Source organism: Bombus bifarius, unplaced genomic scaffold, assembly GCF_011952205.1.
Source record: "Bombus bifarius isolate JDL3187 unplaced genomic scaffold, Bbif_JDL3187 scf7180000009201, whole genome shotgun sequence".
Taxonomy (NCBI): Eukaryota; Metazoa; Arthropoda; class Insecta; order Hymenoptera; family Apidae; genus Bombus; species Bombus bifarius.
The window spans coordinates 11-144,189 of NW_022884966.1; the positions used below are offsets into that span (position 1 = coordinate 11).

The following is a 144,179-nucleotide window of genomic DNA, read 5'->3' on the forward strand; positions in this document are numbered from 1 at the left end:
AAATTAGCGAGATGTGGTTGAGGTTCCTATCTTAGTTCGTCTCGGTGGCTAGTTGTTCGGGTTTCTCGAGATCGGGTTGAATTGGCAGTGGGACAAGCCTTTTGACGGCCCGATCCAAAACGCTCTTTGCCGTCTGAACTGTAGCTGTCCGGATGACACCATCGGCGCCTGGATGAACCTTGATAACTCGGCCCAGAGGCCAATGCATGGAGGGAACGTTGTCCTCTCTGAGGATGACGATTGTGCCTTTTTGGATGCCGTGTCCACCCTTGCTCCACTTATTGCGTTTGGTTAACTCGTTCAAATACTTCTTATGCCAGCGGTTCCAAAAATGCTGTTTAAGCTGTTGGATATGCTGCCATCTGGAGAGTCGGTTCGATGGAATGTCTCTGAAATCTCGATCACGTAAGCACATTAGTGAATCGCCAATGAGAAAATGTCCGGGAGTGAGGACTAGGAGATCATTTGGATCGGTGGAGATAGGAGTTAGCGGGCGGGAATTGAGGACTGCTTCTATTTCTATGATAAGAGTATTCAATTGTTCAGAGGTGAGTAACTCGGTGCCGGCTACACGCCTGAGGTGGCGTTTGAATGACTTCACCGCTGCTTCCCATAGCCCACCGAAATGCGGTGAATGAGGGGGAATGAAGCGCCATTCGATTTGTTTGTCGGCTAAAAATGCGGTTACTTTTTCCTTGTGATCGTCCGATTGTAATAAGTCGTGAAGCTCTCGTAATTCGTTGCTTGCTCCTCTGAAGTTGGTGCCGTTATCAGAATGGATGGTGGAGCAATACCCTCGTCGAGCGATAAATCTGCGAAGAGCGGCGATGAAGGCTTCGCTAGTGAGATCGTCAACGAGCTCGATGTGTACCGCTTTAATGGCTAGGCATACGAAAATGGCTACGTATACCTTTATCTGACGACGGTTACGATCTCGTTTTTCCTTGATGTGGAACGGCCCGCAGTAATCGACGCCGACGTTTGTGAATGGGCGAGATTCCGTTACTCGCGCCTCCGGCAGATTACCCATCACGTATTCTACCGGCGGTGGTTGAGCGCGGCAGCAGCGGACGCAGCCTTTGATCGCCCGCCATACTTGACTTCGACCGTCGACGGGCCAGTATCTTTGTCTTACTGCGTATAACGTAGCCTGCGTTCCGGAATGCATGTGGAGCTTGTGCTCGTGTTCTATGATGCGTGCTGTAACGGATGACTTGGGTAATACTATGGGATGTTTCTGGGCGAAGGTCATCGACGAATGACTGAGTCGACCCCCGACTCGCAATATTCCTTCCTTGTCTATGAACGGATTGAGTCGCGTGAGCTTACCCTTTATCGCCGCGTTCCGATCTTTTTGGAGTGTACGAATTTCCTCGGAGAAATGGATGTTTTGCAACAATTTTATCAGTTTATTGTGCGTTATGCGTAACTCGGTAACGGTTAGGGGTGCCGCTCGGTTCCTTTCCTGTCTCCAACGGAGGCAACGAGCTATGATTCGTATCAACTTGGGCCAGGATGAATACCTTTCCAACAAACTGTAATCGGCGGGGTTTGCGGACAGACAAATCGCCCCTTTCTGCTCCGGTACTTCAATTTGCGGTGTTAGAGCCCATGTCGGCCAATAGCCTTCCGACTGGTAGAGCCATGCAGGACCGTGCTGCCAGATGGTTGGGCGCAGGAACTCTTCGGGTGTTTGGCCGCGTGATATTAAGTCCGCGGGATTGTCGTCGGTAGGAACGTGGCGCCAATCGCGGATGCTGGTTTTTGTTTGAATTTCGGAGACTCTGTTAGCGACGAATGTTTTAAGGATGTGAGGTGATGTATTGAGCCAATGGAGGACGATAGTGGAATCGGTCCAATAGATAGTTCGAGTAATTTTTTGTGATAGGGCTTGTTGTACTGTTGACATCAGGGACGTAAGAAGGAGTGCTCCGCTCAGCTCGAGCCGAGGAATGGTCTGGCACTTGAGTGGGGCGACTTTCGATTTTGCGGTTAAAAGTTGGGTTCAAGCACGGCCGTTGATGGTAAGGGTTCGGAGATAAACACAGGCTCCGTAAGCCTTTTCGCTGGCATCGCAGAAACCATGCAGTTCAATTTCCATAGCGGACTCGATTATTGCTTTGCGTGGGAACCTGACGTTGTTTAATAAGGGTAATTGGGCATAGTACCTTTCCCACTCTGTATGTAACTCGATCGGAAGTGATTCATCCCAATCGATTTTCGACGACCATATTCGTTGAAGTAGCATCTTGGCCCGAACAATCACCGGTGCGAGCAGACCGAGCGGATCGTAAATTTTTGCAATCTCCGAGCTGATGATTCGTTTCGTGACTCGCGAGGGCGTGGGTTTGACTTCGACCGAGTAAAGAATAGAATCGTCGAATGAATTCCAAAACACCCCCAGCGTCTTCAAGGTTTGCGAGTCGCCCAAAAAATGTTGATGATTTGTTTCTTCTAAGGAAAGTCCGTGTAACAAGTCATTATCGTTTGACGCCCATTTTCGTATGTTTAAGCCGGCCAGCTGAAGTAACTTGGTGAGTTCTGTTCTGAGCGTGAGGGCTTCGTCCTTCGTTTCAGCTCCGGTGAGAGCGTCGTCGACGTAGAAATCCCGCTGCAGTACCTGTGCTGCACGTGGAAATCGATGTCCTTCGTCCTCTGCCAGTTGCTTGAGGCACCGAATAGCTAGATACGGGGCTGCGGATAAACCGAACGTTACAGTGTTAAGCTCATATGTTTCTGTTTCTCCACTCGCGCTGCGCCATAATATCCTTTGATATTTCCGATCCTCTGGTCGTACGAGGAATTGCCGATACATCTTCTCGATGTCCCCAGTGAGTACGTATTGATGAGCGCGGAATCTAATTAATATACAAAATAGATCTTCCTGTAACTTGGGTCCTGTGTGAAGTGTATCGTTTAAGGAGGTTCCGGTAGTGCTTGGTGCCGATCCGTCGAAAACTACACGGAGTTTGGTGGTTTGACTCGATGCTTTGGTCACGCCATGATGGGGTAAATAGTATCCGTTATCGTCGGAGTGGTTGTCATTGACCTTCGTCATGTGTCCCAATGCCAGGTATTCCTGTATTACCGTTCGATATTCTGATTCGAAGCGTTTGTCGTGCTGGAATCGGCGATTGAGTGAGGCGAGTCGTTTACTCGCCAGCATTTTAGAGGATCCGAGTGACTGAAGCTGATCGTTGAAAGGTAGAGCGACGATGTATCGTCCTTCGCTGGTGCGTCGGGTGTGGATTTGGAAGTGTTCTTCGCATCGTCGATCTGCCTCTGAGATATGTTTAATTGAGGGTCCTTCATCGATTTCCCAAAACCGCGCGAGATCTGCTTGTAAAGTCGTCGTGGATGTGTGAAATATGTTTGTCGCGGTTTGGGAAGTTGGACTCCCCCCGATTACCCATCCGAATCGCGTCTTTTGCAGACGCAGTCCAGGCTCGTCTGGCTGCGTGAGGTGGACTTGTCCCACACACATCGACGCGAGTGTTGAACCTGAGCTTAGTAGTACATCTATCGGAGCTGGTAAATGAAATCGTGGATCGGCCAATTTGAGATTTTTTGGTATCTCAAGTGTCGAACGATCGATGGGTTCGCTGGGAATTGAGGTTGATATGGTTGGAATGATAAGGAACGTTAATGTCCGCGTGTATGTACCGTCAGTGGAAGTGATCGTGGCCGTGATGTGTCGCTTAGAAGTCGTTGTCAAGGTATCTAGAGCTCCGATCGGGACCGAACATTTGTTTTGCCTTATCTTTAGCGATTTTGCTAATTCCTCGGTAATGAAATTCATACTGGATCCGGTGTCGAGCAACGCTCGACAACGGATTGGTTGATGTTTATCATTCAAAATGTTAATCTGCGCTGTGAGGACTAGATCATTGAACCGTAATTCGGATGCTATTGGTCTGATATGTTCGGTCATCAACGGAGTCGTCGATCGTCGGCGTCATTGGTTGTGTGTTCGTTTGTCAATGGGCGGTGGACTTGGAGACGCGGCTGTTCGTGGTGTTTCCGATCTGTGGTCTGTTGTGTGCCTTTTGCAACGAATGGGTGATACGTAGGGTGGCAAAGAAGGTGTTGTGGATCGGCTATTTGATGGGGAAGATTTCGGGCTGGACGTGCTGGAACGAGACCCTGAATGGCGTTTTGTCCTGTGCAGCATTGTATGATGTCGTTCTCCGCATACGCGACATGATCCTGCGAAACAATGCCGCGTTGTGTGCCCTTTCCCGAGGCAGTTGACGCATAGTGATGCTCTTTTGACCTCCCGAATACGTTCGCGAAGGGATTTGGTTTTGAAGGTGTCACATTTCCAAATGGGGTGTGGTCCTTGACAGGTGGGGCATGTTGGATTAACCTGTGTCGCCGTAAGTGCATGCCCTCGTGATGCGCGTTGACGGACCGGAGTAGTTTGTTCCGGTGATTCTCTTGTTTGTCTGACCGTGGTGATCGGTCTGGAGCTTCGTGCTAATCTCTCTAGGAAGTTTAGTAAGTGAATGTACGGAGGCACCTCGTTATTGGGCAGCGTCATTTCCCATTGCTTTTGGATACTCAGTGGTATTTTAGAGAGGATGAGGCTGGTGAGCACAGCACTGGTATCGGGGTAGGAGTCTCCTAATTTGTTCAATGCATATATGTGTTGTTTGAATGTGTGGACTAAGCGCCTTAATTCCGTTGGAGATTCCTTGGTTATCTTTGGATAATCAATTATTGCCATGCAGTGACTGAAAGCTGTGTATCGTGGACATTCGAAACTCTCCTTGAGAACGGCTATAGCCTGACTGTAATTTACATTGCTAAGGGGTAACGCGTTTAAACAATCGGCTGCTTCTCCTTGCAGGGCGGACTGCAGGTAATGGAATTTCTGTATGTCAGTGAGACTAGGATTTTTATCGATTGTGGAGGAAAAGGTGTCATAAAAAGTGTTCCATTTTTCTAAGCTTCCGTCAAAAGTAGGGAGCCGAAGATCTGGTAATTTAATGGATATCGGATTTAAACTTGCGGATGATGCACAGGTTGGAGGGTTTATGGATGTCGACGGCGAAGCTGTTTGCGCGTTCCTCAGAAGATTTTGTAGCCTTGTATCTACCGCGACGTACTGATCCCTTATTTCGAAGCCGCGCACTTGTTCCTCCTCGTCCAATACTTCTAATTCGAGTTGGATCGCTTCGAATTGACTCGCAACTTCGGTCAGTTGTTTCTCGTAATTCGTTAATAAGGAGTTTTGCTGACTCCCGGATTGCTCGTACTCATCCAGTCGGGTCGATAAGTATGTGAATCGGCCGCCACAATAGCCTCGTCTCCGACGCAGGGAGATGAGTTGGTCTTCGCTCGTCATCGTTGCCGAGGATAGGAGATGGTCGAAATAAGGAACGAGCTTACCTTACTGTCGTGCGGCGTGAGGTCGCGTGTATGTTTGGTGAGGAACGCCTTGTTCCTTCCCGACGGCCACTCGTTCGGTTGTATTGTTAAGTTGTGAAATTCGTTGCGTTGATGACTGTCCAGCTGCGGCGGAAGGCTGCGTGGTTGCGTTCCCTTGCCAATGGGATGTGCTTCTTCGAAGGTGACGCGCCTGACGTCACTGGTTTCGCTGTAGTGGTTGCTCCCGCTCCCGCTGCTGGTTTTGATAAAGTCACGTGGCACTGTGTGGTCACTGGTAAGTGCACTCTTCACTGGCACGTGATCCGGCTCGAAGGACCAAAATGTTACGACCGTTCGCGGAAAGACGTGATCGCGAGATAGCACGTCAACGAGAGTTGTAAATTCTCGCTACGATTATGTTAATCGACGCCGCGAAATAGTCGTTCCCCTGTTTCGTTTAGGACAACAGAGGTGGTTTAATGAATATAGCACTGTGTTAACACTAATAAATTAACGTTTATTTCAACAACTTATTAATTAGAAGGATATAAATGGAACAACAAAAGAAATGTAACTACGTAATGCGCGATATAAGATATGTATTGACAGTTTGGCTTCTCGAAACGTTCTGCCCGCCTTTCGATTTTTTCCGTTTTTTCTGGAAGGCGACCCCCACTACGTTCGGATCACGCCACATTCTTTTACGCCGGATAAAATAACGGCCACGAATCGAAGTTTCTGGAGGTCGCCCTGCTTAATAAACTATGCGCTTGCCACTACAATGTTTGTTTGTCGGGCAGCCGCGACGATCCGCCCGCGACATTGTAGTGCCGCGACCGACGGTTAAGAATATGATCTATGGCAAGCCGCATGGCGTAACAATTACGCTAGAATATTTTTCATTATCGCAATATATTAATTACTTATATCAAAGGAATTGTAGATTATAGTATTATATATTATTATATGATAGTATTATTATTATATGTATATTATTACTATATAATATTATATAGTATCATAAGCTAATAGTGTTATATATTAAAATGTCCTCATTTTTGTGAGCACTTTTTACGTTCTAACAGGAAAAAAACGTTCAGTCACGTGCGACTGCTATGCACGTGAGCATAGCACACCTGTACATATTTTCCACAACTCTCGCACGCAGCTGATCTAGTCGCAACAGCGCGAATGGAAATTGTGCCATATTCGACAATGGATGTACATTCATATATTTTATTATAAAAATATACACGTTACTATAGAATTTCTATGTATTATATTTCAGTTCATTTAAATTATACAAAAATATCATTACCTCAGTACTTCATATGAAACCGTTAATTACGTAAGTTATGATTTTCAGACCTTTTATTAACTGAACATATAAATAATACGATATTACATCATTAAATGAAACTAGTACCTAGCCCTTTGCGGACGAGTGTCGGCAAATAGCCGCGCGAATCTGTTCACAGTTGCGGACGCTTATTATGAAATGGCTGGCGTACATCTATTTTTCTCAGCGATAATCTTATGCGTATTTACGCATGGGTATAGTAAACTAAACAGTACTATGTTTTTGATGAAAAAAAATTAGAGATCTGTAGAACCTTTACCTATCATATCTTCTGTTTAACGTAAACTTGCGATGATGATCGAGTTAGAACGAATTTCAGTCTTTCAATGGTATTCTCAGACGAATTAGCAAGCTTTTTACATATTTTATATATTTTTTATAATACCTTATATACGATGTCTAAAAAGTCCGGAAAGGACATGTTCGATAGTGATAGTAGTAGTGACGAATATTATTTTGAACCTGACAAGATAGAAGACGATAACAGTGCTTCAAACAGTGGAAGCGAACTCCGTTCAACAAGGAATCGGCTCAGACCTTTGAATATTTCCAGCGATAGTGATAGTGATTATGAACTAAATATCGATGAAAATAATACAACCCTCGACAATAAATAACGCAAACGTTCAACGTGTATATTTTCTCAACTATGCGAGCTAGTACGTTTCGTCCGCAGCGATGCTGCAGTCACGTAAAAAAAAATTGTTTTTTATTTATTAAAATTTACAATCTTCAGTAATTTTTTCTGGCGTGGCGCAATGACATGGCTAATTATTTATAATAAGTTAATACTTATTATAGATAAGTATAATTTATAAGTAAGTATTATAAATAAATAAATATTACTTAATTTAGATAACTAATTGAATCCAGCGTTTAGGTATAGTGGGTAGTGTCTCTTCAGCCTGCGGATCTGGTCCGACGTATCAAATAGTCCAGTAATTAGGGGGTTTCGATGTTTGTTGATTCTTTTGCTATATCTGTCGCTATATTTTGCTATTTCCTCTTTGACTGTTGGTATCTTGAGGTCGCGATGTATTAGTTCGTTGGTGACATACCAGGGTGCATTCATAATGGATCTTAGCGTTTTCGATTGGAAGCGTTGAAGTATTTCAATGTTGGAATTACTTGCTGTTCCCCATAGTTGGATTCCATAGGTCCAGACAGGTTTTATTACGGTCTTATAGAGGGTAATTTTATTCTGTGTGTTTAGTTTGGAGCGTCGGCCCGTGAGCCAATAGAATTTTTTTAGTTTGTCCTTTAATTGCTTCGTTTTGTCTGTGATGTGGTTTTTCCAGGTTAGTCTCCTGTCCAGGGTCATGCCCAGGTATCTGACTGTGTCCTCGCTAGGAATTGTTGTATTGTTGATGGTGACCTGGGGGCAGGTTTGTTTTCGGAGCATGAATGTTACATGTGAACGTAAAAATGACAGGAAAATAATAATAAAAAAATGTGGGGTTCTTGAACCAGAGTTCGAGGTACCTTTATTCTATAATAAGATTACAAGTGTGCGATTAGACCGTTACCGAAAGACTGAAGCCTCGATCAGGAACCAGCCCTTCTAGATGTTCGTTTATCTTATGCCTACGTGCCGAATTTATATTCCTTTGTTTTGGGAGTCGGTGTCGTGTGCAAGGCGGTTCAGGTTTCCTGAGTCGGTTGGAGAGATTTGTTGACTTTACACTGCATTTGGCTCTTTTATTTATCTTATGAAATCCTTTTTACACGTTCTAAAGTACCTTATTTTTTTCATGCAACTTTTATTATACAGATTCTAAAAATGCCATTCCATGAGAACACTTTTTAAAGAAATCCCTAGAGATAAACGATATTTTTTTAATCGAAACATATAAATTCGAACAGAACTCTTTTAAAACCCAGAGAGAATTCCTTTTCTCAATCCCTCTTTCAGTTATATAAATGTTTACAATAGGATAAACTCAGGAGAGACACCACTGGCGTAAAGGCGCCTCACTCGTAATATCTTTTGATCGGAGAAAGAGAACTGTACATATTACGTTTTGTCATAACCTTATTTCTGTGCTTGAGAAAAATACTGCCTTATATACACAGGGTGAAATAAAGAAAGGTTGACTTCAGGTTACATAGTACTTGCTAAATGATGAAAAAATGTCTTAATAAACATGGGTCGAGAAATTAATAGTTCCAAAGTTATGAACAATATTTTGTTTTGACTTTAGCGGGTAAATTTCTCGCCTCGGAAGCTATCGCATCATATGGAAACGATGGATTTTCTGTCTTAATATAAAATGCTAGTGAAATAGTACACGTCTAGGAAGTTTTGGAAGAGTATACAATTCTCTGATATGAGGGCGCCAAGCGTGTGTGGAAATGGAAGGAGGACGTGTAGAAAACCTTCTGCAACCAGGAAAAAAGAAATGACAATAGAAGGTAGTCCATTGTTTCCATATTCCATTTCTGATAATTTCCAAAGCGAGAAATTCACTCGCTTCAACTGAAACGAAAAACTATTTATAATTTTGGAGTTAATATTTTTTTGACTTATGTTAGTAAGGACATATTTTCATCACTTGGCAAGTACTATCTAACCTAAAAGTTATAAACCCTTCTTCCGTATCACTCCGTGCTTTTCCGTAGTGCTTTTTCGTTAGTGTATTAAATTTTTAAAGTTTGCAACTTTTTAGAAATTTGTAAATATATGAATATAGTTAAAGCAATATATTTGGTTGGATGATTACAGTTTCATAGTTGTATAGATAAAGAGTAAATAAATTTTGTCTGTAATATCTTCAATAGTTGGGGAGATTGCAGTTTTTGAAAAAATTATAAATACATAAACATGGGAATGTATTTGATCGGACGATTAAAGGGTCTATACAGGGTATTTAGCTACGGATTTTCCACAATTTAAAAAGTGATTCTTGACACCGAAATAAGACGGAAATGAAGAATAAAATTGCATTTTCGGCTTCGTTTTTTAGTTATTGACAATTAAAAGTCGGCCAAAGTATCCCGCCACGCGAGCAAACCTCCTTACGAACATAAGGAGGACAGCTAAAACAGCGGGGCGCACAGCGATCCTCAATTCGAACGACACATGGGTGACAGCTTACCTCGTACAAGTCGTAGAGAAAAAAACCATGGTATTCAGAGACGTAAAGTACCCCGAGCGATGTTTTGCAGAACAAATGGTAGATTGAAGATTAAATCTGCTTATTCGTGGAAATCCATAATAGCATATGGAAAACCGCCCTATGAAATTTCCGAGTAGAGAGGATTAATGTTTCCTCTAATCCTTTATCTCTGCGAGTGTCCACAGCAAAATCACACAGGTACCGCAATTGTCCCGACCGCGAGTGTCCACCTGTTTCCAAAACAGTCAAATTGGTTAAGTGCTTTTGCACCGCGTTGATAGAATGCGGTGGTGCACATTTTCTTCAATACGATGCAGTATTCTATCTCCCAGATCCGGATCGTCGTGCTGAACTCGTCTGCCAAATTTCGCAGGTTTTAACGCACCGGTATCCCGTAATCGTTGGTCTATTTTGCAAAATATCTTTGCGCTGGGTATAGTCCTATTGGGATATTTTTTGACGTATAAACTTTGCTCTTTTGTGCTATTGCCATCCGCCGCATCGTAGTAAAGGCGCTTGTCCGAAAGTTCTCCAAATGTATTGTGGCGGCACTCGATAGTAAACTTTCCAACAGTTTCTGCCCCGTGGCACACGATACAAAGACCCTATTCCTGCTGACAAGATGATTGCCAGATGTCGATACATTCGTACCGAATATTTCCAGCTAGCCTAAGGACCCGCTATAAATCTTAGGATTTATTTTAGCTAAGGTACTCCAAAGAGACAAACAGTCTTTGTTTATCAGTCTCTAAGTCTACCTACTACGGGGTTAGGTTGAAAGAAATCTGCTTTCTCTCAAGGGCAGCTAGCATCCTTTCCAACGACCAACACGAATTAGCCAATAAACATTGACGTACATTTCCCTCACTTTTCGAACCAAAGCTTTTCTCAACGAATCCGATGATCTCGCATCCTTAGACACACCCCATCACAGTTTTCCCTTGCAGCACCATCGTGACGGAAAGTCAGTCTATTACACGGAGTCGACACACAACGGTCATTGCAATTGCACGGTCCGAGTCAATTATCAATCTAGGGTTTCGACATCTCGCGCAATCATCGTTCGCACTCGTAGTGCATATCGAATCATAGCTATCCGAGCTCGAACTTGTAACCGCACACCGCGAACCGAATTTAATAACCGTGAATCTTGCGCCAAGTGTACTCATTGAACGTTACGGTTAATAAATATTTATTGTTGAATACATCTGAGTATTCTTTCTGCACCTATCACGACATCCCACCTCAAATTGGTGACCCCGACGTGATTTTCAGTGAAAGAGGTGACCTGATAGTGCTTGTGAGACGTTAAACACCGTGAATTTAAGACAGCTCGAAATGACTAATACCGCCAATTCCAAACGTACGACAATCGGCGGGGACAACGTAGATTCAATAAATGCACTTCTGCGCGTGCCACCGTTCTGGCCTGACGATGTTGACTTGTGGTTCACGATGCTGGAAATGCAGTTCGAAGCTACCCGGATCAGGGGCGATCAGGAAAAATACCAGGCCGTTATCGCGCATCTCGACAAGTCGTACGCGAGATTAATCCGAGACGTATTCGACGCCTCACCGTCGATCGGGCGTTACGAGTACGTCAAAAAGGAGCTCATCAAGAGATTGGGAGAGTTGGACGCCAAGAGACTCCGACAGGTAATCAAAAAGGAACAAATAGAGGACAGGAAGCCCTCTCAGTTTTACCGGGACCTAAGAAGCCTAGCCACCAACTCGTTAGCAGACGATGTCATCCTCACCGTCTGGGAAGGTCGACTTCCGTCGCGCGTACAGAGCATCCTAGCCTCTGTACAGAGCAAAGACCCGGAAACCCGCATCCAAATCGCCGATAGCATCTACGAAGCAACCCCGGAACCAGGACAGATCGTCGCGGCCAGCGCAGTCCGACTACCTACGATAACCCATCCACCTGGTCAGAACAGCGGAATAGGCGACGCTGTGGCAGCCGCCCTCAACACGATCAACGAGCGGTTAGCGCGAATGGATGCCCAAATAAGCGAGGTTCGAGCGCAAGTAACCGAGCTAAGAATCAATGAACACCGTCGGGCACGATCACAATCACGCTCGCGTACACAATTCCGCCGCCGTTCGTGCCCTCGCGATCCGCCGCGGCAAGACGGACTGTGTTACTACCACGCACAGTACCGAGAACGCGCGAGAAAGTGTACATTCCCTTGCTCTTGGAATTCGGGAAACGGGATCAGCCGTCCGTAAAAGCGGCAAACGACGACGGTTTGGCATCTCGCCGCATATTCGTAACGGACAAGAACTCGCGAATCTCCTATCTTATCGACACCGGCGCCGATATTTGCGTATACCCGCGCAACAAGTTATACGGACCCGTGAACAGAAGCGAGTACGAGCTGTTCGCGGCCAGAAAACGCGCAAGAAAACGACAACGAACTAAGCGACATCGTCAACTCCAACACAACCGCGTTGCAGTTAAAGAAAATACGCTTTCCTGATCACGACGCAGAAATATATTGCGACGTATCAGACGACATTATAAGACCGTACGTACCGAAATCCTTGCTACGCGATGTATTTAATTCGCTCCACGGACTTTCCCATCCAGGGATACGTGCCACGCAAAAGCTGGTGACGTCGCGTTTCATTTGGCCGTCCATAAATAAAGATTGCTGGAATTGGGCACGACAATGTATCCCGTGTCAACGATGCAAGGTCACCAGGCACGTATCCTCACCCGTCGGAACGTTCGAAACTTTAGCAGGTCGGTTCGAGCACATTCACATAGACATTATCGTGATGCAATATTCACAAAGCTACCGATATTGTCTAACGTGCATCGACTGTTTTTCGAGTTGACCTGAAGCCATTCCCATCATCGATATGGAAGCGACAACCGTTGCCTCGGCAACTTATTGTAATAAATATATAGTAATATAAAGTATACTTATTGTAATAAATATAGCTAGAATATAAATACTGCTGCGCTGCATACAATACTCGCTACGCACACTGCACACACAATACACCCAAGTAATACTCTAACTTAATATTTTAGTTCTTTGAAGATTTCCTCGTCGACCATCGGAATTATTCTGTTCTTCCAAAACTATTCTAGCCTCTTGCTTCAAAATGTCTAAAACATGGCAATGTAGGGTTGGAGAGTTTGTTCCGAAAGAAAATTTATGTTACAAGGGTATGGTATTGAAGAAACAAGCAGGCTGTGCACCAGATATGTTTAAAAAGAAAGCCCAAAACTATTTTGCACAAACTTCGAACTTTGTATAGCTGGATATTTATTAGAGATGGTTATTAAAAAATGGACTTTTTGGTTACCAGATGGATTTCGGAAATATCTCAATTCTTCAAACCTTATTGTCTTCACTTTTTGTGACCGAAGCATGCTTTAAGCGTGGAAAGAAAAAGATTAGAAGAATGCTTTAAGAAAACTCTAACATGGAAAAAAGAAGCACAATTATCGCATTTATCATTTATTTTGAAGCGAACGCTTTGACTATAGTCGTAGAATAATATAAAATATTGATTTGACATTTTGTAGGAATCGTTGAAAGACAGGCTATAACTTTTTCGGTAAATATTCACTTTTCATCACAAAATGTATATAGAGGCAATGAAACTGTATGGAAATACCACTGTGTGGTTTCATCACTGTCTATTTCTTACACCACTATATTTAGAGGCAAATAATATTTAATTTCAAAGGGTTGCCTAATTAACTTTGATCGCTGTGTGTTATATGAGCGACTCTGTCAAATAATATTATTTATATCTTGAACTGCATTTTTACATTCGCATTTTGAGTCGTTGACAAAATTTATAAGAAAACGTGATATGCTTAGGTTATTAATTTTTAGTAATAAACATACGAGAAAGTCTTTTACGTATACGCCACCACGTTTACGTGATCACACGCCATTGATTTATCACTACGACACTTGCGAAACTAATATTGGACTTTATTAAGTCTCTGTTGATAGAAGTAAATCCTTTCCTTAATCGTAGTGCTGCAGTGTTTCGTCTTAGAAATATAACGGAACTTCCAATATACACAGATTTACTATCGGAATATTCCATTATACAAACGTTCTATCAAGCAAAGGAAATATACTTTCCTTCTGTGTTTTGCTATTGTTCCGTCTGAAGGAACAAAAAACACGAAGAATTTCGTAGGCAATTTTACGACACACGCTTTCGAAGACACGAGGTAATTTTTGAGTCAAGACGTTAGCACTTAAAGCACTTTGTAACAATGCTTGTAATTTTCCATCGCCACAGTGTTCCCAACAACCGAACGTGTCATAAATGCGGTTATTTCCGAAAGGTCGTTAGCGAATTGTAATGGCCCGATCCGTAGAGGGCCTTTCGCAGGAATTTCCGCGACACTTACCTAATTGTTTCAAATTGAAGCCTCACGTTCGTCCAGGTATCGATTATCCGCTTCCCGCCGTGAGCTTCCCGCCGTGAGCTTCCCGCCAAGAGCTGTCCACGCTTCGGACGCATAGACATCGGCTGTATGTATGGCATTTAACGAGTATGCCGATTGGACCTTTCTCGTGTTAGGTAATCAATCGATCAACATACATGTTTTTTGAACTTCACTCGGACCTTGTCGAACTATCGGTCGAATCGAGCAACACAAGATCGCTCGGGTTTCTGAGCCGTCCGCATTTCTCATTTTTTGAAGAAAATTTAGAATCGCTTCGATAATCAACTTATTAACATCGTTTTATCATTCGGAGAAGATCAAATACATTATTCAGCAACGCTTATATTATATTTGAGTATCATCAACAAAAGCAATTGATTCGTACTTCTGTTTCTTTGTTACGATGCTCGAGTCAAGAGTTTTTCCAGAGCGATATCGTCTTCAATCGGACACATCGCACGATCTTCGTAGATAATCCATCGCTTCGGGGCTAATCCACTTCTTTCAATCTGTTGGCAAATATTAATTTGGCAGATAACAGGTGTAATGTATCGAGCAAACGACATAAACACGCACACATACTATAATTATCAAGATAAATACAAATGTATCTATGTAGTATATAGTAAGTACATAGATTATAGTACACCCTTCGGTGAAACTGTAAAAAAGGCACGACCTCGTTAATTTGGATATCGACGATCGTTGGATATAATGTAGAAATTAACATTTTGAACAACTTCTTCCTGGATATGGAACTGTCTGACGACCATAGTTTTCCAAATATTTGCAACGAACTAACTACGTAACTACGATATGCGTTAGTTTGGTTACCGGCAACTTTGCAGTTGTCTTATCTTTTGTCTGTGGTACATATAAACGAAACTCGGGCGAAATTGGGTAAAGCTCCGCACATAACTGCATACACAAGATTATATTTAGGAAATATCTGTTATAATCCAATTAAAAATGAATATCATCAATGCATTGGGTTTCACAATTATTCTTTTCGTAAAATAATACCAATTATTCATCCGCCTATTATTTTCGTAATTAACCTCATAGGCACGATGCGCCACTGTAGTGGCTTTTGCGGATATCATCTTATACTACGACGCGCCACTATAATGGCTCACTCTACTGACTCATTCGCTCACCGTTTGAATTAAATGATCTCTTTCATTTGCCTTGGTTCAGACTCTTTTTGCCCTCACAACATATTATAACAGTGTTAACAATATACAGTGTTAACAATAGTGCTTTAAAATATGTCATACTCAATTGCATTATTAATTATTAAAGTTAATTATTGAAGTTAAAAAGTATATGCATCATATCTTTAAGAAAAATTATAATTTAATTATCAAAAACTTCATTCCAATGTGTTTGCGTAGAGAACAGGAATGCAGTGCTATATCGTTTACGCGCAATTCGCGTCAAACTCTGCCATACAGAGAAACAGCCCCGTGCAAAATTCAGCCGTTTCTAAGAGATTAATTTATTAGAAAACAAGGGTAGTAGCATAGTTTTTGCTTCTATATTAGGTTAAGTAAAAAGTTCTGAGCGTTTTTCGCTAGATGTCTTTAGTGAGCCATATCTCACGATGTGCACATCGCATCGAGTCATAGTATACACCGATTTCAAGGTGATATTACGCATCAAAAAGGTTCTTTGTCAGTTTTGTGTTCGGTGAAGCCAGTTGTGTGTTACAGCGTTCGAAAATGGAGATAAAAAAAGAGAAAATTCGATACATTCTTCAGTACCACTACGACCAAGGTGAAAAGGCGGAGCAGGCGGCCAAAAAAATTTGTGCTGTTTATGGACCCAGTACAGTATCGAATGCAACAGCAAAGCGGTGGTTCCAACGATTCCGTTCTGGTAATATGGACGTCGAAGATGAGGCACGCTCTGGTAGGCCAATCGTCGAAAATGTGGATAAAATCATGGAAATCGTCGAGTCGGACCGGCATGTGAGCACTTATTCCATTGCCCAGGAACTGAAGATTAGCCAGAAAACCGTTTGGAACCATTTGCATAAGGCTGGTCTCAAGAAGAAGCTCGACGTATGGGTGCCACATGAATTGACGCAAAAGAACCTTTTGGACCGAATTGATGCCTGCGATTCTTTGTTGAGACGTAACGAAATCGACCCATTTTTGAAGCGGATGGTGACTGGCGATGAAAAATGGGTCACATACGAGAACAACAGCCGAAAAAGATCGTGGTCCAATCGCGGTGGGCCGGCCCAAACGATCGCCAAGCGTGGATTAACGGCCAAGAAGGTTTTATTGTGTGTTTGGTGGGATTGGAAGGGAATCATCCATTATGAGCTGCTCCCATCGGGGCAAACACTTAATTCGGACCTCTATTGTCAACAACTGACCAGACTGAAGCAGGCGATCGACCAGAAGCGGCCAGAATTGGCCAATAGGAAAGGTGTTGTGTTCCATCAAGACAACGCCAGGCCGCACACATCTTTAACGACGCGTCAGAAGCTCCGAGAGCTTGGCTGGGAGGTTCTATCGCATCCGCCGTACAGTCCAGACCTGGCACCAAGCGATTATCACCTTTTTAAGTTTTTGCAAAATTTTCTTGATGGTACAAAACTGGCCTCAAGAGAGGCTTGTGAAAATGAGCTGGTCAAGTTTTTTACCAATAGGGACGAGGACTTCTTCAACCGCGGAATTATGAAATTGCCTTCAAAATGGACAAAAGTAATCGAACAAAACGGCGCATATTTAATCTAAATCGAATAATCTTGACTATGTTAATTTCATCGTCGAAATAAAGCGAAAAAGCGCTCAGAACTTTTTACTTCACCTAATATTTCTTCCTACAATCTGATTCCTAAGTTAAATCGCTCCAAATTCTTTCGTAACATATTCGTAAACTAATAATGGTATCTGTGATGAAAGCCGGAAGCAAAAGAAAAACAATTGAGTTTCACATATTTTATGAAAATAAGTCATTTTTGGAACTTGTACAAAAATAAGGGTAATATGGTCGGCTGACGAAAATCATAAAAAATCCTTTTTTGGTAACATTTTGAGGTCGAAAGTAAACAAATAAAGCAAATTCTTTTGTTTATACACAAAAATGACACACATTCTTTTTTTTCGCATGTTGTGCACTCACTATGAGCTCGCTGTAAGGCAAACTGACGTCGCCTTACGACCTTCTTTCCATTTCCTTCTCTCAGGTTGTAAAACCATAATTTTCTTTGATCTCGGATAAATATTTCTCCGAGGCATGTCTATACGATTATAACATAAAAACTGAAGTAACGTTGATATAACGACAATATGGCTTCCGATAGCCATATTGTCCTCTGTTATGGCTAGAGGCAATATATCAACATGCGTAGTCTCAAACACTTTAACTGTATTTTTGAAAATATGAAAAATTAGGTGATCGCACTTGTGCATATCGATTCTACATACCTTTTATCAAATATATTCCACGCACAGCACTAAGACGCGCTTAATTTGTAGGAAATATTTTACTAAATGTACAGATCCAACTCAACCTCTCTGATTCTTGTGATTTTTTAATATCTGCTCAAGGGCATTATTTCAAATAAATTTTTTTCAGACATACGACCGGTCTCGCGTAGTTTCTGACATATTTACAAAAAGCTACAATGTATTTTTGCCTATAGTTGCGCATCTGTGAAAACGCATGTATCAGTATTGTTTGCCAATCGCTGGCTGCTCATCTTTTGTTTATAAACAAGGGTCAGACAAGCAAGGCTTAAAGGCGCCGTACACAACGTGCGAGACTGTAAGAAATGTGTGTTATAATTCAATTAAAAGTGGATATCGTCGATATATTGGCCTTGGGTTTGGGCGAGACCCTTCAGACCCGATCGTCGTGATGCGGCCGGTCATAAAGGCAATAAACAACAACACAGTTTGTTATCACTTTACGAATACATTGTCGGCCGAATTTAAGGAAGCTAACTCAAGTCTAAACACAATACATTGATGATATTCGCTCTCAGTTGAATTATAATTTGTAACAGACGTTTCTTGCAGCCTCGCATTGTGTACGGGGCCTTTAAGTTCGCCCGATTCTCGTTTGTAAACAGAAAATAAGCAGCCGGCAGCCTGATGCACACTCTGGCACAGTTGCACAACTATAGGCAGAATTCATTTTAGTGGTATCGACAGTTTTATCTATATGTTGGGTTAAGATTGGAATTTTGGGCGCGTAATAACTCTTCACGTGGATTAGCCATCGTTTCACAAAGCCGAGATTATATTTACACGTATATACAAGACTATCACAAAGCTTAACAAATAATAAGTCTAATGAATAATGAGTTTGATGAACAATGAAGTTAGTGAATAATAAATTGTACGAATAATTAAGTTTAACAGATAATAAGTCTAATGAATAATAAGTTTAACGAATAGCAAGTTTAATGAATAATATGATTTACGAATAATAAGTTTAATGAACACTATTAACAATGTTTTTGGGTTCAAACGAATCCACAGTCAACAGGATAACTCTTTACTAAGCGTAAACTAATCTTAGGCGCGAAATACGATTGTTGAAAATGCTCGATGTGTTACTTTCCAAGGCAATCGCACGAATACCAGCCTCGTGGAGATTTTTCTCGCTGTACGATTGCATTTTATTTTCTATATTCGTTTGGAAGCATCGAGAAGGTTCCAAACGCCGTTGCTAGGCAGTTTCTGCCTGGAGTTTGATTATTAATACAATGTATGTCCCATTGTATCGGTACCTCCGAGGCAACCTCACACGTGGCTAGGCCCGCTCCTGAGGCCGCATGCCGCCACAACCACATTTCTCGGAAAACCCATACAACCACTCCAGACCTCCGTTAGGCAAAACGCCCATCCCGTGACCATGGCTACGTTCGGCGACCAATTGTCACCTCGAACCCAATCTCGCTATCACAAATCTTGAACAAATTCGAAGATGGTATCCCACTGGGGGTAGCCATCCACATTACTATATCACTAAGCTATAATATTTTACCAAATGTCCTACTGGACAAATTGTAAAATGTAAATAAATAAATTAAAAAAAAAAAAAATCTTGAACAATTACAGCTATGATAAAATCTAAGCAGAGTACTAGAGGATGTTCCCAAAATTTCCAAGGAAAGGCTTCGGCTTTCCTTTCATCTCCGACATATATTTATCGATAGTTTGTTGAATGTACAGGAAAAAGATATTCCAGAATGTTGATCTTTACGACATATTTAAAAATCATCAAGATCGAAAAAGACATATGTTTTCTATAGTTTCGCTCACCCTTCTTTTGTTTTTTCATCCAGATACAATTGCGTACATTTGGATACGCGCATACAGATATTGTTCATCTTTGCATGAATTCGTGTTTTTTAAGTATTTGTCCGTAATATCAGCAATATGAAATAATAAAATTACTTAGATACTTAGATGACTGACCGCTTGGCTTCTCTTTTATTTTTTTCATTTCTTTTATCTTTCTTAATAATCTATGGTCATATACATCGAATCAGAAATATATCTTTAGTACTACATGATAATTATCATTAATTATATCATTTTCTCATACATCACGCTTCTTGATATACAGAAACCTTATGATAATACACTTAATGAAATTTTGTTTAAATTTAGTGAAATTTGATATTGTTTAAATCTTCATTAAACAGTCAGATATAAACATTGTAGAAAGTTATCTTTACTATTTTTTCCGCAATTACGAACAATTTCAATTTTCTCAAAATTTCTTTCACGTCATCCAATAAACTAATCTTCCTATCTTCTAAAAAAAAAAAAAAAAAAAAAGAAAACTGAAGCCATTTGGTTCAATTTTAAAAAAGTTGTTCTCAAAGGGTGTTTGAATACTTTCGTGAGCTACTATATCTCTTTCTACTATCACTAGTATGTCGGAGATGAAAGAACACCGGAGCCTTTGGAATTTTGGATAATCCCGTAACATTGTAATCTAGAGTCTACTATAGCTGTAATTAAACAATTGTAGTTATTCAATCCGATTGTAATTGTTCGCGAGTTGTGATAATGAGCTTGGGCTCGAGGCGACAGCCAGTCGCCGAACGTAGCCGCGGTCACGGGATGAACGCTTTGTCTAACAAAGGTATGGAGTAATTCTATAGCTCTCCTTAAAACAAATATTCGTGGCGACACGCGACAGTAAACATTCCAACGGTTTCTGTCCCGTGGCTCGCCACACGCAGACCCTATTCTTCGAGCAAGATGATTGCCAGATGTCGATGCGTCTCCGGAGTACATGTTCAGCTAGCCTGAGGCCCGTCATAAATCTTAAAATTTAGTTGACTAAAGTCCTTCAAACAAACAGTCTTTGTCCCAGCTACGGGAAGATAGGAGAGACCTATTTTTCAACGAACGGCGTCTCCCACTAGCAACCTTCCCTCGAGGGCGGCTAGCATCTTTTTCTAACCACCAATTAGCAGCGACGCCAAATTCCCTCACCTTCTGAACGAAGGGTATCCTCGACGAATCCGATGATCTCGTGTCCTCAGACACACCCCATCATAGTTTTCCTCTGCAGCATCATCGCGACGGAGAGTCATTCTCTCGTGAGGTCGTACTAGCGAGTTACTTAGAGTCTGTACGCTCGGTGGATATTCCACGTTTTCGCAGAGTCCGACTTAGATTTTTGTGAGCACGTACATCTATCATCCCGTTGACCGCGGATTCGTTATTGAACCTAAGACCAACATCACTAGTATCGCGAGTGTCTAACCGCCGCGGTTGATTGTCGAGTCCGTAGCATCCATACTCGTATCAACCGACCGTACCTTCGTTATAACACGACGATGGCCGATTCCAATGAAGATTCATCAAACGCCCACAACCTTATTCCTGACCCTTCTCCGACAAGTATATCTAATTTTGGAAGATTTTCCCTTCTATTTGTCATGCATGAGTTTTAGAAATAAGTTTGCAAGTGAGATTCGACATTTTCAAGACTTTACCGAGTTTTCTGACTCATTAATAATTTTCTTAATAATGTTTAGAGAAGTTTTCAAGTTTATGAAGAAAAGTTTTGGAATGGTGGATGATCTTGTGTATACATTCTATTCGAATATGCTTGGAAAATTTTTACGTAACTATGATCACAAAAATATTCAGACACTTGTAGAAACTTTTTATGCACAGGATATAAAGAGGATCGTAACGCGATTCTACACCTTTGAAAGTTATTCCACTCCTCTTAACCCATAGGATATCTTTGTCGTAAATGTAGTAGGTGTGTTCGTGCGTGCGTGCGTGCCTGATGAATTGCGAGTGAAATGATCGCGAAACGTGCGTCTGGAACGAGTAATAAAGAGTGTAACTGGAAATATCAAATACTACGTTTATTACTGCAATCCATCTACAAAGCGCAAGCGAATATGGAGCGGTCGGTAAAAGGTAGAAATTAACGTATTTCAGAAAAATAATTACAACATAATAAATGTATGGAAAAATACGTGCATAAACGTGTGCTAATAAGAAAACAAATAGTAGTAATAGTAGTAATATAGAAGAAGAGAGAAATAATAAGAAGAAAAAAGTAAATAAAAAGGGTAGAAAAGGAAGAGAAAATAAATAAATAAATACTGCTGCCGGAAAAGGCAAAGGAAAGCTGAAATAAGGCACACCTAGTCCGAAAATAGAAAACATAGAAAGCATAGTGACCATTAAGGAATAAGAGGGTGTAGTCGTCACAGAAGTAGCCGTGGATGTTATAAATAAACCTGAAACACTCCTCTAAGGAGGAAATATAGCAGAAAGCTGAGGAAAATTTGAAATAGATTTTGACTTATTCAGGATAGTGAGAGAGAGGCGAACAAAAGCCATAACGACACAGGCAGCAACATTGCTCTACCTAATAGAGCGTGAGCAAATGGAAGTATTTGAAATCTTTAACCTAGAAGGGGGCGACAAAGAAGAACCTGAGAAAATAAAAGCTTTCTAGGACTACGTTGAGTTCCAAAGGAACCAGGCGTATGAGAGATTTCTCTTTAATAGCGAAGAAAGAGAAAAAGGGCAGTCACTGCAACATTATGTGACTCAACCAAAGAAAATAGAGATAACTATAATTATGGCATGCTAATAAACTCGATGATAAGAGACAATATAATTTATCACGCGGCAGACAGTATTAAAATGTCAGGGTCTAAAACTGGGAACCTTAATTAAGTACACTGAAATGTAAAAAAAAGGAGGTAACTCGCAGAAGATATACGCAACACAAAAAAATCACTACACAAAAGAGAGATGTAATAAAAGAAGAAAAGAGGAAGAAATCAGTTACGGAGGAGGAAGCTTTAGGGAGCAACGAATAAGCAGCAGGTTAGAGACACGAGTTCGTGACAGAACAGGTGCAATGGGATACATGGCTGCGGCAGTGTCCAGTATACGGGGAAAAAGTGAAAAATGTGGAAAATACAATCATCCGGCGCAGGCATGCAGAACAAGCGTGACAACAGTAAAGATAAACAATAGAATATAAACAATATGATAAACGATAGAAGTCAGGCGGGCAGTGACAGCGGAAGTAACTTTACCATAAGCAGTTTAAACATAAATAATGTAAAATAGAAGACTGATTAGAAGAAATACAAACAAAAGACAGGCAGATTACATTAGATAGATACCAAAGAAATAAGTACACATTAGAATTTACAGTAACAAAAGAGAAAGTAGAACACTTGTTAGGATTAGAAACATACAAACAGCTAGATATACTAAATGCAGTGCATAACATAAAGAAAAGAAACAGTGATATAGAGCCATTTATTTAAAAAAACACGTTTTCGTAGACATAGGAGCATTTCCACGGACTTATGACATAGTTTTAACGCAAGGGAGGGTGCGTATCTCAAAACTACAAACAAAGGTATCAAAAGTTACAACAGATAAACTTCAACAGCATTTAGAACAGCTAGAAAATGAGAAAGTACTACGCGCATACGACAATGGAAGTAGCAAGGTAAACAATTTAATTATTAGGGAAAAATCAGATGGAAGTCTGAAAATTTGACAAGAGATTTTAAGAATCTAAATGAAGAAATACATCGTCCATATTATGATATAACCACAACAGAAGCAGTAGATGAAAAGTTAACTAGGAAAAGCTATTGTGCTATACCTGGTATCAAAAATGGGTTTTGACAAATTAAGTTATCAGAAAAGAGCCAAAAAGTCAAATGTGTGCTTTTTCAACGCCAATGGGTTGCTACAGATTCAATAGACTTCTATTTTACTTTCTATTTCAAGAAAAAAATGAAGAAACACATTTGGTCCCATACTTGGTATCGTAATATATTTTGATGATGTACTGATGGTAGACACAGCTGTAGAAGACCATGACAAAAGTTTGCAACAGGCAATTGAAACAGCGCAAAGGAGTAATATAAAATTCGATAAAACAAAAGTCCAATATAGAAAAGATGTAGTAGCTTATGTAGGTTATATATCTTCAAAGAAGAGTATAACCATCGCTAAGGATAAAATACAGGCGACAAAAGCGCCTAAGATCGCAGATAATAAAAAAGAATTGCAAAGTATATTAGTCGCAGTTAATTATCTAAGACAGTGCATCAGACAGAGTTTAATATTATAAAAGAGGAAATAAGTAAATGTCCCCTATTGCAAACATCTAATGACGAGAAACAAATTACAATACTGAGAGATGCATCATTCGCAGGATTAGAGTGTTGCTTGTTACAGAAAAATAAATAGCATTCGCATCTAAAAGGCTGACAGAGATAGAGAAAAACTAAGCACAGGTAGAGAAGAAGCTACTTTACATACTCTTTGCAACTAGAAAATTCCATTATGATGTCTACGCCCGGAAAGTAAGAATTCACACAGATCCTAATATACATAAACCGTTAGTTACAGTGTTTAAGAAATGGATTGCAAAAATATATTCGACTAGGTCACAACGACTTAGACTTAAACTTACAAACTACAACTTATATGTTAATAGCTGATACATTGTCAAGAGGCGATTCACCTCACGAGAAACAAGATGAGATAGACTTGACTCATAGTGTACGTAGCATTTACAAACACATGGCGGGAACTGGAAAACAAATAGAATAAAACAAAGCATTAATAATGACAAAATGATTTAATATTGAATGGAGCCAAAATAGTCATATCAGGTAATTTAAGAGAAGAGGTGTTAAACAGATTACATGGAGATCATTTAGGAATAAGCGAAATGAAAATAAGAACCAATAATGGTTCTTATTTAAAATAAACTGGCCGGGTATAAATAAAGATATTGAAAATACTGGGGCGAAATGTGACGCATGCAGAAATATGCAAATGAGAAAACCAAGAAACATTAATTCTTCACTCTCTTCCTCAGCTATCGTGTAAGAAGATAGTCATAGATATTTTACGCTGGAGAGGGAAAAATTACCTAGCTGTAGCAGATACTTCGCTAAGTGAATTGACATTGAGCGATTAAAGTCTAAAACTATGAATAGTGTAATGAATATATTAAAACCTATATTTGCGATACATAGAATACCAGAAGATTTAATTGCGGACGACATGCCATTCTCGTCATGTGAAATGCAGAATTTTGTGCAAGAATAGAATTAGAATTGTCAGCATGTAGAAACACGCCAATCAAAGAATTAGCCTATAATCTAGCGCAAATGTTAATGAGTCGATGTTAATGATACGAAACATCTGACACCAGGAATGCTTGTTGATATTGATAAAAGACTACAAGAGCGAAGCAAAATTGTAAAACAATATTATAATAAGAGCGCAAACAAGTGTCATTTTTAAGTTTTACCTTTATACGAGAGGAAAATTTGGGAAAAATTGTAAAAATGTGGCAGACTCCAACGTCTTACATGATGGAAGACAAGATAAATAGTCAAGTAAGACAACACACAAAGACTGCTTTACAATCGATGAGTAAAAGGACTAGTGTTTAGAGATAGTATAAGGCGTGTGTGCGTGTGCGTGATAAGCATCTTCTAGTTGCGAGTGATAGTGGAATGTGATTGCGAATATCGAAATATATATTTATCTATCCATTTCATTTAAAGGAAGAACGATCAAAAGAATGTAATAAAACAATAATTACGTTCGGAAAAAGTTTCGCGGGAATACAGTTTTCAGCGTTTAAGTTTTTTTGGTAATCAAGAATTAATAATGTAACATTTAAATCCATGTTGAAGATGAAATCGATCCCGTGTTCCTAGGGAAAGACAGCCCTTAATTATTGCCCTTGTCATGTATATTTACTAACGAGCTTACATAGAACGTAACTTTGGGGAGAAACTTGACTGAAGAGAGAAATGCGAGTTCGGGATTGTTTAAATAGCGAAAAAAAAGAAAGAAAATGTCAAAGAGAAAACAAAGAAGAAAAGAGGATATCCGACTATTAACCTGCATCGATAGATGCTACTTTTCTTGCATCTGACTACAGAATGTAAACACATTGTGAATAAAGCGAAGAAATCTAGTTTAAGAATTATTAAAACTAACATTTTTTCCAGGAATTTGACCTTGAATTTCCATGTCAAGTTGTTTTTACATAGACTTTCTAAATAAATCTCCACCGGATTAAATGTTTAGAATCACACTACTTTCTTTACACCCTCTACATATTACACAAAATGTTTTATTAGCATTACGTATATTGAGATATGATTATCGTGATTACATTAGTAAAATTCGAAATGAACCTAAAAATGGATAACGTACAAAATATTTATTCGAAGCATATGTTTCGCAAAGATTAACAATGTATTTGAACAGTCAGTTGTATTAGTTATACTAGTAAACCACAATATGTTGCGAAGTCGAAGTATACTCATTCTCCACTAATCATAAATTCGCTAATCGTGTGTTTGCAATAAACGTTGTCTTGTAGTTTCTGTATACATCTTCAGATTGGTTTGAAATTTTACTATTATAGTGACGATGGCAGTGTCTCGTCAGAATGCTAACGAAATTTTAAAAAGTTTCATAATATATTCATGCAAATTTTCTGTGATAAATGTTCGAATACTTTCGTAACGCGTTATATAATACATTTATAACTTGAATACATTCTGTATATATATTCAATATATAAAAACAATGATAAACTTAAAAGTAATACTATATAATGTTGCAACAGGCATTCCGGAACCAAACGCTATTATAGTCAGAGCTGAAGAGGTTTTGATTGTTGTTTTGGTCCTCCTCCTTTGGGCCGCGGCGATTGCGTTATTTTTCAATCGATGGGGCAAGATTAGAATGTTGGAGCCGTATCAACCGAAATTTCAACAACACAGACAAAGTTGTACTACGATTGAACAAAATCAACTCCAGGTAATCCACATATTTTACTTGTAGACTATAAGGGAAGAGTATTATAAGTTACAGCTTTTTGTTTTTTATATGACAGCAACATCAAAATTCATTATCTTATTAACCAATTACATATTACCAACATGTAGTTTTATTCAAATTTTGTTGCAACGTACTTGCGACTCTTGGAAATTATCTACGTGAAAAGTATTTTATTTGAAATAAAATAAAAAGCAGTAATTATTATGAACGGTTTCAACCAATTTATTATTTCTATCTTAAAAATGTCATAGAAGAAGCAATTTTGTTTTGTGTAAAATTCCAATAAAACACCTTTAAATAATTCCTTATTTGAGATAATTAAATCATTTAAATAAAGTAATAAATAACTTGACATAAGAGATTGTCGTGGCGTTTCCTCGTATTTTATTTGAACGAATTAACTTCTACTTGATCACAATAAATCCTTATACGTAGAATCTCCTTACACGAGTCGCACATAGTAGCATAATGTTACATTTCACGAAAATGTCCTTTATATTTCGATAGTTTTGCAGCATTTCTATTTTCCCACTTTCTATTTGTACTTCTTCAAATTGTTTAAATATTAAATAACTTGTGTGAGTCGTTGTAATGAAATCTATATTTGCAACGCTGTCCGAAATATGCATATATAAAAGGATCAGAAAATATTTAGAAAAGTATTTAATTAAAAATTGATTCAAGTACATAATTAAAAATAGATAATTATTTCATTTGATAGCCAAGTGATGAAATAATCTAGGGAAAATTACTTCATTTCAAATAAACTAACGCACAATCATTTGAAAATAAGATAATATATCTATTATTCAAATAATCATTGTTCAGATATATTATTTGAATAATACCCAAATTTTATTTTAACTCTCTGGAAAAATACTGATTTCATCCGGGTTTGAGTACTTTTTATTTGAAAAAATGTAACAAATAAAAGGATCAAATTTGTTTGTCAAATATTTCATTTTTTCAAATAGTAGAAGAAGATGAAGGATAACAAATGTTTCTCCTGTTTAATAAATATATTAATGTAAACTTTGGTCAGTAGAATCATTAAGATCGCGTCAGAAATGACTAGGATCAGTAAGAGTCGTATAAACACTCATTGCACTGCATAAATCGTTTTAAAAAGCGCCAAATATCGTAAAGCTGTTACAAACCATTTACGAGTCATGGAAACAATCATAATAGCTTTAACATAAAATTAAAATTACTTAAAAAATTATCAGTCAATCTATTGCATCCATCTTCTCTATTCGAAAATCGCAGAAGCGAATACGATTGGTTAAATCCTTTGACCGAACTCTTACGCATGACTTTACAGTTCCCCTTAAAAGGAATATTACAGTTACCCATTGTAACAGCATCAACAAAAAATAAATTAATTGTAGAAATATAGAATATAGGTACTATGTCATATCTAATCTAAGTCCTCAATATACTATATATATGTAGTTTATTCTCATTGGAAGTAATTAATCAAGCATAAAGAATGGCATAAGATAAAAATGTTGCACGTATTGCGTGTAGAAGTTGCCGTACATGTTTCAGAAATTAAAGAACATCAATTTATTTAATTATACACAATGAGACTTTATTCCGAAGATACTGCTCGGATAACTTAGCATAGTGATATAATTGCTTCAAAATTGATTCAAAAACATTACAAGATCTTTTTTTCTATCCGTTTATTATTCCAATGACGACTCTTTTATCGTTGATATTGTCTTATGTACACTTGCATTCACAAGTGTTATGGCACTTATAGAAAACAAGGTACACTCAAAAAATCATTAGAAATTCATTAGAGCCTCTGTAATTATTATCTTATTTAAAACATTATAATATAAAAAATATATAGCATATTTTGTATTACAATAAAAATCGCATTTCATCAATTATAAATAATACAATTAAATTTTTTTCGTATCTGTCCTCTGTCTTCTTCTTTTCCTCTGTCTATCGCTGATATTGTTGGATCTCTCACTGTACTTGTCCGTCTAACTCATCTAAAACTTCCTCAGTGATATGTAAATCAAAGGACTGTAAAAATCTTAGGCTTTCATGGCTCGGATTGTCACATCTAACACTAACATGCATCAATACGACCTACGGCCTTCGATAGACATAACTGCAATTTCAGCGAAACGTCGAGAATTTTTTCCTCTTGAACACGGCTCATTTCCGGATGTCTAAATGTTCAACGCGTCAATGTTAACCACATTTTCTCAATAACAACACTAATTCCTAATAACAACACTACGCTTCATGGCGTTAAGTGCAAACGATTGTAAACATTAATACACGTGCAATTGTTAATCCATTAGTTTCCTATAACAGTACTCTGAACCGTTATTTTGTATGATTATATAATTTTGACCTATTCATCGGTTCCTTGAGAATCTGGGTCATTTATCATGTTTATTATAGAGTCAGAATTGTCCAATAAACGTCAATAGAATAAGAATTTGAATAAGCGTAAGAAAGCAACCGCTTCCCGTGGCAAAGTGATTTTTGAAGAAACAAAATGTTTTGCTGAAGGAGTATGTCAAAGTTCAGAGTGCTCTGCTTTTAAAGTGCGTTTGGAGCACTTTAGACTTTAGACCAAGCAAGCAAATGCTTCTCCCTATTTCAGTAAAATTTAGCAAAATGAAGGTATGAACAAGCATTCTTTCGCCATTTGACGATTGCTTGTCGAATCTAAAATCGAATGTTCGAATGCTTTAAGAACGCTTAAAGTATACTCTAAAAAGCTTCTAACATTGGAAGGAGTAAGCGAATGATTGCAAACTTTGGTTGCCATGCAAATTTTATTTTCTCTAAAGAAGAAAGAGAAAGAATATCATTTAATGCTTGAAGAAGATATTACATTGTATTTGCTCACTTTTTTTTTTGTCTACGTTATCTAAATCATTCACATTCTTAACAATTTTTTAGTCCATAAAATTTCTTATTTTAATAATTCTACAAAATTTAGCATAGATCGCCATGGATCGCCGATGATCACGGTGGCAGTCAACGTGTAACATAAAGAAAAGATTAACTTTCTGCGTAAATATAATTTAATTCGCTTTATTCTTACTATATCACTAGACTAGGGGCTTTTATGCATTTTTATATTTTTACGAATATAGCTAACGAAATGGAATCTGAATAAAAATTGGTTTCATCTACTAAATATCGCAATAAATACTTTTCTTGAAATATTTTATGTATTTTCGCAGACTGTGTACATTGCGTTGATCTTTACGTCTTCGAATTTCTCATAAATGCGTAAAAATCCACTTATCATTAGCCTCTTTGATTGGTCGCTACAAAATGAAACATTCGATGTCCATAATAACAATGTACCAGCTATGTCGGATTAGGATTAAACGATGAATCCTTTATGAAGCCCTTGTGTGCGTGTTACCATATTGACATTTATGATTAATCAATTAACTTGATACAGTTAATACAGTTTGAATTATATCCGAGATTACGATCTCTTATTCGCTATAGGCAGAAGTAAAGCCAAATCAATCAGTTATATTAAATTATGCAAGCGATTTGGTAATTAGTTGTGCCTAATTGGTGAGATATTTATATTTGTTATATATTTATTAAATATTTATATTATTTCAATATTTATTAAATATCAATTTAAAGCTTGAATGATTGGTGTTTTGTAAATGGGCAAGTAACTAGTAGAAATCATAGCCAGCTACGTATCCAGATTCATATTTATTCAAGCAAAAGATCAGAAATCACATCGAAACACAGGTCAAGTCACAACGTCATTACTTAAACCTCTTTAAATACAACAGGACTTTTTATTACGCAGGAGATACGCTTCGCGTTATATGAATTCCGTGTCATCGAGACTGACGATGAAGAAATTAAAACAAATTCTTTTTCGAAGAAATACAATTAATTCTGTGTATCATACATAATTTAATGCATAACTATGATTTCCGGATTACTTGAGGAACTCGTACATTTACATGTTACGAATGAGGCAAGCTTGCAACATAGCATCGGACGTGAGAATTTGTGGAATTGGTAATTCTTGGGAAAAGGGACGACCTCGTCGGTTTCAATGGCCTTGGATTATGTTATCAAAGTGAACAATTTTTGTGTACACATATGTAAACTTTCTAAGAGTTCAAATGCGGATAAACAAGGGGACTTTCTCTGTTTTACGGACAGCACGACCTCTTTTGTTTCACGGACAGAGCGGCTTTCTTTGTTTTACGGAGAGCCATTTTGAGAGACACGCATTTCCCAAACGGACGGATAGAGATCAACATCAGAGATAGACAAGATCACAGAAGAAAGAGTAATTATTTAAAACATTGAAGATTGACGGGGAAAGATCGGTAGCTCAGGACGTTGAAAATCGATTCTCGATTTTCAGCTAGACATTGCACAGAACTTGCTATTTATTGTTTACTGTTATTAATTGGTTGTTGTTTATTTAATTATTACTGTTATTAATTGTTGTTTACTCCTGTATTTCATTTAAGTATTTTCACAATAAACTCGATTTTCAGAATCGATCCCTGAATTATCCTAGAATTGCACCGTTATACATATATACGTATAACCGCCGCTCGCTCTTACATATTTCTTTTCCAAATTACTTGAAATATGCGTATAAATATATATATGTATATATGAATTTAGGGGTCGGCTACAAACAAGAACAGAACTATCACCTAATACAGTGATTCTAATGAGAAATTTTTAGTAGAAATGAAAAAGCATATATGGTATGCATACAAAATTAACTCGTTTAATTTTGGATATTATCTATACTTTATACTCGTATCTCATTAATTAATTAGCTTCCTCGCTATATTTTCCATAAAATGTAATATAAAATATATGCCGATAAAAAAAGTAAGTCAAAATCTTCGCTCAAATTCAACGAAAATAGGAATTGATATGTTCTCGGTCTTTGGATCTGGCAATGGTATATTTTATCGTATAGATTGTCCTTTAGATTTGTCGTCTTTTTTTTTACGTGTTTCATTTTCAATAGATGCATGCTTCCAGAATATTTTTGTTGCTACTATCGTCGATACAACTACCAAAAGGTGCAAGCGAGAAGTATTACGCAGTAACATAGGGGTGGTGGAAATCACCTCATTCCATTTTATGCTAGAAAAGGCAGGATCATTTTAGACAATCTCGAAAGAATTGAGACATCATATAGCTACATTGAGGTATCATAGGCTACAATGATATAACTGGCCAAAGAGCGATTCCTCGTGAAAAATAAATCGGGAATATTGCAGAGTAAAATTTTTGCACATGTTGCTCTGTTTTCTAAAGAAATCATTTTGCCCTGTACGCGTACAGCGGCTCGCGAAAGTATAGGAACACTTGGCACAAAATTTTTCATGAATATATGATGTGCAATGTACGGAACTTTTTAAAATTTCCTTAGTACTATAATGAAATACGGCTATCCTGACTATAATATTATTTGACTATAATAAAATTTGAGGCCATTCAGTAAATGTATGTGGAAGTGACAAGACGTTTATTGCGAATATACACTCAGTGAAAAATTAATATACAGCATGAATAATAGTCTTAAACATAGAATTAGTGCTAACGACCGTCTCACTACAAATTGTGGCTTATTAATACAGTAAATAATCGGTTATTCGTATAATATTCAATAAATAATATTTTGTAACTTCTATTATATTTTTATGTCTATTTCAAATTTTACTAATCGCAATTATAGTTGTGTTTCGCTGCAGTGTTAATGAGATTCCAAAATGTTTTGCAATATATACAGGGTGGTTGATAACTGGTGGTACAAGCGGAAAGGGGGTGATTCTACGCGAAAAAAGAAGTGGAAAATATAGAATAAAAATTTTTCGTTTGAGGCTTTGTTTTCGAGAAAATCGACTTTGAATTTTCGCTCGGTACGTTATAACGGATCTCACTGTAGATCGTTGTCTCGATGGAACAATTAAAAAAAAAATTTTTTTTAATTTTTTATTCTATATTTTCGACTTCTTTTTTCGCGTAGAATCACCTCCTTTCCGCTTGTACCACCAGTTACCTACCATCCTATATATATATAAATAAAATAATAATGTATATTGTTAATTAATATAATACATCTATTTAACTATAAAAGTTACAAAATATTTAGTAGAAGTATATATTTTAGAAAGAGAATAAAAATACTTAAACAGAAAGTTCAGTAGGTCCATCTTCAACACTTGTATGCTTAAAGTGACTATTCATACTATATTTTAATTTTTTACTTTTTATATATATATCTTCAGATTTTTGTTAATATAGTTATTGCAATTACATTCGTTATGGTGCTAGTGAGGTTTCAAAATGTTCTATGTAACACGTACAATACATGCACATAAATGTTTCCTACGAAATATATGCGAATACTTTTGCAAGTTCCTGTATATCATTTGCAAGTTTCAATTACACGACCCTTGTTTCTGATTGTGCCTGTACTCAGAAACATAGCCAATTATTACTTCTTGCCATTATTACTATCATACGTCCTGTTGATCTATACCATTAGGCTCTTTTCATAAATAAAAGCATAAGATTATTACGTTTTAATATTAATTTTAATAATATAAGAAATATGGATCATGATGCATGCACAGTTGCGTTGTTCCAACTAAATTGTTAAATTGTACTAAGTCGTCGCAGCTTATTATTTGCATTTTCTAATTTTTCCAAAAGGGAAACGATATTCCTCGATATTCCTGTCAACTCTAAAATACGCCCTTGATTTATTATAATCCTGTAAACAGAAGTCCTTCAAGTTGAAACTTAAAGTCAACACACGTATATCGTGTTAGGTTTTCAAAGACATTTTTCTCAAAAGCTTTACTCAACTTCTTCGACTTATTTTTTCCTGAAAAATCACTTCTTCCCGGTAGTATCACGATTGCGGAGACACCTTATATAAGAAGGTCAGTTCCTCGCAGCCTCTGCAATCTCCAATCAGGTGTACGTGGCAGTGGTAGCTTTATCCAATATAACCTCAGATAGAAAAGACTAGTGGGCTATTCCTGAAATTGGCGGCTCCAAGAAACTGGATTCTACAGATTTCGTCAATGACACACGTCGAAGTAACGGAAACCTACGATCGCACCATCGCATTTTCTTTCTTCAGTCTACGCTTTGTTTTTGGTATGTGTTTTCAATCATATGATCGATAACCGCTCTCGAGCATTCGAAAGCTTCAATTAAACAAAGTAAATAATATGTGAATATTACCAATGTGTATAAATTAATGGCGAATTAAATATTAAAAAACAGCAGTTGTACCTCTCTGTTGGAGATCTCTATTTTACGTATATGGGAATTGTAAATACGATTGTGCATAATGTTATTAAATTATGTTGTATTATATTATATTATATTATATTATATTATATTATATAGAATATATACAATGATTAATATATCCGTGTTCTTAATACACAGCTACACGTGTATTAACATATTCGTATTTCATTTCGAGTGATTATTAACGTATGACAAAATTCCCTAATATTTGAGAAAGTATAATAATTTGCAAAACACAACGGTTCACCATAATATTCGAACACTTACTATAGAATTCCTTTATCAATACATTATGTGCATTATACGAAACTTTCTGATATTTCATTAACACTGTAACGATACACGATGATCGTTATTATAATAATAAAATTTGAAACCAATCAGAAAATGTATATTGGAGTTACAAGACTGACATTTGTAAACAGTCACTCACAATAAAATGTTAATACACGGCATGAATATTAGTTTTAAATATTCAATTGATACCAAAGGTCCTCTCACTACTACACATTGTGGCTTATTAATGTAGTGAATAATTGAATAAATATTTGCAGTTTTGCAAATAACTTTGCAATAAATATGTCGGAGATGAAAGGAAAGCCGAAGTCCTTCCTTGGAAATTTTGGGAACATCCTCTAGTACCTTAGCCTAGATTTTATTATAGTTGTAATTGTTTAAGATTTGTAATAAGCGAGATTGGGTTCGAGGTGACAATCGGTCGCTGAACGTAGCCACGGTCACGGGATGGATGTTTTATCTAACGGAGGTCTGGAGTGGTTGTATGTGTTTTCCGAGAAGTGTGGTTGTGGCGGCATGCGGCCTCGAGAGCGGGCCGAGCCACGTGTGATGTTGCCTCGGAGGTGCCGATGCAATGGGACATACATTGTATTTAGTAACCAAAACTCCAGGCAGAAACTGCCTAGCAACGGCGTTTGGAACTCTCTCGATGCTTCCAACGAGTGTGCCTAGCAACGGCGTTTGGAACCTTCTCGATGCTTCCAAACGGGGATAGAAAACAAAATGCAATCGTACAGGGAGAAAAATCTCCACGAGGCTGGCATTCTTGCGATTGCCTTGGAGAGTGATACATCGAGCGTTTTCGAGGATCGCATTTGCGTCTAAGTTAGTTTCGCTTAGTAAGGAGTTATCCCGGTGACCGTGGATTCGTTTGAACTCAAACATTGCTAATAGTATTATTTAATTTAATTATTCGTAGATCGTATTATTTATTAGGCTTAGTGTTTGTTAGACTTATTATTAGTGGTACTTATTATTTGTTAAGCTTAGTGATAGACCTGTATATACGTGTAAATAAAATCTCGGCTTTGTGAAACGATGGCTAGTCCACATGAAGAGTCGTCGCGCGCCCACAATTCGAATCCTGATCCGACAAATATTTTGCAAATTCTATATTTATTTTCAGATTCGTTTCAAATTTTACCGATATAGTGACGATAGTCGTGTACTGTTACAGTGCTAATGAAATTTCAAAATGTTTTGTATAGTATATATTGTTTTGGTAAGCCACTGTATGATGCAAATGTTGAATTTGAAACACAAATGGTTAAACCAGAATTACGCTTTGATTTCGATCTGTATAAGTGGCGAAAGGCAAAATAGATATCCAGCAATTTCAGAACTTGCTAAAAAGTATCTAACTATACTAGCAACCTAAGTTATGATAAAAACGAATCATTTACGCCTGCTAGAAGGTGTAAATACACTAGTCTTCTTCGTAGCAAAACAGATTACTTGATTAGTCTTTTTTTAACCGAAATGATATATTTTTTACTATTATCTACAACCTTATATACATCATATAAATATTCGTTTCTTATACATTGCTACTTGCGTAAATGTATTTAAATATACGGGTATTTCGTTGTGCAGTAATAATCACACGAAATACATAAAATATAAATATGTTAGGAATTACTCGGATTAAAACATGGATTTATTGATTATGGGTGTATTCTTAATACACGATCAAAACCATAGCTTCAATTTTCTATGTTTCCTATAGAGCTACTAATTTATACATCTAAAGTAGTGTCTATTGATAATGTCACGGTGGCCGTGGGAATGCAGCGAAAGGATAATTATATCTCGCATACCTTAGCCATCAAAACAGTAACTAAGCAGTAACGGAATTCCTATGTGACCGGCATCCAGCGATAACCCCTCCACAGGAACCAAACCCTTGATATAAAAATACCTCCCAAGTCAGTACTCGACATTCTATTCTGTTCTGTTATAACATTCTGTATCGTTACTCTGTCAGTTTCTAATAAATTTTGTAATAACGATCATAATGGAAATACGAATTTCTCACCTTATGTGCGGAACGTGAAATTACTCCGAATCGACGTGACAATAACATAGTAATAATATATTTTTCTCCTTTGTACGTATATTCCTACGTACATTTAAACTATTATAATCTACTATTTTTAAATATGACTTATGACTTGTAAATACTATACTAAAAATCAAATATCAAATAATAAATATCGTGCTAACATTAATATCCAAAGTCTGCTATAGTTGTGTAACCAGTTAACACAAATATTCTATTTTTTTGTCAGTCGGCTTTTCCTGACGGTGGGCTTGCGTCAAAGCCGGCTTGCAGTAATCGCGTCAACGTTATCGTGCGTAATAGTCCTTTTAAAACTAGCATGCTTCATGATTTCTACACGTTCATATTTTCAGAAGCATAACTAGACCAAACAAATGTTAAATACAGATCATTTTAACCTCTAAACATTGTAACATATCGTCAAAAACTGAGTTTAAAGTTTATGAAGTTTGCGTAGTTACAACTTAAAAGATTTGAATATTTGTCGCTTTGCGAGTGATTTTCATCATTATCATGAATTTCTCTTCTTTATACGGATGACATATATGATTATTTAATTATATCCTTGTTTTAAATAGAGTTAGAACAGTCAAGAATATATATATATTTTACTTCCAATATTTTGCATATATATATTAGGTACACTTTGTATTCTTTATACATTTAGAATTTGTAGAAACATATCTATAATAGAGTGTATATACCGTGTATAATCGCTGGAATAGTAGTACTTAGCAAAGAAATGTTTAAGACGTAAAGATTTCTTGCACCATCCACATTTAATTGTAGCTTCACCACCGCACATATTATATCTTGGTTCTGTTTTGACAGGATAATAATAGCGGTATAAATAATATAACAATAATATAAAATGACATGGTACAAGAAGGAAATCCTACAGGATTTTCAATGCACCTGATCTTTTGTTTACGTATCCACTTTCATATCACGAGTACTCGATGGAATCTTGGAACCTAGTATGAAAACTGTTTATGAACAAGGGATTGTAATTCTCCTAGCGCACGATGAACCAGACCGGAAAATTATGGGACATTTTCGTATAACTTTCAAACCATGCAAGATATTGAAATAAAATTTCATTTAAAAAGTGTTGAAAAATAATCCGCATTAAATTGAATACGATGTAAATAGTATATTTTATGTTTGACAATCCTTTTTTTAATTTATTGGATTGAACAGCTTTAAATAAATTTGAAAACCTCCTTATTTCACATAGTATCTATTCTTTTTAGTCAATTTAAACGCGTTAAAACAAATAAAAAATATTGGATAATACTACAAATTGTGGCAGTTTTCAATCGAAATGTATTGCCTAATTGAAGAATAAGACTAAAATTGTAAATAAAATATATATCATAATATATTAATTTATTCTATGTATATTATGCATATACATAATAGAATAATAATAATATATAATAGTAATACATGATAATATAATGTTGTAGTATCGTGGACGAGGGGCCTGGGGTGTCGTGCGAATTATAAACAAGCGGTTACTGAGCATATGCATGATGGGGCTTAAACAAAGGATATGAGGCTAAGACAAAAGACAAAGGGTTGCTAAGAGACATAAATGAATTAACGGCAGTATGAGTTGAGAAGCTAGAGAGTGCGGATTGCGTTGTCGAAATAGTGTTGTTAGCGTTGTTGAGAGAGAGTTGAATCTGTGTTGACAAGGGTTGTTAATTAATTATAATACGTTGTTACGATTAGTTCATGCTAAATAACCATTGTTTTCTGTTTAATCCATTTATTATTAATAAACTAATTTTTATATTTACGATACTACAATATATAATCATCTGAAGAAATATACATAGTATATGGGGCTGATGAATCGTGAAATTCCATTTTATTCATGTATGAGTTCTATAGCTTCAGCATCTAGTATTTTATGATTCTTTGTTGGAATACAACAATATTAATCGCATATAGATGAGGTGATTGATCGAACGGATTCTTTCCTTCGTTGCTCAGCGATATCCCCACTAGCGTGCGTTCGTTAGATGTACCGCGGCGGCTGGCGCGTGCATGCTCTTCCGAGAATTCGGCGGAAGAAGCGTAAGAATATGGATGGAACATCGGGCACGTCGGTGTCACGCTTTGACGGCGTAGCGCTTTGTATCGCGAAGCTACTGGAATGTTCCGTGGCACGTGCCGCCACACAGATATCTACACAGGTCACACTCATTACTGCATAGAGAGTGGGGTTCAAAACCTTTTTAAGGGCCATGGGTCACTAAGTTAGTCAGTCTGAGAATAACTAGCCAACTGTCAACATTCCACAACGCTCACTCATATTTCCTGTAATTTTTGTTTAATAAATATCACATAATATTGTTTCAACACAAACATTGTGTCTTCCACAGATTATTAATCTTAATTTCGAGATTAAATTCTAACATTCTTGTTATATGATTTTATTCTTAATGCTGACATATATGGATCAGAAGCTAAAAATGGTGTATAAAATGTATCTTTATTAGCAGCGATCCTTGAAACTTTTTTGCGGTTCTTATTCCTACAGTTCTTGAAATCTTTATGTCTCGCTGCTTGCGCCTCTTCTGAAAATTAGCCGATAGAAAGTAAAGCATGTTGTATTATATCTGTCCCATGTATAAGAATGAGGATAACTGAATTAGGATCACTGAAATCTAATTCCAACCATTTCTCAGTACGCTTAAAGAGCAACGACTCTGTATACTGAGATTGAACCCACCACTGCTTCAACTTGCAAGCAAATTTTTCCAAACTTGTTCTTAACAATTCAAAACTTTCAGATAAAATATCCATCTTTCTTTTTTTCACGTATTTTGTTCCACTTTTCGCAATATCGAAGAATCTTACATTTTTACTGTCAAGTATAGTTTACTTTACCGTATTCTTGCAATGACCACTTCAAAAATCGAGAAGCAAAACGGTTCCATTGCGAACCCAGTATTGGAGAAATAAATTTCTCACAGCCACGTTTTCAGTCTTTTTAGTACAATTTTTTAAGGTAATTGGTAATTTTATACAGAATTTTATACAGAAGTTTATACAAAATTTTATACAGAACTGTACTACACGCACTGGAAAAACTACGAATAATAACTCGGATAGTAAAATGTAGGGTAGTTCTTGAGTTTAAATAAGCATTTTCTTTTTGTTGAATACCATTTTTTTTAGAAAACTCACTCAAAGTTAGAAAATATCATAATAAATAACTAAATAAATTTTAATACCGCACAAGTTTATAAGCATTACGAACCTTCTTACAAAAAAATGTTGACAAAAAAAAATTTTTTTTATGTTAGAAATGTGAACGTAATGAAGATTTGTATATAGACAATTCTCACGAGAAATGTCAACAAGATTAATAATGAATTAAAGAAAATGTACAAATAAGCTGAGTTTATCGATGTATTGATTGATGGATTTGTGCCGTCTTAGAATTTCATCATTTCCCACAATTTAAAGACACTTTAATCTTTAAACAAAACAGCTTGAAGATACAATAGAGCTTGCCATATCCGAATCTTCATTCTCCGTTATCTAAACGAATGGTAAAAAATGTTTTCTTCTGTTACAAGTACTCCTGTTTAGACGATATATTACTGATAATGTAAATAGTTTTGTCTATAGAAATTAGAGAGAAATAATATTTTAAGAGCCGTTTCAATAAAGCGGCGAGTGAAAGGCGAATCAGACGAATGCATTGATAAAATTTCAAGTTGGCTGTAAGGTGACGGATACCAACTGTAACCCTGAGGGTATCAGGGTATTATTATATATTATAATATAATATTATTATATATATAGGAAATAAGAATTAGTGTACCAGTAGGTTTGGTAACGGTAGGTTTATTTCAATATCGTTCACGCCAACACAAAATCAAGCACGATGCTCCGTCAGTCTATATACACGCAGTCATCATTCGTCACTAACTCCTCTCATCACAACGACTCTCTTTCACGCCGACCACACTCTTTGATAACGCTGACAACACTCCGATCACGCTGGAAACACTAAAGCCCGACAACGCCGGCAACACCAAAGCTCCTCAACTCACTAACGGCTAGCTTTTATACCCTGGCTCCGGCATACCATGATCAAATAGGCCATAAATTACTAATTAGTCAGGGTTTTCTCCCGATACTACATATATTATTAGTAGACTGTAGATTTTTATGCATTTATGAAAAATGTCTGCACCTAGTATGCGAGAATATATAAAATATTCAATGTGTAATACTCCTTACAATATTTGATAAGTGAGACAAATGTCTTTTAATTATATTAATAAAAACATGAATTTGTATAAATATTCACAATCTAATTATTATTTAGCGAAAACAGAAAATCAGAATGACGATGTACCTGTTCACGATGAAAATTTATATAGTTTACTAGCCAAAAAATATGAATTCCTCAGATATTAAAACAAGCTGACAATTTTCTTGATCTGAAAGTACCAGGAAAGCGATTGTTCTATTATCCGAAAGTCTCATTATTCAAAAATTGTTTTCTTTCTACTGATTCGGATGTGGGAGGTTTTACTCTATTTTATATAAATAATTCACAGTGAACACAATTCACAACTAAAAATACAGTTTCTTTTCTCAAAGCAATATTATTTTAAATACTGAACAAGGTTTTTTACGGGCTATCTTTAACTTGGACTTGATGTATCCGAGTTGCGATAGAGCAAGAACATCCGTCTTTTTTTTCAATCGATATGGTGGAATGTAAATTATTGATATCTAGTTTCAACGGAAGGTTCGTTCGACACGTCCGAAGAAATTTCCATATTATACGCCCTATTCGTGCTCCGTGAAGCTTGTATGGTATATTACTCCTATGGGCAAGTAGCATCAACTGAGTTACGTAGCATACATCCTCTTCTCAGTTGAATAGTACGTTCAAATGATATCGTAGCGTAGATGATGCTTCAGATTTGTCAGCGCTGGTTTTTCACTTTTTGCAGCAGGAATATCTTATGAGATGCCCCAGATACTATCAATTCGTATGAAAGCATATTATGCTTTCTTATGATACTCTATGTTATACTTGTGTAATAAGGTACGCTATAATTTTGGTTACAGTAGAATCTCCAGTATCCGATTTAATAGGGAAACATGATCGTTGAGGGAATTTCTGGACAGTAGGATTTCTCGTATAATTAATATTCTATGTATCATATAAGGACAATTACAAAGAATACTGTAATATAATACAAACGTACTTTTTGTTTTAATTATTTAGGGATTTTATATCTTTTTTATTGCTAAATTAAGTACATCTGCAGCTGGGGTATAGTGTTCGGATTGCAAAATGTTCGGCTGGAATGACTCTTTGTAGGGGTTTTGAGGTGGCTGAAGCCGAAAACGAAGGTCGTTTTTCACGAAAATAAGACATACAAAATTTCGATCAACCTGTTGACGTGTGACCTCCTCGTGGGTTCTTACGTTATCTTTTTTAAAATTTCGTTCTCCTAACTTACGGTATGGCTCACTTTGAATGCATTTGAATCGTGAGTATTGGATTAGTTTTGGGGTATTTTTTATCTTCCGTGACCGCACAGAAAGTAGAAAACGGTAAGCGAAAAAATTGGCATTTGGCGCATTGATATTGTCTGTGCCACTACGTGCTTTAACCGCATACCGCTTACCTCTCTGTACGATCACGTTCCTACGCAGATTTCTACAATTAAGATCTTTGTCGAGCAAATGTTCATACAGCTGAATTTTCAAAAGCGTTTATTTCCGCGAAAAAAATAACTCTTATTTTTAATCTAAGATACACCCGGAATACTATACTTTATCCAAATTTGTTGACACATTGAGCTGCGTTGAACTGTATTCTGTTTGACATCAAACCGCCTAAGTCATCTTTCTAATGTCATAAACGCTTCATATATAAGATACATAAATAAGAAGACATCGTTACTTTCACTCTAATCTTTCTTTCAGCATGAGAACTTAAAATATCGATAACGATATTCATTAAAGTTTCAAAACTTTATGTCACGTAATATGAATATAATATCACACGTAGATAATATTATCCCTTTATTGCTGATTTATGGAAATCACTACTATACATCAGAACCTGGATATTTATCTTACAATTTCATTAAAGTTTTTCTACTTCTCGAAACACCTGAATAATTTTCAATTAAATGTTTCTGTGTTTTAATGTTATTAATCGTACATCTTCAAACGTTGCAAGTTTTTCCATTTTTGCAAACACTTTCACACTTCTTTCTTAGCTTTTCAAGTGTCTTTTATTTTTTTCGATATTTACAAGGTCATTCAAAGTAAACTAGAATGGAAAATAAATTGATTTTAGATGCTAAAATAAGCTGACCTGTGCAATTATAAGGTTCTTATAGGGATGGAATACTCTCTCAACACCGATTTATTTATAATGAAATGAAAATCAATTAAAATTAAGAACAATTCTTTCAAGGAGGACCGAACATCTCATCCTGTACAGTCCACATACGTACAACGTATCTACACTATAGATAGGCGATATTTATTTCTTGGCGGTCCGCTAGATTTCTAGACTGTCCATTAACTTCAAAGTTACATTATGAAAAAGGTAAAAATTGAATTGAACTCAAACTAAAATTTGATAGTGAACAACTGCAGTAAAAAAATGAGTTACTTTTGAGTTCGTTTAATCAAAACTCGAATAAACACTTGGAAAGCTGCAATTTTATTTACACAAAACATGAAAAATATTCAGAGATAAAAAGGTATGCAAAAATAAAAAATCCATAAAACGCACAATCATTAAACGTTAATGTCATTGGTTAATAGAACGAGAAACATGAACCGTGAAACGGTATTCTTGAAGACAGTAACGATTACATATTATTGTGCAAGAATAATGTCTGTAGACAATATACGACTTTTCAGTAAAGTTGTACATGACCTACGATCGACTACTTTTGCTTGATTATGCTCATAGAATATACCGACAAAATCTTGCTACAAAATCTTGGTACACGCTCTATACATATTGGTAGTTGGTAATTATTTTCACCAGCACGCACCACACCAAGTTTGATGATCTTGAAATATGTTATCAAGGTCGTCATTCTGAACAACTTATCCCTATACTTATAATCTAACCTAAACTTGATTCATTGATGAGAGAGATAACCATTTTTAATATTGCATAAATAAAAACAGAAAAGTAATGGGTTATGCGTAGCGTGAAATAATTTTCGATGAATTTATTGATATATAGAATAGGACACTTTATTTTCATCATCAAAGTAATGCGTACGAAGCATATACACGATCCACCATACGCAACCTAGTGATTACCACACACGGTCTCGGTTTTTGAATTATATACAGAAATATGTTTGTTGGTATATATAAGCAATAATAAATTGTAATAATCGAATTTATGATAAAATCGAGTGAAATAAAAATGAAATGACGCTAGCTAGATATTAAACTAACCCAACCTATAACCCTATAACCCAAATATAAATCTATATTTTTTTATTTATATTAGAGATGATTAGCATCAATGAGTTAAGTTTAGGTTGTTCTATATAAAAATGGGACCATAGCGTAGTGGAGAGTAAATTTAATCGAAGCTTTCTGTGAATATCTCGGAAATTGAAGTTGAACGGTGTTAACATGTACAAGGAAATGTTTTCCAGAATGATGACCTTGACAACATATTTCAAGGTTTCCCAAAATCTCAGCAAACGCAAAATACACAAATACGTTCGATCGAGCAAAATTTCTCTGGTCCGATCGTTAATTAAAGCGATTCGTAAATCATTGGTTCGTTTGTTCACAGAATCGGCGCACGTTCTCGAAATGTAACATACCCTGCGGGGATTATCCGGCGGGACACGAATTAAATTACGCTTCGGGTCAAGTACGACCGAGACAAAACAGTGTGTTCATTGGATCTAATACGTCGTTGCTGCCTGGCGCTCAAGGTATGCCACGTCGCACGAAAAGCGCGCTCGATCTTCAATTCTTGATGTTTTCGGAGAACAACTCGTGCAGTGAACAGGATACGTTAAAAAACTTGAAGTCAGCCAACGAGTCCACGAAATTGTTGCAACGCGAACGAAAGACCAGTATATGTCAGTTAGACAGAATCGAAACGTCCAAGCCTGTCTTTCGAGACAGAGGAATGAGTGTCTGTCAATTCGATGCTTCCTCGAAATTGTGGCAACGAGATCGTGGAATGAGTGTCTGCCACTTCGACAGGATGGAGGTACTTGCCAGACCGTTGCAAAGAGACCGTGGCGGAAGAATCTGGCAGTTCGACAGAATGGACGTGTTGGCCAACCCGCTGCAGAGAGATCGCACAGGCAGCGCCTACCATTTTGACAGAATGGACGTTTTGGCTAGGCCAAATTGTTCTTTTGGCAAATCCTTGTCGAGGGAGAGGCGCGTCAGCATGTGTAACTTTCTGGAGAAAGACGAAGAAGCAGCGAAAGGTAGTCAAATGGTACGGCGTTTAAGTAGCAACAACATTGAGAAAATCGTGAAGGAGGAGGCGTCCGTCGAAGAAGCGGAGTGTGAAACGGCGATGCAGCACATATTTCCTAAATGCACACCCAAAGGAAATAAAAATGCTTCCTATCAATTGGACCAACCGTCTTGCAGCAAAACTCCTGACGTTGTGTTCGGATACAAGGCTACTTGCGTGTAGTGTGAGAAGGTTAAACGTATGACTTATCAAGGGAGAATATGTATGCTATACTTGAAATTTATGGAGTTAGTCATCGTTTCAATTTCAAGGTATCGAAGGGTACTTGAATGCATATGACATATATTCAATCACAATATGGTAATAAATAGAAATTCTTATATAAAATCGTATCTAAGTGTGACACTTATACCGACTGTATAATGTTCCAGAAATGAGATTAAAAAGTACTCCTTCCTTTTAAACGTACGACTCATAAAGTTCCGAAAGAACCAAACTCCGTGTACATAATGATTGAAAGGCGTCTGATTCCGAGAATAATTCTACGACAAAAAATATATTTTGTTAATGTTATACTTGGCTCTTTCGGTCATGTTATTCTGTGTGAAGGAATCGTCTGAATAAATTTACACCGTGTAACAAACTAATCACAACAAAATTTGAAAGTGTACACGTTGTCAGCGCCACGAGAATTTTAGAAATGAATAATTTCACATACTTTTCGAGCTGAAAACAACGATTTTCGACATTCAAACACCGAAAGAGTTGAAGCAAACAGTTGTAATAATCTAAGAAAGTAGTAAAAGAAATTTATAAAGGAAGATGCGAACTATTTTTTCAGGAATTGTAATTTTTTAGACGACTGTTGAAAAGATATAAATTTATTAACACGTATTACAATTTTGGTCTTATTATGATATTAGAATTTACCAAGCATTCTGGCAAAAACGGCGTTGAAGAGAACACGAAACAGGGACAATTATCTCTGTTACAAGGTTTGTGCCACCTTGTGATGGGATATAATGTTCGATATATACTTCGAATCCCAAGTTAAATCCACTACCCAACGTCCACTTCATAGGTTTTCAATACTACAATACATATTTAATCATTCATTCATTCTACTTGCCAAATATGTATTCACCAAGGTCTTCGCAAACTGATTTCGAATCTCAGAAAAAACACTTGCAATCAATAGAATTATGAGAGTCAAGAAAGCAGTTCCACTTTACTGAATTTCTATAATAATGCGAGGAAGATTTTACAGAATTGTAGACGATAAACAGGATTCCTATAAGTTTTATTTTAATGTTTTACCGTGTGAATATTTCATTGTGCTTTCATTTCTAAGGTTTTCTAATGTTTGAAGAAGTTTTCCAACATAAAATTAAAACAGAAAATTGTGTATACTAACAAAAATCTTGTTATATTTTCTTCAGACTTGGCACATTTTCTAACATTAGAAAATTATAATTTGATCGAAAATGAACGAAAGGATGTACCAAGGTTAAGGATGATATCCAAACAAACTGTTTTAGTTAATGGAGAATTGTTAGTAAGTTTTAAACTTTCTGTTATTTCTGTTATGAGTATAAAAGCTTACAGTCAATTCCATTTACATTAGCTAGGTATATAAATGAAATCTTTTCTTTTAATGACTACATTACATTTACAACTGGCTCTGTTGAGCCAACCAGCGGATTTGGTAGTGTGGATATTATGTGCGTGTAGATGATGTTCAATAGTGTTTCCACTCCATTTCCTTATTATTCATTCCAGTAACTCATATGGTTTCGTTCTCTTCTGGCTCTTGAAGTTTGTGTCAGGTTTTCAGCTAGTTCGTTAAAACGTATATAGTTTATTATTGTGTGCTGTTGCAAATAAATGAAATCTTAAAAGGAAAATATATTCCAGTTTAACTCCACGTGCCAAGAGAACAGATGTATTTCAGTTTTGCAGACTACGCGCGCCTGTGCAGTATTCGCGGACAATATAAACTGGTTGGCGTAAATACTTGTGAAAATTCATTGCCAATTTAATTGCTATGTATCCATTATCACGATCGCGGATTACGAGAACGCATTAAATGTTCAGAGAAGTCAATGCAATTTTCATGTCAACTGTGTTTTGTGTCCCATAAGAACAGATATTTACATCCTCTATCGTTCCAAAATGCTTTCATAAACGACATTCTGTGTAATTACGATTCGTATCGTCAATATACCCGATCGCAATTTATTCGGTTATCTGTTTTTGTTAAAACGATTATTACTTATTCGCTTAAAATTTACAATTATCGTCGAGATAAATTATTATTCGTTTTAAGTTAACGTCAATTTAAATTAAACGTATAACTCTTCCTAAGTGAGTTGCGAAAATTATGCATATATAAATCAAATGTACTATGAATTTCTATCGGACAATATACAAATTGAAACCTCCGTTATCGAATAACAATGTCAGAAAACACTTCCATGGAAATGCTATCATTTGTCCACGAAGTACTGTATTATTATGAAAATCATAGTACTCGGGAGAAAAGTTAAGCTGTAAAAGGAAGGTTTCCGCCTGCACGTATTGTTAGCTACTCTTTTTTAGATTATATTTTCAAATTTTTTTCAATAAGTATTCTATTAATCCTTTAAGCCTTCGTAACATTCAACGTGTAACCTAATTTCTATTAGGTTGTCCGAGAAGTTTCTTTCGTTTTATAAGGAAATAATAGACGCACAATGTTTTTTATACATAAAAACAGAAATAAAACAGAAATTGCTGATCATCTATTATTATCTTACGAAACGAAGGAAACTTTTCGGACAACCTAATATTTTTGTACTATAATCAGACGTTTGATACACTATAGCATTTCTTGCAATTTTCACTTTTTTATTTGAAACCGTAACCATAGACAACACAGTACAGAAAAAATAATGAGACAAATAATTCAGCCAAATGATGACATCTATCACCCTTTATCAGTATTCTATAAATAGCGTTAGCGTCTGAATCATTCTGTCACTCAATGACTCACTGCGCCAAGTCAACTATATTTCGATTTGAAAATTTCGTTTTACGTAAACTTTACAAATTTGTCGTTCTTTTTAAATTGAAAAACAATAGTTTTTCAACAAATGATAATTATAAAAAAAACTTACATGTACATTGTCGGTCTTAAGTAACATATGAAGAATTTGATCGATTTGTATTAACGATACAAGAATATTATTATTTGTAATACTATCTTTTCGTGGAATCAAGAGATATATATTATATAAAATTTTAATTGTTTATTTAAAACCTTATCAGTAGCATGTTAAAATTAAATGTACGATTCGTTGAAATGTCGATCAGTTTTGAATAGTATTGCTCGAATTAATCAGAATAATCTTTCTGTCAACTTGGAAAAATCTTCTTTACCTTATTTATAACTCAAACAACCTGAGAATAATAAATTGCTAAATAAATAACAAAACTATTGTATGCATAACACTTGACACTTACACATGTCAATATTCTTCTTATGTATTTACCTCTTAAACATAAATTTTATCGTATCATAATATTCCACTATCTTCTGATATACAGGAAATTCATTCTTGAGTTTTCTATTTGTAGTTTCGTAACTAAATTACGTTTCGTCAAGAATATGCAAGCATTCACCTACTTTTGAGTAATGACATACCTAAAATCCATTGTACGTTGAAGATAATATCATTTTCCATCCGTATAAAAGACTGTAACTGATTGTTTTCTCTTATGAACACAGGAAAATTTTATATAGATTGAACAATATATATTGGTAGACATTTCATATTGAAAAAATGAAAATAAAATTGTTTAGTCATTTATTACTTTTGTGTTTCAAATTTTAAGCGAATAAAGCAAAACATCTGTAAAGAAAATTAAATAGGTGCATTAAATACGTTTTCCGTGATTATTGTTATGGGAATTTGTGACGAAAGAAACTCAAGAACTTATCATTCTAACAAGCTCTCCTTGTAAGATTCCTTGTAATTATTTGAAGTTTATTCATTATATGTATAGTTCTGCGACACTTATAAAATTATTTTATTAATTTGAATACATTTGTAACATACGTTTTATATCTTTTTAGAATGAGAAAATTTCAACTAATTCAAAGATAATTGCATATACAGTATTGTAATTTATAAACTATTTATCAATTGTTTAATATAAATAATTATAACATCATTCAGTTTGGATATATTTCAGTTATTGGTCATATGATAGCTAGTGAAAATGCGTATGTTCATACAAATTCATATTTCTATGAACACAATTTAAAAGATAGAATCTAACCAGAGATTTATATCATCTATCAAATATTATAATGAATACTATACTTTGAATATATTATATATTTGTATATATTATGTGCAACGTTCACGGTTTAATTACAGCTTCTTTTTGCAATAAAGATTATATTTCGTAATGATATTTTGTTGAAATTTGATGTTTTGTTCATCAAAAGTCTCAAATATTTATCAGTATACTGCCAATTTTTATGCATTTATATTCAAGGTCTGGAAAATATACAGAACGCACATGACATGCACAAATATATAAAATACCTAAAATAAAATACATACTATGATATTTAGTAACACAATTCTCTAGCCAGGTTTCATTTCTTTTAACTATATTCATAAGAATATGAGTTTGCATACCTAAATGCTATCATGCTATACATACACAATAATATGTATTACAAACACAATGAAATGCAGCATCGTTTAAACACTTGAGTATTAACAGAAATCTGTGCAAAAGTTTGATATAAAAGTTTCTTTGCTTACATCGAATGCATTTTGTACATTCATTTTACATATTCGGTTAGCTTAATGTCCCTTCATGAATGATACATGTGCTTTTTACGGTGAATACAAATCGGTGCTTGATTTCGTCCCCATTCTATTCTCGGCAACGCTTTGTTAACAATGCATTTTAAATTTATCGACCATTCGAAGCTCCGAAATGGACGATACACGCATTTCAACGACTTATGACACTCTTTAAGCGGCAAATTTTATTTTTCAAAGAATGTTTTCTACTGTTAATGAAATTATTGTTTAATAATCATTAAAAACTGTTCCAAAAATATGAAAATCTTAAGAAATTATAACGATTTCTGTGATGTTGACAGATTACTATTTACTACTTGTTTTTTCTGACACATGCGAGATAACTTTGCTGTTTCGAGGCTCTGAGCTAAGTGCCATGCAGTCATTCGGTACGTGGCCAGTCACTTTAAACAGAGTCTCTATTCTTTTCCAATGCAACGCCGGGTCGTTTGCCATTAGCGAACTATCTCGCGTATTCACTCAACTTTAGACAGTGGCATATTGACACCTCATAGGGGTTTTTGATCATGAAATACTGTTGCAAATGGATTTCAGTGGTGAGATTTGTCACGGCATTTCCCAATTTTCTGTCGAGGCAAAGAAAGGCGAAAATACAAAATTTGGAAATATATGCTGTTTGTCGAAATTACTTTAAAGTTTAGTGCCATTTCTCTCAAAAATAAACAATCGTCTCCGACCGTGTCGTAAACCTCGTACCAGTTTGAATTTTCGTGAATTAATGAAACCGAACAAGTATCAACTTTATTCTTTTGAGTGAAACCATACATTTCTTAACACAGTAATCGATCTGTTATAGCATTTCCTACAACAATTTACGAACTTATTTATGCCTAAAAAGTATTAGTGCCGAACAAACAAATTTTTGGAAAAGCTGAAGAATATAAATAAAATCATTAAATTTTGTATTTCTGTCAAATATTAACACCCAGACGTGTGTGTAGTATTACGATAGAAAATTTTGCCTCATCATAATATTAATTATTTATATTTAAATCATTTATAAATTATCATATTATATATTATTATATAACACTATATAGCATTATAAGTTAATAGCATTATATCGACACAAAGATGCGTTGTCACTAACATGCGATTACACACATGTTTTATTTAGTACCATTTACATTATTATTAAAGTACAGTATCACCACTAGAGTTCAGATTGAGACAATGGGAGTTCTTATTATCGGAGTTTTAATAAATTGGAATCAAAATCTTAATAGGAAAGTACGGAAAGATTTATCACCGATCGATTACGAACAGGTAATTTTTTATTTTCATCTGATAAACAACGACTACGTAGGATGATCTAATATTTCATTTGATTAAAGCTTATAAACTAATGATAAGTTAATAATTAAAAGCAATATTTCATATTTTTCTCATGGAACCAGCAGACTCTTAAAAAACTTAACAATAAAAAAAGCTACAAGTTTCTAGTATAAATCGTTATCTATTATCACGAACAGTAAAGAATATGAAAAATTAACATTGCATTATTATAAACCCTGGATAATGTATAAAATCCTATCCAATATACGTCGTTTTTGAAAGAAACGGTCAACATACTTGTAGAAAAGAAAAGCTTATCCTCGAATCAGTATTAGGTAAATTTTTATCCCGATAACAGATAACGGATAAGAATAAAGAATAAAGTTCTATTTGCAACTAAGAAATAAATACCCAATCGAATAAGAATTTATTCGTATAAGTATTTATCACCACATAAAAACTTATTTCTATGATAATTCATTCGGACAAATGACAAAATGTTTATTTTTATCACATTGTGAATGAACAAAGTACCAATATACATATCGCAAACTTGCTTCAGTAGTGACAAAACTAAAAAATCGCATTTTTTGTGTTATCGCTATAAGAATGTTGCAGAAACACAAAATTTTGTTCTTTTATCTTGATAATTTTATTATGATGCTCGACAGTGATTATGATGCTGTTTTTTCTACTTTAAATAAGACTTTAGACTTTGGAAAACAAAAATAAGTAGTTGGAATGAATAATTTTTAACGATCAGATTTATAGTTTCCAGTTTATAGAAATAACTGAAATACGAGCAATGATATCGACAATAATATTGTAAATTCTCTTCGATCTTTCTGAACAAATAAATTATTATTAACGATATATAAAATTGAAAGCGTCGTACCGCGTTTGAGGTATATCTTGATTATTGTTTTTTGTGACTTGATCGGTTTTAAAAAGGTAATGATTTGATCCTACAAATTAGTTACATTTAAGACAAAGACAAAATTAAAAGAAACTTTTATGAAAAAACAAAGAGATTTTGTAATGATGGCATATCTTTGCTAAAAGAATAGAAAAGTATTATGGAGCGAGGGATGATTTCACTTTTTGTAGAATTTAAAGATCTAAATAAATGTCTATTCAAGGTATAAACTTATTGGATGGTCTAACGCGTCCGTGTTGATATAATTTTTTACTTTAAAAATTATATTATCTAGCATTACGTCGTTTCTTTAGATTTCGGTTGGATATAGTAGATATAGATTCAGTATGCTACATTTGGTAAATAAATCTAAATACGTATTCAATTTTTGTGGCTAAAAACGAGTGATAAAAAGAACATTAAAATAAGGAGCACACTCTAGGTGATGATGCAAAGTGTATCACGATTGTTAACCTTCTGTTCATATTTTAAGTTGTGCCATTTTAGACGATATATTTTTGATAATGATGCGATTTATGCTTCTTCCGAATAATTATTAATACGAAGAATTTCCACTATACGAAGATAAGAAGAACGATATTTAGGATCTCATTGATAAAAATATATAAACCAAGAAATTATTATGATTTCTGTTATAAAAATACTTTCAATCTACGATGGATATTTTGTATAAAATACAATTCTTAAAATGTTAAGTTCCATTTTCATTTTTATAATATAACAAATGATTATTTGCACAATTATTACATGTATAATTTTAACACGAATGCTTCTGTTACTCGCTGTATAGATCAAGATTTCGAGAATTTAAATTTAGTCATGTATTTCAACCTGTAAATGTATCATCCCCTTATTTTCACAAGTAACTATGTTTTACGATTAAATAACTTTATTCTCTTCCACTATACGTTTTCATAACTTGAAAGAATATAACAAATTTGTTGTAATAGTAGATCCAAACCATTATTTTGCGAAGACTAGTGGTGGACTAACTTACACCACTATGATTTTCAGGCCTCTAAAAAATAATACGTAAATATAGTTCGGATGAATTGCTCTATTAAAGGAAATTGATTCGGATAATTATGTTGGATAAATACTTATTCGAAAAAGTCGAATAATACCTAACTCTCCCTTGGATAATGTCTATTTCGTCTATCATCTTAGCCAACTTTTATCGTCCTTTTACTTTTTAACCTTATACAGAGTTATATGTGTATAGCACATTGTAGGCGTGTTTAACTATTTCACCGCTTTCTTCTAGAAACGGGCGTGAAATGATTCCCTATAAAAAAGTAAAAAGAAAATATAAAATAAGATGTTTTCATACATCGCTTAGTTTTCAAGAAAACCGTTTAAAAATTTGTTCAGTGTACTTAAACTGGGCTAATTACCAACTGGATATAAGAAAACAATTAATAGGATGTTATTCTAGGTACGAAAATAAGTAGAAAATATAGAATGAAATATTTCCGCTTAAGACTTCAGTTTTCAGGACAATAGAGTTTGAATGTGTTTAGCTAAGAATTGACTTATTGTTAGAACACCCGCATGACAAATTTTGAAATTTATTTCCATCGGAAACAAAGCGTCTTCTGAAAAAATGTTATTCTACCTTTTAAGCTTATTTTCACGCGTAGAATATCCTCCTGCCGATTATTTAACCCTGTCCAGCTCGAAATTAACCATAATTAAAATATACTTGATAAATTTTCCAACTCAATCTTCTCGAAAACTCAGGCTCGGACGAAAAAATGTTATTCTATATCTTATTCTTATTTTTTGGCCACTCCTCGTATATGTTGTTCGACCGCGCCCTAATAAGCGAACTTTACAAACTATCTTATTCTTCCAAAACGACCAGTTGATAGTATAGATGATATATTCCTGTAAATTTAGGAATAGCTCAAATACTCCACAAGATGACGCATTGTGATTGAATCAAATATCATTATTTATGAAGCGGTCTACCTCGCCGATTTCAATGATCTTGGAATGTATTGTCAAGGTCAACATATTACCATCACTCGGCTTTAATTTTCGAGATATTCGCAAAGTTTCTGTTTCGACAACAGTATGATTTTGATAATCGAATAGTTGCATCTTTCAATATCATGGCTGGAGTGTTTCCAATTTCGAATAATGATAATGTAATATAAAGCTTAATATGAATTATATCTGTCTTATCATTTAATACTTTAATTTATTTCGCAGTAGCGTTATCTAATCGATAAGGTTAGCGAATAATTATCTAAACCAAATTTAATTCATTGATTTCTCTATTTTATTGTGAGTAGACATGATCATTGAAAATGACTTAGGTTGAGAAATATACAAGTAATGTAAATTGGACTGAAGTTTCTTGCGAGTATCTTGAAAAATATGGTCAATCGACACTAACGCGTATAGGGAAAATTGTTCAAAATCTTTGCCTTGACAACGTATTTCAATGAAATACACTGAATACTGAACTCTCTATTTAAATCGTCGATATTTCCAACGTATAGTGATTAAATGTGTTTGTACACCACTGCTTTTATTATTGCTTTTATATATCTATTAATTACATCCAATTATAATAAATTTCGTATCATTTAGTAGTACTTATATGATTACAAAAATATGATATTATGGAAATGGAATCCGAAAATACGGCTATGTAAATATACCTTTTGCAGCCACTGTATTTAACGACAGAGATGATAGCGTGCATTATCAATATATTCCACGTTCATTCGAATGTTGTGCAAAAGCGTAATGTTAATATGATATTAACCGAGTTAATTTATGGACACATTTATTTCTTCCACCTCGATTGTAACCTTTGTCGATATTGGGAAATGAATTCACGAAGGAAATAAAAAAAAGGAGGAGAGAACGCGTGCTCAGGGATTATTCAAATATTTGGTAGTCAAGATTTCGTAGCACTGTTGTATTGCGTTCATACGTTTTTCGAAGAAACTACGAATGGTTGTATGGAAAAATAAAGAATATTAAAAAGTCTCAGTGTATGCATGCTTACTCATTGTTAATTACGTACCTACATATACTCCCAACAATACTTGATTTGTATTGTATAAATGTAATCCATAAGTAGTATTCCTAATAGCAGTATGTTGTAATCCTACAATCGTATCACGAATCTTTCAACCTAAATCTCCTTTTTACGCGGTTACTTCAAAGGTAAAGTATATTCGCATATCTAAACTTTTCACACTGATCCTATGCAATATTCTTTTTACCAAGATCAATTATAGCCCTGTTTAGCGTAGTCCCTTCTAATGCATATGCGGTTACTGCCCAACTTAGGATAATGGGTAACCTATAACCTTTCGTTGCCTGAAATGTTGCTACTACCAGAGATATTGGAACGTAGCCATCTGCTGCCATAGTAGCCAGTGTACTGAATTAATAATGTACATACGACGTGATTTCGTTAATTCATCGAATATTTTTGCGTTATATCTGTCCACTAATTTTTCTGTCGAGAATGTACTTACCGTTGCACTATCCTCAAGCTCTGCGGTTAGGGCAACTCGCCTTCTCTCGTATAGTATTCCTAGTTGAGAAGTTGTATCGTCACAAAAGCGTGAATTATTTAATAGGTCGATAAACTTTGTATCGCCCGTTTGCCTCATATTAACGATGAGTTTGCAGCATAAAAATTGATGTCGTAAATTAATTTTTACGGCACATCACTGTGATTACACGAAACACCAACACTGAGTATAGTTGCATGATGTTATTAAAAAGAAATACATTTATGTCACCAAATAAATTTTAGGTTCTTAAATGAATTAGTCGCAAGTTCTCGTAAGATACCAATGATATATCATCGATAATCAACCAGCTTACATGACGCCACTTTCGTCTCTCCTTCAATTTCTCTCTTCTCTCATTCGCTGATGGGTCACAGTAGTGCTTTTCTCAACGGGTAAGGAAAATGCGGAACGCAAAATTTTCCGCAATATTCGACGGACGACAACGCAAGTCTTCGTATGAATCTACTTGGTTTTATCGGCATAAATCATAACTGGACCTTTCGAACACTCGTTATTAATCGCTTCTTTGTATATTGCATTCAAATCAACAGCCTGGGTAAGTGTTGCTTGAATAATTTGTATAAGCAAACTGTTCGACGGTCGTATTTCTCAATATAAGATTCAACTAGCGATTCCGTCACAAGAAACTTTGTTCTGCGAATTCGGACATAAATCTACTTTTATTGCAAATGTAACATGCTATTAAGTTATAAAAATATCCTTCTGTATCACTGTTCAAAGCATAATGTCGGTGGTCCAATGCAACAGGTTTGTTTCTTATGTACATGTGAGGCTGCACAGCCCAAACAATCTTTTATTTATTAATAGGAATTAAGAATTGGAATAAATAAGAAATAAATCGAAATAAATAGCCGCCTTTTCAATGGCAATAAAAATAATTTTATTTAATTTGGTAGTGTAATATTGATCGTTACGTTAAAAAATGTGAAAAGGAAAATATTTCCGACTCAGAAATATTTTAAGAAGTACAGAATATTTTGTATTTTATTTATATCTTATTTAGACACATGCAACAACGGTTAGAATCATTTATTCGCTTTCTAAACAGCATATTAAATATATTGCAACCTTTTCAATGTATCACTCAACAATTTAATATTTGATCGCATTACATTGCAATATATTGTAACACGGAATCATTCAAGTACATGTTTTAGTAGCGATCAAATTAAAAAACGTTGCTTGTATTCGTGCGGATACAAATTACGCCCAATGTATTAAAATAGCGCGCAAATGAATGAAATTATGCGTACATAAAACTTGTCACAAATTGAAGATATAGTCGTTACAGTTACCGATGTTATACAATTAGAAATGGAAATAAACCACAGTTCAGCAGTATTTTTAATTTTGCGCTGCCCTCGAAAAAGCTGCAATATATTTAATATGCTGTTTAGTAAGATGATGAATAAATTATCCTAACCGTTGTTGCATGTACGTCTAAATAAAATAGAAGTAAACTAGAAATTATTCAATAATTCAGTGGAGGAGAAAGAAGGTACCAATTTAAAATATTTAATGAATTGTTAATTTCTTTAATATCGTTCCTTAAACCTGTTGACGCAGAATATTCCAAAGAATCCACATATGTAAAAAAGAATATATAATGTCATTTAAAAAAGCAAAGTTGATCTCCATATGTCCTCTATCCTACATCCTATATCCTACAAAACATATGATCACATAAAATTATACCTCCTTCGATACTGTCATACGCTCAGAAACAGTGATACGGTAGACAAAACATGCTGCATACCACAGCCATCAAAACAATAATCAGATAGTAACAGAATAGCCGCGTCTGATATACACCTCACGATAGCCCCTCCAGAGGGACCAAACTTTAGTATAAGAACCCTTCCAAATCAGCATTCAGCACCTTTTTTGTTATAACACTCTGAATCGTTACTCTGTTGGATTCGTACAATAAATTTTACTATTATATCTAAAGTCCGGATTTTTACTATAGTATTGTAACATCAACCACATTCCAATCCACATTAGAGACCAGGCCACGCACCGAGGGCAAGATGGCAACCAGAGATGTCTACACATCCTTGCTGTGTACCATCAATATTCTTAAGGACCAACCATAAATCTTGGCATTTTCACGGTTAAGATCCTTCAGACCAAACAAGCATCTTTTATTTCGAGAGTTCTTTACATTTTTGTCTACTACGGGAAGATACGGGAAAGTTAGTTTTTCTCACATTCGGTATCTTTCATTAACAACTTTCTCTCAGGGGCGATTAGCACCCTTCCTCACCCACCAACCTAGAAAATTAGCCAATTGACAGCGAAGTCTATTTCCCTCACTCTCCTAATGAAAACTTGTCCTTAACAAATCAGCTCTTTTCGTCTCCTTAGACCCACCCATCACTAGCTTTCCTCCGCCACAACATCGTCGCTAAACTTTATTGATTTTTCATCTTTCGAACAGTCACCCGGTTACCCAGAACAGTCTCTTTACCCGGTTACTACCCTTAGATCAGTCGCCTACTTAATTTATATAAAGTTGTTAGAGTAAAGTGTAATTTATACGTGTCAATTCAGTGTATACTCAATTGTGGCTATTAAGTGCATAGTAAAGTGTAATAAAAAGAAAGTTAATAGTTGTATTACGGCTCAACCTTCTTGTTTTTATAATCTGAGTGACAAGTTTACGTGACAAGCGGTTGCGGAACACGTGCGTGGTGGGGCTAAGACAAAAGATAAAGGGATGCTAAGGGACAAAGTCAGTGTTAGTTGAGAAATCAGAGAGTGTGAGTTAAGAAGCCAGAGAGTGAGAATCGAGAAGAAACGAAGATAGTGTTGCTAGCGTTATCGAAAGAGTGTGGTCCGCGCGAGGGAGAGCGTTGGATCCGTGGTGACGAGAGTTGCAAATTAACTATTTAGCTGTCTAAATTATAGTACGTTATTGTATATAGTATATTGTATATAGTATAGTATATTGTATAAACGACCATAGTTTCCTGTTTAACCAACATCTATTTAATCCATTTACTATGAATAAACTAATTGTAGTAAGGATCCTACATTACCTTATTTGTGAAACGCTCGAACTACGGCGCGAGATCACCGGTGATCTGTCAATTTCGTGATTTCTTATATCTTATACGTGACAAAATTGGCGATCTCTGGCAGGATCCATTCAACGCATCAAGAGGAAACTTCAACGGGAACTCGATGGATTCTACAGCGAAGGACCACGGTCACCTTCTTGATCGAAAAAAGGATCCACAAGGAGTCTCGGTAAGTTGGCTGTCGTACATTATCGAAACAGTAGAGCCGAAATAAGTTCTGAAGATAACGACTCTTCTCCTGCTGAAAGTATCGTATCTCTCAACATGAATCCAACTGACAAGAGTATCGCAAAGCAAAACGAACTAATTGCTACTTTGATTGAACAATTTCAAAGCCTAACTCACGAGTTCAGAAGCTTTAGAGATAGTAACGATCAAAACATTGCAAATATAAAAGAATTTATGGAAACTAACTATAGAAACTGCGGCAAAGAAATACGTAATCTTACAAAAATTATGGAACTGAAATACGACACCGAAACCAACCAGCCACAAATGAGAACCCATTTAGAAACCGCTGCCGATAACGTAACACATGACAAAACTGGCGGACCAAACGCTTTACAAAGACCACGAACTACGACTAGTAACGTTACAATTAGACCAAGAAATGACTGCGACGAAGAACGAGGCCTCCGAGCAGAAAAAGTCATACGTACTGTTGAGACACTACGGGGTCGAGACGACGTAGGTGTTGAAGACTTTATCCTATCAATCCGCAAAGCACGAGCCAGGTGCAAGGCAAGTGATAAGGATATACTATTAGACCTTATACTCGTCGAAAAGATAACCGACAACGCGAAGAGAAATATACGATACCTGAAGATTAACTCGTTCGAAGACTTATATTCATGTCTAAGACAATACGTATTAGTACCAACCACTAGCAGTTACTGCAGGAACAAATTGAAAAATTTAAAACAAGGAACAACAGAAAGCGTACAATCTTTCAACTCCAGATTTCGACGACAGCTCAATGAGTTAAATTATGCAGTTCAACACGAAAACCGCGAGCCGACTGAACGACGCGTAGCTTTGGATATTGAAGAACGCGAAGCAGTAAAGACATATTTGCTCAATTTACGATACGAAATAGGACAGCTGTTATTAGCTAGCGATCCGAAAAACCTGAACCTCGCCCAACAACTAGCAGCCGACAGAGAACAATGGTTACGAGAAGCAAATCGTGTTGTCAACCGCCCAAAGAATCAATTTGATAACACTACGCCCGTATCCAAACGAAACACTACCGATCCACAACCACAAGCTTTCAGCCAACCATCAGGTGACCGCGTGAAACTAAAATGTTTCAAGTGTTCACGAATCGAACACACAGTCGAGATCTGTCACTCTCGAAATTCTCCATTCGCCAACCAAGGAAAGATCCCACCTCGAGTAAACCAAACGGAGAATCCAGAAGAAACGTACCGAGAGTCAACTGCTTCACTACCGGAAGATTATTATTAATCGTATTGCAACAAAGAGACGGAGGAAGAGCCAGATTTCTCATTGATACCGGAGCAGGAATAAACCTTATAAAAGAAAAGGCTTCGCTGAATGTCCAAACCTCTAGCCCAAAGATTTTCCTAATGGGAAATGATAAACACACCACCGACAAAATTTGCAATTTAACCATGCTCAAGAAAAATCACCAATTCCACGTAGTCCCTAACAACTTTCACCTAATCGAGGATGGAATAATCGGACTTCTATCCCTTACAAAATATCAATACAACGTCACTAACGATAAACTAGCCATAGACGAATTTATATTACCATTCCAGAACATTAACAACAAGATGGGACCAGCTCAAACTCTAACTTCAACTCAATACATCGAAGGAAAGTCCACACCAATATGTTTTATCAACACAGGTAAGCAAATCTGTCAGTTTCGTGATTTCTTGTGGCTCCTACGTGATAATACCATTCAACTTTTATTTGAAACATCTTTCGTTAAAATCATTACTTGCGCAGTAATCGTTACTATTGCAGCATTGTCACCGGTATCGACTTGAGTGGTTTCATTTTTATCGGTCGTATGGACCGAGTGACCCTGATTAAAATGAGACCAAACTTGATATTGTTATATAATATTTTATAGCAACTTTTATACATAAGTACAGGAAACATTCGATAATTGCACAAAAATCGGAAGTATTGCAATTATGCGGAGATAGAAACGATTCTATTCCTTAAAACTGACATCTTAGACATGCCGAACGAAATAAACGACAATGCGAGTGAATGAGAAAGAGGCACTGAAAATCAAAGTGTTCAGCAAATATTAAAGGCGCGCGATAAGCTGATATCTTTAACTCGAAAATCAAACTTTTTTATTTTTCATTTGTGAACAATGAAACTTTTGACAACAAAATTTTTCTTAAATTTTTCTGATGAAAGTGACACCAAACACGATATAATTTGCATCATATTTGGTTACTTAATACATGATAATCGTATCAATAAATGATAAAATTCTAATGATATATATCAATAAATAAGTATAATTTAAATTATGTCGTGTCCTGCCTCATTTTAATCAGAAAGATCATATGTCAGTAAAAGATTAATTTTAAAAATGTCAAAAATAAAAAAGTTTTACTTCCAAATTAGTACCTAGATACATTGTCTCCGCGATATCTAACATTGGATCATGTTACACTACTCGATCGCGGCGAGCTGTCAAGATTCGCAGCGTGTCAGGAAAACCTTCCCTCGAAAATTATCCCGCAGTGTGGATGAGGATCGTGCAATTATGCACAGACATTGCCCAATTTTATAACAATGTCGTGTTTGGTCTCATATTAATCATGAAAACCTCATTAATGTGTTAGTGACATTTTTATTAAGAAAAAATTCAAAATAAAAGAGTTTCATTGTTGCATTAGTATTAGTCTCGCTGATAGAAAGAGAAAAATGCGATGCCCTCGAGTGACCGGGGATCCGTTCAATGTGTAGTATGCGTGTGGTGCGACAAAAATCAAATTTCGAACAGTCCGGACGATAAATACGATCTTGTTACATCGCACGAGTGACACTTAGGACGCATCTAAACATTTTAACACGTAACCAGCATTCCTGGCGAACGCGCTCATGTCGAACGTAACAAAGTAAAAACTAGAAGAAATGAATTAAACTAACTACATTATTCAAATACAAATGGTGACCATATTAATTCAATTTCGTTAAGAAAAATATAAAGAAACAATGTATGAAATGCTTACTATGTGAAGGTGGAACGTTGGAACATCTTTAATACAGTACATGGTTTATCAAAATGGAGACATCTAATGCAATATTGTTTTTTAAAAATTGTACTGTAATATTTTAACACGCGGAACGACAAAGTGATGCGGATAAAAAAGTATGTAATTCTGTTTAAAAAAAACTAGATTTACTTTTTTGTGGAGCACCAGGTCGTACGAAAATAGACATTATGGTATCATTCAATTCTTCTCTGGACAATTTTTTTCATATCTCTCACCAAATTGGAGATATAATCCCTCCCAATTGGGTGACACATTCTGTATAATATCTCTCTCTCTCTCTCTCTCTCTCTCTTGGCTTAAATTGCATAATATTTTTTTATTCCTTCGTTGTTATGTTAAAGATGAATGCTGTTTCGTAATATACGAATTTATTATTCCGCGAAAAGTTTAACATTGAATTTGAGAATGTTACGCGACACAAATCTAGTATCGTGGAATAATTATAAAAAAGAATCATTTGTTAGGAGCACGAACTATAGTGCAGATAGAAAGTTTTTTTGTATTATTTAATTTTTGCTTTACAATTTGTCCAGCTGGACATTCGGCAAATGCAGATAGAAAGTGAAAGTGCTGACGAGCCAGAAAGTTACTTGGGAATTAGTTACGAGTCGTCAGTTGTTACTTGCGAGTTGAGTTGTTAGTTATCACTCAGAAATTGGCTAGTTGTACCAATTTAATTGTTTTAGTTGTATTACACTACTACATTAAGAAATAGCTCTAAGTTAAAAATTATAGTTTTCTGTATCAATCATTGTAAATAAATCTGTTAAATAAATAAGTTACTATATAAATAACTTTACATTACTATATACCCTCATTTTAAAAAGGAGAAATGATCTGAAGAGTTTTGATGCTGTTTTAGCGATCTGGATTATCATACTTGATATTACAGTTAGATGTTGCGCCAACATTACAATCAGCTACATCGTCAGTTATGATACTGACTAGAGTATAAACTCTCGACTACACCCATAAAGTACAATAACAAATTTTGGCTTCAGAATGATTTAGAAGAAGATGAACAAACTGAAAATACAATTATAGCTTGTATCACTTCTACGTCGGATAATTGAAAGGCGGGATAACCAAGATACCAGTTAATTAAAATCGTTGATAATCGGATTCCGGCTAATGGAGGCTCTATTGTATTCTGTATTGTATTCTGACTTCTCCTTATCAAATGCAGGAGTTTATGGCACAGAGTTCCGTCCATCAGAAACGTAAGTACTGGCGGTAAATTCATGATAGTTGAAATGTGACCATTACAACATTTATTGTAAGTATAATTATATTATACATTGCTCTCGAAAATTCTAATTACAATGATGGGCGAAAGAAAGTTTCATTATTTTATTAGAATTTTATTATATTTTAGAAAACGGAATTTTACTTTACTATATGTTTCAAAATAATTATTGTTACTAACATGATGGAAAGTATTTAATATAAAATTAATAATATGCAAGATTCAATTTTGAACATGTTTTCGATTACAACTGTATGTTGTCGGCTAGTTTCTAATCGCAAATTCGTTATAAAAAATGTGGCATTTTTCTTGCAGGCTACAACTGAAGGTGGCTACGACTGGATGTGCAAGATATGATCCCTGTTGACCTAATTCTGCGATCTGTCTTAATAGTTAATATATTGCTCGCCATGTGATACACAACGTGATGGACGGAGAATCCACAATAGCCGCAAGTATGAATAATACTGTGTGTATTATATAATGTTTTTCAGCAAAATACGGTGCAAAAAAATGCACTTTTGGAGAAAGAATATATTCGTTAATACGTTAACGATCTTATCACTATTCTATAAAAAAAAAAGCAGTTGCGATCAGAAAGAATCGGATATTTGTGAGTATTGCTACAGTCAACGTGTTAAGCTATACCTGAAGAACATCCAGAGGTATTTTAGTTGAAAGATAAGGTTTTGATAAGTGGAACAAGGAATGTCATCCTCAACAGGCTGGTATCAACGGGACTGGATAAATTATTACGTATTTCAAATAATAAATAGTATATTTTATTTTAGATCATCATTATTTACTAAAAATGTTCTGTATTATAATATTAAATAATAAAACTAGATACCTCGATCAACGCTCATACAACGTTGGGAGCACTCGTTCTCGTATCCAAACATCTGAACAACAGTGTAAAAATCCTTTGTTACTAAACACTAATTAGACTGATCATAACTTACGGCTGTCCGATCTGGTATAAAAGAACAGCGTCGTTAATGGAAAAAATCCGAATATTTGAAATAAATTGCATCAGGGCTTGTCTGAGTACATATAGATCCGAACATAGTGATTTCAAAAAATACGTTAAAAATAAAAAGCTCGAGGATTTAGCCAACATACACTGCATCGATTATCACATCCTAAAACTGGTAAGAAATCACTTCGCTCAAGCTGCAAAGATAAAAAAAATAACTTAATTTTCAGTTGTCTATTTCCAAACGAACTATACCACAAAAGTACACTCAAAACAGGCTATATCCCTGCAGAAGCGCTCTTATATCTAGATGAGAAATATTACGTCCAAGATCAAAACAATATACCCATAATTTACCACATAAAAAGAAAAATAGAAATTAAAACAATACTTTACGAAGAAAATTCAAATGGACAGCCCATAGATAGATACTAGGTGGATACAATACGGTTCTCCCGCACAAAGACACAAAAGACAAACAGAAAAAACAAAAAAGTATTGGTGCATATCGAAATCACAAAGGAAAAAGAAATGAGAGAACCGCAAAACGTCAGCAACATTCAATCTCTCTCCTTGTAAAATAAATGTAAATATTATAAATAAATCTAAATGGCATCCCCCTTACCTTCCCAATTCCTTCTCCGCCACCCTTCCCTCAGTGCCTTAGCCCCACAGGAACCAAAAGTAGGCTACCGATCTGCCCTGTTTTGCAACCAAGTTTTCAGAATGGAAGAAGAATGAAAAGACAGTATCGTGTAAGAGTACCGCTTTTGATCAGCTTGAATTCAATTATAAACTACCTTTAGTAGTATAACGGTACTTTTGCCAAAACCACTTTCTAATAAAAATTCCTTGTTTATTGAGAAGATACATATGTAATATATATTTTCTTGGACAATAAACGTTACATATATACAGGGTGATTGGTAACTGGTGGTACAAGGGGAAAGGGGGTGATTCTACGCGAAAAAAGAAGTGGAAAATATAGCGACCTGGTGTCCGTGCGAATTTCCTCCACGTTAATAAAAAAAAAAAGTGCCACTTGTGAATTCTGTGTGGTGGTGACCTTTTCTTTTCTTCTTTTCAGTACTTTTTTACTTTCGTTCAAAATCTGCGGTCATATATATCGCGTTAAAAATTTATTTTTAGTATTAGCTATTAATTTTAATGGTTATCCGCCGCCTTCTTCGCGCTTTTGATTATGCTTATTTGAATTCCAGTCGTGTATTGCTGAATTACGTACTTCTCATAAATCGTTGTCTAGTATACGAGCATGATTGCGTGTATATTGAATACGGTGTTCTGCGCTATAATTCATGAATTGCACAACAGATTTAATGCGTCGTTCATCTATTTGTCTGTTGCACTGCCTCTTGCGGTAATTTTAACTTTCAACATTTTCTAGTCAAAGTTTACACAAAAAATAATTTATCATTTTTATTCCAATTTGTATTCCATAGATGATGACATGGTAAATTTATCAACATATACCGAACTTGATAACAAATGTTTACTACGTAATCGTAATCTAACCCACTATTTCTTTTATGGTTTAAGCGAATATTTACTTTGACGTTAAAGAGACAATGAAGATAAAGTTACAGTACCTAATTCCTGCATTTTTCGGTCGCTGTAAAATTATTTGAATGGAAAGAACATAAACAGTTTAGTTCTCTTTTTTCAATCAAAACCTGTCTTTTCATATAAAGATGCAATGGAAAAGTTTCCAAAGTGGTAGAATAATCGTAAAAAATAACAGATTTATATCTGTTACTTTATATAACCGTAACATGACCCATCAGATACGACAACGACACGGTAAATTTATTATACGCATAAAATCTACCAATGGCCAAATTATGTGACATAAAAAACTTAATCTGTAACTTATAATGGCACAAGATTTCTTCGAAATATAAAGCTTCAGCCTGAAACATCATCTGACAAAATCTCAAGATAGATAGCACCGGTCAAAGGTACATTCTCCAAGTCGTCGAGATAATTTATCAGGACTTTGCCCATAGGTCTTAGTGCGAATCCTTAGTCCGCTTGATATATTTGTATATATATAGTAGCGCGTGGCTGACAATGAGTGATGGATGATGCATATACGCGGTCAGATGGGTCGGAAACCATTACGTTTTATCGACTCCAATAGAGATGATCACCGTACTGAAAAACTTCTCCAGCGAATCGAGTTCAAGTAGTTTTTTGCGCACGAATTTTGCTCGACCAGCTGAAGTTACCTCTAGAGTTACCATCCTGCGTTTTTACCATAGTATGTGCGTGTCAAAAATACTTTCATGTACAGTTGGGACAAAGATATGTAGACAGGTAATGGAAGTAGAAATATAATCGAACTAATATTGGTTTACATATTTTTATTTATTATATATCCTTAGAGTACATAGATTATTTAATAAGTAATTGAAATTAATACTTTCATTTTTGCATAAATAGGTCATATTTAATGAAATTTCATTGATATATGTTTCCACTACGTGTCCATTTATTTAATTATAAGGTCGAACGACGATTATACAATATACAATGGCTTACAAAAGTATTCGAACACTATTAGAAACTTTGTATGTATATGTTATACAAAACATTTTGAAATCTCATTAATACTGTAACGAGACGCGATTCTATTAGTAAAATTTGAAACGGTTTTAAAAATGTATATAGAAGTTTCAAGATATTTATTAAAAGCATACACTTTACAAAGACTACCAAAATATTTAAACAGTTAATTATTCATTATATTAATTATTCGCCGTATTGATAAAGCACAATATTTAGTGGAACCATCTTTAGTACATATTGTATGTTTGCAACTATTACTTATGCTATATGTTAATTTTTCAGTAATTGTAAGTGTATATTTAAAATAAATGTTTTGTGCCTTTCATAAATATCTTCGAATTTTATTGTCGCGATAATCACGATACTCGTGCCTCGCTACAATGCTAATGAAATTTGAAAAAGTTCCGTATAATGCAAACAATGTATTCATAAAAATTTTCTGTGATTAATGTTCCAGTATCTTCATGAGCCATTGTAAATTTAATAACAAATGACAGAACATGAAACTCATTTCGTCACAAACAAAAACAAATAGAAAATATCTTATCTTTAACGGGCAGGGAAAAGAGCATAAGCCGGGATTATTATTAGCTTTGCAAAGAAGCACTTATAATATTTAAAACGCGATGTAAGAGATCAGGTGTTAGACTTTGAACGTGAAAGTTGAAAACATATTTATATATCCCATTAGACTTACAAAATATACATCATACTCAATTTAAAAGGATTTTCCTTTTTCGAAAATGATGACTTATATTTTTCCCAAAATTTGTAAATTTGTTTCTGGTATATATTATTAGAATCATAGATAAAAAAGCGGGGAGGAAGTAAAATTCACTTGTACTATAGACAATTCTACCAAATGTCCAAATTGGACAAATTGTGAATAAAAAGAATTAAATAAATAAAAAAAAAAAGAAAACTTGTACTATAGAAGCAACAAGCAAAAGACGCCAATGTAGGATATAGTAGCGTACCTATCCGGTTTTGCCCAAAATGTGACTTACACTCTTTTGCCCACCGACCAGAGAATATATTTATGTAAACTTTCTTCAGTGTTTTTCAAATGTTCGGTCAATTCTTAAAGTGAGCTCCACGTATTACGGGGCACTTTATATAAACGATAATTGAGGGATCTTATACGAAGAGATTGTCTTAAATGTTAAAGGCAAAGTTTACGATCGATAAGAAAGCTTCCGACGAAATTGCATCCTCGAATCGTATTCGTAAGTTTGAACAATTACGGATGAAGGAAGAATTTTATTCGTCATTAACAATGCCTTTGATAATGACGTTACATTATTTTTCCTTTCTCCTCTTTCCGTATTCTGTCCCTTTTAATAGTATAATTCTTCCTTTCAGGTTCTTCCTTGCTTTTTCCAACGTACTTTTCCCGACTACTTTTAATTTCTCGACTTTTTATTTGACCATTGAATCCACTTTGTGCATTATCCTATTTAATATTAATACTGGTTTGCCTCATTGGCTATCAGTAATTATACCGTTCTCTTTTGTACGGTTGCCTTTAATTTAAAAGTTATAGAGTTTTTGGGATTCTTCTAGCAATTTTTCTTTCCTCGACAATTCTTTGTAATAATTTATGTCATAACTGATACTTTATAACCTTCTCTTTAATTTATTAGCAAACTAACTTTTAAAAAGTAATCTTAATATAGTAAATAATAAAGTAATATGGATATATAATTTTTAAATTTTAATACATCTATTTATTTACTTATTTACTGATATTGTGTAAAAACTAACTTTCATAATGTACAAGTAATATACAAATATAGATATACCACGATGTTCACATATTAATGTCGACTAGCACACAGGAAATGCTCCAAATCGGACTCCGCCTTTTGTATCGGATTTCCGAGCATCTATTTTGTCAGAAATGTGTTCTAGACTAAAATCAAGCGGCGATTAATGTATAAGTGAAATTATTCAGAACGTTGACTTTGATAAAATATATCAAGATCAGTCAACATTGTAAACTTTCCTATATACGGTTACTTACATTAATATTCCAACACAACACTATCTCTGTACTGTATCTTTGTTTGTATTATTGTACAGTAAGATATAACTGTACAAAAAATTTTTGACAAAAAAGAGGTTATGCTTTTTATTCCTTAAATTCAATGCAGTCCTTCTTTTTACGTATTTTAATAATATTTGTGATAATTAATAGTAACATTATGATTTTACAATTTCACGACAACTTTTACCCTTTCCTTTATGATAATTTGGTATATTATAAAAATACCGATGTTCATTTTTTTTGGAGCTAATTATACAAACTAAATCTATTTAACAGTTCGAACTGTTTCGAAGAATTCCTAGGTTGAAAACGTAAACAAGTGTCCAAATATTATTGTATTATGAAAATAAGACAATTTTTGTTAAAATTTTATTATGCAATTAAAAATTAGTGTTAGAAGGAAGATATTTTAAAAATACAATAAATGATTCATATTCTCGCAGAATAAATTATATTATATTTAAATCATATCCTTTTATACGAACCAATAAATACAGAGATAGTGCTGTGTCCGAATACTAATGCTAGTAACTGTAATTAGTAACATGTAATTACCCGCTTCATTTTTGTCACAATACACTCCGACTGTATCATTCATTTACAATATTTTGCTTCTTTAGAATACGGAAAAAACAAGTGTCCCAGCAACAAGACCCGAGTAAATTCTTTAGGAAGCAATGCACAACATAATTAGAAAATAATTAGGTATCAATAAGGCTAGCAAGTAAGTATGTCATTGCATAAATAAAATTGAGACAGTATTTAACGTCTTTTTATACGTTTTATATACAACTCGTATAGAAAGATTTACAAGATTGAAAAATCTTGTAAACTAATCAATTTTCAATAAGTATCTCAATACTTTTTTTATAAAGAATACAGAGATCCAGGTTTTATAATATTCGAAACAACGCCACTTTCTCAATGGACATTTAAACGCATTTAACACGTTGGATCACTCAGAACCGCTTAATTTTGTCTAATAAAATTCTTTTCCATTTGCTACAGCTTCATATATATATATAGGGTATTCCACGTATTTGGGACAAGCTATGATCCTGAAGCTGTATATATATATACAGCTTATATATATATATATATACAGCTTTTATATATATATATATATGTCGGATTAATATGAAGATTTGAATCACGTAATGTTTCTTCATTTGAATTAGCCATTGTTTTACAAAACAGAGAATATATTTACACGAATTAAACAAGGTTTTACAAATATTATGAATAATGAATTTTGTAAATGATATGATTGATTAACAAATGATAAATTAAATTATTAATTAGATTAAAGAATAATAGGTTTTATCGAACAATAAAAGAAACGAATAATATATCTTACGATTTACTAATTTAACGAATAATGAAAATTAACGATTGATAAATTTACAAATATTGAATTTAATTTACGCTATAAACAATGATCCGGGGTTCAAACGAATACACGGTCAACGGGAAAACTTTAAACAATTTTATAACACAAAATACGTTTGCTGAATCACACGGAAAATTACTCGATGTATCACTTTCCAAGGCGACCACACGAATGCCTCTCTGATTAAACTCTTTTTCGTAATACGACTGCATTTGTTTGTTATATTCTCGCTGGAAACATCGAGAAGGTTCCAATCGTTGTTGCTAGGCAATATCTGTCAAAAGTTTGTTATATACTCCTTGGTAACATCGAGAAAGATCGTTTCACAAAGCCGAGATTATATTTACACGTATATACAAGATTATCACAAAGTTTAACAAATAATAAGTCTAATGAATAATAAGTTTGATGAACAATGAAGTTAGTGAATAATAAATTGTACGAATAATTAAGTTTAACAGATAATAAGTCTAATGGATAATAAGTTTAACGAATAGTAAGTTTAATGAATAATATGATTTACGAATAATAAGTTTAATGAACACTATTAACAATGTTTTTGGGTTCAAACGAATCCACGGTCAACGGGATAACTCTTTACTAAGCGTAAACTAATCTTAGGCGCTAAATACAATTGTAGAAAATGCTCGATGTGTCACTCTCCAAGGCAATCGCACGAATGCCAGCCTCGTGGAGATATTTCTCGCTGTACGATTGCATTTTGCTTTCTATGTTCGTTTGGAGGCATCGAGAAGGTTCCAAACGCCGTGGGTAGGCAGTTTCTGCCTGGAGTTTGATTATTAATACAATGTATGTCCCATTGTATCGGCACCTCCGAGGCAACCTCACACGTGGCTAGGCCCGCTCCCGAGGCCGCATGCCGCCACAACCACATTTCTCGGAAAACCCATACAACCAGTCCAGACCTCCGTTAGGCAAAACGTCTATCCCGTGACTGTGGCTATGTTCGGCGACCAATTGTCACCTCGAACCCAATCTCGCTGTCACAAATCTTGAACAATTACAGCTATGATAAAATCTAGACTAGAGTACTAGAGGATGTTCCCAAAATTTCTAAGGAAAGGCTTCGGCTTTCCTTTCATCTCCGACAGGTATATTGTGCATGTATAATGTTTGTAAAGATAAGAAGGAGGTTAAGCAACTTAGATTGCTAGATAGATTAGCCGACTTTGCGAAAATTTGCGGCTAATTTTCCCTTAAAAGTGTTCCAAAAAAGTGAAAAATTGAAATTTCGAAAAACGCTCCCAGCGTTACCTGTGGAAAACTGTTACCTAACGAATGAACTTCGATTTTTTGATTTCAGATGATCTAGCACCAAGTTATCAGGGGCACATCAATTTTCCGAGACACGTCCGAATAATTACTGCCATTGCCGTATTTTCTAATATTTCTCCGTGAAAATTTTATACAATATTCGTCGAATGTCATACTTTAATGTACTATTGGTTTTAATAAAGAGATTTTAACTGTGTCGTCACAAATAATTCACAAAAACATGCCTTATTTTTGTACGAATTAACCTTACCCCCCCCCCCTTAAAGGTTACATAATCTACTTATGGCGTGATGTTCAACTTTGCAACATCGAGAATGAAGTCACGCAAATCCTCTATCATGAGGCAATCGAATTTATATTAAATTAAAATTAAACACAACAATAAAATTTTGTTATTGAGTGATACCTTAGAAAATTATAATATTTAAGATTTTACTCTTTCACTTCATGGATATGCATAGATGGATAGATGACATACTCGTGAGTTTTTGTGAACGAATTATCATATGAAAAAATATGATACAGGCTGCCAAAAAATTATTTGTCATGTTTTGGCAGATGATTTTGTACCTTTGGATCGATGGAGATCTACCGAAAATGTAGCTGCAAAATTGACCTTTACCTTGCACGTCAAGATTACATTTTTTATTGCGTTCAATTCTACCTATTATAAGAATCAAAAGTTTCAAAGGAGCCATGGGTCGCAATTTAACGTTCTCTTAGAAAAATATTTTAACATTCTAATAATTTTCGAACTCGTTCCACTTATAATGTGCTTAGATTTTGCAGTCAGATGTTTGAAAATAGCACTATTATAACCCACATCTTCCTTCCTTTCGTTTTCGCTATTTAAGCAGTCCCGAACTCGCATTACTACAATACGTCCTAGTCAAGTTTCTCGCCAAGATTACATATTGATTTTAGACGATAAAAATCATATTCAACCCGATGTTTTAATTGCTATACAGATGTAATGTATCCATCCTACCTACGAATAATTTTATGTCCAAAGGAAGAAATCCGCTGATGTCGAAACTACTGAACAAGGAGGCCACAAATAAGGAGCAGATTTGCAGTCGATCAACTACTGTAAGCTGGAGCACCATCATCGACCGGCCTACCAATTTCTCCATCATCTAAAATCAACGCGCAATCTTGAGGAGAAACATAACCGGAATGTAGAAATGCGAGACCGGAGTTGCTTAAATAACGAAGAAGAAAGACTGAAAGAAAGAAAGGGGATTTTATAATGTGAATCGAGGGTAACTACGTGCGACAATAGACGCTATTTTTCATGCATCTAACTGCAAAATGTAAGCGCATTACAAATAAAGTGAATTCGAACACTAATAGAATTTCAATACTCTTTTTCCAGAAGAGCGATTGATTTGTGATCCATGGGTCCTTTGAGATTTTTGTTTCTTGTGATGAGTTCTATGAGATGTGATAAAAAATATTGACATTGAAAATTATGCTCAAGGTCAATCTTGCGATTCACTTTTTAAACAGATTTCTACCAATCCGAAGAAAGTATAGAATCACTTCTAAAAGCCAATAAATAATTTATTGACACCCTGTACATGCTATTTGATCAGATCTTGTGTAAAATTATTAATATTAGATAGGAGATTACTGGAACTGTTCTGTAAGCAGCATACAGGAGCTGATATCTTATACAAGAATAGATCGAAAGCGTTGAATAAAATCTTTGATCCAGACTTTCGTAAAACTTGATTTGAAAATTGGACAGGCATTGAAATTTAAACGAACAGTTTTATTACAAATACTTTATATAATCTGCAATTCAAAAACTTGATAACTTTACAGACATAACTTTTTTTCATTTTCATCTACCTGTATTTTGCAGCTGTCACCTAAATTGCTAATATATCTGAAAATTACAAGAAAAGAACATGTTTCGCGTATTACGTATTACGTGCGTGTGTCCGATATCGACGACAGTGCGCTGTAACTTGTCATCCGTCGAATTAATAACCCTGGATGACTGATTCACGAGAGAGAGTAGTGATTGAATGCGCGATGAACAATCAAGCGTTGTACGTCTCTGACCGATGAGAAGGTTTCAAATTATCTCTGACTACCGAGACGAGATTTACGAATGCTTATCTACGAATGAATGTACGATAAGATGCTGCGATGCGATATACGACTGAACGTTACGAATGGTTAACGATACTCTTCCGTGAACGCGTATCGATGACTCGTACGAGACCGTTCACTGATCGTTCACTGATGAAAGCGATGCTTCGCTTTACAAATGCTTGGAGATAATGTTTATAATTGAAGAACTCGCACAGAAGTGTCAACGGATCGTTTCGGTTGATAGGGCAATTATATCTCCACGAATGATCGGAGATGTTGACGAGTCAAGGAATACAGATGAATCTGCTCCTTCCAAATACCGAAAGATCGTAATGTTTCTTCGCTTCGCATCCGATGGAGGAGATGTTAATGATTCGAAGGCACGGACGAGGCGGAGTTAGTCGTTTTGAATGATTTATGCGAGACTAATTCTCTGATTGATGTTCACGGTTAAGCGATTCGTACCAGACTGTCCGACGCCACGTGGGATTCGATCGAGCGTCCAACAAGGCCCGAAAAGGAGTTCCAGAAATATCGCTTTTCTGCTGATCGCTTATTGCTTTTTACCGAATGCAAAAAAAAAATGGCCAATCTGCATACTTGCTCGCAAAGTGCTGGTCACTGCACTTTTGTACGCTAGAAACGCTGAAGATCTTAGGCGGGATGAGCGTTAGCGATACCTGAAAGAGCGTAAGGCTTCGATGTTATTGGGTTGCGGTGCTTCGTCCGAGTGACGCTCTATCGAACTATTACAATCTACTAAGTAGCCATTATTTATAAATAGCAATAGCCGTTTCTCGGCAATTGAAACTACGATGGATATACAAAATTTTTGTTCCTTTGAACGGATAAACATGATAAGTCATATTTTCTATATTTTATAAGCAGTTTTAGAATTCACTATGTCGACAATTATCCCATATTATGGAAAATGTCTTAATATTTGATTTTGACACTAAACATGTGTTCTTTTATCTACTTTTAGAAATATTGCCAGGCATAATATTACGATATCGAAAATGCTAAAATATTTCTTCTCTTAAAAATTGTGATCTTAATTTCCATGAAATTCCATCAACTCACCAGCTATTTTTAAGAGTTACGTCGTTATATGTAACAAGTTACTTTTATTTTCAATCATATCATATTAATGCTGTTTAATCATAAAGCGACATTAAAATTAGGAAATCAACAAAAATGTAGCTATAATGTTTTTCTTCTATTATCGTCATTTATGACGCCTTAGGAAGGAATTAGACACTTTGTTTCATAATAGCAGTCTTTTCTTTAATTTTATAAATAAATTCGTTCATTCTACATTTTGTTCCTTGTCTTTCCAATATTTATGAGGCCATTAAAATCATAATCTCTATATGACATAAACCATATAATGGCTGTATGTACAATATATGAACATGCTCAACGTTACTGTATGAGATAGCATAGTAAGACCGGTTTGCTTTGTGCTGTACTGTAATTCCACTAAATTCTCATCTCTCGAAGCTTGCGAAATGTTGATTGTGTGAAGCACGAGTAGTTGCCTTTGTTCGCAGAAAACAATGCAACAATTTGTTACTGTTGTAAAGAATTTTTCAGTGTCTTACATTCAATTGCGAATAGGTATTGTACTATAAACTTTGGAAATCTGTGGATCAGCAATATCCATTTTATTCTTCTGCCTAACATTTTTATAAACACTCAAACGATTTCAAGTATAAATTCCTATGACGAAATTATTCGATGCTTTGGCGCTGAATTTTTTATTAACAATAAACTTGGTAAAAAACGAGTTTATTATTAACTCATATAGAAGAAAAGGAAAAGGAACACGTAATAATAATAATAATAAATAATAGAACACGTAAATGAAACTATAAACGCATGAAGCGTTACGCTATAGCTACATTGACACATATCTGATACTCTCACAAATCTCAATAACACTATACAGGGTGGTTAGTAACTGGTGGTACAAGCGAAAAGGGGGTGATTCTACGCGAAGAAAGAAGTCGAAAATATAGAATAAAAATTCCTTTCTTTTTAAATTTTTTTTTTAATTTTTTTTTAATTTTTTCATCGAGACAACAATCTGCAGTGAGATCCGTTATAACGTACCGCAAGCGTACCGAGCGAAAATTCAAAGTCGATTTTCTCGAAAACAAAGCCTCAAACGAAAAATTTTTATTCTATATTTTCGACTTCTTTTTGCGCGTAGAATCACCCCCTTTTCGCTTGTACCACCAGTTACCAACCACCCTGTATATCAAATTATAATACTCATGTTTAAAAAGATATAATCAAGAATCGGGAGAAAGAAAATGGGACATGGCGCCAGAAAAGTTATAGCAATTCAGTAGCCTTTTCCATAGTTATCTTGACACTTATTATTAGTTTTATAACGATTAATATACAGGCTGTTTCGTCTAATGCGACGCAGTTTTTCAACCATTTGCGGTGGCGTAACGAAAAAAGTATTTGAGCCAAAATTTTCGGCTATCGAGTGCACAATAAATGATGATAATAAAAATATCGAAAACAGCTTATTTTCGTAGGAAGACCAACGTGATAAATGAGACATATTTCTTCTCATTACAACAACTTAATTGTATAATTATATAATAATTTGAGACAATTTATAAACGTAATAATTCATTATTATTAGACACTTTTAATGATTCCCGTGAGACAAGATGATTTACTTCAATTTCGTGATTAAGGTTTCTCTTTTTTCCATTGAAATTCATTGGTTTTGGTAATTGGTCTTTAAATACATCTCCATTAATAAAATTTAATCCTTTACATTCAGTAGAACAATTATTTTTATATTTTGGAATTTTTTACATCCTTAGATACTAATCCTTAGATACAAATACAAACACAAAATCGTAAAGATGGGTCTAGGAGAACTTTATTAAAATTTATATTGAGAAGTATAATCATATATAAGTTAATATTCATTTCACAAATGTGTATTTCGGACTTCTCTTGCACAGTACATTCAAAAACATTCAAATCAAACACCTTAGCTTTCCTATTCGAAGAATGTTCAAGCAGACTTACAAAAAAGTGAAAGAGAAATAGCGAAAGAATAAAAGTAAAAGTTCGAAAAATTCGTGAAAAATTTAGTTGCGGAAAGATATGATAAATAATTAGGGCAAATAAATTAGATTGCTTCTAAATGTCTACAAAACATGTAGAGTATTATGATTTTTGAGAGATAAAACGGAACTTCAAATATTTCAACATATTTTGAAAAATGAATAGAAATGATAGAGATACAGTATTTCAATTAATTGTAAGAAAAATTGAATAGTTCGCTAGTTTCGAAAATAATATTTCTATATCAAAACGCTGCGATGATGGCAATAAAAATTATTTTTCTAAACTTCTACGTGAATTAGAGGAAACAATTCTCCTCAACAAAAATCTCTGTGGTTTACAACATCATTAATGATTGATTACATCGCGTACCAAATCTATTGATTCAACGATGGTTTTAGATAGGGGAACTGGAACTTACGATTCTGCGTACTATTAGAAACAATTGACACGATACATTTGAAAGAACCTCAGGAAGTAAATCGTAAGAGAATAAACGAAGTGAACATTTGAGTGGCTTTGCTGGACTCTACCGAGCGTTCAACAACACCGAAAAACGGAAGTCGATTCTCCGGAAGTGCTCGCGTTCGTGACACGCTCCGTTATTGAGCACACGATAGACAGATGGGTAGAAACGACGAATAGAAAATAAAGAGCATGATTACAATTATTGAAAAGAAATCGTTCTGAATGCTAATGTGTTGATTAAAAACTAGCTTCTTGTCTTCGAAAGCGTATGTCATAAAATTACGTAGGAAAATCCTTACGTTTTCGTTTCTTCCAAAGGAACAGTAAATGAAACGAAGGATTAGATTTCGGTATATTTCATATGAATTCCATCAAAAGTCGGATAATTATGCGGAAAGGGGGTTAAGTTACCTTGAGATGTGTTGTACAGGGGAAGGTTTTCAGTGACATCTTTTCGTAACTTTTGAACCACGGACATCCCACGCCTCGGACAAAGTGCATGTTACTCAAGACCCTTCCCTCTACATGTTCAAAATTTAAAAAAATTGGAATTGAGGCCCTCTATTCTGCACAGTTACCAAACAGCGTAAAACAATTTTAAAATATCATAAATATACAATTTAATGAATTCAATTTACATGATAAATATTTTGTAACACAATAAAATTAATAGAATTGAATATTTATGTATATATACAATACAATTTTCGTCTATCAAAAAGGTATAATTTGATAAATACTGCTCTACACTGTCCAGGGTGGAAGAAAATTATATGTCGCAGCTATCATGGCGTGAATCTACACCTCTGGATCGGTGAGGATTTGTCTAAGAAAGGTACCGCAAAATTGATCTCAGCTCTGAAATTCAAGGTAAAATCTTTTTGCTTGCGTCGTATTCTACTCGCCACGAAGGCCAACTATCTCAAAGGAACCATGGGTCGGAACTCAACCATTCTCTTGACAAATGATATTAAATCTTCAATAGTTCTTGCGGCTATTTTATTTACAATGTGCTTTCTTTCATAGTCAGATGCAAGGTAAATAGCCGCGTCGTTTCTCTGATAACTTATTGCAGCTCGTAAATAATACCTCAGTAGTCATATGCTGTTCTGTTGCTGATAACCACGCTATCAACCGCCTAGTGTTATAATGCGAGTTGTTTACAAATGGCGCGACGCTAATAGCTAATAGCTTTCTTCTCGGTTTACTGTCACACGCGGTAGTGAAATTTTTGTTCTTTGTCGATACGCGAGCAGCTGACAACATGGTGAAATATAAGAACATTCGTCACATGCTTCGTGCTATGAAACAGCAGGAAATTATACATTATTTCGAGTAATCTATAGAAATTCAGTAAGGAATAATGTAATTTCACTAGTCCTCTTACTCATCGAATTGTATTATGCGTGCCCATTGATGGAACAGCAAGAGCGAGAACGATAACATGTTTTCCTTTACGCTAATGGACGCGAGATCAATGTGCACCCGTCATGCAATGAAATTACGAACACAATATTAATACTTGATCAGCAAATTGTTGGTTTCGCCGCTGAAAACCGCGCCAATCTGGAATTTCTATATAATAACGGCCTTTCGTTGGGCCATTACTCCTCATTGAATTGCCATGAATTTGCAGATCTAATGCCTACTATTTTGTTGCTTCGTCAATAACACGCTATATACATTGTATATCTTGTTCATAAATATATTTATATTGTAAACAAAATAGCTGCAAAAATTATTGAAACTTTATCATTTGTTAAGAGAACGGTTGAGTTCCGACCCACGGTTCTGTCACGTAAAAAATGACAGGAAAATAATAATAAAAAAATGTTGGGTTCTTGAACCAGAGTTCGAGATATCTTTATTCTATAATAAGAGTACAAGTTTACGACTAGACCGTTACCGAAAGATTGAAGCCTCGATCAAGACCCAGCCCTTCTAGATGTTTGTTTATCTTATGCCTACGTGCCGAATTCATGTTCCTTTGTTTGGGGAGTCGGTGTCGTGTGCAAGGTGGTTCAGGTTTCCTGAGTCGGTTGTAGATATTTGTTGACGTTACACAAGCATAGTCGAGAAGCGAGAAAGTCAGTGGTAATCGAGGATTGTACGAAACCATTTGAAAGCGAAGATTGTTGATTGTTAAATAAATTATATTTTTTAATAACGCCGAGTGTTTCTTGGGCATCTTACACCAAACACTACCTCAAACCAACCACTACCTGGTTTGCCACGTGTTTGCGGCAGTCAGAGGTAAAGCAGACCGTTTCATTCGAAAGATGGGAATCATAAATTCCAATTTAAACCTAAATTATGATCTCGTACATGACGATGTAGGTAGCTGCCTGTAAAATGTCAATTTGTTTATGGTCTCTCGAAAAGTCGTAACTAAATGACGTCCAGCAGATCAAGATAGATTTCTTAATACTAATTATGGATACAAGGTCTGTCTGGATAGCAATAAGGATTATTTTATAAAATTGTAGCAGCACATGAGTCATAGGACGAGGCGAATCGGGAGTGACTCATGTTGTTTTGCCTCGGGTCATTGGCACCGTCTTGACGTACGAAACGTAACGATAAACAAACTCCAGACAAAACAATATCGCCGCTACGTGCAACCGTCAACTGAAGTCGATTTTAAACTTTCCGGTACTCCCCCCACCAATATAAATAAACGAACATGTTCTCTAGAACAGTCAGTATCGAGCGAACGTAAGCATTACCTAATGTAGGTATATAGAGCGTCATTGAGCGAGCGACGATTAACTCTGTACTTAAAATAATTTTAAATACATTTGACGATATCAAATATCAACTTATGTCGTCATTATTTAAATCAACACGTTAAATCATCCACCACAAAACAATATTTATTAAAAATATCCACAAAGCTGTTACCCCCTTCTAAGTATGTTCCTTGAGAACGCGCACAATGTTCTGTCATTCTTCGTAACAATGCTTGAAGTCTTCCCGTGTTATCATGTTCAGATTTTTCGTCACAGCTCTTTGGGCGTTTACCACGGTGCGGAAATGACGATCTCTTAATTCAGATTTTAATTTTGGGGATAAAAAAGAGTCGCAAGGTGCCAGGCCGGGATTTAAAGTGGGCATTGGAGGATTGCAATGGATTTTTTAACAGGCAAATCTCTTATATTATAACTATGCACGAAGGGCTTGGTGTATTATCGCGGAATGCGCGACGAAGCACTGAAGAAAGAGACACACAAAAACACCCATAAGGATTCGGTGAAGATCAGAGCACATCTAAGAATTGTTCATCTGATCCCCTATTTAATCCAAAGGAGTGTAATTATTTCTTTCTCATTATTTCTTCCACAGACCTGGTATAAACCCATGAAAGCGGGTCGAACGTTGTTAGATTAGAGCGGCAGGTTGCGTTGCGACAGGTCGGCTACCTTTTGTTTATTTGTCGGCGAGATACTATCTGGTCTCGTGGATACTTTCGGTCTCCCGTCTCCGGCAGGATACGATAAGACTGTTTTGTGAATGTCATCAGTCTTCACCATTGTACCATTGTGTCATTGTATCATCCCTGTTCCCGTGACTTTATCTTGGTCACTTGAAAGGGTCACACGGCAGAGTCATACATTTCGTCCTTGTATCAGCGAAATAAAAAGCTACTACAACTACAAAATTTTTTTATTTACAATTTCTTCGTTAATAAACATTCCATTAATTGTTAAATTTTTCTTGATTAAAATGAGACGAAACACGATATTATTACATTGGAAATCAGTATTTTTTGCTTTCCAACATACATATTTACTGTTATATTTAAAAAATTGCATCTTTTTTCGCATTCAAATTTATTTCATTGCTTAAAAGATGCCCATACTACCTCTTACAAGTGGTTCTCACGAGAAACCAGCTCATCTCGAGGAAAATGGTGTAGTAAGATATACTTTAATGTCCAAAGTATTATGTTAATAATTGTTCTTAACAGCAGTAGCATTCATTTCTTGTTACCTCTTAAAAGCGTTGACTGTCTTTAAAAAGTCTTCCTCAACATTTCTTATAGAAAGATACTTTTGCAGTGGAATATTCTTGAAAATTAATAAATGTCCGAAATTTGGTGTACGTGATTATCAATACCCTCAAACGTCTCTGTTGCCATATGGCATATGCCGGATATACTAATTTTGAAGTATCCTTTTAAATCAGAACAGTCAAATAATTTACACTGAAAAACGGCAAATGTCGGAACATTTCGTCGTTACAGAATGACTGAGCTATGAAAAACGAAAGACAATTGCAGCAAAATATAAATAAAAGGTAAGCCAGAATTATTTATGAGTGATCCGCGGAATTTAATGAACGACCTAATATTACAAAAAAAAAGAAGATTATTTCGTGCACATAAATCAACATCATAGTTAAACAATACCACGAGATCAGCGATAATTGTAGGTAAACGTTCTTTACGTACGTAGTTTAATCACATGTGCAAACCATATATGTATAATATGTAATAGTTGATTGTTCAAACATTTCGATGATGTTTGCGAAGTCTGCGATATTTCGAATAAGTATCTTGTACCTTCCTTGTATATACAGTGTTATATTCGTTTCAAATTTCACCAATATAATCACGATAATCACGTCTCGTTACAGTGTTAATGAAATTTCAAAATAGTTTGCACAGTTTATTTTATGTATAACACTGAATTGATATAATACGGAACTCTCACATTGTAGAGTAAAGTGTCCTATTGTACCGAAGTTATCAAACTTGACACAGAAACTCCCGCATACTAGGATTCAGTAATTAAAGATCCAATATCAGTTGATAAATCGCATTGAAAGTGAATGAATATGAAAAAAGTGATGGAAGTACTCATCTTTTATAGCGGATAAAGAGAAGACAGATGTATTGCTTAACTAGTCGAAACTCTAAACTTAGCATAGAAAATAAGCTAAAAATCTACAAAACGATAATAAAACCAATTTGGACGTACGGAATACCGCTATGGGGGGCAGCAGCAATGAGCCACATAAATAAAGTAAAGTCGCTACAATCGAAGATACTGAGAACAATAGTCAACGCCCCATGGAATGTCAGAAACGGGGATATACGCAAAGACTTAAAAATACCAACGGTCAAAGAAATCGGTAGGTACACAGAAAAATATAAAAGAAGAACGGCAACACATTCAAACCAGCTAGCTGCTGAAGCGAACAGAACTTATAAAAAGAAGACTAAAGAGAAAACAGCCCACTGACGTCACTAAAGAAATAAAATAGTCAAACTCGAAGATGGTATCCCGCTGGGAGTAGCCATCCACATGTTATTTAGCAATTAAGTTAGAAAAATTTACCAAATGTCCAGCTGGACAAATTGTAAAGTACAAATTAAATAAAAAAAAATGTTTATATTCGTAACATAATTCTAATCGAATCGAATCGAACAGGTAAAGAAAGGACGAAGAAAATGTTTTAGTTATTTTCAGATAGTAATATTTATCACATTGGAGAGTATATATATACTATATATTGTATTTTCGACCAATCGCGGGGAGACGCAATCGCGAAGAGAGACGTCAACGGGAGTCGTAAATTCCCGTTACGATTATAGTAATCGACACCACGAGTTGATCGAGCCTCTGATTTCCGTTAAGATAATAGGGGTGATTGAGAGGGTATAACACTGTGATTCACAGAGCTATAAATTATATATTTTTTCCACTTAAGTTACACCGTTGCTTATAATATATATCGTCGACAATGAGTTGGCGTAAAGAGACGCGATACACTGGCACACTATTCGTTGGTGATAGAGCAAGGCTCTTAGAGTTTTGTTATAGTTGACTAACCCGTTACTGACATGTTGACTATTCTAAAGTTGTAGAATAAGTAAAGTTGACTTTTCTAGCATTGTAGAAGAAGTTGACTTTTCTAGTGGTGTAGAAGAAGTAAAGTTGACTTTTCTAGCGTTGTAGAAGTAAAGTACATATATACTATAGTATACTATCGTTCAGCCGGAATGAGATATAATATGAGTCATTAAAAAGAAAGTTAATAGGTGCCTTATTGTTTAATACTGTCTCAATTACAATTAGGAATGAGGATCTGTTCAAGGTAACAAAGATTTTTAGGATAAACGTTTTATTTGCAATTTCTTTTTAGTTAGATCACATAATTGAATTCTATTGAATTTATATTGTAATTATAAAAAGAAAATCTGATCCTTTTTTCGTTACTATCGCTTCTTTCATCTAGATGCTATAACCTTATAAAGTTTGAAAATATTGAAATGTGTACATATTCCGTAGCATTGGGATAAGCTTCCTTTTTTTCAAATTACAATACTTCTTTTCTATCTTCAATTTATAGTGGACTGCTGCAATGTATTATTCAACCTGCACTCATTATGCTTTAATGGGTTAAAGTTAAAAATATGTGTTGATTACATAAAAGATGAGTGATGATCAGAATATAAAATTGTGGAAGCTGTAACGGCACTCGCAACGGACTTCCCAATGGCTTCGCGATACAAAGCGCTACGCCGTCAAAGCGCAACGCCGACGTGCCCAATGTACCATCGATATCCCTACTCTTCTTCCGCCGAATTCTCGGAAGAACACACACGCGGAGCCGCCGTAATACATCTAATGAACGCATGCTATGTGAGGATATCGATGGGCAACGAAGGGAAGAATTCGTTCGATCTGGAACAAAAGGACAGTCTGCCTTGAGCCGTGAAATAAATAAGTCCTCAGTGCCATTGCGTAGCAAACGCGTTGATTGAACTCTTGGTGTCAATTGTTATTTGTCAATTGTTATTTGTTAATTGTTACCAGTTATTTGTTGATCATATCTGTTAATTGTTATTTGTTGACTCTGTCTGTTAAATCGTTTCTTAATAAATTTGTGGCGACAAGGACTATGGAACTTTCCAACGGCTCCGTGATACAAAGCGCTACGCTACGCCGTCAAAACGCGACACGACGTACTCAATCTGTCATCGACATCTTCACGCTCCTTCAGCCGAATTTCTCGGAAGGGCATACACGCGCCAGCCACGGCGGCACTTATAACGAACGCACGCTAGTGGAGATATCGATGGGCAACGAAGAAAAGAATCAGTTCTGTCGGAAAAATAAGCACATTCGACCACGAGCCGCGAGACGCGAAAGACGAAAGAAACGGGTACGCTTTTATCGAGAAATCAACCGAACGACGCTGTTATTTATCGGCGTTAAGAATCAGCCGATGTTAATTGCAAATTGTCAGTTGTTGTTATCTGGTTTAATAAACGTTATTGGTTAAATATCACCTAGTGTACTTCAGTACCTATTACACCATTCCACCTCAAATTGGTGACCTTGACGTGAGTGAAAGTTAAAGAGGTGACTGTGATAGTGGTACTGAGACTCTAAACGCCGCGAATTGAAATTGCCGTACGATGGCAAACACCGACGGGATCGCGAACTGTGCACGAGCTTACCAAATAATTAATATGCCTCCGCTGCAGCCTTCGGAGGTCACGGCGTGGTTTACGCTTCTGGAAATACAGTTCGAGGACATGGATCTTACGGACAACAAGCGAAAGTTCGTGACCCTCGCCAGGTGCCTCGGCGGTCGGTACATGTCGCATATCGAGGACGTAAGGAAGAAGATACTAGAGGCGGAACAATACGATAAATTAAAAAACACGATAATTCGAGAGTTGGCTGATACAGCCAGTACGAGATCACGCAAACAGCTGATTTTCGAAGAGATGGGCGACCAAAAGCCGTCCCAATTCTATCAACACCTAAGAAGACTAGCCGGTTCCTCCACGCCGGACGAATTCCTCCTCACACTCTGGAGGGAGCGACTCCCGGAATACATAGACACCGCCCTGGCCGCGGTGGACGAAACGGACGTAGAAAAGTTGACGCGAGCAGCCGATCGAATTTACGAGACACACTCGTTGAGAAGACAGAGGGTCGCCGTTATCGAGACAGAAAGAACGGGAGACGAACGGCGAGATTGCCCCTCAAAATCGACAGACGACGACAGGCTCTCCAAAATAGAGGCACAAATCAAGGCACTGCGCCTCGACCGGCGCCGCTACCAACGTCTAAACATGAGACGGTACGGACCGCGCCCGAGAGAAGAGCCACAGGACTCCGGTCTTTGTTACTACCACGCGACGTTCCGAGCGCGCGCGAAGAAGTGCCGTTCACCATGTACATGGAAGCAGGGAAACGAGACCGGCCGTCCGTAAACGCGGCAAGCGACGACGGCCTAACATCCCGCCGCATATTTGTGAGAGATAGGAGCTCAAAAATCTCCTTCCTAGTGGACCTATCATCGGCATGGATTTTTTGAGTCACTACGGGTTGCTCGTGGACCCGCGAAACAAAAGACTATCGACACGAAAACTCAAATGTCATCAAAGGGGTACACTGCCACGACCGACGAAGCGTCCATAAAAACCATTATCGGCGAATCGCCATATCACCAACTCTTAACAGAATTTCCGGACCTCACCCGCCCATCGTCTTTCGGAAAAGAAAGGACCCGACATGGTGTGGTACACCACATCGAAACCACACCCGGCCCACCAGTCTACAACAAACCCCGCCGCCTCGCACGTGATCGTCTTAAACAAGTTAAGGCGGAGTTCGAAGTCATGATCGAGCAAGGTGTGATGCAGCCATCGAGAAGCCCATGGGCATCGCCCTTGCACATCGTTCCAAAAAAGGACGGAGGGATTCGATCGTGTGGCGACTACCGGGCATTGAACGCCCGCACCATCCCTGATAGATACACACCGCCGCACATAGAGAATTTCGCACAGAACTTATATGGTAAGCGCATTTTTTCTAAAATCGACCTCGTTCGCGCTTACCATCAAATTCCGATTGCGCTGGAAGACGCGGAGAAAACAGCAATAACAACACCGTTCGGTCTGTTCGAAGCGACCAACATGATGTTTAGGCTTCGAAACGCCGCGCAAACGTAACAGAGATTCGTAGACGAAATCGTACGAAGCCTTGATTTCGTCTACGTATATATAGACGACTTCCTCGTAGCTTCCGAGAATGATGAGCAGCACCGCGAACACTTACGGGTTCTGTTTAAACGCCTCAACGACTATGGGGTCGTTATTAATATCGCAAAGTGCGAATTCGGCGTCTGCGAAATTCAATTCCTCAGTTGTACTGTAACCGCTGAGGGGATAAAGCCGCTGGCCGAACGCGTTGACGCTATCGTTAAAGTACCGCTACCCGCGGCCGTTAAAGATCTTCGAAGATACCTCGGTATGATTAACTTTTACAGACGTTTCATATCGAGCGCTGTGCACACCCTTCGACCACTCAACGACTTATTGAAAGGCACAACGAAGTGCAACGCGTCTATTGAATGGTCCGAGCATGCCGAAAAATGCTTTTGCGAGTCGAAACGCGCCTTAGCCGACGCGACAATGTTAGCGCATCCGATTCCCGGGGCGCCCGTTAGCCTCGCGGTCGATGCATCCGACTACGCTATAGGTGCGGTACTTCAACAGTGCGTCAACGATTCTTGGCAACCACTAGGCTTTAAGACGAAAGTGCTATCCCCCGCGCAACGAAACCCCTAATTTACGCGTTTAACCAGAACCTGGATAAGTGTTCGCCAAGACAGTTTCGACATCTGGACTACGTCGGACAGTTTACGATGGATATCCGACATATAAAAGGAGTAGAGAACAGCGTAACCGATAATCTATTCCGCATCGAAGCGATCGGGAAATCAGCGATCAGAAACCACTATACGCTAGCTGCAGCGCAAGAGAAGGATAACGAGCTGCGCGAAATTATCAACTCTGGCTCGAGCGCGCTGCATTTGAAAAAGGATTTCCCGATCAAGGTGTCGAGATATATTGCGATATTACAGCCGAGACCGTGCGATCGTGCGTCCCGGAACCGTTACGGCGCAACGTATTCCAATCGCTACATGGACTTTCCCATCCGGAGGTGCGTGCTACGTAAAAATAGGTGACGACGCGCTTTGTCTGGTTGTCCGTAAATAAAAATTGCCGAACGTGGACGCAACAATGCATACCGTGTCAGCGCAATGAAGTCACCAGGCACGTATCCTCACCCGTCGGAACGTTAGCAGGCCGGTTCGAACGTATACACTTAGACATTATCGTAATGCAATATTCGCAAGAGTATCGATATTGTCTAACCTGTATCGATCGTTTCTCGCGTTGCCCCGAAGCAATCCCTATCACCGACATGGAAGCGTCAACCGTTGCTTCGGCCTTTCTTTCAACATGGATATCTCGTTTCGGCGTCCGTTTGAAGATAACGACCGATCAAGGGCGACAATTTGAATCGCGTTTATTCGAAGAATTATGCCGGTTGCTCGGCGTCAAACATTTGCGTACAACGGCCTACCATCCAGCGTCTAAGGGGCTAGTAGAACGCCTACACAGACAACTAAAGGTGGCGATTAAATGCCACGACACGAGCAACTGGGTCGGAATTCTGCCGATCGGTCTTATTAGGTATGAGAACCGCGATAAAGGAGGACCTAAACGCAACGGCGGCCGAAATGATTTACAGCACCGGCATACGTTTGCCGGCGGAATTCTTTTTGCCAACTAGTCAACGGGCCAACTCGGAATACGCGATCCGGCTGAGGGAACGGATGAAGAAGGTTAAGCCACATCCGGTTACGCGTTATGGCGAAAAGAAAATTTTCGTTTTCATGGAATTAGAGACGTCGCCATACGTATTCTTACACCATGGCGCGATTAGAGGATCATTATAGCCGCCGTACGATGGGCCGTATAAAGTTATATAGAGAGGCGATAAAACGTATACAGTAAAAATAAACAATCGCGACGTAACGGTTTCCGTAGATCGGTTGAAGCCCGCGTTTATCATTCCCGAAGACCTTGAGCAAAGAACTGCCGAAACTCGTAACGTGCTAATTCCGGTAGGTCAAACGAATGCCCGCGACGGAAGCGGGGTAAACGCCAATAACCAAGCGATGAACGAAGAAAACACCCGGAATAGATACGTTACGCGGTCTGGGCGAAAAGTTCGATTTCCCGACTGGCTTCAGGCAGGTTTCGGATAGGCTTAGAAGCCGTCGAATGCGTACATTGTATTGTATTATTTATATTTTTTTTATTTATGTAACGTTATCACTGATAAAGGGGTACTGTGGCGGCACTCGCCACGGAATTTCCTAACGGCTTCGCGATACAAAGCGCTATGCTATAGTAGAATGCTACGACGCAATTAAATTGACTCTTAGAAGTAAATATGAAACAATAATGAGTTGATAATAGAATTGTTAAACTTCGTAAAACTATTTTATTTGACAACTTCTATATTTTCAGATTTATTAATTTCTATATTATAAGTCATTTTCTAAATTATAAGCTAAGAATTTTCTTGCAAGCTGATAGAAGAAGACTCTTCTTCGATTTCGAGTTATATGCAGAAATATCGCTCGGCGTTAGTTTTCAAGCTGGATTGGGTCAGTAGTAATATTAATCCGGCTAACATTATTTATATTCACGATCATATAAACAGATCTCGAGACTCATATCGAAAGCATAGAAGAAACAGTCAGAAAAATGGATCATAAAAGATCTATATAGAAGACAAGAGACTTGGTCTGCGTATACGTGATGTGTTATGAATGTCTTAGATACAGACAGAGATACTTTGCTCATCTCTGTCTGTCTCGCAGAATAAGAACTTTATTGATCTCTATGTTGATCTTACACGACCCAATTTTCGAACGATTTTCCCTAGCAAGTGTCGAGACCTGTTTATGCGATCGTTTTTATATTAATACCTTTGCCAGTGACATCAACATATTCTAATTAATATCGATAATATCGATAAGATGCACAAAGCGTTGGATTAATATTATTATTAACCAAACCCAGCCTGAAAACTGGAGGCCAAGCAACAGGATAATTTTGGATATAACCGATAACTAAGACCGATCGCCGGTTATATGTATAGGAAGCAATTATTCAAAATATTGAGCTTTACACGTGACTTTTTTAATGAATGTTTACCAAAAATAGTAAACATATAAGATAGCATATATAGTAAATAGTAACATATATTATTATCATTGTTGCTGTTGTTATATAATACACGATAAAACTCTTTTATGAACCGCTATACACCTAATTGTAGCCGTCCATACCGTAACTATTGTAAGCTTCTGTATATTCAACCTCTTTATTAACACTGGCTGTTACAGCCGTTACTTATATACCTATCTCTACGAGGACCCGTCAAATTGACGGGTAAACGAAAATATACATTTTCCTTAAAAAATCGATTTATTCAAATTAAGTCTGAATTGAACATTATTAAGCTTCACGTTTAAATAAATTATTAATAGGTAAAAAGTCTTTTTTCAAAATTATCACGGAAATGATAACAATAATATTAACGGTACAGGGTAATCATATTTATTGAGCACATTTTTTGCAAATATACTGAATTTTGTTTGTGCGTTTTCGGCATACGATCTTTTTGCAATATATACGACTGCAATATATAATTTTGCAATATATAATTATTGCTTCTATTTTTTTTTTTTTTTTGCAGAAGCCCCCCTGGCAACTTTTTCGCACACTGACGTTGAAGGTGACAGAAATGAAGCGTCTGATCTTTGGCAAATGTTCTCCTTGTTTTCTCCAGCTAATCCCTTGGCTAAACAAAATATAAACTCCTTTCTGCATATTTTCGATCCGGTGCACTCTTTATATAATATCCACGCGGTTATCGCTGTCAAATCTAGAATATTGAAAAAAACTTGAAGGGGCCATCGGAAATTCTCTGTTTTCACACTATATTTGCGTGCCTTCTGGTCAACGACGTCCACACCAAACTTTGTTTTAACTTTGTCCTTTTTTTCCTTTGCTGGTTTTGGCAGTTAACTTTTGTTCCACCGGATGGTCCCAACCAAGGTTGTTTTTTCTCGTTGTAAATATGGTTCAGCTAATTTTAATATTACAAACTCGTTCAAGGATTTTGAGCATCGAGTTTCATCTTTCCCCATATAAGGTAAACCATTCAAAATATATTTTGTTTGGACGTAAACTGCTAACCAAAACTTAATGCCAAATTTATGAGGCTTACTTGGCATATATTGCGTAAACATGCGTCGGGCTTTCGTTGGAAATAATTGTTCATCTACTGAGATATTCTCATATGGTTTATAACAAGCTTGGCTATTACTTATAAATCTGTTGCATAGTTCTGAGGTTGTATGGTGATAGGTGCGTAAGGAACTACTCTTGGTGTTTTTAACGAACAATAGTTTATTTAGAACTAATCAACAATCAGAGTTAACAATTAACAATTAACAATTACACTTAACAGACAACTGGTAACAACTAACAAATAACGATAGACACCGAGAGATCATTCGACGCGTTGCTATGCAAATAGTACCGAGGAGTTACACATTTAATGGCGTAAGACAGACTGACTGCCCTTTTGTTTCGGATCGCGCAGATTCTTCCCTTCGTAGCCCATCGATATCCCCCACTAGCGTGCATTCATTAGATGTGCCGCCAGTGCTGGCACGTGTATGCTCTTCCGAGAATTCGGCGGAAAGAGTGTGAAGATATCGATGGTACATTGGGCACGTCGGTGTTGCGCTTTGGCGGCGTCGCGCTTTGCATCCGGAGCCGTTGAAAAGTTCCGTGGCCCGTGCCGCCACAGTTCGGATATCAGCGCAAATTTATCTGTTTGTAATCTTTCGGATCATTGGTCTTTTTTGTCAGACCGTATGAATCTCAGAATTTTTGTAAATTTATCTCTGCGCATTATGTTTGCGAAGAAAGCGGGTGCCCATTTTTTCGACCATAGATAAGAAGCTTTCAATGATCTCGCTTCATATGAGCCCCGGGCATATAGGATTGCTAGAAAACGACGTAACTCAGCAACTGTGATTGTCCAGTCTTTTTTCAAAACTCGATGTGCCTGGGTTTCAGTGCAATCTTTTATGTGCTTCATTATGTGTCTGTCAATTATCAATTCGAAAGCACTAATTACACAACCCGACATAATATTTCTCTTAGCGTAGCTAGTAGGCAATGCAATATCCTTGAATATTATACGGGCGTCTTACCCCTAGATCCGCCTGCTTTCAATTTTATACACTGTGTCCCGTCAACTGCAATTTCAATTTCACCCATTACCATACGTTTTGGGATGTGCTTGGAATGCTCGTTCTCTCATCCTCGGAGTCAAAACTAGAAAGAATACGCATCCTTTTTTTGTTACGACACGCTTTCAAGAAGGTTTCCTCTTCACCATCCGAGATCCTTCTATCTCTCCACTTTCAATGTAGTCAGAATTTTCACTGTCAGCTACGCTTTGGCCTAATTCATACTGATCTTTTTCGGAGGTACCCTCAGAACATCTTCATTGATGTTGACAATTTTGTTCAATATCTTATTATATCTCCTGGATTTACTCATGATTGCTAGAAAAAGGAGACTGACCAACACAAAAAAATACTGAGCCCAACTTCAATTACCCTATTGTAAATACTTACAATAAGCGGAGACTGTCTACAGTAACTGAAGCTTTTGCACACTATCTTCGAAAAACGTTCTTACACTGTCACTACAGAAATAATACTGAACATCGTCTCTTGCTTTAGGGGTTTCTTCGGCGATAGGCATAAGCGATTTCGTTGAAGACGAAAACACTCAGGCCATACAATCCGCTTTAGTTTACATTATCGAGGCGCGATTGAGGTAACGAATTGGAAGCATCTTAGTAAAGATTTTTCTTTTATCCTTATATTATTTACCAAATGCCCAATTGAACAAATTGTAAAGTACAAATCAAACAATAAAAAAAAAGAAAATTCTTATATTTATTATTGTAGGAATGATTTTACGAACAAAGCAAACATATAAGGATTGTTTATGTGGGATGGTGTGACGTCAGGGAAGGACGTGGCTGATTGTTTATAAACATTGTCAAGATATGTTAATGTTGTCAAGGAGTGTTGTGAGCGTTACCAAGGTTTGTTAAGGGAAAAATGAGCGTGGTAAATGCTGTCAGAGTTGAATTTATCGTGGTCGAGAGAAGTTCGTCGTGTTGTTGTGACGTAGAATTAGTGAGAAACGAATACGCGAAACGCGATATTATATTCGATTTTGTGTGAGTGCTACGATATTGTATTTATTATACTGTTCTCTATTAACTAATAATATAACATTCTTACAAATTGGGGGCTCGTCCAGTTTTAAATCGTGCCAATCTAAATTTCGGGAAGCGGTGTGATAAAAGATCGTTAGCTGTTGTGAATAATATTGTGTGTATTTGAAGAAATTATTGTGTAGTCAAAGATGGCAAATTGTAAGGAGGAACAATTTTCAAGCGAGGAAAATTTAACAATGGAAGAATTGAGGAATAAGCTTGCTCAGATGAATCTTCCGATATCTGGGGCAAGGTCAGTGCTGGTGGCCAGGCTAAATAGAGCAATTAGTGAAGGTCAATCAAATTTAAAAGAACAAGCGAGTGGTGAAAGGTCCGCAGAGAAGCGAAGTACAGGGACGAAACCAAAAACTAAGCATGGTCAAGATGTAGATGAAAGTCTCGAGAAGCTTAGGTCGAAGGAATTGAGAGAACGTCTAGCAAGTTTGGGGCTAGAGACAAAAGGAAGAAAAGCAGAATTACGTGAGCGTTTACGGGCGGCCTTAGAAGAAGATGCGTCGTCGGAGGAGGAAACCGACTACGAGAGTGAAACGGAAGAGGATGAAGAGGATGAAAGTGAACGCAGAAGAAGCGTGCGAAATGGACATCAAAATTGTGATAGATGCTGTAGAAAGACACGTAGGCGAACAACATTGAGTTTTCAAGATGTCCAAGACGCTTTGGAAGTTTTTACAGGCGAAAATAACGAAAATATTAACCAATGGTTCAGGACATTTGAAGAAACGGCAAGCATGTGTATGTGGACAGAGGAACAAAAAATAATCTATACAAAAAAGCTGATGAGAGGATCAGCTAAAATATTTGTGAATTATGAGTGCCATGCTAGAACTTGGTGTGAATTTCTAATAAAAGAATTTTTGAAAAAATTTAACACTTGGCAAATACATCATAGACTTCAAGAGACGAAAAAACGAGATGACGAAGGATGTATGGCTTACATGTATCGTATGCTTGGGATAGCTAGTCACATGGATATGGAAGAAGCAGCAAAAATGTGGTACATCGTAGAAGGAATAAGAGACAAAGAAGTTAATAAGACAATACTATATGGGGCAAGATCAATGAAAGAACTTAAGGAAAATTTGATCATCTATGAGGAACAAAAATCTCGCAAAGCAGAGTCGTCTGTGAGACAGGTTAGACCTGAGGACAACAGGAAATACAGGCAATCTGGAAGTGTGGTGAAGTATAGAAGATGTCATAATTGCGGCGATAAAGAACATGTAAGTGCTGATTGTCCAAACAAATCGGGAGGTCCTAAATGTTTTAAATGTAGAGAATTCGGACACATTGCAACAAACTGTGCGAATATACTTAAGGTTAAGACGCGTTGTGATGGGTGGCGAAATGAAAATAAAGGAGGGGTCAAACAAATTAAGATTATGGACAAGAATGTAGTGGCAAAGATAGACACAGGAAGTGATCTTAATTTAGTAAGAATGAGTATGTATTTGCGTTTAGGAGCACCTCAACTTGAGAAAAGAATTATTAAATTCGATAGTATAGGTGTCGTGAACGTACACACCATGGGACGATTCAAAACGAATATAATGATTGACGGTTTAAAAGCAACGCTAGACTTTGACGTAGTTCCTGATAACCTCTTAGAACACGATGTACTATTAGGTATTGAGTTAACTGAACAAATGGAAGTAAGAGTGAAACATAGACAGGTAAAGTTTATACAAATTAAAAAGGAACAACGTGTGAACCAGTGTGCTGTCGAAGTTAGTGAATGAAATGAATTATTAAATATAGACGTATGTAGTGAAGAAAACGATCGAGATAAGGTCGAATTGGACCATATTGAAGAGAAACAACAGGAGAAACAACAGGAAATCGAGATTCTCCGGAAAGAACGAGATTTAGAACGTGAACGAATTACGAAAGCCGCAAATCAAGCAGACCAGGCAGAACAATCGCTTATTTCAGTAGTAAAAGAATATGAGCAGTATCGCGAGAAAATGCAAAAAACCATTACTGACGCGGAGGTTGCGTTTTCAAAATTACTCGAAGAGAAAAATGCACTAGCTTTACAATTGGAGGAAGAGAAGAGGAAGTGTGAAGATCTCCAGTTTCGTTTCGAGGAAGAATCGGTTAACAAGGATGATATTCAGAAAGAAAGAAGAGAGCAATTTGTGATAGATACTGTAAATGAAAATAAGATCAAGGATATCGAAAAGCTGTTGCTGGAAGAAAGAGAACGTGTTTGTCAGCTAGAACGTGTTAGCATAAAATCATTCGAAACAGAAGAAGAAATGACACGTCTTCGCAATGAAGTCTCAAATGCTACTACTCAAGAAACGCAGCAAATCGAAGACTTACAGAGTCGCAATAAAAATTGGGAAGAAAGTAGAGATAATCTTGAGAATGAGGTGCAAGAGAAAAGAATAATTATGGAGCAATGTATAGATCAAAAAACTGAATTGCAATCAAAATTGAAAGAAAATCAACAAGAAAGCGCGGTTCATAAAGAATCAGAGAAAAGTTGGCGGACAGAAATGGAACGTGCGACGAAAGATTTGGAGAAAAGAATACGTTGATAGAAGATATGAAAAAGCAATTTGAACACAGTACAAGTACTTTGAAAGAGCAGTTACAAAAAGCTGCAGAAACGATAGAAAATATTAAAAGAAAGATGTATTTTCGCGAGTGGCGCATTGAGCACTTTTAATTTGTAGAGGATGAGTCGCATCCGTGATGATTGTGGTTGGTGGCTGTAGATGTCGCTGCTGGGGGTACTGCTATATTTTCTTCCTATTTAGAATCGTGGAATAAAAATCGGACTTCGGTCGCCGGGATTCGATCCCGCGTTCCGAACGTTCGTAACCTAATGCGCTAACCACTGCGTCGTCCGTTAGTTGTTTTATGTCGAGTAGCGGTATTTGTGCTGTCGAGTGCCGCTACAAATTGTACAATTTGATTATAAAATCGAGCATAGACCAGGTACGGCGATGCGTCATGTGGACGCGCTTAGTCGGGATACAGTAGAAGAGTTATTAGTACAGGAAGGCCGAAGCGGTTTGAGTGATCGAGTTTGCAAAGCTCAAGAAGAAGATGACGATTTTGAAGACAACGAAGGATAATCGTTATCCATTGAGGTTAATAGTTGCAGAATAGTAAAGAAATCAGGAGCGCAAGTGTAATTAGCAATATAGCAATGCAGAAAACATGGTGCGTGGGAGAAAGAATATTCAAACAGGACTACAATAAGAGAATGAAGATGTTTGGAACACTGGTAGAGAGCGTGGCGCTGTTTGGAGCAAAGCATGAAATTAATGTATGGGGCTGGAACATTGAAGAAAGACTGAACAGAGTTCAAAGGAGATATGTAAAATGGATATTAGGCTTAGATATGACAACACCAAATTGTACACTGATGGCGGAATGCAAAATAATAGAAATAAAAGAAAAAGGATTAAAAAGAACAGCAAGGTACGAAGAGAAAGCCCTAGAATCAAAAAAGGAATTAGTAAAGGAGTGTATAAAGGAAAGAGAGAGAGAGAATGGGGGAATGGTCAGGAAGGGAAAAGAGCAAGAGAGAGAGAGAATGGGGGAATGGTCAGGAAGGGAAAAGAGCAAGAGAGAGAGAGAGAATGGGGGAATGGTCAGGAAGGGAAAAGAGCAAGAAAGAGAAAGAAGGGACTAGAAGAGGTGAGAAAAGGTGGAGCGCAGATAGAAACAGGAGAGGAGCAAGAAAGGATGACAGCAGACCAAATTATAGAAGAAACAGAGAAACAGAAGAGAGGGGGGAAAGGATAAGGGAATCCAAGTATAATATACACTACAGAAACATAGCCAAAGAAAAATTACCAAAGTACCTAGAAGGGAGGATGAAGTGGGAAGACAGAAGAATACTGGCAGACATGTAATAGAAGAATATGAAATAACGGGAGGACCAAAGGACATAGGAAAAGCGCTAAACGAGACTGGAGAAGGTTTTGCAGAACTGAAAGCAATAATAGAGAAGAGAAGGGCAATCGACAAGAAGGAGGCACAGCAAAAAAGCTAAAGACCAAAGTTGCAATAGTTTTTAGTCATTAGTTGCTAATTTATAGTTCCTAATTTTTAGTTTTTAGAGGTAGAATAAGTAAGGTAGTGCAATAGAATAGAGTGGAAAAGAGGGGAGGTAGACATATAAGAAGAGAAATAGACATAAGAGATGTAAAAGCGAAAGTTCGTCCAAAGCCGAAAGGCACGGACTAAGCAATAATAAATAAATAAATAACTTACGATGCAAAATGGTTAAAATTAATGCTATGGTTTTTTGGCGTATATCATTTCGAAGTTCGAAATCCGGGTTCCGTAAACCTTAGTCTTAAACATAAACAGTTTTCGATTTATTAACTTATCTACAGAACATCAATTTGAAAACCGACTTGTTTAAAACTAAAAGCGTTTACCTCTGCACTTCGTAACAGCGATTGAGAATTATGCGTTTGAATAACAGAATAATCGCTATATGAAAGCATCGCGATATGAAAAAATTCCATTGCTATAGAAGGAATGAAGTGTGAAAGGAATTCCATATCTACCTAACTACATATGTACTTGTGTATCACTGTATTAGTGGTGTATCAACGTATATGACTGGTTTTAAAAACATTCCTATTTTCCTAAGTAAGTAGGTAGTAGCAATTTTAGTAGTAAGAATGTCATTTTCGCAGCTCCCTTAGATATCATAATCTTAAAGAATGATGTACTTACATAGAGTAGGCCTTATTATGCTTATGTCGAAGCTGCATGTATGAAAGAAACAACAACACGAAGATTTTCACAGGTAGATTTCACCGCCGATAAAGAGTTTATAACCAAACGCAATAGTACTATAAGTTAGCTAAAGATATTACAGTTTTTGAGATATACAATTTTGAGATATAAAATGCTGTTGCAACAATACGAAGTTGCTGTGTACAACTTCAGTCGTACTGAAGATGTCTCTGGAAGCAAAATAGATCGATTGTTCGATCGAGCGGTCGTTTCGCTAACGATTGTGAATATTTAAAAAGAGAATCGGTCCCCGAGCTTCAAGGAGCCCGTCTCGTTCTATACAAAAATGTATATTTTTAAAAGCGTATAGATCGTGTTGTCGATTTCATTACTGTGCCATATTAAAATCTGTAAATAAATAATGTATAAAAACCACTGCATTGAATAACCCCCACGCAACAATATGCATATTTGTAAATAACATGGAAAATTTAAATCGATCTTATATGAAATAAACATAAGAAGAAAGATTCTCCAGTAGAAAATAGTAAACAAATACATAAAACATTACTGGAATATATACCTATTTGGCCGATAGAAGTTCGAGGAGAATTTATTTATGTTCTATAAAAAAATATAAAACTTATGAATGTTTTGATTTTTCTAGTCTGCCGCCGGCAAATATTCAACTAATACAACCGAACATATACTCTAATAACTATTTCTGTTACAAACAAAAACATTGTTCCAAAATTTCTATTCGTATCACATATTTTCAAAAGGTTTACATATATGTATCTTTTTATCTGTCACATTATTCTCTTCTTCAACTATTTCATAAGAAGTTAGGAAATCAACAAAAGTGATGTTATAATTTTCTCGTATGATTCTCATATGTATTCATATAATATTTATTAAATATATAAATGTATATAAAAACGTGTTATATGAAGCACTATGTCCAAATAAATTTTTATATTTTTATAAAATTTGATCACATTTACTCGGTATACATACATATACATGTGTTGCTACGAACAAAAGTTCATGTTATAATTTATAAATCTGTTTAATTCTCGGTTTATAAGAAACGAATGTTTACGTATAATTTTGCTAAACTAAACTCTCGCACTTTACGAGTTAACGGATCTTCAAGCAATTTAATTACGTAAACGGTATATAAGAGATCGTGTTTGTGTTTCCAGGAATTAGTGGATCGAGTTACGTTTCGCACCGATAAATTCCAGTCTGCTTTCAGAATTTCAATCTATTGTGTGCACTTGATAAATGGAGATAGTATTTCTACGGAATTGTTAGCCATTAAAAAAATGAGAATCGTAAAGCTTAATAAACCAACGTTGGTATATTTTTCTTTCCTTTTTCCCCGTAAAAGTTTTATAACTTGTTTCATTCGATAAATTGGCTTATTGGCGTAGGTTCATTTAACACGTAGACGGACACGTTATCCCATTTAAAAAAAGTCAATATCAATTGTGTTACCGTATTGTTATAATTAAACATTGTGGAATTTATAAAGATTTAGTGCGTAATCGGAGAAGATCAATCGAGTGTCTTTTCTATAATCACCTGGGTTGATCAGATACATGAAGTTCCTTGGTTATCGTATTGTGGTGATTTTCCAGACTGATTCTTGTAATGACTACATAGTCGCCTTATTTTTTCGGAAACCGATTTCATTATGTAGGTTTTTGCGAATATACCATGGAGCACTGACTACTGTTTTAAGAATTATAGATTGAAGGCTTTATGATTGATTTGTATATTTGAAATGCTTACTAGTAAACCAGTGCATACTTTCCTTTTTAATCTGAGTTTGTCCTATCTTTTCGCGAATGTGATTTTTCCAGGTAAATTTGGAGTTCAGATATGGACCTAAATGACTATTTTAGTTTGTAGCGTGGTACGTAGTATGGTTGAGCATAATGGGAAGTATACTGGCTTTCTTTAACGTGAAAGTAATATGATTGCATTTCTTCAGGATTAATATTATTCTGCGTTGGTTTAGCCAAAGTTCAAAGTTTCGATGTGTTTGTGAAGTAAATGAGAAGCTGCCGCGGGATTATCGTGAGTGGTTATTATGACTGTGTCGTTTGCAAATGTGAATAGTGCACTATCTGGACCACTAGAGTTATCGACTGGTATAGAGAGGTATACAGAATGAGCCTAAGACGCTACCCTGGGGAACACCAGGTCTGATTTTGTGAATGTCAGAGATACTGCCTTGTATTTTTACCAAAAATGTTCTGGTCTTGAGATAAGACTTTATTACATGATAAAAGGCGATAAGAAGGTTTAGTTTTATTTTATATAGCAGGCCTCCATGTCATACTTTATCAAACGCTTCTTCGATGTCGAGAAATGTAGCGGTGATATATTGTTTCTGTTCTGTAGCTTTAGTAATCTTGTTTCTATTACCTACCTTGTTTGATCGTAGAATGATTTCTCTAGAAGTCAAATTTGTGCGTAAAAAGACCTTTTTATGAAATGATATCCAGTATTCTAGATAATATTATCCTCTCAAGCATTTTTGACATTATTGGAAGTAATGAGATAGGTCAGTAGAATACAGCCAACTCAACATTCTTTTTATGTTGCATATATAGCATAGGGCAACGTAGGGTGGGTAGGGATGTATTTAATTCCAAGTATAGCATATTAAATTTGATTATATTATAAGCATCCTGATTGCTTTCGAAGAAAGTTCTTTAATAATTTTATCGTTAATTAAGTCCAAGCGGAGATGTTTCTAATTTTAATGTCTGCGATCTATTTAATGTCTTATGAATCTTCTGGGGTTGTTCCTGCGAGTAGGGTCGTAATTGTGCTATTTGCGCGAGTGTATTTGATTCTTCGGTTTGAGATATTTTATGTAGATATTCGGCGAAGGTAGTGGCTTCTTCTCGTGAACGTTTTGCCCAAAAGCCGCCAGTTTTCCTTACAGATGGTAGTAGTAAGATAGGTAGGTGTTTTCAGCCTGTGGTAACTTTCCAAAAGGAGTATTTGATTGTGTTGGCACATGAAATACAGGACGTTGATGAAATGATGGAAATAATTACGGATGGAAACGGATAAATGTAGGAATGTTATATTATTAGTTTGTAGGTAACAGTATGATTTATACAGTATAGTTTGCACTCACACGAAATCGAATATAATACCCCGTTTCACGTATTCGTTACTCACTACTTCTATGACATAACAACACAACGATCTTCACACGACAACGATAAATTCAACTCTGACTCTCTCAACTGCCGTTATAATGTTTTCCATGCTCACTTTTTCCTTAACATACCTTGGTAACGCTCACAACACTCCTTGACAACGTTAACATTTCTTGACAACGCTAATGAACAATCACCCCTCACGCCACGTCCTTCCCTGATGGCACACTATCCCACATAAATAATATCGAAAACTTATAGTAACTCACGAAGAACACTTGAACAATAAATATACAGGGAGTTTGGTAACTGGTGACACAAGCGGAAAGGGGGTGATTCTACGCGAAAAAAGAAGTCGAAAATATAGAATAAAAAATTAAAAAAAAATTTTTTTTAATTTTTTTTTTTAATTTTTCCATCGAGACAACGATCTACAGTGAGATCCGTTATAACGAGACGTGATAAAGTGCACGCGTACCGAGCGAAAATTCAAAGTCGATTTTCTCGAAAACAAAGCCTCAAATGAAAAAGTTTTATTCCATATTTTCGACTTCTTTCTTCGCGTAGAATCACCCCCTTTCCGCTTGTACCACCAGTTACCAACCACCCTGTATATTACGTAATATCGATGGTTTATGACACAAATGTTGTATATCCAGTTTTTGAAAAATTTCAGTTTTTTCTATGCAGCAAAAAGTTCTTGACGGCTTCTTTATGATGTATAGAAATTATACTTATGTATGTCTATTTCATAAATGTATCAAAAATAATATTTCAGTTTACTGCATTTAATGTATATGTATAGAAATATTTTTGAGAACCGCCCACCTTTGGCATTTTATGTTCCTATGTGACATTTAATGCACAATTTGCAATTAATTTTATAATAACATTGATAAAGATAAATAAATGCAAGAAGTATTTATTTAATTATGAGGTATCATTGAATTTTTAGAATTGTTTGTATCGCGAAAACATTACATTGGACACACAATATTTGTACAGCAAGCCACCGTTATTATGTACGTACGTAATAAAAAATATTTTGAAACTTCGATAGCGTTGCAATAGTATTGCAAAGGGCATTATACCATTTAAACAATCAATTATTCGTTATATTAATAAGTCACAGTATTTATTGACATTAATTGTACATTTAACCACTATTCATTTTTGTAAGTTTGTATTTCTTTATTCATACTGTAAAAATACTAATTTTTGAAAGGTAAAAATATACGATTTTGTTTGCTTAGGACGGAATAAAACTGAACGGCGTCCGCTTTTTTAAATATATACGGATATATATCTCTGTTTTATTTTTATTGTTTCGAGTTTTCAATACAATAAATTTAAACAATAGTCTCCCTTTAACATTCTAAAGCGTAAATCAATATTTGTTACCAGGCTAACGTACGTGGTAGTTATAGAAGCGTAGTTATGATTTATGGAGTCAGTATGTATTTTGTAAATTTCTGATAAATTTGAAATGATTGATTTGATCATGATTGTAAGTATCTGAGGTGTATGGTGATAGGTGCGTAAGGAACTACTCTTGGTGTTTTTAACGAATAACAGTTTATTAGAACTAATCAACAATCAGAGTTAACAATTAACGGTCAACAATAACATTTAACGGACAACAGGTAACAACTAACAAATAACGATAGACACCGAGATGTCGTTCGTCGCGTTGCTATCGAAAAGGGCCGAGGAGTTACACTTCTAATGACGCAAGCCAGACTGACTCTGCTTTTTGTTTTTCTTCGCGCAGATCCTGCCCTTCGTAGCCCATCGATATCCCCACTCGCGTGCATTCATAAGATGTGTCGCCTGTGCTGGCACGAGTATGCTCTTCCGAGAATTCGGCGGAAAGAGTGTGAGGATATCGATGACAGATTGGGCACATCGGTGTTGCGCTTTGGTGGCGTCGCGCTTTGTATCTGGAGCCGTTGAAAAGTTGCGTGGCCCGTGCCGCCACATATCGATGTTTTAAGTAAATGCATCATAATGTAAGATAACTAGATATGAAATTTGCCGCTTAAAAAAAAAGCAATTTGAAAGGATTATTGTAACGACAAATGCCCCACGTTTATTAATTATGACATATAATTTTCATGAAAACAAGTTAACATTTAATTCCCTTTCAAGGCAGGTGCAGGCAATTTCAAGAATCAAGATAAATCACACAAAATTAACTCACTCATGCATCTTGAAAAAAGGTCTATTGTGTCATACATGTAATACGAGAAAAATTGCGCATCACTTCATCTTATCTGAAACAAATGTTTTGTTACTAGATCATACTTTAATATTAATTTTTCTTCATAGCAATGTAATATAGAAATTAAGAACTCAATGTGAGAATATATATACGTGTAAGAAATAAAGTGTAAGAAACTAGAAATAAAAATGTAACAACCTCCTTGTAATAGTACAAATAAATTTCATTCATACATTTATTTATATTAATTCTTTTTCTATAAAATAGAACTGAAGAAATTTTAATAAAATACAATCTCTAAGTCGCCAATAACATATCACAATATCTGATACGGCTATTAATAACCGATTAAACATAAAATATCATTTAATCAATTTGTTTGATATTCAACAGCCAATTTCATATTAATTTCGAGATCCAACATATTTTTCTTACGCTACTGATTTTACGCAATTTGTACGTATTTATAGTCTTTTCAGATTGCAGATTGTTTTTATTATATTATACATGATTCGTTTTATATATTTATTTAATCCATGTAGTGACGTGAAGTTGTTCATTATTAAATATAGATGTCACTGTATCATTAACTATTTCCTTCGTCAAAAATATTCGTATTGTTTATGTAAACATGCGTAGAATTCTCAAGGCAGAAGAAATAAACATGTAGGTTAGTAGTTTATAATTTCGATGTCAATGAATCTAAAAATATAAAGCTTGTAGGAGAACAAAATAGCTTCACAAGGCTTGACAAATTCACTATAAATTCATTCATATCTTGCATATTGGCTTTTAACCCCTTCGCTTCGGCAGTCCAGCCTACCTAAGTGCTTTCCCTGTATGGAGGCGCGCGCCGCAAATGCGCACAGTGGCGTGATTGCTGTATAAATGTTTTCATAAGTCTTAAATAACAACTGTGTTGAATAAAACAATAATAAAACAATCTTTGTCTCACTGTCAATGGATTTAATAGATTTTTTAGCATGAAACACTATACGATCGTTTGGATATATGAAATATATCGCGTGAAATGTTTTGATGTTGTTTCAACAATGAGTAACTTTTAAGAAGCGATTAGTCGAATATATCAATAAAATCAACAGAAAATGTTCTGCCGGTAACGAAAAAATATATTATTGACTACAGATGGCACTGGTGTGTGCCTGATATATGGGGTGCCGATCGTCGCGTGGTCGCCGCCTATAAGCGGCACCCGCTCCCACAGGGTTAAAAATCAACGTAATCGGGTCATAGCATTTTACTACATGTAATAGTGGCCCACGAAGGTATCCGCACTCTAGGCGTAGAAAATTTGTATAAATATATCATCGTGTGTTATACGAAATTTTTTGAAATTTCATTAAGACCGTTATGAGGTAAGATTATCGTGATTATATTGATAAAATCTGAAACGAATTTGAAAAACCGTACACACTACCGTAACAACAAAAGGTATTAGTACATATCTTGATATCTTAATGATGTGTCTTTTTATCAGGTTTTATTTACATATATACTATTGTGCATGAGTATTTGGATACTTTCAAACAATTGCAAATATACAGGGTGGTTGGTAACTGGTGATACAAGCGGAAAGGGGGTGATTCTACGTGAAAAAAGAAATCGAAAATATAGAGTAAGAATTTGTTTTTTTATTTTTTTTTTTTTTAATTTTTCCCTCGAGACAACGATTTACAGTGAGATCCGTTATAACGTACCGCACGCGTACCGAGCGAAAATTCAAAGTCGATTTTCTCGAAAACAAAGCCTCAAACGAAAAATTTTTATTCTATATTTTTGACTTCTTTTTTCGCGTAGAATCACACCCTTTCCGCTTGTACCACCAGTTACCAACCACCCTGTATAAATAAGATACACTTCAAATACAAATTCTTTAATTCTTTAATATAATTTTCGCCTCCGATCCTATCTTAAGCAACTATATATAGAGTTAGTGGACACCGGAAAAAAAACAATAATCGATATTTAGTACAAATAAAAGAGCCACAATTGAAAGTAGATGAAAATTGCATCTACAAATGTTTGAGTTAAGCGACTTTAAATGTCAAATGTAACCTGTTAATTGTTAAGATTTTAGACTGATTAAAATGTGTTCTCCATCGCATTCTTAAAGTTTCTATTGATTTTATGTAGTACCAGCTATTTATTAGATTGTCAAAGTATTACGTTTGCCGCACCGTGGATTGACGAATATCCATCATATGAGCATTACAATTTTGAGTCCCATACAACCTGGTAGTGTGGCTAGTGGATATGCATAAAGCTATTTTCCCCTCCTCGTGTAAAAAAAGCTATTTATATTCCTTGTTTCAACTTCCGTTTGGCAGAACATTGGATCCCAGTTATGGTAAAAAGTCTTCTATTATAGCGTTAAAAGTATAAAAATATCAATGCTTTGATTGTACTGCACCAAGTTTTTAAATATTGATGTACGGTAGTGTATAATGTGTATGTGTATCTTCGTTTCCATATTGTCAAATTTTTATACTCATATGAAAGTACTACAAAATGATACGAAATTTGGTGCACATGGACTTGATTAATAGATGTGCAAGTGTTAAAATGAAAACAGTAGTGTGCAAATACGTTTTGTAATCATTGCTGTAATTACAAGATATTTGTTGCAAGCATAGTGAAAAAATACTATAAAACATGCATAGTGATCTAAATATATCATTAGTGCCAAAGAGGAATTCATTAAATATTGTGATTTATTAGCATATTGAATAATGCAAAGGTCTTCGAATTATAGCGATTCGGGTAATAATTCGAGGTTCGCCTGACTAATCGGGAAGTATAAATGTTATGCTGTAATTTCTCCATAAAATTCACTTTCGCATAAATGATTACAGCAGAGTGTTTCAAGTGAGAAAATTACCTGCGTTAAAATCATATTCTAATTTCATAAAAAGAAGAGTATGTAATGCATTCATGAATGTCTAAAAATAAGAAATGATGAAAATTTATTCCCAGTATGTTCTTGAAATGTCTGTTTATATAACAAATTAACGTAACAATATATAAAGCTGAGTCATAAATAATTCATCGTACCTACATACTAATGCAAGTAAAAAATGACTTATGAACATATGTTTTACATACCTCAGTTTTCGAATTGTGAATGATTAAAGAAAATGTTCAAAGTTCTCGCTCTATTTCCTCATTATAGTAAGAACGGATTCAGTAAATTTAACCGCGAAAGTATGGAATCCGCATTTATGAATCACTCTGTATAATGCATGTATCTAAAAGAAATCCTAAATCGATTGCAAATTATACTTATAGAACATGATAAGCATCGGTCCATCCAATAAACAAAATGTTTATTATAACAATGTAATTTCACAACATGCAAACTGTGTTGAGTAAGCATAATTTCTTTGTTTCGTGTATAACGCGCAATCTAATATTTTATAAATATTCCCGAATATGAACTCGAGTTATCATTCTCTCTTGTTCATTATCAGCAATACTTTTCTTGGTCTTTAATCTTCAAAGCTTCTCAGAGTATGCACAAGTATATCAGTTAATCAGTGCAATCAGTTAATCGAAATATTCATTATAAAAATTTAGCTATAATCGATCGAGAAGTGTAACATTACTTATAGCGTTTCGGCTATCGTTATTTTCCACATGGTTATTACATCGTTATTTTTATCATAACGGTAAGTTGAAGTGGATACAAGCTACCGTAATGTAAATATTCATATTTCAAAATATAATTGTTAAATGTAATTTGTGATTTAGGTTAATGTAACATTGAATAATTTGTCCTTAGTTCATGAATGAAACAAATATTTTCTATTAGCTTCCATTATTTCTTAAGTGAGTGAAAATAAGATCAAGATTTCCTCCTCTATTTTAATTTCTCTACATAAATACGATATGTGTTATATATGAAAATATAGTAAATCAGAAATATGGTTAGCAAAAATTAGGAAATAGTAATGTGTCAATATTTCCTTCTTATTTCCTTATTTCCTTCAGTTTAATATTATTTGCTATGCTTGCTCTGTGTAAATAATATCTTAATAACAGGTACTTATATAAACGAAAAAGAGTTTTATATGTATTTTACAATATTTATACATATGTTGTTTTAGTTTCTAATTTTCATATAAAATTTATCTATACCATTTTATAAAAATAAAAATGTCTTTTTTAATATTAATAAAAAATTTAAACATTAAGAATGTTTATTACAGTTTCTTTCGTAATCTTGCAATGGATACAGCTTGGATTAAGTTTGAATAAAAGAGAAATGTACCTATGCGCTAAAATAAGGGAGGAATAAAGAAGGAGAAGAATCGCCCGTTCAATCTTATCTGTCAGAAACACGAATTCAGGCTTATTAATCTATGTCTCAGATATTTTAAGCTCTACACGTGCTGTGAAATATAAAGGTGCTTGAGTTAGAAACTTGCGTTAGAATATAATAAAACAAATGTTTAATACATAGTTTGTTGCAACATTCCATTCATAGGAAATTACATTTTATTAGTCATTCAATAAATCAAGTGATCAAAAACAATAAAGTATATTATATAACAAAAGAATCGGAAAATCAAAGTACATATTTAATTTTTTTCTTCAAAACTAATTAGTTAAATAAGATCAAAAGTAATTCTGTTTCTTTAAGAAGGTTTTGCATTAAATAGTTTCAAAATCTCAAAAATTGTCTTTTCTTCCTTTTTCTTCTTTTATTTTTTTATCATGAAATTATTATAATTGTAAAGCGAGGATGATTATTCTAAAAACGATTCAAACGCTGCAGCAATCCAATTTGTCTTATTTTTCTTAATATACATATATACAGTGGAATAATTTCAGGATGTATATATATTTTTTTTTTATTATTATTTAATTTGTACCTTACAATTTGTCCAGCTGGACATTCGGTAAAATTTTCTAATTTAATTGCTAAATAACATGTGGATAGCTACCCCCAGCGGAATACCATCTTTTTTATTTTACAATTATATGTGTAAATAATAACTTAAATTATTGTAACAATAAATTAGTATTAAAAATAATGACTTTAATATTGATAATGAGAATCGTGAAATCAGCAATCTCCTACTACGTAACAAACACGATAAATTTAGATCAAATGTTGTATACCATTACAAGTTATCAAATCCAAATTAATGTTTTTTACGCTAAAACAGACACACAGATAGTGCCTTACATCTTTCCCTGTCTTTTATGCGATAAGCTGAATGAAACAAAAGTTAAAGTACCTACCAAACTAATAGTTTTCCGACATACATAAGTAGGCTAATAATTATTTACAGAGGACGTCGAGTCGCATCGATTAATCATTAACGTATTATCACTTTTTGGACAGAAGACGTGAATGTCCGCTTGTGTTTACCAAACGTTAATGTCCGCGGTTGTGAATCGTCGTCTTTTTGTTATGAAGTGTCAACAAGAAATATGAATCATCGTCTTTTGTTTATGAAACGTGAATTCACCCTTCTTGTTCATAAAGTTTTCAGTTGTATCGAGCACGTTAAGGGTGATAAACGTCTTTTATAAATTGTTTTAGTTATCATATATAACAATAATATCCCTAAAAATACTCGTTACACACTTATGAAGTACCTTCCGGTGCAGTTTCAGAATCGAGGCTACACGTATGCAGAATCATGCGAATCCACAATGTACTATTTACTTCCTGATATTGTGCGGGAAACGCGGCCACGTACGTGCGGCAGCGTGTGGCTCAAAACGTGTTAAGGTTACACGATTTTCAAAAAATTCAAAAAAGCAAAGTCGACCTTCACACGACATTTACGCGTGCACCCACAGAAAAACTAATAACATCAAAATATGTTTGCCTTGAAACCATTCAACTTTTCTTTATAGTTTGCGATATCGTTTTTCGATATAGTTAATGGTATAGAAAATATTTCGATTTAAACTCGTAGGTGTCTCATATGGAGTTTCTTCACGAGAAATTCATTGCTTTCTTTCTGACTTATCGCATAATACAATGTGCTCACTTTTTATGTTTACTGGCAATTTTCTTCGGAATCTCCATATGCGTCTCTTGTGTCTCATGTTCTGTCTTTAATGTTCATTCGGCGAATGCAATTCAGTTACTTACAAGTTGATTGAAATCCATTTGTCACGTTTAGTAGACAATTTTCCAATTCTATGTTCGAGGACAAATCGTGATACCGCACTACATGTACCTACATTCATGAGGGCACTTATAAAAACTTACAAAAATTGGAAGACTGATTAAGAAATGACCAAAATTATTATAATTATTAAATTATTATTATACTACTATATTATTAAATGTACTATAGTATTAAATATATATTAAATGTACTATAGTGTGTTATATTATATCATTATACTATATCAATATACAATGTATTATATTATATTAACATTTTTGTGAGAAATACAAATAAATCATTTTCAAATAATTTGACATTTAATTTAATTATACTTTTATTTGGCCGTAATAACTTTTTAAACTTGAAATTCGTGAATTTTTATAATGTAATCACACTCGCTGCCAAAATTGTCTCTGCTTTAAACATTTCGTCAGAGAGACATCTACATCGTGGTAAGTTTATCATTGTAGTAAATAAAAAAAATCTCCTGACGGAAGCAGATCCTGCTAGTATACACAATCTCATATTTAATAAAAACCTCCTATGTAACGTTATTGACTTTTCGCGATACGCCGGAGGATGGGATGATAGAGTTCTCAGCAAATGGTCTACACGTTCAGACTGTATGTAATTCAACAATTTCGTTCCGGAAAAATTTCCTTTAAATTTTTTAAAATGCTCTTAACAAATGAAAGGTCGAACAGATGCTACTGTTAAAACAGCTTATGGTTTACGCAACGTTCGACAACAATTTGCTTTTTGAATTAGCGAGTGGTCGACAGCTCTTTACGGAATTCAGCTTTTGAACGGGAATGTTTAATAACAAAATGGGGTCGCTAGAATTGCGCTCGTAACAAATTTCTAAGGTGATAAATTACTATGAATAACGACAAATTATCCTAGGTCATGTTAAAATGTACCTCGACCAAATTTCGATCAATAAAAATCTGTTATAATTCGACTATATAATATTTTCTGATTGACTTTTCTGCTTCCTTTGTCTCTATTGATATTTTGATATTGAACAACAGTACACTCCCTCTCTCCATAAATGTAAGTCGGTCAATAGCAGTAATATTAAGTTTATGAATCTATCGGACGCTGTCACTGTCAGTTTCGGAAATTAATATTCTCGTCGAGTTTGCCTTTATACATTACCAAGGCTAGTACGTTTCTAGACTCTGTTCCTTTACTGCCAACATGTATATATGTACATATTATTAGAATCGGTATGCTTTCCAAGCTTATTACCTGTTACGGTCACTCTTGGGAATATATAGAATTTATTACGCGACATCAATTAAGTATTAACTACAGTGTAATTCTCTTTCTTACAAAATTCAGTAAAATAAGAATAAAGCGGTTGTCTCCATTATTACTTCCAAATTGATAGATTTCTGCAATTTGAAGATGACTCACTTCGAAGTTATTTCGCAAACAAACCCATCATCTATCAAAAAATTTCGATTTCATACAAACGTTCACTCAATACTTTGCATTTCACACGTACTTTTACATTTACACGCAACTCGCGTCCGTTACGCGTTATTTATTTTTTCTCAAATTATAGTTATCATTATTTTTATATATTTATATATATTATCTATTAGTGCACATATTCTGTTTTCGCTGTAATAAGGCACATTTCAACGTAGTCATCCCTCGTATCGCCATAAGATGTTATAGGCAACCACACTGCCTTGCGATATCGACATAAATCCAGAAGATTTACGTCCCTCGCTGATCGCTCGACATCCCTTTGGTCTTTCCGCGAACGTGTGAACACTAAAAAAGGGTTGCACGTAACTCCAGTAAATTCTGCATCTGGTCGAATTAAAAATTATATTCATGAATGGAAAAAATTGGCACAATATCCGACGATTTCAGTGTAATTAAGCGGTTACGAAATACCTTTTCATTCTCAAGTTTTTCGAACTTACAGACAGCCAAATAGACATTGTTTAAACAAAGAATTTAATATACGTACAGATATTATTAGTCAATTAGCAAGTCAAGGTGCTATTTTTGAACGTACTTTTTCCCAATTTATTTCGGATATATTTTTAACACCTAAATTCACGGGAGGTTACCGACTAATTTTAAACTCAAAAAAGTTAAACGAGTTCATTAATATCAAATTAGAGATTCAGCGAGTAGCACCAAAATTCTCATCAACAGTGCTGAGTATTTTATGAGTGCAGTTGGCCTTAAACACGTCTATTAATATTAATTCCCATAACAAAGTTGAACTAAATCCTTCAGATTTGATTTTAATAACATGTTACAAGTTCAATCGTCTACCGTTTGGATTAAGCATGGCATCTTTCGTTTTTACGAAAATATTGAAATATTTCCGGTCGTACTTAAGAAATAAAGGTATTCGTTCGAGCAATGTAAAAGATTTGTTGAGTTGACGTGTAATAGTTCAAAGCGACTAGGTTTGACCATAAATTTAGAGAAAAGTGTATATACGCAAAAATTAGTAAAGAGATTTTTAAATATTAAGAACTACAAGATTCGGGACTTTGCGAAATTTATTGGATATTTGGTATCGTGTTGACCCGCTGAGAAATACAGTCATGTGCACAAAAAAAGGTTGGAACGAGAAAAATATTTAACTCTAGAGTTGATCGATAATGACTATGATAGAAATATGAAATTGTCAGATTTGAATTCGGACTTACAATGCTGGTTTCGAAATATTTCTTGTGCACATAAATCCTCGAAATTTACAGAATTTTCACTCAAAATTGATCCCGATTTCTCCTTATCTGAATAGGCTGCAGCGTATCGATATGAGAGACCTCATGCTTTTTGGACGCAAGAGGAGCGTGAATTGTCAACAAGTGATCTCGAGTTAAAGGCAGCCTGTCTTGGGTCACAATGTTTTATTAATGACTTGAGAAACTGCGATACTTTACTACGACTTGATAATACAGTAGCCATCATTACATTACTACGTTAATAGAATGGCGGGAGTTCATTTTCAGAATGTCAATAATCTATCGCGTTTAATCTAATCTTGGTATGAAGAGACAGATATTTGCATTTACGCTTCGTATATAAGGTCCGGAGAAAATACAGAAGTTGATAGAGAATCTCGTAAACTAGATAAAGTTTTAACAAATATCGGAAATTATCTTGATAAGTCCGAGATCGATCTATTTACTAATCGTACAAACACAAAATGTAAGCGCTATCTATGTCTCGTGGTTTAAAGGTCCAAATAGATGTGCGATAGACGCACTCGTATTAAATTGAAGTAACCTTTTTACGCGTTTTCTCCATTTCTAATGATTTTAAGGGCGACGGGAATTATAGTAATCCCCGGCTGGCATGAAAGAGCCGTTAATTCTTGCGTCAAGCAGTAAAATAATCTTGTCAAGTGGAAATCTCTATTCATCATGACGGAAACTTTCTCTGGTTTGCACGATGTTATTTTGAAGGCTTCGGTCTGAGGAGTGCTTCCAAAAAACATTAGAAATTATATCTTCTTTGAGTGATTCTTCAATCAAGCAGTATGACGAAGCCTTAAGCTTTGACTACGAATCAGTCGCAAGGCGTGCATTTTTTAGGAAAGTATATTCAAATAATCAAATTGAAAAAATACAGAATTCCACTACATTAAAACAATATTATTTACTTGTTTGCATTCTGCGTTCAATTGTTAGTGTATATAAAATTTAACACTAACATTAAGCTTTTTTCACGATATGTTTAATAATCTAGTAAAACATGGTACAATTTGAAACATTCGTAACATGTCTCACTTCTTCTGTTATGTTTTCTACACACTACACATTTGCGTCGTGTTTTACATATGCAGACGTAAACTGCCTTTGCGTCAAACGAAAAGATTCATTATCAGCACTCATGTATAATTTGCATTCATGTATTCTACTTGAGCTGTATTTTTGTAAAACTTGTTTTATTAAATATAAATGAAATTTCTAATAAAATATATGTATTATTATATTTATTATAATTATTTATTATAATTATTATTATAATTATGTGCCATTTTAAACTTTTTCTGCTAGAATTCAGACTGTAACAAATCTGATCAATTTTGTCAACCACACCTATTGTGTTATTGTAATCAATTATACATTGTAGTTTGATTATTTTTTCTTCTGTTAGGTAATGTATCTTGTTTGTATCAATCATATTGGAGCAATGATAGGTGGAAATCATCCACACTTTCCTTTTGTCCATCCATTTCAACGCTAATATATTTTTTGTTGAACGAAATACACATTCTTCTTTGTGTATGTTTTTATTCAATTCCGGTATACCCAATCTGTTTCTTCTTATCGTTCCATATGCGTTGGTTAAGTTTTTATGTAACTCGAGGAACAAATTGAGACTGCTGTACCAATTGTCGGTCACGAGTGTGTGACCTTTTCCAAGATAAGCTTCAAAAAGTGTCATTACCATTTGTCTAGACTTTTCTATCGATTTTGCTGGTATATCTTCAGAAATTATCATGTTTGCCCCGGAATATACAATTAAATCTTGAATATAGCCTGTCACGCTATCACACAAGACGAAGGATGTAATTCCAAACCTGCTCTTTTTACGGTATATATTGTTTGAAAAATAAGAAACTTTCATCTATACATAATTTTCCATATGGATAAAATGCAGTTTTAAAGGATGTTCTTAATTGTTCAGGAATATAGCGTAGTTTCATAATTGGATCGTGATTTTTAATGTTGTTATCACAAAAATGCAGATTCTTTCGTAATAATGTATATCGAACCCTTGACATTATTTCTCCAAACGATACTGTTCTTATCAGTTTATCCTTACACCAATATTCTGATATAGATATCATATGTATTCGTGCCACGAGCATGGTAATGGCCAAAAAATTATACATTTCGGGAACAGTAGTTGCATTAGAATGTACGTCGCCTCTTGTACTATTTTCAGAATAATTGTTAGTTTGCTCAACAATGAATTCTACGAGTTCTTCCAAAAAGAAAATTTGAAAAATATCGAGAATAGATGATTGCTCTTTTCACTTGCTTTCATTCCATTATTCTCGTCATCAAATTCGTGAATTATAGGTTGGAAATCTCCTTGTATCCTGGAAAATTTATTTTTACATTCTTTTGCTTTGGTGCAGCTTTCGTGCAATACTCTGCATTACTTCTTCTGATTCTGATGAAGAGGTTAAAAGATATTTTTTAATCATGCGCTTGTAAAAAGGAAGAGGCATTTCAAAATCATTTGTTTCTTCAGAATTAGAATCACCTATTGTATCATGTTTGCATGCACTTTTTCTGACCATTTTCTTATCCCAATTTGTTATTTTAAAGATAAAACAAAAAATAACTTCAAAATATAAATAAGCATATTTGAATAACATATGACTAACGGAATATGTAATTGCTGAATTAGCATTTACTTACGTCTGACTGAAACGAGATCTGTCGGAATTGTGATCGATCAAATTTTCCGGGCGCCTATAGGCGCTTCTCGTGTCAGTGGACCGAACTTGATTAACATTTTGACTGCCACGCCGAAATCACATGTTTCGTTCAGGACGCCACGGGAGTATTTTTATTATTCAAAGCATATAATGGCAAAATAATAATAAATTGATGATGTAAGACAACATTCTTCCCCAATGAACCGTTTATCTTATTGGTGGTCAGTGGTGATCACCGTGGCGCCTTGGCAACAGTTGATAGCGACATATTACAACAAGGCTTCGTTTATTTCAATTAACCATTCGCATTCGTTATTTCGTTGTAAGTAAAACGTCCAGAATATATTGTTGAAACGTGTAGAAGATATTAGTAAACAGTATTTACTCATTCTGTATATAATAACAAGGTACGTGCACATTTTTAACTTCAATTAAATGATTATAAAGTAGCATTTACGATTATTTTCTAAGGTATGTTTATAATAATATTCGTAGATTACTCCTCAAAGATATGGATGCAAACACAGTGCACCGTTAGATGCAAGATTTGTTCTCTTTTTTTTTTTATTGATATTCTAATAAAAATGTTTAATTGTTCAATAGGACACTTCTTATTTCAAAGTATCTTCTATTTATCGGTTATATTAAAAATGCCCTAATTGTCAATTTTCATACAATTTCATATATGACCAACGTGACAGTCAAAGTGTTAAACGCCTACAGATGCCTACAGCGTCACAAGCGCAAGTTTTCTAAACGCTTTAGGCGTCAACAGTAGTCAAAGGGTTAATGGTGGAACTTTTGCCAGGAAAACCTGTAGATCAGTTTGGAAGTTCCAACTCGGACGTTCTTGAATATCTGTATTTAAAGTTTGAGAGAGGTGCTAAATACGACTCACTCAATAGTCTTTGGTCGATAATCTCTCTTTTATTAGAAGCAGAAGTAGAATATGATGAAAAAATAAGAAGATTTTTCAAAGGTGTAGCGAAGATAAGACTATGGAATCCAAACCAGGTATATAACCAGGTATAAAGTCCAAAAATAGTTCTTAATTTTCTAGCTCTTTTAGCTAATTCAAATGATCCTTTATCTTTAGAAATATTATCCTTGAAAACAATTACTCTACTTGCCTTGATCACTGATCACCGTATTCAGATTTTATCAGATTACAGACTTATAAAGCTCGAGAATTGATAGAAAATCCGATTCCTTGGAAATAAGAATATCTAATAAGGTAAAGACTTATGCATTAAATAGAAAACAATCTTTACTATAGCTCCATATAAGAAAGAAATAAATGTTCGCGCTATTTTAATTTGAGATAGTTATTTATTTCGAGCGCAACAACTTAGAAATTCAAGAGAGAACCATTTCGTTCAAATCAAACGCTCCTTGTAGAGTACATGGTAATATCGACATAAAAAGATTTTTTCCTCAAGATAGTCGATATACTTTGACTTCTACTACTAAGAACAAAGATATCAATATTGATGTTATTCGTAGGGCAGCGAAGTGGATAGAAGATTCAAAGACATTCGTCCAATTTTATGACCTAGCAATCATATATGATGCAGGCAAAATTTGCAAATGTTTGTAACTGCGATTTGGGAACTTACTTTATATAACATAGGATGATAAGTTAGAACGCTTATAATGGCGCGTGGTAATATAAGATGACATCCGCAAAAGCCACTGTACTGGCGTATCGTACCTAAGCGGTTAAGGTCTTTTTGTGTAATTACTACATTTCGTTTTAATGTTATAGATTAAGCATAACAAATAAATCGCAATTTTTCTTCTCTTGCAATACTTGAGTTTATGCTCGTTTTTCCGAATTTCTGATTGTCTTTAGATGCTTTAAACGTCCACCAATTGATCTTGAGGGAGAGGCGCGAAATATAATTAGATAATTAAACGAACCTAAGTGGAATTCAACTATAATTGTATGTTACGCCTCTTCTGAGAGGATCAATTGGTAATACCCCTGTTCCCTCTCGCCGGAGTTGACACATTTAAACGAATTAAAGGGACGACACGCCACTTATCCCAAAACCTTCGAGAGGTAAGAAATTTATAGGTTTCGTTATGCCGTCCGACGAACGTTCTGTCGTTCGGTATTAACAGAATAAGAACGTAATCCACGGATTCCGTGCTTTTCCGCAAATCCGTTTCCAGGCTTCTTCGTTTTTAGTTCGTTGCTTTTGTAGGCCGCTGCTTCTATATCCCATATATAGGGTTATCCACTTAACACTAAACCTACCGACACTTCGTGTATACTTATCCCTACCGAGTGCGGTCAAAATGACCGGTGATTAAGGAAGTAATAGTTTTTATTTTATTTAACTTAGATAATGGTTAATTTATAACCACATTTGCCGCATAAATATTTCCCGCATCTTAAACAAATCTTCGTAATTTTGTAACCTTTACAATTTTTTACTTGACAAGTTTTTTGCAATAATGAATCTGAACTTGTTGATAGTTTTATTGCATGGTTTTTCCCCGCGATTCTTTATATAAAAGTAATGTATGCACCAAATTTATAACAATTTTGTGAATACTCTGTAAATTGGCCCCATACTGTAGATACTATCGCAAATTTATTGGTTCGTAAACGTTGGCTTCTTTCGCTCTTCTTATCAAATCGTATAAACCTTATAATTTCAGCAGTCATTCCTGCTCATTGTTCTTGAAAAAAATGCAGGCCTCCAAATTGTATTCCACAAATATGAGACACCTAAATTTTTTGCCTGATATGCACCGCGGGCATATAGCAGAGCAATAAATGCATCTAGTTTTGTTACATCTAGTTCTCTCTTAGTCCCCAATACTCTATTTGCTTCTTCTTCCGTACATTTTATTATATGATGCCTTATACGATGATCAATGACGAGATAAAATGACGTCTTTACCTGTCCTTTCATTATATGCTGTTTAGCATATCCCTAAAAATATTATGAACTGATGTCCTGCCAGGTGTGTTACTTGCATCTATTTCTCTTCGAATTGTCTCATCGGGCCCAGTTTCGATACGTTGGTTCTCACCCTTTGCTGTCAACGATCATTTCTTTCCTTTTTGTCCTTACGTAAACGCTTATTTATAATATTCAACTCTGATTCGATAGTAAATAGCTTTTCATGTGTTTTCATGCCGTTTTCGGTTGCTGAAGTTTCTTTTTCATCGCACACTGAACAGTCTTCTATGTCCGTAATTTCTTTTTTTAATTTTTTTTTTAAAGTCTTGACATTTCTAGGGTAAATGTGGTGGCACTCGACCACGGAACTTTCCATCGGTTTCGCGACACAAAGCGCTATACCTTCAAAGCGTAAGGCCGACGTGCCTAATGTACAATCGATATCCCTACGGTTCTTTCGCCGAATATTCGGGAGAATGAATACGCGGCAACCGTCGCGGACATCTAATAAACGCGTGCGTAGTGGGGATATCGAAGGGCAACAAAGAAAAGAATCCGCTTGGTTTCCAACAAAATATTCATTCTGCCCCGAGCTGCGAAGTGCGAAAGGTTTGACGTCATAGCGAAGCAAACACAATTCGAGATACGTGATTATTAATTGTTGTTGATAGTTAATCGTTGATCGTAAATTGTTGATTGTTGATTGTTAATAGTTTAATAAACCTTTTTTGTTGAACATCAAGAGTATTTCTTGTTGGCACCTTCACCAACAACCACCTCATAAATATTTATTACAGAATAATACCATGTACGGAATACAAAATTATTGTCAAATTTGATATGCTTCACTTTTCCTTTTATAACAACTTTACACAAAACGCTCTGAGATGCTTTCTGTCTGAGTTTTAGAGATAACAAGTTTAGATGTCGACTGATTGACTAACAAACTGAGATGTATTCTAGTCGAAAGAACAATAGCAAGTAAGAATATGGTCTGTGACGGTGACGTTTACACGAAAATATTGATGAGTATTGACCGTTCTCCACCGACGGTTATTCGAGGGTGGAATTGGGAAGCTTCTCCCGTGTTTTATCGCAATAAGTAATAACCCTAAGAAACATTTCGACTTTTAAAATATTTGTAACAATGGACTGTAAAAAATGCTAAATTTTATGGCGGTTGCTTAGGATTATTATGGGCCTGAGTTGATATGTCTTGACAGCTGGTGACCATCTTGATCGAGGGATGGATTATGTTTTATAACAAGATTACAGGTGTAACAGCTGCTATTATTTGTTATTACTGATTTTGTTTGTCATCTGCCCTTGAGATAACCTTTTCTTTGTACTGATTGTATTTATTTTAAAAATAACTAATATATTTTATTGGGCGGTCAAAATGACCGCTCACGGTAGGCAAGGCAGAATACAAATCTTTCTCAGAAAATAAAAGAGCAAACTAAAAGTAAATACAGAAAAATATATATTATATGCGTGTTTTAGGAAAAGTGAGAAATTATGAAGCGATATGATAAAGTTTAAATATGGTTAAATTTGTGTAGAAGTTCGAGAGCGGTCAATTTGACCGCCGCTGGTAGGTTTGGTGTTAACTCGGAACTGTGCTCGCACTAACATTGGGAATGGCAACAATGCAACATATATGCTTGCTATTGCAGTCAAATGTCGCGAACCATATATGAACCATTGATAGAAGTATAATTAGGCGAGAACATAGAGCTATAACGGCACTAGGTCGCAAAGAGCAATTCTCTTTTCAACGATTTCTTCGGTACACAGTATACCATCGCTGGAAGACTGTTCATGAAAGACCGACGAAACATATACAATGTCGTGATAAAGCGTAAGTGTCGACAGGCCTAATGGGCCATCGATATCCCTTTAGTCCTTCCATCAAATACTCGGAAGAAGGCGTACGTGATCACGATCACAGACGGTAACGTGCGTAGTGGGGATATCGAAAGATGACAAAGGGAAGAAAGTGGATTAACAGATGAGTTGTCAGCAAGCAGTCGTCAGTAGGATTCGCGAGTTAATAAACAAACTGTTGAATAAAACACCGAGTATTCATTTGGCACCTTTCACGTTTTATACCTTAGAACGGTTTGGTTGTCGCCGAAACACTTTAAATTTTACACCACAATCGAGGATCGCTGAGACAGTGAACCTCGTGTTTTCATTCGACGATTTCGTGCCCCTGCGTGTTCCTGAAGCTTCGAAACAAGCAAACGTGGCCGATTCTGGTCTCACATGTACCTCATATTTACTTATAATTCTCAATGAGAATTGATTGTAAATAGTGTACCAAATTTAAAAAAAAAGCACAACCGTAGTTTTTTTTTTAATAACTGGTATTTAAAATCGCATTTAATTACCAAAGTTATCAACAAATTATAATCAAATTCTTACACACATCGAGACCCTTTTTTTATTCCATTCGGTAATTTTCACTTTTATTTTATTAAATACTTTCTTCCACGTCGTACTTTGATAATTTTCTAACGGTCGCTTTCTAGAAATTGTAGTTGTTGTCAGCTAGTATCTGATTTTGGATCGTTCTGCTGTGAATACGTCGAATGTACCATAAGAATAAGGCACAAAGAAAGCAATTAAAAAACAACAAGGTACCTAACAAAATTTATATTTAGAGAGACCAGTTCAATAAACTCATTTAATTCCACCAACGGTCAAAGAAGAAATTGGTAGGTACGCAGAAAAATACAAGGGAAGAACGGCAACACATCCAAACCAGCTGGCTGCTGAAGCGAGCAAAACTCTCATAAAAAGAAGACTAAAAAGAAAACACTAAAGAAATAAAATAGTCAAACTCGAAGATGGTATCCCGCTGGGGGTAACCACCCACATGTTATTTAGCAATTGAGTTAGAAAAATTTACCAAATGTCCAGCTGGACAAAATGTAAAGTGCAAATTAAGTAATAAAAAAAGAAAGAAAAGAAAATTTAACTCTTGTACTGCAGTGTTTGGGTTCGTTCGTACTGCTCGGTAAGCAGCGGATGTTATTTGTGCTAGAACGATAAGAAGCCGAACGTATTTCCAAACTAAACGACGGATTTAACACGAGTAATCAGTATTCAGCTCATAGATGGCTCGAAACATTTGCTTCCAGCAGTAAGCGTACATGTTACACTGTTGCCATTCTTAAGCCGGGTACACATTTGGTACTTAATCTTGTTACGGACACTCGTTGCTCTTGTCACACGCTCAAGAAGACCACCCGCTCCGAAACAGTAATAGGGTAGGCTAGACATCCTGCATACCACAGCCATCGAAACAATAACCAAATAGTAACGGAATAGGCGCCTCTGAGATACATCAGACGACAACCCTTCCAGAGGAACTAAAACCTCAGTATAAAAACTCTCCAAAATAAGTGCTCGCCCCAGTCTGTTAAAACATCTTGAATCAGTCTCTTGTAATACTTTGAATGATTCTGTAACACTTTGAACCGTCACTCGGCTGGATTTGCATAATAAATTCTATTACCATATACAAAGTTCAATTTCTTCACCTTATTCGTGGAACGTTCGAACTGCGACGCGAGGAGATTGTTACGTAAAGTTGGTACTTGGGTTGTAGTAAGAAGGCTGAGTCGTAGCCCAACTACTAATTTTCCTTTATAAAACTTTATTATAAATGTTAACACTTACAAAATAACACCGAACCGGAGAAAAGGGGTTGTATGAGTACAGCAACTAGAGGAAGAACAAGAACTGCCCGACCTGGGTGAATACGTTTGCTTACGTATACGTTTTGGTTTTAGAATGTTGAGGGGCTAGGTGTAGGTTATGATGTGGAAAAGGTCGGGGGTCCATATCCTATCTCTGATGTGGACTAAGGTGCGTCACAGCCTTGGTGTATGCTATGATGATAAGGTGGTGATATGTCCAAAAGTGTCCGAAGGTCGGCGGTCGATGTCTTATCACTGATGTAGGTTGAGATGTGATTGATGTCACAAGATCACCGGCGATCTATCGGTTTCGTGATTTCTTGTGTCTCCGACGTAACACTCTCTTTAGTACGTAGTAGTTCCTGGTAACGCAGTTCTATGCAGAGACGATTTACTTAAGCCGGGAACACATTTGTCACAACAGCTTGTCTCGTTACCGCAATCTGTTACCTAACAAATGTGATCGGTGTCTTGTTACTGTATACCGTGACTCGTTAACTTAATTCTGTTGTTCCGACGATATTTTGAAAAAGTCGCGTACCGAGATCCGTTATCTTTATCAAAAAACAGCGTACAGATTTTCTGATCACTCGGACATTTTTGCACCCCTATACTCGATCAGGTAGCCTCGCCTTTCAAACTATCCCCGATAATAACAGGTAATCAAAAAGTTTGCACGTCGACCGCCAATAATAGCTATCGAACAACAACAAATTTCCGTGTAACTGGAAAAATGCAAAAAATGATCGTGAACGGATTCGATTGGACAGATCAAAATTCTCTCCAAACTATCATATTGACATAAATAATTAATGTTGTAATGACGAAGAAATTTTCTATCGTAAAATACTGTTCATACGTTTGTTTGTTAATGTTTGACAGAAACCCAAAATTTAACGATTTTATTTAAATGTTCTACAAATCTTGCAATAAATTTTTTTGTTCAATACTAATAACATTTTAACATAAATAGGATAATAACGTTTTATAGGGGATACCATGACAGGGCGATTAATGTATTAAAAAGTGTATAGATCCATTTGAAAAAATAAAGTTGATCTTTTCTCTTTCCCCGAACAATTTTTACACTTTCATTAACAAACGGCATGTTGCTTTACAGTGATTTCGACGAACAACATGTATTTTCAAATTTTCTACTTTCATCGCCTTTGCTTGCCTTAATTGCGAATATCGTGTCATAAATCTCACCCCTTGAAGATGGTATTCTGCGGGGGATAACCATCCATATGTTATTTAGCAATTAAGTTAGAAAAATTTACCAAATGTTCAGCTGGACAAATTGTAAAGTACAAATTAAATAATAAAAAAAAAAATCTGATCAGTTCACGAATAGCAAGAGATTTTATCTATCTCAGTTTGTTACTTGTCATTCGAATAAAATTTGCATCTTTTTAAGTTTGGATGTTTGGTGATTACACATTAATGGGTACACACTATTTTTCAGACAGTTGAAAAATAGTTAAAACACGGAGAAATGTTCTGGAATGATTGAAAAACATAAATAAAATCATTAAATTTTCGGTTTATGTTAAATATTAACAACTAGACATATGTATACTTTTTCATCGGTATAATGTTAAGTCTTTAATATTAATCGTGTACTTGTTGCTTATTTGTGATGCAATATGGTCTCGTGTGGATGATGCCATGATTATCCTAGCCAGACGTTCAATCTCGAATCAAGAGTAAAGAGGTACCTGATTACTTTCTTTGGAGCAGGTCACTTTTCCGACATTCAGCTGAATAGGCGAACCAAGTAGCAAGTCACGATATGCAGCAGCAGAACACCGTCTTACCATGACCTATTGACTAGATAACAGGTCGCGATAAAAGAACAAGGTATAGTAACAAATGTGTACTCGAATTTATAAATAAATTAATTCGGCGCCGAACTGCAATGAACCAGTGAAGGAAGTAACGATGTCAGTAACAAGATTAAGTAACAAATGTGTATAACAAATTAATATATCTATAAATATTCTCAGTATCCATCATTTACATTATGAGTTTACACTTTTTGGGAACTTTTATACTTGCATTTAAAATACCATTGAAAATTGGCTCAAGTTTACAAAGTTTCTACAATGCATTTATATTTTTATCTACAGTTACAATTTCATGTCATTTGTTAGTATTTAATGCAAAAATATACAGACATTCGTTACTCGTTAACGCAACTTATCGTCGAACGTGGTTAAATAATCTTTTTACGGATACAAAACATCAGTGTATATACATACTCTTACAAAATTAAAATTGTACTTTACAAAATTTACAATGAATTTTCTACCGTGGTACCGGTACCGTGGTACCGTGGATGATAAGGATGACAAACGAGGTATCTTCGCCGCCAATACCGATCGCGATGTAACAGGCAAACGAGCGAAAGAGACAATGACACATCGCTCTTCACGATGACTATTGCTAGAAAAATGCTTAGATAGTATGCAACCGATAATTTCGGGATCTCGACACATGTTATATTTCCGGAGGTCCGCCAAACCCCGCTTGGTTTATATCGACAGGAACCGAAATTCGAGAGTCCCGTGATTTTCGGTAACCGCATATTCCTGATAGTAGTATAATTAGACGAGAACACAGAGCGGTTTGGTTGTCGCCAAAAACCTTTTTTGGCGTCACAATAAAGAGAAGATGAGCACTGTTCTTTATACGATATTCTATCGGACGATTTCATAATCCTGCATCCTCATGCAGTTTCGAAGCAAGCAAGGGCGTCCGCTTCTGTGCACTCCCTCGTGTAGCTCAATATTTTTGTTATTAACCCTTAGAGTGTTGAATACTCGTGGCCTATGCGGTCCGTACATACGGTGCGCGGCTAACGGTGACCATCGCTGTGGACGAAATACTTTTTCGCTAGACTGAACTCTGTTGATTGACTATTCAAAGCTCAAATCGTAATAAGTTATAGTAATTCTTTTGCACGAGATTAAATGATTCAAGAGCGTTATTTTTTAGTATTAATTATTTATTATAAACATGGAAATTTACAATAAACTAGAATTCGGGTAATAAACTAGAAAACTAAATTTAGTAAATATAACACAAGTTAATAATTCAGTTGTGTGTGAAAAATTTCAAAACAATTATCGATACATAATCCGACATCGCATTTTCTGCATTCGCGTATCGCGTGTCGCTCCGTCTCTTATTTTTCACACAAGCAACACATTTCTTCTTGATAATTGTGTTGTGCCGACACGATTAGGGCATTTTGATGGAAAATGCCTATCAATTAAACGAAATGGTAAATCCTCGGACTTTCTCTTTCCTCTTCCTAACATGCTTCTACGTTGGAAATATTTTCGTAAAATGCCTCTTATCAACGCTAAATGAAATTCACTAAATTTTTCTTTCGAAGCAGTAGATTTTTGATATAAAATATATGCATGATATATAAGGAATGCATTTATATTTATCTCACACAAACGTAATAGTATTACTTCTGCGTAGGTGTTCGGAAAAATTGACAAACGCATATATGTGTCCTTAGTCCACGTCGATAGCACTTTAAGGGTTAATTGATTATTGGAGTGCTATTGGAGTGCTTACATCAAATGTAATTACCATATAGTTATTCGCATTCTTATAAACATCGTCTCTTCTTTCTATTTTGTTCAGTAATTTTCACTTTGAACGTATTAAACATTTCCTTCGACGTGGCAACTTCAAATTTGTTAACGTTTGCTTTTTACGAATTGACCGCTACTGTCTGATTCCGGATCGCTTTGTCGTGAATGAGTTAAATATAAAAATAACGAGCAAGGAAAGTAATTGAGAAGCAGCAAGACACCCCGCAGAGTTCATATTTAGAAAAGCCAGTTTAAAATTATAGAAATTTATTTATTACTCGTACTGCAATGTTTGGGTCCGTTCGAACCCGAATACGTTACGACCAAACCTCGCTAGTCTGCAAGCAATTAATTTATGCGATAGCCTAGTTGTTTATGTTAGAGCGACGAGCAGCCGAACATATCTCTGAACTAAGCGATGCATTTAGCATCAGTGTTCGATATAATCTCACAATGTTTGACCTAGACACCATTTCCTGTGTAATTGATCGAACCGTCCACATTTCGAGGCTATAGCCACGTTTTATATCATTTTGTTCGCAAGAATCTTAACAACAAAGAAAATTATAAAATAGAGTATAAAGGAAAGTTATCCAGACTGATAAATTCTGTGATATATTTCAAAATCATCGAAATCGGAGAGGAGGCAACTTCACCCAAATTTGTCATAACTAAATAAAAAATATGAAACTTTATATCTCTTATTTCGGCGACTTATTAATAATTGCGTCATCGCCGAAACAGATCACTCATCATCGGCAACTGCTCCGAGCAATCCGGTTCTATGGAATAGTGGTAGTATATGGTTATCAGGGATATGATCCCGCGATATAAACAATTTCCGCTGTTATCTATGATGGGTATCGACGATGAAAATTATTAATAAATCGCGGAAACAAGAAAAATAACGTGTTTTATTCTGTATTTCGAAGTTATAAGGTCATTTTAGTTGGATCGTTGCGATTCTTACGACCAAAATGATACCCAACATGGCTGTACTCCCCAGAGGCGGACGATTCAGTCAACTGCGCGGAAGGCAATGTCTGTATTCGCTCGAACATAACATTTCGAGATTACGATGAATACTGAAATGCATCGTTTAGAGATACGTTTGGCTCATTATCGCTCCAACATAAATAAAAACAACTTCTGTCGATTGCCGATATAATGGCACTCGGTCGCAGCGTACTGGGGTTCAAAAGGACCCAAACATGCATCGGTTAAATTAATTTCCATTCTTTTTAACAGGTCTGTGTAAATATGAATTCTGTAAGTTGTTTTGCTGTACCTCACTTGTTTTCCTTGTTTTTCATTCTTACATTTGATGTATTCACGGCACAGCGATTCGAAATCACATTCATAATCAGATAATAGCTGTCAATTTGTAGAAAGTCACTGTTAATAAATTTGAAGATACAACGTAAAAGAAAATCTTCAATAAGTTAAAAAGCAAAAATATCGAACGAAATAGAAAAGGAATTGTTACGTTCGTAAAAATACGAATAATTACATTGGAATTACATTTTACGTACACGCATCGAGCTACATGAGGCAGTGCATAGAAGCGGCAGCTTTCGCTTGCTGTAAAGTTTCACGAAACCGCAGGAACATGAAATCGGCTGGCAGAAAGGCGACGCTCGTTTCTCTTTATCGTATAGAGAACAGTGATCGCCTGCTGTTTATTGTGGCGTAAAATTTAAAATGCTTTAGCGTTCGGTAACAACGAAATTGTTCTGTATTCTCTCAAACGCGATATATGATTGTAGTAGCACACGTAGATGTTATATTGTTGCCATTCTCAATGTTCTCACGGCCGTGTGTTTCAATGTTAAATGTATGATACTATATATACAGGGTGGTTGGTAACTGGTGGTACAAACGGAAAGAGGGTGATTCTATGCGAAAAAAGAAATCGAAAATATACAATACAAATTTTTCGTTTGAGGCTTTGTTTTCGAGAAAATCGATTCTGAATTGTCGCTCGGTACGCGTGCGGTACGTTATAACGGATCTCACTGTAGATCGTTGTCTCGATGGAAAAATTAAAAAAAAATTGAAAAAATTAAAAAAAAATTTTTATTGTATATTTTCGACTAAACGTTTTTAAAAATCTACAGTGAGATTCGTTATAACGAAATGTGATAAAGTACACGCGTACCGAGCGAAAATTCAAAGTCGATTTTCTCGAAAACAAAGCCTCAAACGAAAAATTTTTATTCTGTATTTTGGACTTCTTTCTTCGCGTAGAATCACCCCCTTTCCGCTTGTACCACCAGTTACCAACCACCCTGTATATTTGCCAAGAACTTGTACAACTAGACGGAATTTCAGAGCTTTTTGACAAGAGGCCGTAGTGAGTGTCGCTATAGTTCGTGATACGATTTGTAACTACCTCTTGCGAAGTTAAACCTTATTAAACTGTAAAATGTTGTATCTGGAGTTGTAAATTCGAAATAGTGGAAATATGCTTCATACTTTAAACCGCCATTTTTCGTTTATCATCCGATTTTCAACAATACGATGGTATTGCAGGAACTGTAAGAAGGAAACTGGGAATATTTTAAATTTATAATTATTATTAATTGTTAAAGTATTCGGAATTAATTAATTACATTTATTTAATTTAATTGATTAAAACTATTGATTATATAAATACTTAACTTGACTATTCTATTATTTTATAAAGTATGTTACATTTAATTTTTTTAAATAATGCTTAACTACATTAATTAAATAATTAACCACTTGATTATCGAAATAACTGATCAATTTTATGAATGTAAAATTAAAAATCGAAATGTTATATGTACAATCAATACGGAATTTACTTGTCAAAATTACGAAAAAGCTGATATGAAAATTGTGTATAATACCAGCAATATGGATTAGAATGCACTATCATTAAGTGCTTAGATACTGGCATTTTTGTTATAATGTTGAACAACATGACCAATCTCAAAAGTAAATGTAAAATTTGGATCCAAATAATCAAAGATTTATTAATGTGAATAAACTCTATGAATCACAAGGAGGTCTGCTCTGTAAAGGATTGCACCCCTTTGTTGGCTGACATTAGAATCCAGCATTTTATCGAAAAGGGAAGAAGCATCCATTGAAACTGTTATTGGAATCTCAAAAATTCCAAAAAGCATTTTCAGATCTAGACGATGTGTCAAGCGATAAAAATTACGCAGCAGCATTAAAAACTACGGCCGCTCGCTTATCCACTTCTCTATCCACTTCTGTCAAGCTTTTATTCGCCGTTTCATGATTGCCATATTGCATATCTATTTCTAAATGCTTAAACAATATGTAAACCAAATTTCAGCATCCAAAGTTTTCACTCTGTAGCGGCACACGAGTCGTAGGACGATTCGAATCGAGGATGACTCATGTTATTGTTTTGCCTCGGGGTATTGCCACCGTTACGATGTACGAGATTTAAAAGTAAAGAAACTCCGGACAAAACAATATCGCCGCTACGTGCATCCGTCAATCGGCGTCGAATTTAAACTTTCCAGTACTCCTCCGACCAACGAACACGCTCTCTAGGATAATCACTATCTATAGTATCCTTATATTGAGTAGCATTGAGCGAGCGACGTATTATACTAACTCGGTATTCTGTACTTAGAACGATTTTAAATATATCTGACTATCACAAGTATTCACTTGGTTCGTCATTTAAAATAACACGCTTAATATCTACCTTTCAGCCACCGCTTTATCTCTCACCTAGCACGAAGATTTTTCTGTTTCGCTGTTTGGCCCGGCAAACCTTTTCCGGTGTGGCGCTGCAGAAATGTCTTTTCGCGAATGGCAATACCAGAGAAGTACGACAATGCTCACGTTCGTAGGTTGAGTTGTACTATGGTACAAGAGTTGCACCAAGCGGCTCCGTGTTGCAAAAGGAAAGGAAATTTACCCTGTTTTGTACCACACTAGCATAGACAAGAACCTAGTTCCACCCTAGCATAGACAAGAACCTAGTTTCACCGTAGCGCAGACAAGAACTTAGTTTGTCACAGGTGGGAAGTTCTAAGGCCCTTTATCATGTAAGTGTCATTCTCAATGTTACCGATGCAGCGTAGAATGAGATTAATATGAAATTACAGAGTATAGGACAAAACATTATATAACCGTAAACAAAGTATGGGTCATCGCACGCTCTTATATACAGGTTTGCAAATATATAGAGGGGGTAAGGGCTTAGTGACCGAACGATGTTGGTCAATTTGTCCGTAGTAATACGCTTCAATTGAGAAGTTAGGATTTCTTGTATAGCGCCATCGTGTTAAAATAACCAAAACCACTTGTCTCTGCTTCTTTCTCTTCTTACTCGACTCAGGAAGCGATAACGCTAATAGAAAACCAACTTTTGTTTTACTTATATGATTATTACGATTATATTATTATTATTATTTTTTATATAACTGATGTCTGATAAATGTTAAATGATATAAAAAATGTTTTCATTATTAAGAAGCTTTGTAAACTCTAAAATTATACTACTATTTTGCTTTTCCAATAAAAAATTTAATAACACTGAAATGTTTTAATCATGAATAATATTTTGGATATGATGTTATTTACATAAATTATAGATAGTGTTAATAGTTACTCAATTTTTTAAGGGATCAGAGGAAACTTAAAAGAGTTTTCAACATACGCGTTAAATATAAATTATTCGATTTGAAAATTGTAATTTTGTTCAACAGTTTTGTTGAAAATAATAATATACGTTTGTAGCGGCACACGAGTCATAGAATCGAGAGTGACTCATGTTGTTGTTTTGCCTAGGAGTCTCAACGCCGTTTCGATGTACGAGATTTAAAAGTAAACAAACTCCGGACAAAACAATATCGCCGCTACGTGTAACCGTCTACCGGAATTGAATTCAAACTTTCTGGTATCCCCGACCAGTAAAAATAGACGAACATGCTCTCTAGGACGATTATTAACCAGTATCATTATAGCGAGTAGCATTAAGCGAGTGACGATTACGACGTAATATACTAACTCTGTATTCTGTACTTAGAACGATTTTTAAATATATCTGACTATCACAAGTATTCTCTCGTCTCGTCATTAAATAAATCAACACGTTAGATGTCCACCACACATTAAATGATGATACATAATTAATATTCGTTTAAACAATATTTTTCTGTATAAAATGTGATACTGTATATATGTTTACCTTAAATAAACGGTGAAATATTATGAAAGACAGTTTAGTTTATTCATTGAGTAAGCTCAATGGTTTAGTTCATATTCTTTATCTTCAATGCTTTCAGCGAAGAATGCCATTATATGCAAAATCTTAACTTCTCGATCGCAGCCTTCTACGGTGATCGATTCGCAAAGCACAACTTTCGAAATTACAAGCCGTACACCTCCTCCACTGGACGCAGACCTATTTACACGGTGTCTGAGGGGAGGAGCCTACCCCCGAATATGGCGGATGGCGAGGTTGGTCTTCCTTCGAAAAGAAGGTCGACCGATAGACTCGTCATCCGCGTATCAGCCGGTGAGCCTATTAAACGAGGTGGGCAAACATTTTGAAAGACTTATTGCCGCCCGTCTGGAGGTCCACATGTCGAAGCGGGTGCCCGATTGACACGAAAGGCAGTACGGCTCCTGGCGGGGCCGCTTAGACCCTGAGATGTGATAGTGGAGGTCACTGAATTCTTCCAGAATTCTGCCTGTTTTATGCGTGTCATCCGGGCCTATCTGAGGCACAGGTGGGTCGGGTACACCGGCAAGGATGGAAAAGGGCGGCGACCCGTCGAGCACGGTGTTCCACAGGGTTCTGTCTTGGAATCAATTTTGTGAATCGTCGGCTACGACGCGGTGTTTCGCAGTTCCCGTCCCCGGACACAGGCACGATGTATTATGCCGACGACACGTTGGTCCTGGTGTCTGAGCGGCGTTGGTGGCATGAGACACTGCGTCTCGGCGAGCTCGCCGTCGCTTGCGCGGTACGTGTCATACGCAGGCTGGGCCTCAGTGTGTCCCCAGCCAAGTCTGAGGCTATTTAGTTTTACGATTAGTGGCGTATAGTGGTTCCTCTGCCCGGCCTGTGCTTAGATATAAACGAGGAGCATATCGAGGTGGAGCTCCAGGTGAAATATCCGATGGCGAGTCGTCGTCTGCTTTCGCTGAAGAGGCTGCATAGGACGAATGCCATCAGGATCATAAGGGTATACTGGACGATATCCTATGCGTCGGCGTCTGTCCTGGCGGAATCTCCTCCGTTCGAGCTCCAGGCCTTGGCGTTCCGGCGCGTATACGAAAACCTGAGCGGCCTGGGTTCGGGCGAGGACTACTACCCGAAAATAGACCTGAGGAACGACTCCTTTAGATTGGGAGAAGATGCAGGAGCGCTCCGGCAGCAATTCGAAAGAGGTCCCGGAATATTCCTGTTAACCCACCGTGGGGTTTCAGCCGGTAAGAGTCTGTCACTACCCCCCACTTCCCAGAAGTGAGGCGGGGTGTCCATGAGGATTTCCCCACGTAAGAAAAAAAAAGAAATGATTTTTTTGAAGATATTTTTTACCGGTGAGCTAATAAATCAAATAACAATTGAAAAACAATTATGCTGTAAAAATGATAGGGTGAGGACACTGTTATCAATTATGTTATTAACACTGTTAACACTGTTATTCAATTTGGCATAATGTCACCAAGGAAAAATTTTCGCCAAACCAAGGGAGGATCTTGGTGAATGCTTTGTAAATTATCATACAAAAAGATAAAGAAATTAATATTACAAAATCATATTTTCAAAGATATAAATATAGATAAATTATTAGAATATAATGTTTGTCTAAGTTAATTTGTGCATAAAATCGTTTTACCAGTACCAGTAAGACACGCGTCACATATGCGCTAAATCATCTCGAGTTGCTACTTCGGCCGACTGAAAAAGTCCTTGAGCACAAAGGATTAGTATAATATCTAGATACAGTATCTCCGACTTGATTGCGGCAAACTGTCAACTTCTGTGGTGCGTCAGAGAAATATCTGTTCTTCGGATTGCGTTTATGCAATTACATGCATGCAAATATCGAATGTTACTGTAATTAAGTGGCAAAAAATTTAAAATATGTAAATGGTCAGTTCGTAACAACCGTAATATATCCGTGTTTTTATACAAGCCAGACTCTACGTCATTAACTTTGGCTGAAAAAGCAGATTTAAATGTACTTAAAAGTACAGCTATCTAAACTATTAATCCTAATTAGTATTCACTCATAACGATGTTTATTAAGTATCTTATTTTCATTATTATTATTATTTGTCACTTTCAATAAAATATTTAACTCGTTCTAAACCAACGCGTGTTAAAAATCCTGTGTTTCGTACAAATAAGCGTGCAATCTCGGAGAAAGGGCGCGAAATTGATTGAACGATCAAACGAACTTACCTGTAAGTGAAATTCGATCGCAATTGTATGTAGAACTTCGTTCGAAGAGATTACAGTCCTTCCATACAACGGTATCCCTCTACCATATAAATTAATCTACTGCAATTGTAAGATATAGTTCAGAAAAAATGATTAGCAACGGCAATGCTGTATCCGTGGCAGTGCTATGAAAGGGTTTCTCGTTTTGTTTCGCTCTAAAGCGCTGTGATTTTTAGTAGGCGAAGGAATATTACATGTGTAATTTCTTCGAACGAGACTTTTGATATAATTGCGAAAGATAAGAATTAAGTTACATATGCATGAAATATGCAATATGTTTGTACATATTTTGTAACATAAATGCGCAAAACATATGCAATATAGAATTTATGTACAGTACGAAACACGTTTTCAGGATCTCTTAATGACAAAAGTTTATCCAGGTTTCGCATTTTCGTCTACATTCTATTAACATACGGCTTTAATAACGACCTTGACAAGTATGCATATATAGTACATCTCATATACGAGCTGATTCTGTTTCGAATTTTCGGATAATCAAACGATTAGAAACATAGTACACAGAAAAAATTATGACTTATTACACAATATATGCATTATATATGTCGAAGATGAAAGGAAAACCGGAGCCTTCCCTTTGCAATTTTGAGAAAGTCTTCTAATGCTTTAGCCTAGATTTTATCATAGCTGTAATTAAGCAATTGTCATTTGTAATTGTTTGATATTTGTGATAGCGAAAGTGGGTTCGAGGTGACAACTGGTCGCCGAACGTAGCCACGGTCACGGGATAAACGTTTTGCCTGACGAAGGTGTGAATTGGTTGTATTGTTCTCCCTAGAAATCACATAGAATTGTACTTTGGAGATGTCGATATAATGGGACACACGTTGTATTAGGAATCAAACTCCAGACAGAAACTGCCTAGCAACGGCGTTTGGATCTTTCTCGATGCTTCCAAAGAGTATACAACAAACTTCTGACAGAAACTGCCTAGCAACGACGATTGGAACCTTCTCGATGCCTCCAGCGAGCATATAACAAACAAATGCAGTCGTATAGCGAAAAAGATTTTCATCAGATATTCATTCGTGTGATCGCCTTGGAAAGTGATACATCGAGCAATTTACCGAGTGTCTCAGCAATTGTATTTTTTTGTGTTTAAAATTATTCTACGCATAGTAAAGAGTTACCCCGTTGACCGTGGATTCGTTTGAACTCCGGAACATTGTTAATAGCGTTAATTAAATTCATTATTCGTAAAACCTATTAATCGTTAATCTCATTATTCGTTAAATTTATTATTCGTAAGACATATTATTCGTTCCTCTTATTATTCGTTAAACTTATTATTCTTTAATCTAATCATTAGTTAAACTTATCGTTTGTTAATCTTATCATTCATTAAACTCATTATTCATAATATTTTGTAAAATCTTGTATATTCGCGTAAATATAATCTCTGTTTCGTAAAATAATGGCTAATTCAAACGAAGAATCGTTACGCGCCTTAAATTCTAATGATAACCCGACATATAAATATTGCTTACTCATCTTTGTCCTGCCAATCTTCCTGTGCTGCCAAATTTCATATTTTTTTCAAAGCTGATAATTCAGCTGAGGTACTTTCTTCTTGTGCTTCATACCATCTCAGGGCTTTTTCCGACGCCGTAAAAGCTTCAGAATGCGTTGGAATGTCATTCCTATCTTCTTTGTCTTTATTGCTCCCTTCGATAGAAATCTCTTTAATCTTTTCAATAATTGATAGAACTGCATTGACATCATCATTAACGTTACTAATGATATTTGGGACATTTCGTCGATATCTTCAATGTTTGATAACTGACTCTAATCGTTTTTCAAAGTAAAACTTGATATGTCATTCCGCGTATTGGCAACAAGATATGTACATTCTTTAATATTTAACTGTATATATGCCATTAAAACATTGTTTTCAGATTTATAACATATCGGAATGAACTTACGTAATAAGTGTTTTTTATAGCATCGTTTAAAGCACTCAATGATGTAACATTGGGTGGTAAAGGTTTTTATAAATTCATGTTTTCCGCGTTTTCTCTAGCCTGCCTTAGCTAGACTTAATTGTCGTTCTCTGACTGCTGGTACAAATATTGTTGAAAACCATTTCATAAAGATGTTCGTATCCATCCAAGAATTTCTCTGAGATAAATACATAACGAGTGTAGCATTTGAATTCACATGTTTCAAGCACCGAGGTTTGTTATTCTTTCCAATTACCAATACAGGAAGTTCGTAACTTCCGGAAGCATTCGCACATACAACAGTCGTAATTGTATCTTTATTGACCTTATGACCCGGTGCTGAGTGTCCATATTGACAAAGTAAAATGTTTCGCAGAAATAATTTCCATAATAATCCTATTTCATCTGCATTATAGACATTTTCCGACATATAATTTTCTCGTTTTAATAATTCTGTAAATCATTTTTTTCAAATTTCAGCCACAAATTTATTTGGCGATAATTTTTCGCCCAATTTATTCGATCCACCAACACCGTTACGTGTTTTAAAATTCGCTGATCAGCCCGATGATACTTTAAAGTTAGAATCGCCATTCAATCTTGTATTACACTGTAAAACCTGCTCGCTTAATGTAGGGCCGGATATAGGCTTTCCATTGTCACGCTTTTAACAAAACCATTCATACACTGCCATATCAAGAATTTTATTATTAGCAGTTTTCATACGTTTTTGTGTACATATTACATGAACTCTCGCTATGATTCACAATTTCGCACTTTCTTTTTTTTGTATCACAAACAGTTGATTTCCCAATAGCGTAAGATATTGGTATTTCAGTTACGGTTTCATCATTATCTGATTGATTAATTATTCCGCGTTTTATTCGGATAGATAAGGCTATATATTACGATTTGAAGATACATTGACACATAGCATCATAGTCGACTAATCGAAATGTTAATACATTCAAATTAGTAATATTTAAATTCACATTTGTCATGCATAAACCGCAGTTCGAATAATCGAGTTTTTACGATATTTCAAGCTATATCTGTGCTATAAGGACAAGTTACGTAACAATACTGTGTAACACGTTGTGAAAATAAATGAAAAAATGTTATACTTATGTACATTCTTTTTCAAGCATATTAAATCTTTGTTAAGTGCAACATTTATTATCAATATTTGCTCAAGTTTAAAGATTGAATACATAGTATTATCATCCAGGATGCACCCAGACAGTTAAAATATAAACAGTGATAAGCATAAAAGGTGATTCGGTGTGAAAACAAGTTAAAAGTATCGATAGTAAAGTAATAAAATAAATTAACATCTTTTTATGCGACGTGACGCTTCTTGTTATTCCCATCTCTGCATATACTTTTAATTCATGCTTTTACGAATTCCACGTATGAAATATTGTTTGTATTTATAGAAGCGTCTTCGAGAATATCTTTATTGGATTTTGCACGTCCAGAGTTGATTTTTAGAAGATACTTAACAAATTACGCCCCTAAGAATATACGTAATAATTATGTATTATCCCTAAGATGTTACGATAAGCCCAATTGTTAGATTGCGAATTAGTAAAAAGTGCAAAGAAGTCTGTGTTTCGCGTATAACTTCGGTTATACATCCCAAAATAATGTGCCAATTTTGAATTAATCCGCTTAATTTTCGCACGATCGATTTATCAACTTATGAATATCTCAACTTATCCGCCGAACTTATACGCTTTTTGAAAGATCTAGATTTTGATGTTGAAGTGAAAAAAATTGTTCATTTAGACGCTTGGTTGAAATACAGCAGTGATCATTTTGCTTAACCGAAAAATGCAGAATTCTATAAAATGCAATAAAATGTAAAAGTGGAACTTAACTTTCTATCAATTTTAGAAATTTTAGAAAATGCTTCTCTAAAACCAATTAGCTCTAAAATGGATTTCTTCGTAAAAAAATTGCCAACGATAAACTATTAAATATTAAAAGGTTCAACAGTCGTCGTTTTGCAGTTTATCACCTGTGTTATGTGTGGATGCCCATGAAAGATGGAAAAACGATTACAGAATTGTACCATTTTCGCAACGACCGGACAGAGAGCGTTCAGACAGCGTTCAAACTCGACCGCGCGAGAACGTATGAAAGCTTATGTAACGTATGTAATTTATGGAAAAATCACATTATTTCGGCAACTTAAAACAGCACTTAAAAATCTCTGCTTTTATTTGTAATTTGGGATTACATGAAAAAAACACAGAAACGATTGGTAAAATCTATTTTCTTGTTCGACAAAATTTAGAGGCTGAGAATAAACATAAAATCTTATTGGTTTTCTTCTTCACTTATCGTTATTGTTACAAAATCACATTTCCGTGAATAACAAGTTATATCTTTGCCGTTGTCGTCCACTTTCACTGCTTTTTCAATTAGAGTATTTTTTAAAAACATACCCGTGGTAAAATTCATACTCTACACCAAATATGTCGAAATAGTTTCTGTGCAATGTCTTCTGTCCTCTTCTTCCGTTCTGAATAACAGAGGTGTCATAGCTCGAGAGAAGATCCTTCGCAAAATATGTAATTATATTGATTAATTAGCCAGCAATTAGATCAAAATGCATAAGCAATGTCCTTAGTGACGTAATAAGTGATTATATAAACACAACATGGAGGAATGCTAAGCAGCGAACTTGAATCATAGACAAATTATAGATGCATTATATATACACGTGTGTTTTACATATTTAATGCTTTGTGTTACTACTCGTAATTCAGTATCCAAGCGATTATCGCCAAGGAAGCATCTACTGCTTTACTTTACACCGCATTTAGTGTTATCGCGCGTAATCACATCATCGTTTACGCGTGTGTGGTCTTGTATTCTGTAAATTGTCGTATTTCCGCTAATATTTGATTTTTCATCAGTTTCAGTCGTCTTCAACTTGAGGCGAAATTATTTCGACCATGTAGCCTATAACATAAATGAAAAGTTAATCTACATGTTACTATTTCAAGTAACTTTTTATTCTTCTTCTTTTGCTGCTAGCTGATTCGGACGTATTGCGATTCTAATCTTTCCGATCTTTCTATATCGTTGTACGTCTTTTCCCACATTCTTGCACATCTTCCTCTACATTGCTGCACATTTTCTCCCACATTGTTGCAACTTCCAGGTTTCCCGAATTTCTTCGTTTCTGTTTATAGCTTCACCTATATCGTCTCACTTATTGTGACTTCATCTACGATATGTGGCTATTCTCTAGAATGCTATATCATATGTCCACATATAGAAGCATTGCTACGAGGGTCATATTAATTTCTATTTTGTAAACTGGACTATCTAAATGAATTTTGTTAGATGTCTTGTTATATCTCAATTGCTCTTCTTGTTCTTAGATTCGACATATTCACAACAGAGCGATCCAAAATCAGATAATAGCGATCAATTTGTAGAAAGTGTTTGTTAATAAATTTTACAGTACGACATAGAAGAAAACGTTCAATACGTTAAAAATGAAAATTATCGAACGGAATAGAAAAAGGGGCTTCCATGTTTGTAAGAACGTGAACAATTTCACTGCAATCCGGTAATCATTCTGACAGTTGAATGTATTCTGAATAAAGAATTGCATTTCTAATTAAATTTCAAGTGAGCATAATCCAAGATATGAGTTATTAAAAAGAAACAAAAGAGAAAACCGAGCTCTATGTGAGACCAGAACCGAATTCGGTTGTTTACTTCGAAGCTTGAGGAACGCGCAAGGACATGAAATCATTGGGTGAAAATACGAGCTCGCTTTCTCAGCAATCGTCTTTTGTCTAACGTGACGTCAAATTCAAAATTCATCGGTAGCCAAACTGTTCCACGTTTTCGTCTAATTATCAATAATCATAGACGGCGAGCGACGTTAAAAACTGTAGTAGCAAGCGTTTATATTGGAATATTCCCATTTTCGTGAGCGCAGGTTCCGAGGAATTGAGCCTTAACGGTTTGTAACTGTCCAATATAGAGCATATTTTGTCAAAGACTTTTTCTTTATTCATATACAATTTATTTTCTATATATCTATATATATTTCATTGATTATTCCGTGTGTTTGTCCAATGCTTGCATGTTCATTCTTCAATTCAAATTGATGATCTGTTATTATTACTGTTAATTATCTGTTATTCTATATTCTATGATAGATTTCAGACGATTGTAAATTACTTTTTTCATAATTTTTGCTATTACTGAAAGAAGCGAGTTTGATCTGTAAGACGCTGTCTGCAGATCCTTACCCTGCTTGGATATTAGCACTGCATTCTATGATCACTTTTGTTTATAATTCTTTTAGGATTTTCCCATTAATAAGGTGAAAACCAGGTGATCTCTTTATATTCGAGATAATACCTCTAATTACTCTTATGATTGTACGTGGCACAGAATAACTATTATCGGCTGTGACATTGTCTGTCATTGTCTGTCATCGTTTGATTGCCTCTCTGAATCGTGTTTATTATATTGATATGAGAAGAATATTCCGTATGAATGATTTACAAGTATTTTGACACGGCTCTGGTACACCTTGGCCAGGTCCTATCCGGTTTTTTTGATTGCTAGAGTCGGTTCCATGTCTTTCCACAATGTATAATTGGTTTCCACGTAAAAAAAATGGATATAAATAAAAGTGAATCTAGCAAGTTTTTTTTACTGTTGCGTGTTTTTACTGACGCGTGTCCATATATAGTCGCCTGAATCTGTTCACAGTTGCAAACACTTACTATTAAGTGGCTGGCGTACGTCCAATTTTCTGAGTGGTAATCTTATGCGTATTTATATGCGCATGGGTATTCTGAACTGAACAGTTTTTGTTTTTGACGAAAGAAAATTAGAGATCTTTAGTGATGAAGTCTTATCCTCCGTTTAACGTAAACTTGCGATGTAGGATGAGAGACGCGTTCGAGCGATTTTCAGTCTTTCAATGACATTGTCAGACGAATAAGCAAACTTTTTATATATTTTCTATACTTTTTATGATACCTTATACACGATACCTAGAAAATACAGAGAAGACATGTTTGATAGTGATAGTAATGATAACGAATATTACTTTGAACCTGACAAGATAGAAGACGACGACGGTGCTTCAGACAGTGGAAACGAACTGCGTTTAGCAAGGAATCGGTTCAGACGTTTCAATATTTCTAGTGATAGTGACAGTGATGATGAACTAAATATCGATGAAAATAATATAATCGACGTATATATTTTCTCGACTGCGCGTGCTAATGTCTCTCGTCTGCTCCCGTCCACAAAGGGCTAAATATTTCGAAAATTCCATATCATTGGTATCTTTCGTAGCATTTTCACGTCTTTTGTAATTTTATTCAATACTTTTTTATTTGCCAGTGTTTTGAATTTCTACCAAATTGCTTTTAATCTTTGCATACGATTCTTTTCTTTTTTTTTCCCGTCAAATCATCACCTGTTCGGTTCTTCTACATTTACCGCTCTACCCTGTATAATCACCACTCGGTTTTAGTTTTCGAAATATACATCTGCGAAAATATATCCCATAATATACTGTATTTTACTTCTGACAGAAGGTATTACACAATACACACACACACACACACAGAGTTCTAGTATTATTTACGCCGGTATTGTTATATGTATATTATAACAAATTATTAGATTTCTTGGTTTGTCTGTGGCATAGGCTATCTAACCAACACTAATCTATGCAAAGGCGAAACAGAAAATTTCAATCTAGATCTTGGATCATCCTTTTAGTAAATCAGTGTTGATTAGGGTAGATGAACCCTTAACGCTCCGACTTTTAATTGCGAATATCGACCGACAACCGCATCTTATTCTCATCGTACTTCGACGGACAAATTTTTAAATGTCAGATTTTAAATGCTACAATGACTTATAAATAATAATATTAAAGTGATTCAAAACAATCTTTATTCATCTCAGAAGTAATATAATTTTGATTACAATATTTATATGAATTATAATTAAGTAATGTGTGGATTTTTTTAAAACATTCATTGGGATGCAAACTGGGCTTGCGTTCACAGGTCTCACAGTAGAAAACTGTTTGTTTTTTTACCGCATTACTTCCTTTTAGTGAACAAACAAGACATTTTTTCTTTTCCCCTTTCGGCAACTGATTTATTATATGGAGTTTGCCATCTGAACGTTGTTCGTTATCTGTTCCGGAAGGCCTGCCATACACATCGTTATTCCGAAAGTTACTTAGGAGTTGACTCACTAATAATTTGACAAACTTATAGTGTGACAAAGCGTTTTCTCCTTTCCTTTCCTGAGAAATCTTGTAAAGTATATAAGCATTTATTACGCTTGTTTCTAGTCTTCAAAAGAGCAATTTCCGCCACCATTTCAACGATTTTCTCAGAAAACAATATGTTGATGCATATTGATCGGCTTTGTCTACAGTGCTTGAGAGGCACACTGGGAGTAGATAGCCGAACATCGGTGGTGTTTGAGAGACACACTTGGAGTAGATCGCCGCACATCGGTGGTGCTTGAGAGGTACACTTGGAGCGTTAAGGGTTGAACTTGTGACCGCCGTAAAGCAGCCGCATACGCCAGAATCGAACAAAGAAATTTAACAACTTGTCATAATTACCGAATATGTTGATAACGCCAGCGTGACATAAGTTTAGGTAATAAATAATAAGACAATATTAAACTCTATATTATATTATCGTTATTAAACAATGTTAGAGCTGTATGGTGTGTACTGTAGAATACCTCAGACTAATAACGTACATGTTATAAACAGCAAAATACCACATGTAGAGTATCGAATATATTAGGTTAAGTAAAAAGTTCTGAGCGTTTTTCGCTAGATGTCTTTAGTGAGCCATATCTCACGATGTGCACATCGCATCGAGTCATAGTATACACCGATTTCAAGGTGATATTACGCATCAAAAAGGTTCTTTGTCAGTTTTGTGTTCGGTGAAGCCAGTTGTGTGTTACAGCGTTCGAAAATGGAGATAAAAAAAGAGAAAATTCGATACATTCTTCAGTACCACTACGACCAAGGTGAAAAGGCGGAGCAGGCGGCCAAAAAAATTTGTGCTGTTTATGGACCCAGTACAGTATCGAATGCAACAGCAAAGCGGTGGTTCCAACGATTCCGTTCTGGTAATATGGACGTCGAAGATGAGGCACGCTCTGGTAGGCCAATCGTCGAAAATGTGGATAAAATCATGGAAATCGTCGAGTCGGACCGGCATGTGAGCACTTATTCCATTGCCCAGGAACTGAAGATTAGCCAGAAAACCGTTTGGAACCATTTGCATAAGGCTGGTCTCAAGAAGAAGCTCGACGTATGGGTGCCACATGAATTGACGCAAAAGAACCTTTTGGACCGAATTGATGCCTGCGATTCTTTGTTGAGACGTAACGAAATCGACCCATTTTTGAAGCGGATGGTGACTGGCGATGAAAAATGGGTCACATACGAGAACAACAGCCGAAAAAGATCGTGGTCCAATCGCGGTGGGCCGGCCCAAACGATCGCCAAGCGTGGATTAACGGCCAAGAAGGTTTTATTGTGTGTTTGGTGGGATTGGAAGGGAATCATCCATTATGAGCTGCTCCCATCGGGGCAAACACTTAATTCGGACCTCTATTGTCAACAACTGACCAGACTGAAGCAGGCGATCGACCAGAAGCGGCCAGAATTGGCCAATAGGAAAGGTGTTGTGTTCCATCAAGACAACGCCAGGCCGCACACATCTTTAACGACGCGTCAGAAGCTCCGAGAGCTTGGCTGGGAGGTTCTATCGCATCCGCCGTACAGTCCAGACCTGGCACCAAGCGATTATCACCTTTTTAAGTTTTTGCAAAATTTTCTTGATGGTACAAAACTGGCCTCAAGAGAGGCTTGTGAAAATGAGCTGGTCAAGTTTTTTACCAATAGGGACGAGGACTTCTTCAACCGCGGAATTATGAAATTGCCTTCAAAATGGACAAAAGTAATCGAACAAAACGGCGCATATTTAATCTAAATCGAATAATCTTGACTATGTTAATTTCATCGTCGAAATAAAGCGAAAAAGCGCTCAGAACTTTTTACTTCACCTAATATTTTTGCAAATACCTCGGAAACCAAAGCCGGCAGTTAAAGATAGCATTTATATGTATGAGGAAAGTTGTTCACAACATTGACTTTGATTATATGTCAAGGTCTTAAAAATAGGTGAAGTTTATAACTTTATAAATAACTACGTAACGCTCATGTATAATACATATATTTAATGTAGACAAAACACGATTACAGTTACATTAGCCTCAGATAAATATGTTTATTGAAAACTGTTTGTTACTTGATGTTATCTCGTGAATAAGATTGCAAACTAAGGTATCATATAAAATAATATGGCAAAACTTGATATTACAGATAGATGAAAAAGAAATCGCAAGAATAGAAGTAAAATGGATGTGGGAAGCATTGCTTTGGGGGGGATGACATCAGGACTGACCCAATCGATGTGCTGGATACTTCTAACTATGTTTTTATATATCAAGTATGCGGTTGACGATTACGCTGCGAAGAATGTCCCTTCCGGAGCACTAATGTCGTCTTACGATTTCATAATTGTAGGCGGTGGTTCTGCAGGTACGTTTTCGATTATAAATCTAATAAAAAATATAACGAAGATAAGCGTATCTGCGCGTTATTTACGAACGAGAATGAGCGCGTTGTTACTCGTATGATCAATTAAGACAAAAATTTGACAATTCCTTTCTTTCGACAAATCTATCGATGAAACGTATATTAGGTTTGTGGCAAATTCTGCGTCGTAATTTCAACAAATTTCATCTCTTCCTTCACCTTTTCGAAATGAATCTTCAAATTTTTGATTTCAAAGTATTTGTAAGTTTTTGTGTGCTACGCATATTAATAATGGTAATTTACACGACTATAGGATCCGTCCTAGCGAATCGCTTGTCCGAGATAGAAGATTGGAACGTGCTCCTTTTGGAAGCAGGTGGTGATGGATCAGAAATCTATGATATTCCTGTTCTTGCTGCTAATCTGCAGTTAACCCAAATCGATTGGAAATACAAGACGGAACCTAATAAGAATTTCTGTCGAGGTAAATAATATTTAATAATGCCTTGTTATCATGATAATAAGCATCTATCTAACTATAGAAGAAATAGTTAAAAACAATGTTTTACTTTTTATGTCGAAATAAGTAAATTAAAATGACACAAGATACATAGTATGGTCACGCTTGGAACGCATTATACTGAATTTCGGTTATTTGGGACACACTGGAACTAGCATCCTTTGATCCGATTAAGCGGCTTTCCCAATTATGCAAAGTACCGCATATATGCTAGTCTCTATAAATTAATACATTCAACGAGGAGGTAATTAATTTTTACAGTAAATATATAAAGTCTCAGTTGGACTGACGATAGGGAGAGAAGAGAAAAGAGAAAAAAAAGGACAAACATTGAGTCGGACGCGGCACACGCAAAAACCATAGGCGTGGAATCGTTGAAACTATTTGACATCCCTGCTCAACGATAACACTGATATGATAGACATTAGCGATACTCTGTATGTTTCGTGCGGTGAATGAACGTTTTACCGCAAATCATTTTTAAACAACTCTGATTGTTCTCATATACAGAGTGGTTGGTAAATGGTGGTACAAGCGGAAAGGGGGTGATTCTACGCGAAAAAAGAAGTCGAAAATATAGAATAAAAATTTTTCTTTTTACTTTTTTTTTTTAATTTTTCCACCGAGACTACGATCTACAGTGAGATCCGCTATAACGAGACGTGATAAAGATATTATCTATACTTTATGCTCGTATCTCATTAATTAATTAGCTTCTTCGCTATATTTTCCATAAAATGTAATATAGAATATATGCCGATAAAAAAAAGTAAGTCAACATCTTCGCTCAAATTCAATGAAAATAGGAATTGATATGTTCTCGGTCTTTGGATCTGGCAATGGTATATTTTATCGTATAGATTGTTCTTTAGATTTGTCGTCTTTTTTTTACGTGTTTCATTTTCAATAGATGCATGCTTCCGGAATATTTTTGTTGCTACTATCGTCGATACAACTACCAAAAGATGCAAGCAAGAAGTATTACGCAGTAACATAGGGGTGGTGGAAATCACCTCATTCCATTTCACGCTAGAAAAGGCAGGATCATTTTAGACAGTCTCGAAAGGATTGAGACATCATATAGCTACATTGAGGTATCATAGGCTACAATGATATAGCTGGGCAAAGAGCGATTCCTCGTGAAAAATAAATCGGGAATATTGCAGAATAAAATTTTTGCACATGTTGCTCTGTTTTCTAAAGAAATCATTTTGCCCTGTACACGTACAGTGGCTCGCGAAAGTATAGGAACACTTGGCACAAAATTTTTCATGAATATGTGATGTGCAATGTACGAAACTTTTTAAAATTTCCTTAGTACTATAATGAAATACGGCTATCCTGACTATAATATTAAAATTTGAGGCCATTCAGTAAATGTATGTGGAAGTGACAAGATGTTTAT

At 35.7% G+C, this 144,179-nt stretch overlaps 6 protein-coding genes and 1 pseudogene across 13 annotated transcripts in view; 4 read left to right on the forward strand and 3 right to left on the reverse strand.

Annotated features, from left to right (window-relative positions):
- Nucleotides 1–601: 601 nt before the first annotated feature.
- LOC117214524 lies at nucleotides 602–1,909 on the reverse strand (the record flags this gene model as incomplete). The annotated part of the gene is made up of 1 exon (XM_033460687.1): nucleotides 602–1,909. A coding segment is annotated over exon 1 (1,308 nt), but the record flags the coding sequence as incomplete, so codon positions are not given.
- A 2,046-nt stretch (nucleotides 1,910–3,955) lies between these two features.
- On the reverse strand, nucleotides 3,956–7,151 carry LOC117214558. The gene is made up of 3 exons (XM_033460748.1): nucleotides 7,116–7,151; nucleotides 5,392–5,697; nucleotides 3,956–4,855 (listed from the first exon to the last, which is right to left on the reverse strand). The coding sequence occupies exons 1-3, from the start codon at nucleotides 7,149–7,151 to the stop codon at nucleotides 3,956–3,958; spliced, it is 1,242 nt and encodes a 413-aa protein (XP_033316639.1).
- Nucleotides 7,152–11,184: 4,033 nt separating this feature from the next.
- LOC117214559 lies at nucleotides 11,185–23,442 on the forward strand. Its single transcript, XM_033460749.1, has 2 exons — nucleotides 11,185–11,877; nucleotides 23,281–23,442. Exons 1-2 carry the CDS (start codon nucleotides 11,185–11,187, stop codon nucleotides 23,440–23,442), a joined length of 855 nt encoding a protein of 284 aa, XP_033316640.1.
- A 1,682-nt stretch (nucleotides 23,443–25,124) lies between these two features.
- On the forward strand, nucleotides 25,125–46,118 carry LOC117214560. Its single transcript, XM_033460750.1, has 3 exons — nucleotides 25,125–25,212; nucleotides 26,426–26,619; nucleotides 44,157–46,118. The coding sequence occupies exons 1-3, from the start codon at nucleotides 25,125–25,127 to the stop codon at nucleotides 45,024–45,026; spliced, it is 1,152 nt and encodes a 383-aa protein (XP_033316641.1). The 3' UTR covers nucleotides 45,027–46,118.
- Nucleotides 46,119–58,427: 12,309 nt separating this feature from the next.
- On the forward strand, nucleotides 58,428–60,896 carry LOC117214557. Its single transcript, XM_033460746.1, has one exon. The coding sequence runs from the start codon at nucleotides 58,810–58,812 to the stop codon at nucleotides 60,010–60,012; it is 1,203 nt and encodes a 400-aa protein (XP_033316637.1). The 5' UTR covers nucleotides 58,428–58,809; the 3' UTR covers nucleotides 60,013–60,896.
- Nucleotides 60,897–90,776: 29,880 nt separating this feature from the next.
- On the reverse strand, nucleotides 90,777–91,495 carry LOC117214561 (annotated as a pseudogene).
- Nucleotides 91,496–136,372: 44,877 nt separating this feature from the next.
- The window catches only part of LOC117214535 (glucose dehydrogenase [FAD, quinone]-like), an 11,066-nt gene continuing 3,259 nt past the window's right edge, over nucleotides 136,373–144,179 (forward strand). The window contains exons 1-4 of one of the 8 annotated variants that reach the window (XM_033460710.1): nucleotides 136,399–136,626; nucleotides 137,009–137,261; nucleotides 142,039–142,257; nucleotides 142,568–142,738. In XM_033460710.1, the coding sequence (XP_033316601.1) occupies nucleotides 142,074–142,257; nucleotides 142,568–142,738 (355 nt within the window). In that variant the 5' untranslated portion in view covers nucleotides 136,399–136,626; nucleotides 137,009–137,261; nucleotides 142,039–142,073. Of the gene's footprint in view, nucleotides 136,627–137,008; nucleotides 137,262–137,309; nucleotides 137,602–140,060; nucleotides 140,291–142,038; nucleotides 142,258–142,567; nucleotides 142,739–144,179 lie in introns of those variants that run through there. The other 7 variants (XM_033460712.1, XM_033460713.1, XM_033460714.1 and 4 more) reach the window with 7 other exon arrangements.

Excerpts from the sequence above, each read along its gene's own strand:
- LOC117214558 (XM_033460748.1), bottom strand. The coding sequence starts at position 7,151 with ATGTCCTTTCCGGACTTTTTAGACATCGTATATAAG. Across the intron at positions 5,698-7,115 it reads TTTTAGACATCGTATATAAG|CCGGATCACGTGCCAGTGAA; the intron begins GTATTATAAAAA and ends TGGTCCTTCGAG. Across the intron at positions 4,856-5,391 it reads TCACGCCGCACGACAGTAAG|TCCGCCCTGCAAGGAGAAGC; the intron begins GTAAGCTCGTTC and ends CATTACCTGCAG.
- LOC117214559 (XM_033460749.1), top strand. The coding sequence starts at position 11,185 with ATGACTAATACCGCCAATTCCAAACGTACGACAATCGGCGGGGACAAC. Across the intron at positions 11,878-23,280 it reads TAAGCGAGGTTCGAGCGCAA|GGAAAAATCAGATGGAAGTC; the intron begins GTAACCGAGCTA and ends TTTAATTATTAG.
- LOC117214560 (XM_033460750.1), top strand. The coding sequence starts at position 25,125 with ATGTGGCAGACTCCAACGTCTTACATGATGGAAGACAAGATAAATAGT. Across the intron at positions 25,213-26,425 it reads GACTGCTTTACAATCGATGA|GCATTCCGGAACCAAACGCT; the intron begins GTAAAAGGACTA and ends ATGTTGCAACAG. Across the intron at positions 26,620-44,156 it reads TTGAACAAAATCAACTCCAG|AATCGGCGCACGTTCTCGAA; the intron begins GTAATCCACATA and ends GTTTGTTCACAG.
- LOC117214557 (XM_033460746.1), top strand. The coding sequence starts at position 58,810 with ATGAATCCAACTGACAAGAGTATCGCAAAGCAAAACGAACTAATTGCT.